This window comes from Agelaius tricolor, unplaced genomic scaffold (assembly GCF_023055355.1).
Source record: "Agelaius tricolor isolate 1412-34295 unplaced genomic scaffold, bAgeTri1.0.p SCAF_2, whole genome shotgun sequence".
Classification (NCBI taxonomy): domain Eukaryota; kingdom Metazoa; phylum Chordata; class Aves; order Passeriformes; family Icteridae; genus Agelaius; species Agelaius tricolor.
The window spans coordinates 68841863-68951546 of NW_027269262.1; the positions used below are offsets into that span (position 1 = coordinate 68841863).

Sequence of the window (109684 nt, forward strand, 5' to 3'; positions counted from 1 at the left end):
GGGGGTTGGATCTGACACCCAGGAAGTTAAGGGAAAGAATCTCATATTATTTTAATTAGCTCCACACTAGATCCATAATTGCAATGCTGTAAACAGAGACACTTTGCATGGATCAGATGTCAGACCAGATCAGATGTCAAAATGGGGAATAGAATCTGTGTTTCCTGACTGTACTCTGAACCTCCAGACAATCCTGGTTTTGCGGTGCTGAGTCCCATGGCTCCTTCACCTGGGGACTTGATGGGAGCTCCAGATTTTCCTTAACCATGCCAAGCTGCCATAGGTGGGGCCTTCAATCACAACCCAACATACACCACTGCTTGCCTAGCTGACCTGGGAAAATCTTGCTTCAATTTATGGAGTTATGTGATCTGGCTACACTAGAACCTGGAATTCTAGAAGAACATTGAGGTGTTTGATGTCTCATTTTCCTGCCAACACCAAGAACAATTTATCCACTCATAGTTGTTTCATAGCTATGCTGATAACTGGGGAAAAAGGTGTGTGTTACTAATACTGTGTTTTTCCTAAGCTTGTATGAATGTAAGCCAGAATTACAGAAAAAATAATTCAACTTAACTTTGAAAAGAAATAAATTAAAAAGGGCAAAATGCCTCTTTTTAAAACTACTATGAAGTTTAGTTTTCCACAATGTCCACTGGCATCTTTCTCAGTAATTCATTTTAATAGTACACACTTTCTGGCAGTAAAAAGGGAGATAGCAACTAATATAATTAAGACTGCAAAACAACCTCTAAACTGAAATGTGTGTCTCGGCAGAACAAGCATAGGATTGTTCATTACAGTGCTCTCCAGGAATAACAAAAACAATTCCCAAAAATGCATTATTAATGGACATTCCCAGAATTAATGATAAAACAAACCAGATGTTCTCTTACATTTGCCTCATAAATGCAAAATCAATATGCCAAACCAAAAACCCATCTTTGGAAAGCTGTAGGCTATTCATGAAGGTACTTTAACTGTATTTCTCATTATTATAAGAGAACAGAATTCCTTATCTATTGTCTAAAATGACCTAGTTATGATTCTATATCTGTTAATGAAGAAAGGACTCATGCCTAAGAGAAAAGTAGGTGAAATGTATAATTTTACATAGCTTGCATTTACTATAGAGCTGTCACTTTCAAATTAGACACATTTTTAATAAAAGAGAAAAACACAATAATCTTACACAAAAAATGCTCCACAATCAGAGTCACAACATTCTCCTATAACAAATATTTTCAAAATACGGCTTAAGACTAAAAAATCCTTCACCAAAAAAGTTTTGTCTATATTTGTAGGTAGCAGTTTGATATTTATCCATCACAGAACATGTTTACTCACATGGAATGCATTTCATCCCCCCGAATAAAGGTTGCAAAAGTCAATTGAAGCTGACAGAAAGAAAATACTACTGATAAAGAAAAGTACAAAGAAAATTATACATATGCTAATACCTTAATGTAATAATATCAAACATGGTGGGCCATCTGGTGTCAATCATCTGCTGAAGTCAATGGACCTGGAAAAGTTTGCATCACATTAAGTTCTTGGACTGGTGTACAATATTTCTGTGCACAATATTCCTTAAGAGAATTTTTAAAGAAAAACATTATTAAGAAAATTGCTTTTGAAAAGTTACTAGGAGTAACTTTTACAACTTTTACATCAGGAGTACAGAGTGAACAGTAATCAAGTGCAAGGGCTGATATCAGAAATTTGGTATATTTGGTTTGTAAATAAAATTAGAAGAATGTATAAGATTTTCAAGCAAACATTAGGTTCCTATTTTATATAAACACTTGAGTCTAACCACTGTTATTTTAAATTATTGAGCAGTGTATAGGTTTTGGTTTCAGTAGCACTTTCAGTTGCCAAGTGACATACAGAAAGAAATGGCAACATTTATGCTGAAGGATGCTGTAATGACAACACTCCTGCAATACTGTGTGCAGGGAGACACGGAGCTGCAGCCATTGAGGAAAAGGCAGAGGTAATTTTTTTCTTTGTGAATTTCACTAACATACCATAGGCTGTTGGGATTTTTTTCAGCATTGCCAGCAATGTAGTCTCTGTCATGATCATGAGATATGGCCAGGGTCTCATCCAAAGACTCAGAGACTTTTAAAGTCCTTTGGATCTCTTGCAAAGCTTCCCTGAGGACAGTGTCATGTGCCCTGCTGCTCCACCTGGCTGAGGCACAGTGTCCCCTCTGTGCTGATACCCAGATCAGTCTAACTCACTCTGCACACTGACCCTCCCACTGACGCTCCTCCCCTTGTCAGGGCCATGGAATGAGCCACCAGCTAAAGCCTTTCATCACTCCTGGACTGCCCTCTTGCATCTCAGCAGAGGAGCAGTCTTCAGACCTTGCAGTGCCATAAATGACCATCTCCATTACCTCTGCTTTGCAGGCCTTGGAGACCTAAGCAGTTCTGTGCTACAGAGCAGCTCAAACAACATGCTTTTCACTGGGGGCTGAACACCACACAGCCCACTTTGGGAGTCTCACTGCAATAGGGTCTAGATAGACCATATCTTCTCTCCAGGCCACAGTCAGCCTTCCTTCTAGCAGAGCTGGTGCAGGAGAGACACAGGTACATGCTTGAGTCTTACCCTGACATTGGGCTGACCTGCTGCGAGATTCCATGCCTGGACATGGTCATGCAGCTTTCCCATGGTCTCTTGCTCCTCAGACACCCAGTCTCTTCACTGCAGGCTGAGATTGGCTGCAGGGCACATGGGGACTTCAGGAATAGCAGATTCTGCTGAGGGGCTCTGACTGGAAGCCAAGGTCAGCTGTGTGTGGATTCCTGCTGGAAAGGAGCAATGTGCTGTGCTTCTGCCCTGCTACTGTGGCCACGAGGCCACACCAAGCACTGAGCCCGCTCAATTTCCCAAAGTATTGGCAAGGTGAGGCTGAGAAGCATCTGGGACTCCCTGAATCCTTTGCAACTCCACTTTTCAAGATGAAACAACTGCAACACTAATTTTCAGCTGTGCAGATGATGAGCTCCTCTTGAACACCATTTTTTTCTACCCCTTCTTAAGGCGGTGGACCCTGCAACTCCCATGACTCTTAAGCAGCAGCTTTCCTAACAAACAGGTCATTTTCAACCTTCCTCTCCCAAATGCTACAGAGTACTGTAGATATTCATAACAAATACACATATGGCCTTTATTCTTTTGAATGGGAACATGGATGGGAAGATGTTAGTCCCTGTGTCTCCAACAGTAGATCAGTGGCTGAAATGAGAAACGTGGGAAAAGCTGCTAAACATCAGAGCAATTAAAAGTATGTCCCACCTCGGTTTGTACACTTTGCATCAGTCAAGAAAAACAGGAAAAAAGGTGGATGCGTTTCTCAGAAGGTATGTATAGAGACTTTAAATTAAAATACTGAATATTAAACAAAATCACTTTATCTAAAAGAAATAAGTAATAAAATCCTTTTTCTCCATTTCACAGCTACTGATTACTGCTCAGCCCTAACAAAGTTATGACCTATGACGGTCACGTTGTCCAAATGCTTGCTCAGAGCAGGGATTATACACTGGGGGATATGAATTGAAGGTCAGTCTCTTCTCCCAGGTAATAATTGACAAGAAAAGAGGAAATGGCCTCAAGTTGCACCAGAGGAAGTTTACATTGGATATTAGGAAACATTTCTTCGCTGAAAGAGTGGTCAAGCTCTGAAACAGGCTGCCCAAGGAAATAGTGGAATCATCATCACTGAAAGCATTCAAAAAGTATGGAGATGTGGTGTTAGGGACATGGTTTAGTGGTAGACCTGTCTGTGTTAGGTTAATGGTTGGATTCAATGATTTTGTAGGTCTTTCCCAACCTTAATGACTCTATGATTCTGTGTTGATGTATTTTGCATGCTGTAATGGCCTAATTCTCATTCTCCCAGCTGCATGATCAGTTCTCTCACAGGTGACATTATTCTGGTGCTTTACTTGAATCCCTCAGGCCTAGAGATAATTAATAACAAATTATTTGGCAGAAGCCCAACCTTTGTGATTAAAACTTATAATGTCTCAATTATTCTGTATTGAAAAATATGCAATCAAAACACTTTTGAACAAAAATATGTATCATTCTCCTCAAATCTTTGTGAAGTATTTATGATAATGTCCAGAGGCACATTGAAGCCTTCCACTAAATCTTCAATAAAGAAGAAGATTTCCTCCTGAGATGGAAAAGGGGCAGCAAATAAACTTCATAGGAGAAGAAAATCCACCATAGCTGTTGTGGTGGCCACCACAGAAACCTGGTCTGATCCACAATCTACCCAACTCCTCAGCCTGGGTGAGAACGCGCAGCACCCACTCTAACCCACATGGGGACTGAGCTTCCACGCGCCACTGCCGTGCCCCACAGAGCCACCCAGCCTCTCTTCAGTTGAAAACAAAGTAATAAATGCAATACTTGTGTTTTCTTGTGTTGCTGCTATCTGTAGTTTTCAGGCATAGGGAACTGCAGGAGTAGCTAGGTGTTAGTTTTGCTACAGTGATTCCCAGCATTGGACAGATGTAAGGATCTCTAGCTGGTCAGAGTGACCCTGAGAAAAGTTCAAAAGTCTCTTTTCCCAGCCTGACTATTGAAGAAGGAGTCAGGGCTCCTCATTTCTTGGTCTCAAGGTTGTTTATTGTATCTTATCTATAAAGTTCTTTCTCCTGTCCTGCCGAGGTCTTCTCAGCAAGACAGTCCAGGCACTCTGCCTGCCCCCGGGGCAGTGTTATGTCTTTATACTAAAAACTACGTATACAATGTTTATAATTACTTTCCAATACCTATCACCTATGTTAGACAGTGAGCTTCTACTCTAAACCAATATAAAAGTGCCAACATCACAGCAGAAGATGGAGGCCAAGAAGAAGTAGGAGAAAGGCAGGACACACCCAGATCTCTCCATCTTGCCTCCTGAACCTCCATTCTAGAAAACCCCAAAATCTGCTTTTTCACCCCATGATAAATTCACTATCATTCTACTTAATCTTTCATGGCCTGCAGATCTTCATCTAAGGTTGGTAACTTGCTCCACGGGTCATAATCAAAACCACAGGCATTTTGGGCTCTGTGCCAGCATCTCTGGGACCCCATCACATCCACAGACAGACCTGCTCTGCCACCCACCCAGGATCCGCCACGATCCCGGCCAGCAGCCGGAGCCCCAGGGAAGGGGCAGAGCTGCCTGGGCACCGTGCACCCCAACTCTGCTTCCAGAACACGGCCAGCTCTTGGCAGAGCAGCTGGGGTGGGAAGGGCCCCAGCCCGGCCCCCAGTCAGCCCCTGCTCCAGCACAGCCGCCTGGAGCCGGCTGCGAGCGCTGCTACCTGGGCATCCCGGCAGCACACCCAGGTGAGGGAACAGGCCCTAGTGCCAATGTTTGCTTCCCTGTTTTGGGTTACTCTCTAGCAACCAGAGAAATCAAAGGTACTAGTTTGCACATGGTTGGTTTTGAGGTACAGTTTTCATGGTCAGACTTTACATTTTCTGATTGTGGCCTGATAGCATATGTTTGATAAGCATAGAAGTTGGGAACATTATGGTTCCAAGGTCAAGTGTCGCTGTTCTCTGTAGTGGGCAAACAGGGACAAAATGGTTTTCAGGGGCAACTCTCCCTCTGGCCACAGGTAAACTGGAAGCTCCTTTTCATTTTTTACATGGAGACAACAAACATAGAATTTTTGTATTCTTGATACAGACTGCTATTTCAACCCTGTTGCATGCATTTAAATGTAAATCTCCAGCATAATATTTCCATTGTCCTGAATATATGATTTCTTCCCCTCTAAAGTGTCAGATAATTCCTCAGTCTCAGGAGTATGAACATATTACACAACCCTGGACTTTTCAGCTTGATAGAAGTAATCTCCATGCTTATCCAAATATTTCAGAGCTCTGTCAGCAAACAAAAAATAAATCTTCACACCTCCCATCCAGCCCCAAGGCATTAACAAAAGCTCCATCTGTACCTAAAATGGCAGAACATTTACCAAGCTTTCCCTGGATTCTCTCCAGCTGTTTGCAAACTTCCACTTGAAACACTGTCCCTGTGCCTGGGACTAAGGAGCAGGTATCATCAGCCTGGGGGACACCTGCACCCTTGGAGGAGGGCATATTCCCTCCTGTCATGTGTGCCCCCAGGCCTGTGACACACCACTCATGCAGGAGGGTTGGGCAGTGCAGCACAAAACCCTGAGCTGTCAGAAAGTTGCACCACTGGCTCATCCAGTGGCTCCCAGGTGAGAGCAAGCAGTGGCAGGAGGTGCCAGGCCAAGGGTACATGAACGGTGGTACACGGGGTCTATCTTGTGTTTGTGTTCCTGCTCCTCTCCTGCCTTACCCTCGTTAGCATCTCGACAGGCACAGTTGGCAGCTGAGTGTCTGTCAGGCAGATTGCACACATGGCACATTCCTGAACAACTTCAAATACCGTTCCCAAGCATCTGCAGGAGCCTCTGTGCCCTTCCTGGCTGTTGCTGTATCGCCCTAGGTGGGCTGCTCAAGGTCTTTCCACAGGTGTTTGGAGATGAAGCATATTCAAAGAAACATCTACATCTCATTTTTACTGCTTCTGTCCTCTTTTTGTCTGATGCCAAAGAATAAAGAATGCAAAGATTGAAATATAGAAATTATATTTATAATATCAATGCCTGTTCATGCAGCCTTTTGGTAAAGCCTGTGATCTGTTGCTGTTCAAAATTCAATAATGTGTATGTTTGCAAAGCAACACTGGACACAGAGAAGACATATGACCAATGTAGAAGGACAATTAAGGGAATTATCAGTCAAAGAAACATAAGGGTTAAAATTACATTCCAGTTTAGTGGCTGGAGATGTTACTTACAACTCTAGAATTAAAATTTTTATCTATGTTCTCAGACGTTATGAAGTGAGCAGTTTATGATGCAGAACTCCAGAATGGAAAGAAATTACATGTTAATCTAGATGAGGAAATTTTCAGTACCCATAATTAAGGAGAGTGATAAGATGCTAAATACCAGATAAGTAACCTCTGGCAGGGAAGCTTCATGGAACCTGAGGAACCTAGCAGTGATCCATCTTCTACATACTTTGAAAACAATAGAAAGGCTTTACTTTTTCCAGATTCTTGTGATGAAATCTTGCAGTATGAAAATTCTTCCTGCACCGCACCCTGCACTAGCAAAAATCATGTTTGTCAGTGCTTTGGAATGGGAGTTAGCACTACAGTGACCAGAAGGAAAGCATTTGGGTATGCAAAAACACTGTATTTGAATAAACCACCAAGAAAAAAAGCAATCTTCAGAAATATCAAAGATTTACCTAAATATTCTCTTTTAGAAGCAAAAAGTCTTCCTGCTTTGGAAGGCTTCACAAAAAATGCTTCATGGCAGGCTTTGAGTGTGTGATTCAAATCACACAGAGGAGACCAAATTGTTGTTAAGCTAAACTGAGCCATAGTTTGATGTGACTGGTTTTGGGGTTCAGCAGGTTGTCTCTGTAGATACCCCAACTCCTTCAGCAACTGGACGGTGAGCTAGAATGAATGAGCATGGGTTTTGGTCCCAAAATTGGAAGAAGATTCTTGCTGTGGATGGTGAATGTGGTCCCTGGGGTGAGGTAAATTGTGGCTAAAACTCTGAGGTAGAAACATTGAATCTTTCAGATGCTCCTTCTGCCTGTGACTATCTGTGAATACTGTATATGATATGATAGCAAATGATGCAAATGTGCCTGGGTTGTACTCTCTGGCAATGAGGCAGTTCCACCTGCACCATCAAATTCTGGGCTGTGCACTGGGGGTGATATCCAGCCTGTGGCATCTCCTGCATCAGCTGAAGGGCCTCTCCAAGATTTTCTGAGGCAGGGAGAGCCCTGGCTACAGCCTATTAACCTTTTCACTTGCATAGTGGACACAGTATGCTGCTCCAAAAACACAGTGTGGCTCCCTTTGCAGATGACAGTGGTGTGCACACAGGCACTGAGTGCTGGGCAGCCAAACCATCCTTGCTCACCAGTCAGTTCCCTTGCAGACATACCTGGGATCAGGGCAAATGAAGGCAGGATTTAAGGCAGCATCACATCAGGACTCACACTGCAATCTGGGTGCCCTCATGCTTTGTCCAAGCCAACAAATGCAGTATGATTAAGTGATGTAAAAGTATCATTTCAAAATGTGAGTGTCAGAAGACATGGGGCCAGCCAAGAAACAGCAGAGAGGAGATGCATCATCCCTTCTGTTCCCTCCTCAGTCCTAAGTCCTGTCTCTGTGGGACCCAAAGCAAGTGTCCATGCTGTCTACCTGTCAGGCTGCTCCCAGCCCATGCGGGTCACACTGTGGGGCCAAGGACTTGTCCCAGCAGGAAGGAGTGTGGGGCATGGAAAGACTCTTCCTGGGCACAGCCTGGGCCTGCTGCTCACCCTTGAGATTTGGTTTCATAATGTGTTCATCAATGTGTTGTGAGGATGGGAGTGCAAGGCACTGTTACAGCCCTGCAAACCTCTTGCCTCTGGGCCCCCAGCCTCTTGCAAATCCAGCCCAGAGAGGAGAAAATGCTCATCTCAACATTTATAAGGAAGTCAACTGAGTGTCTTCAAATGTTTAATGCACTTCAGCTTGGCTTAGTCAGTTGTGTAGTGCTGGCACAAGGTTTATACAAAGAAACATGGTTTTAAAAAATAAACTCTATCCAATTAGTCTTCTTACATTTATTAAGGCCTTTTTCTGAATAATTGCATTTTAAGCATGACAGAATGGAGGATTTTGGGTGAAAAACTTTAAAAGAACCAAATACCTTGGAAAACTCAGTGATGATTTTTTTTAATCTTTGGGAGCAAAAACAACTAAAACCTTTTTCTCCCCTGTTATAAGCCGAAATCCAAATTTTGGAGCAAGGTCACTTTTAAACAGACACATTCCACCCAATCATTGTTTAGGTGAAACAAAATGTGAAAGTCTTTGTAGATTTATGCAGTAGCCACCAATGAAATTCTACTCGATATAAATCAAAGAAATTGGATCTATACAGATTGATGGGGATAGGGGTCAGGGAAGCATGCCCGCTCCTCAGCAGTCAAAGTGACAGATTGTGTAGGTTTTCCACAAATCTGACGTGGTTTCTTAATTGGAAACATAAAGGAAGCGGATATACAAATCCCACTGGTATCCGGTGGAAATGAGAGGAGAATGCCAAATGATAAACCAATATTTATAGGGGATTGTTTCCAAGAATTTATTACATTGTTTTTCCATTTAATTACCTTGAACTGGTCCTATAGAAACACTATAAAATATATAAATGTGCTCTTCTTTTAAAAAAATACCAAAGTCCAGTTAAAAATGAGCTAATTAGTCTTACTTAATACATTTGAGATCTGCTATGTAATCCCAAGGTTTAGTCTGCTCACAGCATAATCACCTCAGCTGACATCTCTCAATGGAAAAGTCTAAGCTTTATAGGGCACTGGGAAAGGCAATCTATATATTATTCCAACATTTACAAATCTCTAAGGCAACTGGTTCCATTTTTAGCAAAAAAAAATCATACATATTGTATGATTTGTGGTTCATTATTTGCATTGAAGAAATCCATTTGCTACAAAAATCTCCTTTTTTAAAGTAACTTTTCCTAAAAGAATTTTTTTGGGTAGACTGGCTCTAGATTTTTTTTTTCTATCAGCATTCAGAATTAAACAAGAGAAAATATGTACCATTTCTTCTCAGTCATATCTTTGAACCAGATTCTGTTTTGATTTTAACTTTAAAACAGATATCTTGGGAAATTGCTGGAATCAACACCTATTTTGAGATCAGAAATAGTAGTCAAGTGCTTCTATTCCAGACCAACAAAAGTATAACAATACATACAAAACCATACAAACACTGTGAGGCAGCAGAAGATAGGGTATATTTCCTGCAGAATGAAGTAGGGTCGGGTATTTTTCCAAGTAGTGTTATTTTTTAAAATACTCTGTGCTACAATAACACCTTAGAGTTTATTCCTCAACTTGTCTGATTTAAATATATCAACCCTCTTCTAGAAGAATTTATACCCAAATTCAGAAAAAAAACATTGAGTTTCATATGTCCTATTAAAATGCATAATTCTGACCACAAACATATTTGCAAACCTAATTTTTTCAATCAAATTTAAAGCCAAAGGCAATGGCTTGATATAGATTGGCAAGACAGTATAACTGTGAGGTAAGGATAGTCAGTGACACTTCACATTGCTCTAGTTTTCCATAGGCAGCAGGTGAAACAAAGGTGTGCATATGGCCATAAGGAATGGGGCTGTGGATAGAGCCCAGCCCTACTGTGCTGCAGTACAGCAAGGGAGAGAGCTTGGCAGTGTCTGGCTGAAAACCTCTCACGGGGGTAATGGGAGGTAGAGTTGATCCTTTGTGCTGGACAATGGGCAGGATGAAGATTAAGTTTGGAAAGGTTTGATGAACTGAGAGAAAGGAGTTTACTTTTGAAATGATAAAGAGGGACCAAGGAAGGATTACAGAGAGAAGGGGCACAAAGCAACAAGGCTGGAGGATGACCTGTGCAGCAATATGCTGATGGAAGCAACGAGCAAGGCTGCATTCATCAAATCTAGAAAAATCAGATATCAAGAACATGAGGTGGGTGAAAGCTACAGGATGAGCTTTAGCCATGCAGCTAGAGAGGACCAGCCATGTCTTAGAGAGGCTAGGCATCTTCAACCCTTCTTTCGCTCTGAAAACTCAATCCTCTTTCCAGGAGTGAAAACTCTGAAAGATGTGGGGATGTGATGTGTCAGTTAAATGGGTGACAGCAGTGAGGGGCTGCTCTCTGCAGAAGTGATGACAGAGGGGAGACTCAGAGCCTGTCAGGCTGCTTTGTGGTATAAAGGGGGCAGGATATCTCAGCTAAATACAGAGTCTCAATGAACAGAATCAGGTTACAACCAGAGGACAATTTTTTGTCCCCAAATGTACTCATATCTAGTGCTTATTTTATTGCATACAATGTGCCAGAGTGTGTTCTGACTTTGCACGGCACAGCTCAGGTCAATGCAGCTGTACCCTGCACCTCTCTCCTCCAAGAGGGTGCTCTCATCTCTTCTGGCTTTTGGAACAGTTCCTTGGCTGCCCTGCTGCCCAGACTGTTGGGGATGGCCTTTCTGTGAACATACTTCCATGGAGAAATGATGGTTGCCACAGCCCAGGTCCAGCTAGAAAGTGTGCTACCATTTACACTGTGTGACTACACAGCAGTGCTGTGGCTTGTTTGGTTTAATAGGAGTTGTCCAGACTAATTTAGTTTGCCAGACTAATGTTACTGTGCTAACGCCAATCTGAAACCAACCCTATATTGCTGGGGAGAGTGGAGAGGGTGGAAGGAAACAAAGAGGGGGGAGTTTGCAAAAGAAACCTGCTGAACAAATCCCAAGATTAACTAACTCACATAATCTCAAGAAAAGGTTCCCCCATGGCATATGTACTTCTAGTGAGGAAAATTCTTCAAGGGCCAAATTTCTGCATTAAGCTGTGGGCCTGGCTTTCCACCCACTTCAGGCTGGGGGGTTGACCACATCCTTTCAACCTGTCCTATAACACATCATGCATATTAATCAATCAGCACTAGGGAGATTCATGCAAGCCCATCACCCATTTTCCCTGACAAATTAGGGCTGGCCTGTTCTGCAAAGCTGTCTGCTCATTGCATGGGTCCCACCTTAAAGCTCTCCTGATGATTAGTATTTATTATCTGCACCACAGTACAGCCTGTGCACCCCGAGCCTCAGCATATGAGGTGCTATATACAAAACCAGCACAAAAAGATGTTCCCATGCTCCAATGAGCTTATTCCGATCTGGCTGCTTAGCAATATTGAATTGTTTTGTTGAATATTAAGATTGAATAAGCAGACAAGGTATGTGGCATGTACTCAAATATTTTTTAATGAAAATTTCTGACCCAAATGACCTATGAAAGGTAGAAGCTGTCATTCCAAGAAACACATAGGGACAGGCGTCATCTTTTACGGTGCAGAATCTGACACGCTTTCAAAACGCTGGCACCGAAAGGGAGACCTGGGGACAATTTTTGGCATAAACATTAAGAAAAAGTGCCTAAACACTGGAAGAAACAGAAAAGCTCACACCTTTTTGAGAATTTAAACTAATCTATGGTGCTTCAGGGTATTTTTCTGTAGAATAAGTATTTTGTCTTCTATGGTGCTATACAATACATACAGCAGGGAATACCACTTTTGAGAAGCAAAACAAGCCTCATGACACAAATCCTGCTCACTGCACTTAAGCAAACATTCTTCTTATTGAATCCAATATGACAACTTATGAAAAGTAGAGGAGAGAATTTGGTCCATTATGTGGCTATCAGATTTAAATTACACCAATAACTGAGACGCACGGGGTATCAGTGACAGGAATACTGGACCCAGAGTGTATGATTACTCAATTACTTCAATGTCTGTTGGATGCTTAAAGGCTAAAACAATTTTGGGTTCCTTCCAGTCAGTGCATATCACTGTCAGCTCTTCAGACAGTTTACCTTTCCCAAGAAGCTTTTGCTTACCTTATCACCTTCCCAGATCTGCTGCCTGCATTCTCCAATTACTGCACTTAACTGCAAGCCACGTTACATATACTTTACACTTCATCTTTATCTGTTCCATTTCGGTGATGTGATATTAGGCAAACATCTTAAACTTACAGCACTGGGCTTTAAGTCACTGACATCTTAGATTTATTTTTCCCAAAGCTTTCAGTTTTAGAAGGAGCTCAAATGGAGCACTGAGAAAGTGGAGTAGGGAGCTTGTAGCCACAAATGTGCAGGGCAGTTTGGGAAATTAATGTATTCTTAAAGTGCAAGACAAAAAGAAGTAAAAATCTTCAGTACTCTGTAATTCTGACTCATGAAGGAGACCACAAAATTTAAAGTTGAAAAGAAAGTTAAAACATAAGATAATATAAATCAAAAAGGAGAAACATGAAAAGCAAGGGGTCTAATTAATGTAGGTTATAAGAAATCTATGAAGATAATATATTTAGCTGGAAATATTTCTTATAACTGTTGTTATTTCTATTTTAAAATCTGAAAGGAAAGAAGCTATTCACAGAGTGAGATAGAAATATCTACTTCCTTCATTAACCATTTTATCTGATCTAACTTTACCTTGCAGTACCACTTCTTGAAATGTAATGGATCATTCAGGCAAATAACAGCCAAGACATTGATTACTTTATAAAAGGAACATGCTTAATACTTAATATCAAAATCAAACATGTTTGTTTATTCTAATTTGTCACATGGGTCTTGCTTATGTGTGCTGATAAAATTAATTCATAACCAAGTGGCTGCTCTTTCCATCAATTACTCATTTTGAGCATCAGTCATCACTTTTTATGAATTCTCACTAATATTTTTCTTGGTTTGTTGTTTCTCTGAACTCTTTCCTGATCCAAAACTAAAGAAACAGTTGTGTAAGACAAAAAAAAAAATCAGCAAAGACAAATGAGATAAATTTATCACAGTCAATATATGCAGAAAATTCATACCAATAAAGGAAAATACTAAGAAAACCAGCAATGACTACAAAAGAACCAAACTATTAATCTTTCTAATTTTTTTCATATTAAAATACAGTTGTAATATGAGATAATAATCAATACATTGAAAATACTGTCTAAAGAAAGTGGGGCTCTCCACACAACTTCATATTTCTTATCCTTATGCTTCCAGGGCAAGGGCTGAAGGCTTACAAAGCACAAAAATCCCACAACAGAGAGCTAGAAACCTAAATAGCTTTTCAGAGTTAGGCTACAGTCAGAATCAGGACTCTGAAAGAAACTTTACAGGCACAGAAGGCCCTGATTTAAAACCATCTTTGGGTTACTGACATCTTCAGGGAAGCACTTCAGCATCCATTTGATTATAAGCTAATGCTTAAACAGGGCTGACTCAAAAAATTTGAGAAACTTTCTTTCTTGAGAGGGCTTTATCAGCTCTGCTGGTTGCTTAGCAAGTCTGTAAATCAGGTTTTTTAAATATCAAGTCCAAATCATACACACATACCCCACCCATGTGTACATAAAACAAACTCATATAAATTCATGGGCTGCCTTTCTCAATAAGGCCATATAAACACACTCCATTATTTAAAATTTAAGGAAAAAGCCCTCTTTAGGTAATTATATTAATCGTTGATTTGAACTTTGCATAATTCAGAGCCACTAACCCAAAACCTGTCTCAAATTAGAAAAAAAGAATTGAAATGGTAGGAGTTATTGTTAAGGTGGAATTCTTGTGATTGAACTATATATCTGGTAGCATTTCAGATAATTAAACTGAGCTCTAAGTAATATGAAAGGGTACAGTTATGGTCAGTTTTTATCTTCTAGCACTGCAGGGCTGCTGGGACTTGAAAATTATATGCAGGCAGGTTTGGAATGGGTCCAAAGCAGACCACACTGGACTAAGTAACATCTGGTGTATATGGCTTAGGTTTTTCAGAAGTGTGTCTGGACAGCTGTAAAATAGAAATTACATACGTCTCTGACTAAAGGCTGTGTGTAAAGCTGGCAGTTAGCTGTGTGTTACTTGGAAAGGCACTGCTCTCTTCTCAGAGCTGGGTACAACCGTCCTGGAACACGTGCAAAGACATTCCAGTTATGCTGTAAAGAATTTATTTTGCATGAAGTGAATGAGAAATACTTTTAAAACCTTCATCTTTGACTAAAATTTCTCCTACCTCTGTTTCATGTTTAAAAGTTGAAAATGAAACAAAATCAAGACACTTCTAAGAGCCTGGTCCAGCCTCAGGACGTTACCAACATGGACAACATGCAGATGACTTCAGAAAATGCTACTGTGGTATAAAGTGCTCCAGAAAGTCCCTCAGCCAGCCAGTGCCTTGGGTGTTACTGCAGTGACACTGTGTAAGCAGGAAAGAGCATTTGACCTGGCATAAGCCTAAAAAGGTTTCTCCATTTAAAAAAGATAGCAGGAACCAAAAATACGCATCTAAGAAATTAAAGAACTAACATGTTTGATTACAAGACAGGATTTTTTTTTTTTTGGAGAAAAACTAAATGGCACAAAAACACCAAAAACATTTTTCTATCATTTGACATGCACATTTTTGTTGGAAAAAAAAGTATTCGGGCAGAAAAAAATGTAATTGATCTTTAGTGAAACAAGTAAAAGGCAGGAAAGCAATCATATATCTGAAATAATAGGCTGACTTTAAAATAAGTTAAATATTTAGGTCATTTTTACCATTCCCCAAAGAGAGCTGTTTGCTCCTGGGAGTGGCCACAAGACATATGAAGCTGTAAGGGATAGCCTAAACCTCAGCTTTCCAAGATAACTTCCACCTCCCAGTTCAATGTGCTGAAGCCTCAGACCTCATGACCACATGGTTTGTTATGTGTGGTTTTTTGTAGAAGTGGCTGAAATGCCTCTTGATCAAATTTGCCTTCTCTGTGCCCGGGTGGAGATGCTGGCTGCTTTGGAGTGACTGCAAGAGCAATGCTGGTCTTTGATGGATGAGCTCTCACTCCACCAAATCCCACTGTTTCAGCCCCTTTGCTGCTGTGACTGGAGGTGTGGGCACAGCATGGGATTGGGCTCTTAAGGAGGGAGAGGTAGAGCAGTGCAGTTCATACAGAGGGCTCTACTTCTTCAGTTGTAGGGAAAGGAAAATACAAGAATTTCCTCTAAGGATCACCCTAAGAAAATGTTTTTTCTTTATAATTAAGCTCCTAGCTAACCCAAATGCATGCCTGAGACAGTAATAATATATTGTTATATAGAAATAAATAATAAATATGTGAGATGGTGGAGCCCATGGAGAGCTCCTGCTAAGAGCAGACCTCTCCCACTGGTTTGGGTGCCCAGCAAAGTTCCAGTTGTAGCAACTAAATCCAGTCAATACTTCAATAAGATCAGGCCACATATGTTCAATATGCCAAGCCATTATTAGTCCTTGAGCCTTTAAGATCTGAATCCTTTTTCTTCTTCTTTGCATGCAATACAACACATTTTTTCCAAAGGGATGTCTGAGTGCTGTTTCCTGCTGCAGTCACCCTCCAGCATGGTGAAACACGGGGCTGGGCAGGTTGGTCACACTCCATCAGGGTGACTGCAACACCAGCAACTTCACCTGTCACTCCTGGCTGGCTGGAAGCCACTTCACGAAGGTTTGTGAGCTGTTGCTTTCACAAAGAGTCATACTGTAAAACTCCAAGAGACACCTCAGGACAAAGCACCTGCAAAATTCACTTACTCCAGAAATATTTTTTTCATTTAACAGCATCTGAAACCATTAAGTAAGAAAATAATAGTGTTCCTGAAAGTGAAAAAAAATAAGCCAAACCATTTTCCTTCCAAAGTCTGAAACATAATTCCTAGGCTATGAGTATTGCCAACTTTTATCCCTCAATTGAATTTTTGCTCATTTTAAATCTAAATCAAATGCAAACTGCAACTGAGATTTTACAGCATATCACCTCCATATTTAAAATTCTGTCACTAATTCCAAAATGTCAGATTTCTTACAACAGGCAAAACGGACTTTTAAAAGCAATGGTTTATATTAAAAAGGGCTTAAAGGGCTAAGGAACTCTTTACAATAGGAATGCTCATTGCAAAGGTAAAGCAGAGAAGTTGGAGTGCAAGAGTTAGAAATAGCATGATTTTGTCTGCAGAGCAAAATGTTGCCTATGCAAATATGCCACTGCCTAGAAAAACATTTCAAGTGACCAAGGTAAAGGATGAGCAAAATTTTACTATCAGAAATGAGACCCGGTTACTGGTCCTGTGGATGCTGAAATGACAGCTGAGCAGGGCCTCCTTAGAACCACTATGTGTCTGAGGGATGGAAAAATGCAGAGAGGTGAAGGACTGAAAATATGAAAGAAGGGGGACACAAAACTTTCTGTTCAACAGTGTCACTTCCAGGTTTTCTTCTCAAAACTCTGCCTTGCTTGAAGCCATGCTTCCACTTTACAAACTGTTTTGCAGCCATTTCAGTGTGGCAGCTGTTAACACCACAGCCATGCAGCAATGCATACTGACATGCTGAGCTGCAGTGATTTGCTGGCATTTTACTCCTGCTTCACCACCTTGCACTGTATGCTTATGCTAGATACCCTAAAATCAGCTCAGCTCAGAGTCTTCAAGCAGAGATAGCAACATCCACCATGCTTCAGAGCTACCCATCTGCCTGTTTCTGCAGTGCCAGTGCCATAAAATACTTCCCTCCAAGCTTCCTTGGCAAGTGCTGCTAACCTGAGGGGGAAAATTAATCCCTCCTTTGTGCCTCCCAGATATACACCATCTCAAAGAAGTCATTCTTTAAAAAACTAACAGCTTTGTATTTCACTACTTTTTCACTTTTATGTGGAAAATACTATTACTTGCAAAGTAGTCTCAGCTTTTCTTCTGCATCTGAAACTATTCTTTCTGATTTAAAATACAGGGAGCACAGAAAAGGTCCAGCTGCAAACTGAAATTCAGACAAGCTTCTAAGTAACACCATAGCCAGGGGTGGCTTCACACTGACCTGTAATTCAATAAAAGCTTGATCAATTTTCATAAGGCCCAAATACCTAGAAGGTCAAGAAAAAGGCAAACATACTTTTTATAATAAATTTTGGAAGTTTATCTACACCCATATCCCTGGGTGACCTATAAATGGATTCACTCAGGAGCTGTGTGATGCAGCTGTGGACTACTGGAGGGAAAACTGGCAGACCTCTGCAGCAGAGGTCCAAGGCTGTCTGAACCTGCTCTTGAACTTGCCTCACATCCATGCTGGATGGACACAAGCTAGGAGGCAACTTTTTTATTTTTGTGACTGAATGCCAGGAGCAAAACCCTGGGTAGTGTGGGTCTAAGCACACACCAGCATGTACCCACTGCACACAGAAATGTCAGGCAGGCACTTGCCCCAGGCTTCCAGGATCCCTTCTTTGGATGGAAAAACCATGCAGCAGGTAACACGATGAGAACCCAGCAACATCTCTGACTGACTTTTGCAGAAATACCCTCATTATAATCAAAGGTTGCTATTCAATTCCTGCTAAAGCAATATTCCCAATAAAAAAGCACAGGAAAGGAGGATGAAGGTAATACAACATCAGAAATAATGCATTGTAGAAGTTTATGGCTGCACCAATATCTATACAATATTCACAAAGAAGTGATGAAGCTTAGCCCAATTTCAGCCTAAAAAGCATTAGGCCTGTGCTCCACTCCTGTTGAACCCTTCCAGTGGATCCTCTGAGATACCACAAGCAGGCACAGAGACACATCCCTAGCCCAGTTTGGCATTCTGGGCCACCACGTGTTCCATGCCCTCTGACAGGACCTCTGGGGCACGTTCCCCATTGGGTTTGAATGTAGCAGAAGGCCAGCAGTTAAAAGTATCCTGAGTCTCTGCACTTCACAAATGCATGTGGGATTTGTCCCCCAGACAAAAATCTTCTGTACAGCCTGGCTCTGGGGAGGGCTCTCTCACAATGAACAGGCACAGCAAGTTTGGATATACTTCACCTCATCAGGTAGATGGTTTATCAGGACTTAAGCCTGACCATACCTCATAAACATGTCCTTTAAAGAGTCACTCATAAACTGGAAACAACACATCCTGTGAAGGAGAAAGTGCGGCTTACAGTTAACTTATTTATTCCTATCTAACATACTACAGACGTCCTGATTTTTACAGCATTACATGTTTTGAACCTTTTCAGTGAAGTGGAGGTTTCTCATTTCAGCCTAACTGCTGTTAATCTGTTCCAAATGTTAACATTGCAAATAAGGTCTGGTTACCATCTCTGCCCCAAGTCGATAATAGGAACAGAGCTGATCAGCATCTGGTTTAGTTCAGAGTACAACTTGCTGCCTAATGCTGCAGAATTTGGGTTGGAAGATTGTTGCATTTCATGAGCACCACAAAAAAATTAACTAACAACACTCACATACAGTCATGTGTCATTATTTATTGCTCTATAGTCCTGCTAAAGATGGAATATCACATTACCAATTTTGGCAAATTTCAGCACACATAAACAGGCCAAAACTTCTTGACATAAATTTTAGCAGAGCTGCCTAATTGCAATAAAAAAATCAGCCACTTATTTTTCAGACTTGTGATGAAAAAATAGTTTAAAAATAAGAGAAAATTTTTTATCAGTTTCTTCTTTTATCATGTACTTTAAACACTTGACTTGTCATGTGTCCCATTACAAGGTATTTGGCAATGCAGCACCTTCAATATAGAGAAACCTATGATTATAAATGAAAATTATTTACAAAATATAAATTAATGGAATATAATATTTGACCTAAAACTCAGAGCATCAAGTTCACATTCAGATCAAAATTAAAATTCCTCCTTAGTTAAATCAGAGCTGATCAACTCTCAGTGTACAGAATAATTAATTTCAGGATTAGCTGTGATCCCACTAACATTCAGAACCACTTCTCTTTTGTTTCTTCAAGACCTTTTCATACTTTATTCCACATCCCTTTACTCTGTGATCTATCATTTTGCACTTGATCATATAAAAATTCTGCATACAACATATTTCAAATATATTTCTCTTGTTAATCTAAAGGGCAGGTTATCTTTTATACAGTCAATGAAGACTACAGGATCAAAAGCTCTTGACAACTATAGAAAATAAACCATGGATAAATAAAAAGCTTTTAGGTTAGAAAGACATGCTAATTTATATCCCTCAACTACTCACATTAAAGTTCAGTTTGAGCAGAAAAACCACCTAACTAATAACCACCTAAACTATTAAAAGACCATTTTTAAAAATGAATGCATAAAATGCTTAAAACATCTGGAGCCAGTATTAAATGTACATGAATTCTGCCAAATTTACCCTACACTCTCCTGTCACTTGAAGCACTGACTGGAATGACCCACATGACATAAATTTCTTGTTACCTGTGAGAAATTACTTCTTTCCCCAGACAGATTTAGCTTGTTGATCAGCCAACTAGTAATAAAACATTAATGAAGTAAAGCAGGATAAAACTGATAAGCACTGTGTTAATTTCATAGCAACACCTATGAGCAGTGATTTTTTGGGGGAGCAAAAGATTTCATTGATTATATTTTGCATTGAGCAATCTGAAGGAGAAAAACGCTAAATTACTGAATTGAACCATGTTGCAGAGCCCAGCCAGTAACAAAACTCAGGAACTGGCAGGTTGCTTCAAGCTGGTTACAGAATTCTACTGTTACCCACAAGATTTGTGTCATTAAAAAAGATTAACTCCCACTGCACAAGGGAAAAATACCTAATCAAAGATAATTTCCAGTGAAGTTACCTATTTTCTGCATACAGACTTCATCAGAGATATTTTAAACTACCTAGGGTGGGGAAAAAGGAATAACCCCACAGACTGAATGACTGGAGAAAAAAAGACATTACTAATGTAACAAAGAACAGCATTTACACGTGTCTTTTATAGAAGATCAGTATAAGGAAATCTATCTACATAACTGTGCTAAAATCATATAAAAAATGAAAACCCACCATACTTAAGCAGGTAAGAAAAATGAAGTTATGTTTTAAGATGTCTTTGCAATGGTATGCACCTTCCTTGCCAGCACCAGTTATGTCACTTGAGGTCTGAGCCAAGAAATGTGCTAAGTTAAACTTAAAGATTTGAAGATGCATCTGTATGTCTGAAAGATAATTTACTTTTTTCAAGCTCAGTTAACCTTTCAGTAGTTTGGTGATACATGAAGTTCACCATGAAAGCAAGGCAAAGTTTGTCTTTTCAAGCTGCCAAGAGAAGCTGTCTCATACAGAGTTCTCCCTTTTTTCCAACCCTCTCTGGGCCAGAGACTTGACTCCACACATGATGGATAGGTCATTTGCTGGGAATACAAGAAACACAATTTCAAAGTCTCTTGTAATCAGGTAGACAATATAAACCCTCACCTCCTACCACACAAGGAAATGACTCAGTTGTTAGATCACTGGTAATCCAGTGTGGAGTAAACCTTGTGGGTATGGCTTTTTCGGTGGTGAAAAGGTTTCTTTCGGCTTTTTCTTTTTTTCTGTTATGGAACAAAGCAGCAGTCAAACCTCAATTTTTTTGTAAAATGAAATTCTTGCATGCTAGCCATTCCTCAGTAGTATAATTTCCCACCTATTTAGTCTTCTTTATTCAGGGGGTTTGTGCTCATCTTCCTCCTACTCCCATGGTGGCACTGAAACGCTGGTCCCACAGATTTCTTCTGATCACTTTTGATTTCCTTCTGACACTTTTGATTTCTCTGGCTCATGTACCTGAAATGACCAGAGGCAAGTGAAAAGAGCCAATATATGGCAGTCTTCTGGTGTTTCTTGTTCACTGCCAAAGAACACACTCTCAAGTCTCACCCACCAGTGAAAAGGAAACAGGGCAAAACAACAGACAAACCACCCAGACGTCATCCCTCCATCCTCATATGTGTCACAGTTGGCCACAGCACATGGACAGGAACCTGACCCAAAGAACCACCACAAAAGATGTAACTGGTGGGAGGCAACAGGAGAGAGACTGTGGGAATAGACATGGAGACACGAAGACAAAGGACTAGGGCTTCTCCAGAACCCAGCAGTGCACAGAACTTTGTTATACCTTCCATACTTCAAGCAGACCTCTAACCTCACTAACTCCTACGATTTCCTGTACCTGTAGCCTTTTTTGCATTATTTTTGTTTAAAATGTTGATCTTACTGCTTTAGTCAGCAATCACCTTCATTGCTTTCTTTCTCCACTTCAGGTGCAGATGGCTGTCTATGAAAAGTTACTCTTCACATGTTTACAAACACAGAGCCTGGGTGATTCAGACAATATCTGTTCTGCTTCCACTTAGGAGTCTGGCAAATGAAGGACACAAAATAAAATATTTTTTTAAAAATGGTGCCTAAATTTAAGAATAAAATCCATGTCTAAGCACTTAAGCACTTAAGCACTTAAATATGTGGTCTGATTTAAAAAAGAAATTGGAATCAAGAAAGCACCAGCAAGGCCAGCTGGGAGGTGATGACTTGGAGAATTCCATCCCTAATTTTGTTGTCTAAATAAGAATCCAGGAATAGGGCCCAGGATCTCATTTTGAACAAAATATTTGTATGTATGCTGCCTAGAGCTGGAAGGAATAAATTGGATCACTGATCTCCTCTGAACTGGGAAATCACTAGAATTTTTTTCAAAAGCACTGCTCATGTTATTGGGCATTCAGAAGATTGAATACGATGGTTGGGCATTGAAAAGACACAGGAAAGTCTGTTCTCATCCTCAACACATATGCTGGAGCAGGGCACCAGGCCCTACTGCCTTGGCATAGAAGGCCCAGGTGTTACCAACCCAGATCCAGTGTAAGACACTGCTCCTTGCACTGACTCCAGCCACCCACCAGCCCCCTTTGGGGCTCATAGCCCCAAAATTCACTGTTATGTAGTCAGCTGAAGCACCAAACTTCCTTTTTCTTCAGCAAAGTTCACACAAAAAAAAAAGGTCTAAAGAAAAATCAGATGTCTCTTGTTAGGCTTCTCCATCCAATTCCAATGATGGTATCATGTATTGATTTGCTCTCAAATAACCACATCTACATCTCCACTGAGAAGATGGTTTGTATGTAGAAAAGCCTTGATTTTCTTTTAAACTACTCTGATAGTTGTAGCTGTTTCTTTCCTATGGCTATCAGGCTCAGAATTACCTGTATATGGGAGCTTCCCAAGAGGAGCAAATTATCTGAAGTAGCAAAGGCTCCTTGATAAGTCTGGGTGGTGCCTACACTTAACTAAATCAAATTTTACTTAAAAGCTTATTAGAGCTTTTGGCTCTATATAGACATCACATTTCTGGGAAGTTTTGATCAAAAAGCTTGGCATGACTACAATTACAATATTGTTACAAGGCACTAAATGGTATTGATATGCTTAAAACAGAAATTCTGTGTTCATTTTATACACAATTTATCTCAATTGCATAAATACCAAGGGTATTTATAGATTTATCAGAGTTTTCATCCTCTCCTTGAATCTTTCAAACATTCAAGCTTAGAATAAAGCCTAATAATGGCCAAGCAGCCCATAGAATAATCATTTAATTAAAAAAAGGAGTAACAACACTGATTTCAGAATTGAACAGACAACAGATATTGACTTTTAATAGATTTATAATAAATTTTTATGGTTTTCATTCTTGATTCTAACTTAAACAGAATAAACTGCAACAGCTGTCCAGGGAAAAGATACAGTTCTACTGGGCAGTTTTTATACTGCTGCCCACCTCGTGATCTATCCACATTTACATGGTTTTCCATGTTTAAATTGAAACAAACATTCTCAGATGGGCAGTGACAGCTATGAGTGTCATATCTGTATTTAATGGAATAAAAAAGACAAACCAACTTGTCAGACACACCATGGTGTCAAGCTCAATTACCTAAATAAACAGAGGCAATGGTTAATTTTACTTGCTGCTCACTATTTTTGAAACTGCTTCACTGTTGATTTTTGCAGTCTCTTCCTGGTAGGATTACATCTGCCTGGTTTAAAGTTTCACTTCCAAACATCATGTCCAAAATCTAAAAGCTTGCTACAGAAAAAAAAGTATAAATTTGGGAAAAGAGCCTTCCTTCTCTGGGGAAAATTAGCCTGGATCCTAAGAGGAATGTTATTTAAGCAAGCCCCATCTATGAGACAAGAAGTGCAAACAGGTTGTGGCCTGCCATGATGGAAGCCCACCAGAAACTTTCCATGTGAGCAGTCACTGTAAATGTGTCTTTCTTCACAGCCTTGAGGTAGATGCCTACGTGCCACCCAAACGTCATGAGGAATCATAACATCAAGTTCACATTGAAAGCAGTTAAAATACACAAGGATGATGAGAGAAACATTTTTGCACCACAATTTTTTTTATTTATTTTAAACACAACCTAGCACCTATCGTTATTTTGGCAATGCAAAAGTGCAGCAGATGTTGTCACCTTCTACAGGGTAGAGAGCTAGTGGACCTCTGCTCACTCACTCAAGCTGAAAAGGCAGCTCGTTCTCCCTCCAGCCATCCCTTTGACTTGGATAAAGAAAGAGCCTCCCAGCTAGAACTATTTTTCTGAAGTGAAAAATATGCTGTTTCACACACACACACACAAAAAGGCCCAGTGACTGAGACCCAAACTGCAATTGCCATGTCACCGTAACAGATCTCCCCACTTCCAGGTCATTCAGCACAGATCACATCCAACCTCAGGCACTCTTTGTCAAGCACCCACAAAGGGTTTGAGCAGACTCAGTGCAAAGCAAAAGCTTACACACTGGCCTTTAGGGGCACACCGGTCACTCAGTGCACTGAAGCCAATAGTGTGCAAAACCTCCACAGAGCCAGGATCACTCCAGCAACTGATCCATCTGTACCCTCACCTCTACGCCAGTCCCAAATCAAAAACAGATCTTCTGCAAGATTCTCCAGCTGTGGAGATGCCAAGGGGAGAAAAGTAAAGCAGAGGACAGAACAGTCCTTTGTAGAAGCAAGATGCTGTGGGGAGACTCGGGGACTCATGGCAAATACAGCCCTAGTGGCAGCTGGGCAGAGCTCAGGTGCTGCGCCGGGTCTGTGAGCACAGGGCCCTGGCTGTGCCAGGCCAGGCTCATTTAGTCCTTTGCACCATGACTGCTCAGCTCTGGGATGCTGAGTGCAGATGAATGGCATGTTCTCAGCAACATGCCAGTGGAAACTACTATGGCATTGGGCTGAACAGGCCTGTGTGCTTCTCCAGCCTTTCTTCCTTCCTGAGAAGCATTGAAAGGATTGCACTGCTTAGTACAGGGGACTTCCTCATCACAAAGCAGAATAAATTCACCTATGAAATGCACTGATAAAGGTTTCTCATTTCACATCCAGCAGCTGAAAAACAACTTTACCAGGTGATGTTGGTGGGGTTGATTTCTTTTTGTCTTTGGGGTTTTTTTCTGGGTTTTTTGTGTGGTGGGTTTGTTCTGTTTGTTTGGTTTGGCTTTTTGGTTTTTCTTTTTTGGCTGGTTGGGTTTTTGTTGTTTTGGTGGGGGGTTGGTGTTTTTTTCTTTTTTCTCTTTTTTTGGGGGCAGGGGTTGGGTTTTGTTGATGGGGGTTTATTTTCAGTTTATTTTTAAGAGGCAGACCCATTTATTCCTGGTAACTACTCTCTGGGTAGACTCAAGTAGTCTGTTGTACTACTGCAGACAGTAGTACTGCAGACTACTTGCTGTAGTTAAGCCATAGTCCTGACATTCTATTCATACACTGAACAAGTACTAAGCAGTATTTTGAGAAATACTAAGCCACATTAATTTTACAGACAAAACCACAGTCAAAAACTGTACTAATGCTCCTCTACTCTGACACCAACCTGAAGGAGGGTAGGTGTACTCCTTTCCTGCACAGAGGTATGTGCACATCACATAGCACTGTTTCACTGGAATCTCTATGGTTTAGATTATAATAGAGTTTTGAGTTTAGAGCTGAATATATGGAAGCTCTTAAATTACAAGAATTATTATTGCAAACCTGACTGCAGCTACAGTTGGTGTTCTTGGAAGATGAGAGTGCAAGTAACAAGAAGCTAACAAATTCATGCCAGTAAGTCAAGTTTAATTTGCTTTCTTTTTCCCCTCCCTTCTAAAGCTGGCTGAAATACAAGTTCCACTGTAAATGCAGTGACTAGCAAACATAGATGCCATTACAAATACAGCACTGCCAAGAGGAAGTGCTCCGTTGACTAATAACAGTTTCCAATAGCAACTGCAAGACATTCTGGGCACTGAACTGAAGAGATTTAGGGATATATTCTAAACAAGATGTGCTTTTTGCAACTACATAATACGAATTGTATAACATTTGGACAAAAGGTTTTGAAGACGTTATCAATAACTTGTTATCACAAAGGCAGAACTGGAGGTTTTGGTGGCTCTTAAATCACTTTTACCTCATCAGGTAACACTGAGCTCTCCCTCTGAAGCCTTTTACCAAAGTATGGTTGAGAAAATAAAGACACAGCCATTGTTACTCAGCCTGGCATTGCAAAGGTCCCAAGCTTTTGCTGTCAACTGAAACAATATGAAAACATGGCCTTTTATTTTGGAAAGAGGCTGAATGCTTGATAATATTTTTGTGTAGCATTTGTCACTGTCAGAGCACAATACAGAACTTAATGAAGTTCATTTGTTAATTAAGTAACCCATTCTCTGAAAACCTATTCTTTAATGCAACACAGCATCCGTAACATTACAAAATCATTTACTAGAACTGGAAAATTACTTTTTCAAAGATCATATTATATGACAGCTTCTCCTCTCAGCAAGCCCCTTCTTGCTGAGAGTGCAGGGCATTGCAAGCAGTTACTGCCCCTGCAGAGGATTTTTAAACTTTATTTTTAAATTTCACTATGAAAAATACTCTCAATTTCCATTGCTGCAATTCAGTAGTTTTGTCGGAGACGGCCCATGCATTTTCATTGGAGTCATTTATTTAACCTTTGAAGTAAACACAAATTTGCCTGAAATATTTACAAGGTTGACTTGTAAGCTCTACTATGTGGAAATCTTGCCAAAATACAAGCACAAATCAGAGTGCTAAATAGTAATTTCAAAGAGATGCTAAACAGTAATGAAAATGAGAAGGTACTAAGCAGCCAAATGACATGAAAATTGTCATCAAATAACTGAAAACAAGAAACAGAACAAATTTCCTTACAGAGAAACTGATATACTAAATACCCAAGTCTGACATTGTTATATTAAAAGCTGCCTCTGAACAAAGCTTTCTATATAGCATATTTCAGCAGGAGGTGCCTGCTGCACAAAAAACTGCACTGCTGGTTTTTAATAGCTTGGAGGTAAAATGTTATACACTAAGTAATTTTTAATCTTCAGTACAACTTCCCACCATTTTAAATTTTAAAATGCAACCAAGTTATACAAGGTGTAGGCACAACAGAAAAAAAATATTAATGAGGGCTTAAAACTCTAGATGGCACACTCATACAACCAAAGACTACAACAGAAATACACAGGACCAAGTATGATATGTTTTCACTATGATGTTTTCCACCCAAAGCATATATAATCTAACCACATATACTCTTCCAAGACCAGTTTGTGAATTATTATTATAAAAGGATGTGCACTATTTCCCCCAGTTGGAATTGGATGATTTAATATAACACTATGTAGTATCTGCAGTTTTGTATTTCAACAGCAGTGAATTAAGCTATTTTATGATTCCACATACAATTAATTCTCATGGCATGGCACCCATTCTGTCACACTCCAACCTACTTCATGGATAAGAGTCAGATCCTACATGCTTCTTGAAGGCCCGGTCTCATGCAAAAAACATCTCAGTTATACACATTTACAAGTTTTGAAGGAATTTTTTGTTGCTGGTTTGTTTTTAAGAAGGAACTCAGCTGTGTTTTATTACATCAAGCCCAGGATCACAGGGTTTAATACACAGACTTTAACTTATCCATCTATATAGATTAGGCAGTATAAAATCTGAAAGTCTAATCATCTTGGATGGTTGTAGCAGCCATGAAAACAACATTGCAACACTGGTACTAGAATTTGCCAAGGGTACGCTGATGCTGTTATGCAATCCTACTGAAGCTGCAGTAAATGAAATGATGGCTGTGCAACTGAATTGCCACAGTGCACATGTGAAAAACATCCAGAACGATCAGAGGTGCAAAATGCTTGAATGAGGGTGTTTGACTCATTGTCTGAGTAAATAAAGAAGTGTCTGAAGACAAACAGAACAGAGTTTTACAGTGTGCTAGATGCTTCATGCTGATGGTGTAACAAACACTATCTCTCAGTAAGTGCAAGGCAGCTGAACAAGCTCTCATGTCACCCCTTCAGCGCAGTACCCCCTGCTCCATGTGGAGAAGCCACAGCAGGGGTGCCCATACCAGGGACACAGAACATAGAGACCAGCACAGAGCCCCACATGAAATTCACCATGTGGAACACATGTACAAGAAAGGACACAGAGAAGGAAGAAAAAAAAAAGGGAATATGCATACACCAATCAGAGAATTACGTGGACATGGAAGCATTTGCCCAAAAAGGCACAGAGAAGAATGTCTTTGCCCTTAAGCCAGTACAACAGCACTTCTGAAGCAAAGTCCACGAGTCAGTTTTCTCCATTTCTACAGTACTAGATATGAACTCATTAAGAAAACTCTTAACAAACTTTCTTCTCTAATAATGTGTACTCATAATCACTCCTTGTATTTTTCAGAAAGTCTACCCTGGTAGCATGTTTTTACTCTTAAATGTGCAAATAAGAAAAATATTTAGCATATGTTATTAATCTACATATATAAATTTAAGTCACTGTATTTTCTTAATCATTTAACAATTTATTTCTACAAATTATGGCTTAGAAGCAGGTACTGTACATACAAAAATCTGAGGATACTGATGTGCAGCACGTCATTTCTTCGTGTTGTTTATGTGGATAAGTTATTAATTTCAGTGGGTATTCATCACATTTCTTATAGCAGCAATAAATAGGCATTTTACTTTTCATAAAATGTTATTTTATATAGCACGTAATCAATACAAAATTAACTTTTAACAGCACTAGAGTAACATAACCCACAGGTCATTACAGGTTGAGTGTGGTATTGGAAAATTTCATATTAGATCTCTGTGCCAAGCTAAGACTGAGTGATTTGCAGGGTCTCCAACATGTCTTCCACTGCCTTCAAAGAGTATTTAGTTTCTTTCTTACTGCGACCTGCAAACTAAACAGAAAAGAAAGGATTGTTATTTGTCATATATCTGAAATTCTATGTCTAAATCCTGTGAAAATAACAGTTCTACACACCAAATACCAATAATTAACTCTATTTACTAAATGTTAAAAGCACAAAACTAAACCTCAGAATTTTTACCAGAATACAAGCTATATTACCTTCTTCCATGAAGTAAAGAAAAAATACTTTCTGTTAAAGTAAGACAGAAAAAAAATCTACTTATCAAAATTGACTATAAAATAATCCAGACAACATATAATTATATTTTATGGTTCAGAGTAACCATGCTGGATGACATTGTACTTGACTGTAGCCTACAATCAAAACACCAATTTCAGAGAACATTTGAAATTAAGTCTGTCTTGATAAGGAAGAAAGACACAGCTTAACAAATACTACTAGTGGCTTTAAGAAGAATAGGGTAGAAGGACAGGGAATGCTGACCACCCCATGTTGAATTCAAAAGGGTTTTTCTAATGATACTGACAATTGCCATCACTCATTAGCCATATCTAATAAAGGAGATTCATTAACCAGGTTGGTCATTAGTCAAATGAAACTCCTAACCATTTTTAATACACCTGCATTAAAAAGTTTTGCATTTCAGGTTGGGAGGGGTAGTAAAGAAATTACAGAAACAGTAACTAAAACTTGCTTTTAGTAAAACAACCGATCCTCTACTTAAATGTTAACATCTAAACACTCAATAAATTTTCAATTTGAAGTTTTTTATTTCAAATACCACTGGTGTCTTGCATAGCTAGTCCTTGATTTATAATGTGTCCCTTCTCTCTTATAATTAACTTAATTTAGCAAACTCTTCATGACCTGTTAAGAAAGATTAAGTCATCAAACTCAGGTAATATCACACCAGTAACAAGCTGCAGGACCTGTTAACCTGCTTTTGACCCCTAGGCTACAATCTAGCATTGCAATTCCCAATCAGCATTGAGGTTTTTTAAAAAACAGTTTTGGCACAGTAAATAATAAGCTATCTCAAATCAAAGTTAGGGGAAATTTTGTTACTGTAACAACACTTTACAGCTTAGAGATGTACTGAAAACACTGCATTTTCATGGTTTATATTTCCAGGTCATTAACTGGTGTACCAGGTTTTGATTCTAGTAGTACATACAAACCCATTCTTCAGGGTGGGCAGTTTCCAAAGTGACATGCAATAGTCAACTTCAGAGGAAAATCCAAGATTTCTTAAGACACTCCAAGGTGAAAGCAGCAACTTATGCTTTTATCTGATTGAATAAAATATCCTCTCTTTGTCCACATTAAACGGACACTTGGAAATTCCAAATCCTTTCACAACAATAAGTAAGTTTAAAAAAAAAGTCAAAAGTTTAAAGTGAAAAATTGTTTCAAACTCAAAGCATTCAGAAATTTCAATAAAAAGCACAGAAGCCTAAATATACTGCGGCCAAAAAGCACTTGGCAAGACATGCAGAAAGCATGCAGAGAAAAGCTTCAAAGTAAAGAAATATTTTACTTATTCTTGACATGGACACTGGAAGCAAAATTGACATATGACATTGGTTTAAAAAAATGCTACTTGGTAATTTCAAGAGCAGTTGCCTTCATCATACTGACATGTAGTTTAAACTGAACAAATAAAACCAAACTCTACGGCATAACAACCAGAAGCACACTTGGAAATGTAATCACTTCGAATTTGCCCTGACGAACAATTATTTTGTCTATTCAGCCATTACACAGCAATTTGACTGATTGAGCTGGAATCCATTTCTTAAATCATGACTTAATTTTCTGTTTCCCAAATGGTTAGTAACAAAATCACCTCTCTCCAGCCATAAATAACATGTACATTGCTAACACAGAAAAGTTTAGCAATGTACCCAAGAAGCATGTATCTGGAAAATTACTGCGAGTAGGATCACATTAAAGATTTTTGTGAGCATTAATCAAACTTGCCTGCCTCTGCTGAAATGCTTCTACCAGAGGACATGCTAAACCAATTACCTAATTGAAGAGCACCAGGTAGCCTTATTTTGTTTTGGTGTTAAAGTAACTGTGACTCATGTCCTCAGAACAGACAGAAGTTCTTCTCAGGGTCTGCACATATGGAATGACCCTGTTTCCCAGTTGTAAGGCAAAAGTAAGCTTATAATAATAAAAATAAAACAAATTCTTTGAATAAGGAGTACTTCACTAGCTTCTGAAATAAAAGATTAAAATTAAATTTTATTTGGGTCTTTTTTCCACCCAGTCAATTAAATTTAAGAAGCCTGGAGCATAATGACTTTTTTTTTTTCAGAGGATGTGTTAGCAGCCAGGAATTCCAACTCCATACAGCAGCCCTAGTTACAAAACCTTTCTGTCTTCCTGAAGAAGTTTACATTTCTCCTAGATTAGACACAGATGAGAAGTACTAATCAGCATGAATGGTTACATATTTAACATCAAATTTAGTATATTAACTAGCTGGAGTGTCAAATATCTGTGCATTTCAGACAATTTTTTAACTACTCTTTATCACTGTGTTTTCCTGTAAAGACGGTGCTGCACAGTCTAACCAACACTGGGGAAGTAAGGTTTTCTTTCTATACTTAAACACTGCTTTCTTTAAATGGCAACAAACTAAGAGGTTCCTCTGATTTCTTAGAGGAATGCACAGGAAAAGCAAAAATCAAGTCCTAAAGCATACTGCTTGAATGACAGAATAAATTGAAATAAGAGGACCAGTAAAAATATTTCAAGTAAATTGCATACAAAATAAATTTTAAAATAATTAAATAATTAAAAAGCAACTATAGCCAGTCATTTGAAAAAACTAAAGGCAGTTCTCCAAAATTACTGAGCAAACTTCTGGTAACTCAAGTTCAAATCCAAACTGGAAAGGGGGAAAGATCTCATTGCAAGACAATTGCTCAAAACTAATTTTTGCATTAATAATTGGAATTTAAAGTCACAAATTCAAATAATTTGAATACATATCCAAATCAGGATTCTAAATTCCTCTTGCTCTCTAGAACATGGCCACCAGAAAAATGTCATTTAGCAGTATGAGAATGTCCCACCAATAAAACAAGTCAATGTTAAGGCTTTTACTGCACTTCACAGGTGGATAGTGCATGGAAAGTGGGGGGATTTATAGAGATCATATAAATATCCAGCTTAAAACCTGTCTAAGGCAGGAACACTGTAAGAGTTTCCCTTGGCACTAAGTGACCAAGGTTTCATCCTCAGGTCCAAATGGTGACAATTTCCAACTGCTCAGCTCACCAAGGGAGCAACAAATCAGCACTGACTCATAGGGTGACTGCCACCTACTGCATCACCTAACACTCCTGGCTGTAGCTGCTCGATGCCCTGAGTCTCTGGCACAGAGACTGGAGCAGCCAAAGGCTTCTGCAGCACTGTAACAACCCAGGGGGGTTGGCCTGGGGATGTCCTGCCCAGTTGTGCTCACTGGAGCTTCTTGTGGTGCTTCTGGGAAGGGGAATGGGGGTATTCACCCCATTTATTTGCCAAATCCTGGCTTGAGCTTCAGCATTTTCATTTTCTCGAGAGCTGAATTTCCCCTAAGATTCTCATCGCACACAGTGTTCTTCACTTTATATCCCAAACAGCTAACAAGAGCAGAAAAGGAGGCATATATAGTCCTAAACCCCCTGCACTTAAAAATGCCCCCAGCACCACACCTCTCCCAAAAAATTCACGTTTTATTAGAGACATTATGATGTTAACAGAAAGCCATGAGGACAGAAAAGAAGGAAAAAAACCCAAAAACCAAACAGGTGTGCTTATCTGGACGGGAATCAGTTAAGTAGAAACTGTCACAATTCAACATCCATTATATTTAGAACCAGGAGATGCCTATTTCCAGGTCTTCTAGGCCATTCCATGGCCCTCACTAGTTTCAAATTTCCTCCCTGATGCACCCTGAAAGGGACTGTTTCCCAGAAGTGCTAACAAGTCTCTACCAGTACTTTGAACTCCAGTCACAATATTTACTTAAAACATATGCAAACCCACTCTAATCTAGTTGATTTTACTAAGATGTAAAACATGGAATACTGCTTTTCACTAAAAATTCACACATCTTTTAAAACCTGTTTTGTTCTGTCAATTATGAATCTATGGTGTATTCCATTCTTGAACGGTTTTTTGTAAGTGGTTGGTTGTTTTGGTTGGATTTGTGTTAGGGTTTGGTGGGTTTTTTTGTTTCTTTGGATTGCTTTGTTGTTGTTGTTGTTTTTGTGGGGTATTTTGTTGTTGTTTTTGGGGGGTTTTGGAGTTTTTTTTGGTTTTAGTCCTGCAATACTTGAATTTTCCATCTGCACTGTGCTTACAGGAATGTCAGGCATACTTCAAGTCAAAAGAAGCCTTGGTTATTTATGAAACATCAGACAAGGTAGTTAATTCATACACACCTTACCATCATGAGCAGGTAAATGGTTTATTACTGAAAAGCAGAGCAATTTAAAGAGCAGAAGAGAAATAAACTTTAGGCACATATTAAAACATGCTTCTGTACGTCCCCAGGGATACAATGCTCTTCACTGTGCAGTCAGAAGCTACAGGGCCAAGCAGGAGAAATGGAAAATATCTCTAACTTGGAATATATCAAAATCAGCCACAAGATGCTGCACGCTTGGCAAGGAACTGAAATACAGTTAAATATTAAGAAAACTGCACTGTCTGTAAAAGGAAAATCTAATTTAATTCCCTAATAGGTGCTGCTTGTAAAAAGGCCATTTGGTCGTATTAACTGTGAAACAGTAGCAAGAAGAAAAAAATTAAATATTGTGTTCCAATACTGAAATATTGCAGGGATTAAGAAGAGCTACTACATGTATACAGTCTTTGCATTTAATATCAATACATTTGCTCAACAAAAAAGTTCTGGGAAGAATTGGACTGTATGATGTTGACGTCCAGGATTACTTATATATAAACTTTGATTGGCAGATTGTTAAGAATAGCTGTAAGGGAGTCAAATACACATAATATATTTGGGATACACAGACAGCAGAGTCTATGAGCTAAAACATGTTTTCACTCATACTTATAGAAAGAAATAGAGGCTTATAATACAACAGGAAATATAAAAATTTACACATAACTTTTTGAAAAGTTGGAAAGACTCCCAATGACTTCAGCAAGCTTTGATTATGGCCTACAAAATCTACGTTTTCACAACTCAATGAGCGCTTCTCTACAAAACTACACAAAACCAACTTCAGTCACAAATATTAAGGCAATTAAATATGATTTTGAAAGGTTAGAGTAAACTCAAGGAAAACAAAAATCCTAGAATTTTCATTTGTTTTCTAGTAAAGCAGAAGTAGATAACAAAGTCACTCTAACAATTAAGACATACCAAGTTTTACCAAAATAGCTGTAGAACCAAGTCTTGAAGGTCAATATTACAGTAATGTACATTCAGTTAATGCTAGTAGGAAAAATATGTTTAAAGTTATCAAGTAAATGATAGCAATTAGTAACTGTAAAATTATTAATTAAGGTTTCCGGGAAAACTTAATCTTTTATTAATTAAGGTTTCCAGAAAATCAAACAGAAGTAGAATGTAAAAAAATCCAAGCAGATTATGCTGATTTACATGCCATATTTAACCTCTTGAAAAGCAGCTGATAAAAGTGCAGAAAAGAACTATAGAGCAAGTTAAGAGTATCATAAAGCAATGAAGTACTAACCTGGTATGCTCTGTTTATTTGGTTTGCTGCCCAGCTGGCATATTTCATATTATCTTTTTTCATTTTTGCACTTGCTTTTGGATTGGAAGCAATATGACTGGCAGACTAGGAATACAACAAAATAAAAACAAAACCCGGCGTAATTATAAAATTTATGTGCATGAAATAAGCTGAGAACACTGAGCATCCTTACAGTCCAAGCCCCATGCACAGTGATAATGGAAAAAGACAAAAAATATTTAAAAGTTACCAGCAAGCAGCATCCAGATAGGAATTTGCTAGACTTTTTAAACTATTGTTTGCTCTATTTAAAGCTACATTAGACTTCAGTTCAGTTCTGTACTGAGTTAAGAACCAAACCTGGACATGATCAGCTAATCCAATTTGCTTCTCCTAAAGTGAGAGTTATGAATTAGTTTTCCACATCCAATTTTTTACCAGAGACAATATAAAATACATTACTTGTATGTCCAAGCCGCCATTAAAAACATGACATTTTCCCTGTAGCATCAGAAAACACATTTTAAAAGCAGATAAGACTCTAGATAAAATATGCTCACCCTCACCTGAAAGAATAAAAAATATTACTTAGGAACCAAACAAAGTTTTTTACTTATATAAATAAATCCACTGTGCAAGGAATCACTGCTACTGTGCTGGTGTTTTTCAGCAATTCATCATCTTCTAGAGAGGATGTACGACTTTAAATCCTTTTTCAAGTTACCTTCCCATGCCAATAACAATAATTCTTTTGAAAATACAGGCAAGACTTAAAGGTGAAGAGCACTTCAGTAAGGAGTAATTACTAGCACAAAATTATCCATACTCCAACGGTATGAAAAATACCCCATATTTTAAAACAGTGCTAATAATCTGAGCTATTAAGTTAAAAATCAGGGGGAAAACAGCAAATGGCAAAGGATAATATGCATGCATAAACATATTCAGAATGATAACATGGAAAATACATAATTATGCTTACCATGTAAAGTCCAAATAGAGCTCTCATATTTCTGTTGTTAAGCTTCAGTGCTTGTGCAAAATACTTTCTTGACAGCTCAAGGTTTTCAAGCCCCCCCTGAGTGTATTTAACCTGTAAAAATGGTAAATGCCTGAAACTTGCATGCCATTCATACCTCAGGCAATCACTTTGGAGCAATGATATTACAAAAATTCACTCCAAGTTTGTTTCACATGACATTTCAAATCAGGTGAGTCCTATCAAAGGCCAAATACTGGCCTGGGAGAAATCCAAGTTCTTCACAATGTATACATTTAAAAATATTTAACTATAAGAGAAAAAACCCCAGCATTAATTTCATTAATGCATTGCTACAAGATTTTTCACCTATAAATACCTGAAAGCTTGGGACTGTCTCTTATGAAAAGTAGCACAAACTTTAAATCCTAATTCTGACTACTAGAAATCCATACTGACACTATTCTCCCACAGCATGCATGGAAACAGTTCACAAAACAACACAATGCCTTTCATTATGTATTCAAAATAGCACACAAAGTTTAGAGGATTACTCCATTGTTTTTCTATTCATTTTTCCAGATATTAGATCAACAAAAAGAGGGATAAATACTAGAAGATATGCTTCGAAGTCTTTCTATGAGAAAGCTACTTAGGCTTTCAAGTTTTAATGTCAATCGAATTTTACCCATGTTAACTAAACAAATTAAACCTATTCTAAGCAGTTAACAGTATCGTTTAGGGGAAAAAATAATCTGGAAAGAAAATGAAAATTCAAATGGTTAAAATCTTGAGCTAAAACTTCTAACTTTACCTCTAGCTTTTACCTCTCTTCCACTAGAGCTCCTTCAGGCAGAATTTAGTATGTGGATTCCAAGATCTGAGTCCACAGCAACAGGCAATGTATCATAACCTCCTAGGCAGCATTGTTGTAGAAAAGTTTAGCTTCTCAAGCACTTTTTTGAAAAGTGCATAAAAATTTCAATAAGAAGAGTTCATTTAAAATTAGCTTTTATCTTGAATAATTCTTCCCCTGTTATATTTAGCTTAGTCACACTGTGACTGAGTCACTGAGTATGAAAACAGAGTTTTCAGAACATGTTCAGTTCTACGAGACGTTAGCATTCTCTGTGAACTCTTAAAATCTCCTAGGGAAAAATTAAAGAAACCATTTTCACCACTTCTCTAACATAAAACCAGAAATTGTAATCAGAAGTAATTGATTTTTCTGAAATACCTACTTCAGCATATTGTTGACAATATAAGTGGTTGTGTGGATTAGTCATCATAAGCTCCTCTAAGCAGAAGGCTGCCTTTGCATAGCTGTGGAATACCAAAAACAGTGATAAAATGAGACACGAGTACACAGATCTTTGCTTCAGATTTTTTACAGCACAATACAAGTCTTACTTTTCCCCCCATAAAATCACATGATTCATAATTAATTAAAATGCTTCATTTAAAAATAAAGTTTAGAACCAAGTTGGTTTTTTTTATATCATAGACAGGGGGGAAACACACAAAATCTAATGGTCTAGGTATAACTGGAACAGCTCATGAAAAACATTTAATATATACATCTCTTATTAATAAGTGTTGTTTCTTATCAGCATTAGTGATGAGTAGAAACAGGTATTAGGTATTTTAAGACACTGAACTGAAACTACAAAATAATTTCTTTTTTTCCTAAGAAAATTCAACTACCAGAGGATTCATAAATGCAGCTACTGATCACAGCATTTACACTGTCAATTAACTTTACCTGCCAACAGTAAACCATAGAATTGAGACAAAAAAACCAACACACTAACAGTTCTAAAATTCAAAAACTCCAAATCTATGTATGAAAATAGCATCGAACCTCTCCAAATGGGCAAATCCTTATAATTTGAGAAGGCTAGTCCTTGAGTTTCTTAGCGAAAATTTTCAGAAAGAATTAGGAAGTCAAGCTCAAAATGCAGGTTTATTGTGAAGAATCTTAGTTTTGTAATCTTTCAAATAGAACTGTCTGCAGAATTTGCATCATTTAGTGGTATGTGATATCACTATTGCTCAGTTTATGCCATAGGATTCCAAAATTCAGAGATACAAGGTTTATAATGACAGTGTGGGTAGATATTTAATATTGCAGTAAAAGCAATTTAGCAATTATGAGACCATATTAAGCCATATTATCTGGAAAATCTTGTATCCTAAAATAAATATGTTGTGGTTTTCTCCAGTGCACGTTATGATTGTCATGTATCTGTATAATTTATTAATCTGGAGATAAAAGGGCAGCCACCTCATTCTCCAAAAGCAGGAGCCAGAGTCCTCACTACAGAACAGGGTAGAACTGAGGACTGTGTAAACCTTGTACATCTACTTGTATTTATAAACAAAAATGAGAGCATGGTGATTTCACAAGCTCTGTGACTTGTGACCCTGATAAAACATATAAAATGAGGAATTGCCTTCTTTTTTAAAACTTAACTTTTAGTTGCTTTTAGCCAAGAGCCTGATTTTTCCCTATTACCAAAATAATAATAATGATGCTTATGGAAGTATAGTGAGGACAATGAATTCTTTCCATGAACTGAAGTTCTACATATTGCTTTTTATTGGAATTACAGACCAAAACAAATACAAGCAAAAGCAATTTCTTTCTTGGGTTTTATTGCACAATTTCATAATAAAGATTATAGCAAAAAAACCCAACCCAATAATGGAATACGTATGTTCGAACCACTCTATCATTCACTTTCGTACTGACAGATTTGACAAGCTTAAATATCTTTCCAGCCAATTTTTTTTTTAATAGCTATTTTCTTGGAAAAGTGGCTGGTAGATTTCCCCAAACAAATGGAAGTGTGGGTATCAAAATTCTAGTTTATTCCTGAAGTCATCATTTAAAAGAGTTTAATAACTATTTTCTTTGAGAATGGGGTGCAAGGAGAGGTGATTGAGGAACAATTTTTCCCTCAGGGTGAGAATGGCTATTTCTTCCTTGACAATTTGATTCCTTTACTACCCTCTTAAAAGGAAAGAAGGAAACAATTGTGATATAATTCAGACTGGCCTGAAGAACCAAAGAAAAAGGAGAAAAAAAAAGATACGCCTTTTGGTGGAGGTTTGAATTAATGCTGTGATATTAGAAAACTTGCACTAAGGCTTTGGAGCTAATCCTCTCACACTGGGATTTCCTCCTGTCACTACAGCAATAAAAAAAGCTAACAAAAACATTAAATATCCAATAAGCAAGTTACTACAACATTCAGCATTCTTGATCGCACTGGGTTTTGTACCCAGGCGACCAGATGCCTCCAACTCTGGATTCATGTTTTGCTTTGTTGGCTTTTTTTAAGAGGTTACTAAAAGTTCTGGGAGAGGTAGGCTAAAAGAAAATTGGAATATCGGTTGCTGGGATCAACTGATTTTAGAAGTAGGGAATTTAACATCTCTAACAAGTAAAATACATAACATGAACAAAAAATGATGGGATATATCTGCTTTTCACTGCTGCACTCAAACCACTTCTTTTAAATATCAGATTTTTAAGAACTACTGAAACATAACAGGTAATTAAGTAAACTCCTTTTGTTTGACAAACAAATGCCTTTTAAAAGTATTTGGTAGCCAAATAAGCTTGGTAATTATTTCCAGTTGAGGCCTAGTATATTGGAAATGAGACAACATACTTTGTAACATTAGTCCTTAAAAAAAAATCACTGTGGTTTTTGACTTACACAGACTGGGTTTCAAATTAACATTTTTTATGCAGACTTAGCAAACAACTTACTCATGTTCATTGATGTAAAGTTCTGCAAGTTCATGCCAAGCTTCTTGGTCACCAACAAATCTGTATAGAGGATACAAGAGAGGGAAAAAGGAAAAAAAGAAAGAATGTGCAAGGGATTCTGTAAATGACTAGCACTGAAGCAAAAGCGTAAATTAAATGCAAATTCCACTTTAATTAAAAAGATTTATCAGAATAGCAAAACACAATCGTATTCTTGTAAGAGACACTCACTGTTCCAGATACTCATTCAGCTCTCGGATGGCCTCGAGATTTTTCCCCTGGGCTTTTCGAATGGCAATCTTACGCTTTCTTGCTGCCTATGGGTTGACATTAATAAAGGATTAGGCCTCATAATTCCCTGGGTTTTTGTAAGGAAAGCAATTTGACTGTGCAAATTATTATCTCAATACCAGTGGAATTCCACTGCAGAGACACTGCTAGGTTGAGGTTTATAAACATACCCTATCACATCCCACTGAGAGACTGAAAACCTCTTCTTACAATCACATTATGTATGCTTTTCTTTGGAGGCACAAACTGTACGCGTTATTTCATTCAAATAAATGACTGTCCAGATTCTGATAATTACAAAACAGCAGGGGATGCTAATCTTCAACCATTCCAACTACCCCCACCTTGTCATTCACAAGATCTATGACTGTAGAGAAGAAACGGTGACTGAGTCCTAGAGAATGCCACAGATGCATCTTGGTTGTCCCTGTGTAAGTGTGGCTTTCAGCCACTATAAAATATTCCTGTTGAAGTGCTGAATGGCACCTTTAACTAATGCTAAATACACACCAATTCCCTAAACAAGTCTCTCATCATTCTTGGAGCACAAAGTAGGCTCTGCAATTTAAAGGGACTACAAAATCTCTATTTCAATGCCAAAAACTGAGCAGTACTTTCATATGTGGATAGAAAACATAATTCAACTTAAATAACATAAAAATGAATTATAAGAATTTTAATATATTTAAATTTTGAAGTCCATAAAAGTCAGAGACCAGAAGGAGGAAAGATATAGAGGATTGTAATAGCTGATTATTCTGTACTTTATTCCAATATTCCAGCTTCTGAATGATGCTGACTACAGTTTTCAGGACTCACAAGAATCTTATTGAGTCCAGCTCTTAAGAAATGGTCCTTACAGAGATTGAACCTGTGACCTTGATGTTACCAGGACCATGCTCAAACCAACTGAATATCAACATACACCTGAGGTGTGATTCAAAACAAAGGAGTCTTCCCAGCTGGGAGCAAACAGTACACCTCAGCCAGCCTGAAAGTCATCAGATCAGAAATCTGACCAAATGGGAGGAAAACACAATTCCAGCAGAACATAACTCAAAAAAGGAATGCCATCAGCCTCCTTCCTTGCCTCTAATCCCCGTGCTCTTGGGTGACCACAACTACTGTGGTCAGACATGAGACAACACAGTCTGGTGTCCGTGATGTCAACACGCACACACACCCTCTTGTTTGTCATTTCTCCATGAGATAATATTAATGACAAAAAATATAAAGCACACTTCTCTAGTAATTGAATCCCACTGTTTATCCCCTTCATAGCTCTCATTCTATTTCATATCTTCTAAAGAGTTTATATAGTTGGGTATCATCTCTCAGAAGCCTTGATAGGACAACTCTTCAACAAAACATTGAACAATTTTAATATTTGAATTTCAGATAGCTCTGAAATAACCTTCTTCATGATGTACCCTAAGTTCACAGTCACATATACCCTACAAGAGTTCTTGTATATTTACAGCATTTTAAACATAACTACTCTCCTAAATAATTTTTTATCCTTTAATCCATTATGAGCAAATCAATTACTTCCAAGAGGTGGTAAATTACTTCAAGCACCACAACAGAAAAGCTAAAAATGCTTTTGACATTTAATTAATTTCCTTTTAATTCATTCCCTTTATCTCCCTCCCAAATAAGTATTCAATGGAAATTCAGAGAAAACAACTCAAGGGAGGAAAAAAATATTTCACCCTTCTGACTAAATGTAAGACACAGAGAGAAGACTAATCAGAGGCCAAATTAGAACACAACAAGTGTTCTAATTGCTGCTGGTTTCCACTGCTCCTTTGTCAAACTGCAACCTGTGAAGTTACATACATCATTCTACTTTTACTGGGAGACATCTGGCTAAAAGCCATAACAGGAAATTTTAACTGCTGACACATTTATTACTGTAACAATAACACACTCTCTATTTCATTTTTGCTTTTCTAAAAATAAAGATAACAGCGTAATTAAACTTATTTTCTTTAAATTCAAAAAGAATAATCCCACATGTTTATCATGCTGCTATAACAAGCAAAACAAAATAACACCACAAAATAACAACCAAAAAAACCTCAACCAAACCATTGTTTGCTGTCACATTTTATGGAGTTCTCAAAGCAATTGTTAAAGCAGGTCACCCCCTTCTACGGTGAGAACACCAGGGCAGTGTTAACCCACTACCCAAAGCTGACATTATACACAGCCCACTGAGCCTGAAACATGAAAAGAGGAAAAGTGGGGATAACGATGTACACAGCCAAAGGAATGCATCAAGTAATTACAGCCTAGGAAGACAGAAGAGTTTTAGCAGGTAACAGACTATTGACTTTAAAAATGTAGCTTTTTAAATGTAGCTCTTGGATTAACAATGCAGTTATTTTCAAAATTTAAAGAAATCAAGGGCCTGATTAAAGTAAACCCTTGAGAACTAAAATAATCTATTAAATACATAAAATCAATCAATGCATATGAAAACTTAATTTGCAACGGCAAACAGGAACAGTCTACATAAGTCACTCTCTGTTTCTAATGCAACTTCTTCAACTGCATCCAAGTCAGTCCTCCAAGAGAGTCTGGAAACAGATTTTTTTCCATAGCTGCTTTATTTCTTAACCACTGCACTCACAAGTAACATAAATCACAGGAGCCTCAAGACATTAATTTATGAAAAGCTACAACTATTTCTAGTCACAAATACAAGCTGATGTTTACCTATAGCAAGCATGTAATCTAATGCAATCAAATCACAAGAACAAAAGCATCAGACACAATTAACATATTCTGGCAATAGCACTTAGGAATTAAATGAGTTACATTCACATCTGACAGAATCTCCCTGCTGCACCAAATCCTAAGAAATTTATTCAAAATTACACTTTTACAACTTTTTTGTCGACCTTCCTCATCACCAAAAATATAGCAACATCTGGGCTTGAAATCTGCACTCTCTTCACCCTCAAAATGCTGGGAGATAAGTTTATTTACATAGAACTCCAAGTTTACAAAAGAGAGGCTCAGCCACTCAAAACAGTGCTAACATCCTGAGGAAGAACAAAATATTGTCTAGTAGCACAGAACTTCTGAAAGTCTTTTTAAAAGCACTGGAAAGAATTCAGTGAGGATGCAGAGTTTTTTTTAATGCAGATTCCAACTTTTTCCATTACATGACTAAAGTCATAAAGCCAAGAGATACGCAAAGAGGTTTTCAGTGATTCACAGGATTGATATGACAGGTGAAAAAATGAAGACATGAAAACAAACTACTGTTGCTTTTAATGGTATTCACAAACGACTTTTTTGTCTGAGTTCCTATTCCTAGTTTCTTTCAAACATGAAGTCTATCAGTTTTTAAATAAAAATAAAATTGAATAATTCCAGAAGTCAGTACATTTAGAAAAAGATATACAAAAAGGCCTGCATTACCAACAAAACATGGACCACAGTTTGTGTGCTGTAAACTTCTAATTCTTGTTCTCATTTATATTGCTCCTGAGCTCACTGTGTGAGTCAGCTTAAGTGCTGCTCTGTGAGCTGGAGCTCACACAGTTTCCTGAGAATCCTGAGGACAACTGCATAACTAATGGCAATTTACACTCATAACATCAATTTTTATTAATTCCCATAAAAATTAAACAAAATGCTTTACTGCACAGAACCACTGCCAACACTAATAACCACTTCAGCATACAAAAATAGTTATTTGTTAAGTAAAGCCAGACTCATACCAATTCTTCAGAAGCTTTACCTAACATTTATACCATATTTCCTATTTATTACCTGCCTTACAACCAGCTGATAAAAGAAAACCAGGCAATTTCATATTCCACTATGTTAAAGGCCCTCTTTACCAAAAACCTCACATCTCAAAGCACAAACTTATTTTTAGGGGGCCTATTGGAAGATACTAAAAAACTGCAAAATTGAGAGTACAAATTTGTTCAATTATTAATTTCAAGTCCACCAAGAATATTATTGCGAAATTATTTTTTAAATACAGGGACCTGAAATTATTTTGAAGTCTAAGAAGCCTACTAAAATAGTCACAAACAATTACATTGATAAAAATTTAAAAAATAGCATTCAAGGGGTCCATTTCAGTTTTTCACATCACAACAGTAAGACCTCCTAGAACAAGCCTCAACTAAATTAACTCAATCTTCTTTCTCCTTCCAACCTAAGTAAAAAGGAAAAGGCAAAACCTCCAGTGCTGTAACAAGATCTGCAGAATTTGACCACGCAGATACTATGACACAGATTTCCCCCTCAATTTTCCAGAGTTTAAAGAAAAATACTAGAATGGTTATTGGCTAATTCTGTAAATCCATAATTCTTTATGGAAAGATATATGCATCTTAAAGAAATACTTAAAGAATCAATATCATATGGAGTAAGCTGCTTCAGTATGTACAAATTTATTTAAGGAGTGAACCTTTCTAAGGTATTTCTTTTAAAGACTAGTAATCCCCAATCTGGCATAAGAACTAATCCTCCATTTGTCATGATTCTTTTTAATTAGCATTAAGTAGACTCGAAGTGAGGATTTGAACATTTATGAACTTCTGCATTTCATTAGTAAAACATACCAAGAGAGACTCTAACATTGTTCTAAATTTCATGGCTCTAAAGATAGTATTAGTAGGAGAATACTACTAATATTGAGACCCCTAGGAAAGAATTTCTGTATAACTACTACATGATTTAACACACAATACTTTTCACCTTAAAAAGAATTTTTTCTTTTCTTTTAACATTTTAGAAAATGTGTATTTGGTCTAAGAATTTGATCCACTGAAACAGTTTGCTTCAAATTGTAATATGCAAATCAAAACAGATGTGTAAACAGCTTCAACTGAGATACAGGGAAAAATTACAAAGATGTCAAAAAAGCACATTATCAAAACCAGCACATAATCAAAAACAACCACAATAACAAATTTATTCCTACCAGAATCCAGACTTTTTTCAAAGTTAGTCATGCAAGACAGTTAAATCTTGCAAACCTTTGCAGGCACAGAGCTACTGGGTTGAAGCTGCCCTTTTAGGGCAGCTTTTGCCCTTTTGCCCTCAAAGTAAAACATAACTTTTTGTATCCAATAAACAACCTATAAAGTCTAACACCAGCATAGAGCAAAGTGGTAGGAGCTGTACAGGCTGAAAAGCTAAAACCTGGAATTGGCAAACATGAAAATTGTTACATACCAACAAAAAGTAAGAACAGTTCACACAGCGAAAAGTAAGGCTTCCCTTATCTAGTGGAGTTCTTCAAGGAGTCCTTAAGTATAGATGAATAAAGATCCATGTAGAAGTCATCTTTGACTTAAAATATAATTTCAACAAGATGTCTCACCTCAAAGCTGAAAGCTCTGAAGGAAACTAGAGTTACCACAGCCTAACAAGGGAAGGTCTTCACATGGATAAATAAAAAAAAGATATAAAAGATATAAAAGAGAGAAAAGAGTTCTCTGCACTGAGAATCCCAGAATCACCTGTATTAAAAACTACTGCTCAGCACTCTTGATAAGAGATCTAACAAGGGAATGAATAGTGATGTAAAGTTAAATGTTGATAAGGACTTATTTAAGTGTAAAGAACAAAAGACAACTGCAAAGAGTAGCATTCACAATAATTAATCATAATGAATACTTTTACCAGCACAATAAAACGACCCGTGAAATTTAATCTACATAAATGGCTACATATAAGGTCAAACAATACTAATTTAATGTACACAAAAAACCTGAGTTTGTCTGGTTAGGAGGGAAATACTGGACTTGCAATAAACAGTTATATAAAACACCAATTCAGTGTTCAGAAACCATCTTAAAAAAATCAAAAAACCCTGCCCCAAAACCCCAAACTGAAAATACTGTGATACTGGTATGATCAGAAAAGAATACAGAAGAGACATCACTTACGGATGCATACATCCGTGGCATCACTTTGTTATTTTTAAGTCCATAATGCTCCTGCATTTTTAATACTGACTGCCATTCAGTCATCTCATTTCTCACCCAAATATAGGAAAAACCACAGAAATGACACAGAGAACAGTAGCAGAGTTTTGAGGCACAGAATGGCAACAAGAACAGCTGGACATTAGGACTTCTTAGCTTAGAGGGAAAAAAAGTGCAAAAAATCCCTAAAGTCATGAGTATTAATAAAGTGAAAACAACTGCTGACAGTAACAGGCAAATTCAGAGTCATTAAATAAAATTGTTAGATTGAAGGTGTGGGAATGGAATAAAAACCACAAATGGGAGATTTACACAATCCATTAAAAAATTACATTTAATTTCTCAATTATGTTGTAGATGTAGGCATGGCAAATTTAAGCAAGTTTAAAAATACATCCAAGCAGAAATTTCATGAAAAGCTATTAAAAACAGAGTTAACACTTCTGGCACAGGAAAACTGCAACATGAAGATGAATAGAAACTGGCAGAACAGACCACAGCATACTGTCATTGCCCTGCTCTTACACACTTCTGGTATCTGCAACAAGTCAAAGCCAGACCCAGGACAAGTAAAATGGACTTTTGCCACAACTGCAGTACAGCTGCTCTTCTGCTCTCAAATACTTAATTTCAAGAGACAAAATCTCCATCAACCTTTAAAAGTGCTATGCACACAAAACATGGGACAAATGGTGGAATGCATTCTGCTCTCTCACTTCACCGATCATGACTGAACATGAGGCAAAAAAAGATTTACCCTGCAATGGTAAATGATGCTCTGTCAAAAGCAAAAACTCCATTTTTTTAGGACCACATAGTGCATTCCCAACTTCCCCATGAGCCCTCAGTGAGAACTAACTGAAGTAGCAGCAGCCATTCTTCACAACTCTCACCAACTCCATCCTGTGTTAGTCAGCGCCAAGCTATCTTTTTCAACTCCATTTAAAACCACCACTGTACACACCTATGTTCAGGTCTAGTTCTGTCTTTCCTGGCAGTGTGGCCAATATATTTAAGGAAACACATGTCACCTTGGAAAATTCAGCACATTAGTAGATGTTTCATTTGGTGAGCAGGTTTCCCTTTTGCAACTCAGAGCAAGCTGTAGATAAATGTACAAAGCTGCAAGATCTTCGGAGGAGGTCCCTGTTAAAAATTAATTCACAGCTACTGCAGCAGTTTTAAGGAATATCACAGTTCAGGTGATAAACAGGTATCCAGTGCTCAAATTCAGTGCTCATTATTCTCATCTTATTTAGTGGAGACAAGGAGGTAGGGAAAGAAAGGTTACCTATACAGTCTAGATGGCAGTAATGCACAGTCACAGAAAGAGATGCACTCAGATATTCATGGTATATAACTGCTTTCTATTTACATGACACTAAGTACTAAGATACTGCTCTGAATCTTCCAGTATTCTGGATTTCCAGAGGTATTCAATCACCTCCTCTGCCTCTCTGCCTCTTCTGAAATGTCCAGCTCATCTACAAAAAGAATCTCAAAATAATAAGAGAAAGGGTAACTGCGACCATCTCAAAATAATAAGAGAAAGGGTAAATGTGACCATAAGCATACACTTGTTCCTGCCCACTCCTATAAACAATAGAGTTGATGAGAACACTGCTTCACTACAAAAATTTTAAATTCCTCATTCACACAATTATATGACTAAACCCATGATGGTAATGAGACTATCCACTATGTTCTAAGCTAAGGAAGCAGACAGAGCATCTTGCATGAAAAGCTTGGTTGAAAAAGTGGCAAGAAAACCAGCTGAAGAATTATCCTAATAAAGACTCCAGGTTCTGTGGATTAGAATTAAGGCAGAACTTTGTGCCTTATATCAATTTCCCCAGTGTTGACCAAGTGCTCTGCAATCTTCTTGATGGTTGAGCTGAATAATCAAGAGAAACTGCAGGATGACAGGAGCAGGTTAGACACCAATCTAAGTCTTGAATACATGAAATCAATTTCCTTTCTCATCAACAAGCTTCTCTGCTCTGTTGAACAGACTACCTCAAAAAGAGCCCAACTGATTAAAAATATTTAGCTGTCTAACTAAAAGGTTCTCCTCCAAAGCAGAGCAAGATAAGGATTTCTCAATTAAATACATAAAGAGCAAAAACAAACAAAAAACCCCTTTCTACCAACATTACTAAAAAAACCAATAACTCTCTTTTATTTTGTTCTGAGAAACAGAACAAGCATTTTACCTGAAGATCTACAAACAAATCAGTCAATGTTCTGCATCACTATTAACATTTTCAATTGGACACTACATGAAATTTTAATTAATAAAAGAGCCCTATGATAGAAAATAATATGCAGCCTTAATAAGAGAAATCTGTCAGCTTGACCTCTAACATGCTATCATTTCAACCAAAACAGACAAGAATGGAAAAGATTCTAATTCTCACCCTATTGAAATGTATGCAAGCTATGCATTTCACAAGAGTCACATTTCATTCATTAAAGTCTTTAGAAAAAGGACTATGACTCAACATCTACATGCTTTGAAAAATGAAACAAAATCTCTGAGGTGACATTAACACTGTTCCACTGTCAAATGAGTCATCTTTTTCAGAAAGTAAGTGCAGGGTGAGAGAAAACTTAGAGATTATCCAATTTTAAAAAATAAAGACTATTTTGAATTCTATCCTAAGAAATTAAGCAATTACTGTTAATGTAATTTCAGCAACAAAACTTCATATGAAAGTGTAAATGTCCATTACATAATTTGAGTTCAAACTTTACTTTTTATAATGGAAAATTCTGCTATGTGTCTAAAAGAAGTAATTTTTTGGAAAAATCTTTTTCCATGCTACCTTTTGATCAGTCAATGCAAAGTATGATTTTTACATGATTTGTGTGAACAAATGTCTATGTTTCACTTAAAGGACTTGCCAAAACATTTAATGCATATAAGCAACTCCATGTGTCAGCAGACCAGAAGAAATTTCTATAAAGTTAGGTGAATGCCAAGACAAACTCAGCAACAGTTGCTTTTCTAAAATCTTGAAATATTTATTTTCCTACAGCAGCCACATGTGTGCATGGAAATAATTAACAGGTAAATGACACAAAGAAATCTACACATGACAACTTACGAAAACTTTTTACTTAACTTTCACTCTTGACATGCAAGCGTCTCCCAACCAATTCTAGTTATATAGCAAGGAACTTTCCTTTGCATTTAACATTCTCCAATTCTATTATTAGAATTAAGAACTTCAACCACACAACTGTTCTAGTATTTACAACATCTGCTTCTAAATATTACAAGTTTATGGATCTTTATGATTTGGTTATGGAGAAAATTCAAATAAAGGAACAATCATGCATTTTACTTATTTAAATATAATTTTGTTTTGTAATGCCATCCAACAAAGCCCTCAGATGATGTTAGCTATGTTGAGATGAGCAAAAAGTAAAACTGCCAAAAATGTATACTTCAAAGATCTGTGGTCCATAAAAGTCACTGCAATATGATGCTCCATTTTCCACTGGTGTCAGCAAAAGTTCATAAAACATGTACCAAGGTGACCCATTCTGTGATTTCACTGCAAATGGGTTCCATATTGGTCCAACACGACTCCGAAGATTTTGTGTCAAACTCTCTGGGCCATGCAGCAATAAAATCCACCATTTACAATGGACACCTATGCATCTTGTGCTCAAAACTTATTAAGCTCTACTGTTTCAGGGAGAGTGAAAAAGAACAGTGAAGAACTGAAATAGTTCCTTTTACCCTTGCTTAAAATCTGTGAGTTCTAGCACTGCTAACAGACAGACTTCAACCTATCACTGTTGTCCAAGTGCTTAAAATGTTTCTGTGGATTTTCCCCTCCTGAATAGCAGACCACATAAAATAAGCTGACCAAGGAAAGGTAAAGGTTCAACCAACACCTAGGAAGATTAACATGAGATTGCCAAAACATCTGAAATAGCCCAAGTATTACATTTACCCAGAAGTTTACCCAACAGACAGCTCCTCAAAACCAAGTAACACACCCTCAATGATTAATAATATTTTTTTTATTTTCCAATAAATATCTATGTTATAAAAAATCTGAAACTCCATAGTTTCTTCATATTTCAAGTTTTATCCTTGAGAGAAAAAACATCAATGAAAATATATTGCTACGAGTTTCTCTAGACTTCTATTTTGGCAGCGAAAAGCTCACAGTGGCTTTTACAAACAGTATTCAAAAAATGCTTAGAAGAACAGTACAGTCTGTCTCACATTTTGTTTTACACAATTGGCATGCTTTATGCATTTTGATTCAAGAGCTAGTAAAATGTCCCAGACATGAATCAAAATACCTGCTATTCAAGCACTACCTGAGTGTATTAATAGTTAATCCCTAAGTAAGATTACGCACAGAAGCATAGAAGACGTGACAGACTATATATTAGTCTTTTAAATACTCTATATTCTGGGAAATGAAAGAGTTGAAAGGCCCAGCTCTAAACACCACTAAGACTTCTGGAAAGATCACCAGTTATAATCTGTCTCCTAAAATCAGTGTTTAAGAAGGTATTAGGTCACATCTTCCCATCATGAAATGGTAACATTGGTTATTTGAACAGCAAACGAAAGGAAACAAATACAGCAATACAGATACATTTTCCCACACTGAAACAGAAAATATAGTCACAATTTCAAACAACACATCAGTGCAGTTTAGAATTATCTTTTAAACTTACTGTATTAGTTGAATCTTCCTGTAAAATTCTGTCATATAACTGGATAGCATCATCATACCTGTACAAAGAAATCATTCACATTTATTTCTGCTAATACAGAACTTCTGGCGTTTTGACTCTCCCTGCAATAGCTAATAACCCTCCTGCATTTTTTGTACTGAAGTATAATACACATATACTAAGCAAACTATATTTATAGAAAATTATTTTGAGAGTGCTTAGTATGAACAGCAGTATTTTTTGTCACCAATTAAGAAAAACACATGGAAATTGCTTCATGAAATACTGTTTCAGCAGCAACTTGGGATATTTTATACCCAGCATCTCACTCTCCTGCCTGTTCTCTTGATGTCTACTGAATAGGTTCAACCATCACATCCCTACTCCTCCTTTCACATCTCCCAAGAAACAGAAACTCCAAAACTTGAAAAGCCATCCAAAATAATGACATTCCACTTCATTGTTGTAACTTAAAACTTCATGTAAAGTTCCTTCTGTTGTGACTTTAAAAAGTATAAGTAGCTGCATACAGGAAACTGGAAAAATTCCTATAGGAGTCTACCACAGATTATAACATAAATCTTAACAGAAAATATTTTCCACCATTTTCCATTTCCCACTTTTATTATTTGCTATCTGAAGCAAATGAATTCTGCTATCTGAAGTGTGCTTGAAACAGGTTACTTCGGTGCTATGAGCACGTCAAACCTTCAAACCTTCTGGGAAACAGCTCTGTGTGTTCAGTCAGCTGTGTACACAGTCCCAATAAATGAAATAATTCAATCCAAACCACATTTCATTACACAGCTGTTGTGCTATTGCCACAGAACTAGGGCATACATTGTGTCTTCATGTGTAGTTTGACAAGCAGTTTGTCAGAGATACTACTGACTGACTTCTGACACTCACATTTCTTAGACATCACCTTAGACACTCATTTACCCATACTTGCCCTGTTCCCTAAGCACTGCTGACGCTACCAGAGCTCAGCTGTCCACTCCAGCTACCCTAAGGTATAGGAACTACTGTGAAAGGAAGCACAAAAGCAGAAACAAGCAGAAGGAAACTGCTACAGACTTGAGCAGATGTGCTGTAAAATGCTGTATTTGCATTCTCTGTTAGTTGCTGTTTTGTCAAATGCATTTAGAAGACTGAATCTGATGGCCATAATCCCAGCTTTACATGGTGAAGTTCCAGAACATTATTCTTTTTATTACCAAGTGTCTACAGGATGTCTCAGTCTATGGGGATGGTCTTCGCTGTTTCCTTTTCCTGTTGGGAAAAGCAGGATCCTCCCTAGATCCTAGAAGTCACTTAGAACTTAGTAAATTCACTTCAATTGAAGTGAAACATGATGCCTGCAGCCTAAATCTTTCTTTTTCAGTCCGGGGAGACAGACACACTCCTCTGGGGCAAGGTTTAGAGCACCTGCAAATGGGTTCCTGTTCAAAACAACCCCAAGCTGAAACCTCTTTCTGCTCTGACTTCTAGAGAAAACCCAGGGACATGAAACTTCGGGTTTTGTTACTTTCTCTGCTCCTTGATACTCTGATCTCAATAGTGCTTCATTGGTGAAACCACACATGATGTTTGTGCAGCACTTATCTCCCACAAAGATCAGGTCCCATGCAGTAACATCTTTAATGCAGACACATAAGCCTGAACAGAATTATGATCCATTGTACTTCTGAATAGGTATCAGGAAGGGGGAAAAACTGCTGTAATTCTCTGTCTTCCTACCCTATATAAAATGAAGACAAGAGAGCTAAGTTTAATGGAAATTCTTCAAAAATATGCACCTTATATAAAGTGAGTGTGAAACAGAGCATCTGGCTTCCCTGAGACAGCTCCTGTGAATGGAGTCCATTTATTCACTCTTGTTGATCCAAGCAATGGACATTTATCAGTGTTTCATATCAAATACAATTTTCAAAGCTAATTTTGCAAGAATGTAATGGATGAAGAACATATGCTAAGTAAATATCCTTAAAAAAAGCACTTAGGCAGTGCTTCCAATTCCTTTTTATCAAGATGGCCCAAAGGCTCCAAACTCACCAACTCTGTGCAAAATGTGGCATGGAACAGATTTCTTATCATTCAAATGCACTGGAAGTCATTCTTAGCACCCAAGACAAGTGCTATGGAACAGAATGTTGACAACAAAGATGTATCCAAGGAGAAATGTGTTGAGTTAATCCTCAAGTCCTGAGGTCATTCATTTGGAAAGCTGCAAAGTTTTGATCTGTTCATTGTTTTAGTAATTTCTGTCAAACTTAGTATGTTATAACCCTTCTAAATGATATTTCAAAAAGGTCAGTCTGAATTTTATGTTCAGCCATTCTACTCTGTTTGTTGTTTGATTTGTTTCTGTAAAAGCTCTATAGATTTAATCATTTTTAAATTCATTTACCCACATTTAGGAAACAAGGGTAAAGAGCTACACCCTGCAGTAAACAGGACTAGAGAAGAAACAGCTGAAGCAAAAAAACGGTGGGCCTGATTTTCATATGCTGCTCTAGCTCTCTGAGATGAAACCTGGGCCTCACAGAATTCACCTGTGTTCTACTGTAGAATGTAGAAACTGTGCAGTGTTCTACTGTATAATGGTTTATGCTGTGAAGTAAGAGATCCTTCTAATATATGATCTCTGATGGGAAGATTGCAAAAATAAAATGCTGCACAGTACCTGCAAAAATGCAATAAAAATCTTAATATGATCATGGACACTGTTATTTCCTATAAAGAAACTGCCCAGCATTATTTTGCCATTCTGCAATGGCTGAATGTTTTTTTTTAAGAAAGAGCAAACATTTTGTTCAGAGAGAAAGTACATTTTTTAAAATTCAGGTTTTACCTTTCCATGGCTTCAAATCTCATTCCAGTTAATCGTTTAACTCTGTGGCTTCCAGGAAACTGCCGCCTCAGTTCCTGAAGACAAAACTACACAAAGAACCAGAAATACTATTGTGAATATAATTATCTTCACAGAAGCTAGAAGAAGAAAAAAAAAAAACAGAAAAAAAGGCCTTCGCTCATAATTCAACTACCTGCCATGCCAGTTCTGAGTAAAAGTAGATACCAATTTTTGAAACAAGCAATAAAATGCATTGACAAACAGAAGGCTGAAAACTGAAATTCTGTATGTTAGATGACTGATTTTAAGAAGTATTTTCCATACAGGGCATTAGATGCTCAGGCCCCCTTTGAAATAGTTATTTGCCCAGAAAATTACACTCACCTACTAAAACAGCTCTGACACTATTAAAACTTGAATTCTATTTAGTTGCCCCACAGTAACACAAGACAGTAAAAAAAAACAAAGACAGTGAGAGCTTAAGTGATACTTCTTTAATAAATGGATATTTCACAATAGAACAAACTATACTAACACAATGCTCTGTGTTTATTTTTAAAATAAAACTTTGAAATCCAAAGAAAATGTTTGCCACTGGCTTGGGTACAGACTGCTGGCAGACAAGGCATAATTTTTAACTCCTGAAATCAATGAGACACCTGGCCTGGATAAAAAGAATTCATCCAGGCAGATTTTTCTGGATTAGCAGAGGACATTTGGTAGAGCGACTGAGTCACAACTTCCCCACAGCAAGCTAACTCATAACCATATCATGGATGTGGCTAAATAGCATTGTGAAGTTCCTAGCTGACTCATGACAGTGGGAGGCAGGACAGTCCACAGGCTTTCAAAACAGACCAGAAGTGTTCATCACGTTAAAAGCTTCATACTGAATCCTCTTCCAGGCATTTATTTATGTAACACAACTTAGAAACTTGTTCTTCAGACATAAGGTTCTAGCAGAGGCCTATCTACATAATCTGCTCCATCTCATCAAATCCACTGGTCAAAGGACAAAGTACAAATCAGTAGCAATCAGTAGGATCCCTCTTTGTTTTTGTAGATAAACAGGTTGCTAAAGCACATACAAGAGGAATATTCTCATCTCTCCCAGATGCTAACAAATAGGAGAGAGAAAAGCAACAAGTGATAAAAGTTATGATGCTTAGCCTCAAGCAAGAACAGACTACTTTCATCACAATCAACTTAATTTGCAAAGGACCAAGATTCTTACAATGCAATTTCACATAGAAAGGCTCGGGTTTAGCACAGAAATTGCTTACTGGCACTTTGAGTGATGTCTAGGTGAACTGCTGTTGCTCTAGTCATAATGTGTAGTCATCTATGTGTACTTAGCAGCATGTTACATGGTGACAGAACTAATCTCTGACCATTCTTAGGAGACAGAAAAATTTACATAAAACTCCAGTTTTTAAAACCCTGACAACCCTGTAGACTTTAAAAAGAACTTTTGCATACAATAAATCCATCCTGTGGTCTAGTGATCAGTGAACCCTGAAGGATAGTGATTTTTATAAACACATGTACTATTTTTCTCAAAAAAAAGTACAAATAAAAAAAAATATAACATTTACCATACTAAAGTCCACAATATGTAGAGGGACTTTTACATCTAAAAAATCCTCACTGATAATATGAAAGTAGTGCTCAAGTGCAGAAGTAATGCAAGATGAGAATTGTTCACGTTAGATCTCACTACACAACCATTACTCAACCGAATGCAGCAGTCCAGGGGCCAAAATAAACTGTAGATTAAACTATGAGACACAATAAAATGACAGGAAAAGTTGTAGGAAAGTCATGAACAACTCACTGTAACACTGATAAAACCAAAAGCACATGAATAAACTACACCAGCTATATCTTCAAAACGTTCTGGACTCAGCAGCACTGAATGTCCTCTTTTTAAACTGGGACTTGTAATGACCATAATAATTTATTTTATTGAGGACTGGTTTTGCACCATGTCAGTAATCTACTTGTGATATTCTCTCAGAACTCTCTCAGTTACATTACTTCATTTGCTTTCTGACTTTTGAAATAGCAGACAAAGGCAGAGAAATACAACCTGGACTTCAGCAGGTAGAACACTGGTAATGCAAGTGCTGCCAACAATAGGTGATTGCACTAAACCACCTGTGTGAACCAGCTTGCTGGCCACAGCAGCGGCATGCATTACACATGGGTTTTTGGTGGAGGACAGAGAGGACAAAGTAATAATTAAGGAAAGAAGAACAAAAGACAAAAGTCAGAGAAATTACTCTGAAAACTACCTCAGCTTCTCATTTGGAGTAGACAATACCTATCCTCCCCCAGCTGTCAAACTCTCACTGCTAAAAAACCAGCAGAGCCAAAGCTGTTTATCTACTTTGGAGCTACAGCTCTAGTAAAATGCCACAGATGATGTTAACTTGTTCGAATTAACTACTTATTTATTGTAAATCAATAAAATTAAAAAAAAAAAAATCCTCTAAGTTTCCACCTATGCTTTTAATCTCATTTCCAAGCTGCATACAAAATGTTGCATTCTCTCATCTCAAGCAATATTCCTTAAAGGGCAGACACTGAAATTTAAACTCCCTGCAAGGGTTAGTAAAAACAAAGAACGTTTCACAACTGATTTTTCAACACTGGCTCCGTCAACAATTTTGTGAAAGTCTTCTTTAAAAGACCCTGAAAATAAAGACCAAATCTGTTTTACATATAAATCAGGACACAGAAATGTATTTATTTAAACAGTAAGTCTATTTGCTTTTGTTTCAACAAACAGCTATACTACAACAGTATTTTCTTCTGAGGGACAAAAGAGAGGGAAGTTCAGTGGGTTCACAAGTTCAAAGTCTTGTACTACATTTTCCAGCATACTCCATTTTAACATATATATATATATCTGGCCAGATAACCCTGTCTAGTTCTGCCTATCTTCACCCCCCTTGAATTAAGTTTTACCCAAATGACATCACACAAACCTCAAAGATTTTAAGTGTTATTTTGTCATCTGATGGAGAACAAGGCACTGGAGGAGTAGTTGCAGTGAAAGACCTGGAGCACTGAAAATGGCTTTTTACTTAGAATAAGTTCAAGCTTGATGGCTTTTAGGGCTCAAGGTAAGCCTCTGTTTTCTTCTGACTGTTTTGTGAAAGAGCAGTGAAAAGATTATTAACATTTTCCTGTAACACAAACTTTTGCCTCTTCCTGATTTTGCCTTTCAAGGATCAGCTAAGCTGACTGGGTTGTTTTGTTTGTTTCAATGGCTTTTTTTGTTTTTAATTTAACAAACAGGTTATAGTTCAAAATAAGTTAATTCTATCTCAATTCTTATTTATATCATTCAAATAAATTTGCATACAAATTGACTCAAATATCCATTAACAATATTTTTACCAACAACTACCAAACAACTTGGATTGCAATGGACTTTTGGAGGCCACCTGCTCCAAATCCCCACTGAAAACAGAGCCAGTTTCCAAGGGAGTGCAGAGCCATATCCTAATCTATTTTTAAGCATTTCCAAAGGAGATTCCACAGCTTCAATGTGCCACTTGTCATAAAGAATTCACTAAATTTTTCATAATATGTAAGTGGAATTGCCTTTGTTACAGCTTATGTCTCACACTTGTCTTTTGTTGCACACCTATGAAAATATGTGCCCACCTTCTTTATACCTTCCTTCCCATCAGTATTCAGAAATCCCTTCTTGGCTTTCCTAAAATTGAATATGGCTCTCCCAGCCTTTCCTTACACACTATGCAGCACAGCTCCTTATTCATCTTGAAGACCTGCTCCAATATGTGACTTTCTTTCAGGGTAGCCAACATGACATATAATATATGTAAGATGGGTCATTTTACCTCAAAACATTCAGAAAACCAATATAATTTGAGAGGTTTTCAATAAACAAACACTCTCTGTACAATATGGCAACTTCAATATTATTCTTGACCTTTAGCCCATACCAGAATAGCTGTAAATATTTTCATGGCTATTGGAAGAGATGTGATCTGTCTAAACAAAAGTTATGCTTCAGAGGAGGTAGGGGGTGGCAGTTTCTTCATAGCTGTGCATTTCTTGATAAATATTCTTTCTACCAGTCCAAGCTATGGAGTTCAGAGTATGCTGTAACTTCCAGAAAACTATCTGGAAGAGACACCCAGGATGAATACATACAGAGTGAAAGAAAAGTCAGCTTGAAAACTTACCAATGCCAAATCATCTCGACTGCAGTCCAGGGCAGCAATCATCACCTGCTCATAAATTATCCAAACTGGACACAAAGAGACAAAAAATGCAGATAATTGGTTTGGGGTTTGTTTAAGGTAATAGGAAGCACCTATCATGTAAACAGGATTAATTAATTCTGTCTGTACATTTTTCCTCTTCTACTCCCACAAATCATGGCTGAAACACAAACAAATTAAGAAACTGCTGGAATTAATCAACAACTTATTTAAGCAATTTAGCGCTTTTAGTGCCAAAGTACTTTCTGACATCTTGAAAGGCAAAAAAGCTCTAATTCTCTATTTTTCCCAACATCATAACTGCCATGTTCCAGACAGATCCCTGTGAGGACTTGCTTCAATTTCTGTCACAGTGTTGAAGAACAGAAAATCACGCGAATAGTATCTTAGTAATAGTTTCAAATTAAGTTTTCACACTGCAGCCTAAATACTAATATAGCAAGCTAACAGTTCTATCATGTAATTTTTAGGGCTGTTTTCACTGCAGCCCACATTTGGGAAAGAAATAAGCTCTTGGAATTCTGGAAGCCTATTAGACTAAGAAAGCAATATATACTTCATCAACATCAGCACATACTGGAAGACCATGTAAAGGCTTTAACTAAAATACAGACTGAAAAAAGAATACCAAATCAGACAAGGAAATTTTTAAAATAGTAATTGTTTACTTACTGTCATCTCCAAGTTTAGATGCATATTCATTAATTAACTCTTCTCCAACATCCACTATCTGTTCACTGTTTCGGTAGTTTTCTTCCCTCCATTTCCTCATTTTATCACGCATATCTGTGGGCAAAGGGGCAAAAATGAGATTTTCAGATAGTAATGGCATTTGAATGTGCATATGATCAATAAGACACACATCTGAAGAATGGGATTAAAGAGCAACAGAGCTATGAAAGTTACTTCTACTAAAATTAAAAAATTACTAGAGAACAGATCTCTGAAACCTTATTACCCAAACTGTGCTCATGCTCTAACATTATCAATTCAAATTCTAAGTTAGCAGTCTCTCAGAAGGGACAGTAACACATGAAGTAAAAAAAATGTATACCCAGTTATCCAATAAATAATAAAGTTTATCCGTTTTTAGGTAAGATAGGCTACAAGAGACTTCTGATTAGTTTCACACATCTACAGACAACACTAAAATTGCATTTCTGCTACAGGTGGGTAAATTTTCACTTGAAATTCTAGAAAAAACATTAGAACTTTCCCTCTGAAAGGAATCTACACATTCCTAGAGAAAGGAGCTTCAATAAAAGTACACATGGATGTGAAGGCTTTCTACACCAGGGAAGTGTCCAAAGTAATGAAAAATATCACTGCCTTACCTAGCCAAGGTAGAAATGACAGTTTATTTTATTATTAAGATTTTTGTTCCAAGAGTACATTTAAGATCTCCAAGAGAGCAGACAGATTCATTAAGTCAGGTAGAGAACACTACCTTGCCTGAGCTTTATTTATCCTCTAGACCAGGAAATTGCTAAGAATGTGATTTTATATGCACATACATTTATATAAGTATAGCTGCTCTATACACAAGAACAAATTTTGAGAAAACTTAAGGAAAATAGTTTTCATTACTAGATAGTGGTTTTACTAATAAGAGAGTACCAGGATAACTGTTGCTAGTATTTTTCTAAAACTTTACAACATCTGGAAAAACAAATACAGTGATAGATCTAAACACTGTCAGTTTTTCTTGCACTTCAAAACACAGAGTTAATGTAAATGACAGTTAAAAATTAAGCACTAAAAGTTGTTCCATCTACCTGAAGTGATCTCAGATCGCTCATAAGACTGTTATTGTGCTACATTTTGTGTTTTGAAATTCAACCAAAACCACCACAGGGTTACATTTCATATGCATGGGCAAAGTTGAATGGTTCTAGACATATGATGGTCCCTGGAAATTCAACGTTAGACGGCAAGAATGTGAGTGAACACAAACATTCAAAAAAGCTGACAAGCTAAACGCCTAAAAATAAATAAGCTGTCTGATTTCCACCCACTCATTTACTTGGAAATTATCAATGCCTTCATTCCAGTGTGATTCCAAATGGAATAGTGTCAGAATTATGTATTAACAGAAGGTACACCTACCATTTATCACACAAGTCCAACATTTACAGCAATGGAAAAAAACTTCTAGGACAAAGAATAGAACATCAGCTGATGAATGAAACATTTATTGATTTTAAAAATACTGAATTTTATGTAAAAGGCAGAAGAAAGAAAACGCTAAGAAGTGCAGTAAAATTATACAAGTCTTTTTACAATGTTGTCAAACAATGAATTTTTTACTAAGAAATCTATCAAAAGAGCCAGACAATAATAACTTGAGTCTCGGAAACATAATACAAGGCTCGGGAGACACAATTACAGATTTTAGAAGAAAAAAACAAGTAAGGTAAAGAAACGTCCATGTTTTAATTACAACTTCTCCTCTCACCAATAGGCTGGTGCTAAGCAATTGATAGATTTGTTTTAGATTTGGGGTTTTCTAAATTGACACCCATGGCACATGTAAATCAAAATGTTACAAGGTCTAGGGAAGGGATGCACTCGGGACAATGTTGGCTTTTGCCCAAAACCACGCAAGCCAAGGGACACAACCTGTGTTTCACTTTTGTGTCCAGTAAGGTGTCAGCTCACATGGCTTGAGCAACCAGATATGAAATAATCCTCCTATAAGTACCTACACTTTCACTGATGAATGGGATCATAATTTTCAAGTCCTTGATATCTAAAAGCACCTGATGAAATGAAGGAAATCATCACTTTGGGGCAGACAGAAACTGCCAACTCCAGAATGTCACCTTGGTATATTGCTGCTACCACAGCAGTCACTCAGGGAGCCCAGAGCCATTATATTTCTAGAGCTCATTTGTATATTGACATCTCTGTTACACACACCAAATCTTCACCCACAGCCCACCTCTGTGCACTCTCATCTGGCAGGTGCAGGCAGAGGCACAGGCATCACACTGGGTGCTGCAGATGCTGCCTCTAATCCTGGCAACTCTGCTTTCAAAAGGGCTTCAATTAAAAAAAAACAAAAAACCAGCATCTCACCTTTGCCTGCTGTAATCCCAAAAATCCATATATAAAACCCAGAGTAAACTGATCTGACCTTTTGATTACAACTGAAAATTAGGAATAGCTAAAAGAAAGCAAAGACAGCACAGAACACAACAAAACCACATCAGAAACAGTTAATTGTGCATAGATTATTCCAGAGATGAAATGCTAGGCTGTTCCCTATTTCCTAGAGACTTGCCATACAAACTCAGTATGAATTAATTTTCTAAGTCACAGAAAGAAAGTTTGCCACCTAACATTAAAAACAGAAGTGCTCAGTTTTTAAATTCATTTGGAATTTTCTCTTTTTGGATATAACGTGTTCCCAGATACACATATTTGCAAGAAATACACACACTGGTAAACTTCATCTTATAAAGCATTTTATGATATTTTCAAAAATGACGAAGAGTTCCTTGAAAAAAGTCTCAAATTAACATGGTAATGAAAACTTTTAAAGTGCCACTATTGAAGGAGTGCAATTTTTAATACAGAAAACATCAGTACTAATTTAATGCTACAGAGAACTTAGGCAAGGGGCATTCAGAGCTAATAAAAATCTAAAAAAAATACTTCTTCACTTTTTCAATTTATATCAAAAGAAAGTTAGTTTAAAGAATATGCCATTCCTTTCTCTTTTTCATTTTGATAACCACTTAAGAGAGTTATTGACTGAAACAAGAATTGCTGCGACAGCACTCAAAGATCCCCAAAAAGCTCAGAAGTGACAGCTGAAAGGCACTGCTTCCCTTTAGCAGCATGTGATGTGTTTAACACCATTATGCTGCTGTGCAAGGTTAAGAAAAGAATATCTGTCTCATTCTGTCCAATTCTGACAATATGTCAGATGCATTTTCTGTGAAAGTCAATTGTTATTTTAATAGTTCTTGAACTGCTGCCTGTTTGCAGATTGTGCTAATTTTACACTTGTGTGCTCCAAAACCTGCTGCTAAAATGAAGTTACACAGGTGTTTGCTTTTTTAAATATTTCCATTCATGGGACAAATTAATCTTTAATGTATCACTGAAAATATGGTAAATATTTATTCTACAAAGTTCTACATAGCTTAAGAAAGTCCTAGTAAGAGGCTACACATCACCAGGTACCAAGTGATGTGCAAACCTACTACATCACACTCCATGGCTACACCCAGTTTTTGGTTTCCTGCCACTCCACATAGTTTCTAATTCTTTTATTTATGAAGGAAGCAGGAAATATGCCATTTTCTCTAGAATAGTTAAAACCAGTATTAAAAAAAAAAGAAAGGAGCAACATACCATCTTTCTCTCAAGTAAGTCAGCTTTACTGTAAAATATATGTTACATAACAGCATATAAGCTTCTCTTGCAATACCACAGCACTCTGTGGTATTGGATCATCTAAGTCCATTGATCAAGACCATAAAGTTAAAGAAGATGTTTTCCTGCTACACAGATTTCCAAACACACTTTAAAGCTTGAGATACAGCAACAAAGTAAAGAAATAAAAAATAAAAACCACAGCTCCCACACTGGAAAACACAGTTATTTTCAGTTATCTTTCCTAACCACTTGTGCCATGCAGGTACCTAAAAAAATTTAACTCCTACCTCTGTCTCAAAAAACCTGAGTGAAAAGCAAAGCAAGGTACAAACTATTTCATTTGTTACATGTTATTCTTTCCTAACCTTGAATCGCAGATTCATCTTTAAGCAATATATAAGTATAAAATGTCTTGTTTAGAAAAGCCTGGGTATATAAAGGACCTATGAGCCATACACCTAGTTTCACATAAATTAGGCATTTTAAAGAGATTCAAAATGAGCTACATAAAATTCCTAGAACTGTGTTCAAGTACTTTGCTAGGAACTAGGTCACAACACTGCTGGATCACCTCACCTATGAAAAGCTACCTTGCACCAGGATCTGTTTAAGCTCACACAGAGAAAAGAGAAAAGCTATCTTTTTTAAGAAGAGTCCTTGCATGATCTGTTGCAGGCCTCCTTCTTGACTTTACTTTTCATATCTTGCAATAGAGGAAAAAAAAAAACCTGAATTTTTCAAATGCATGCTTCCAAAGTGGAGACAGTCCCTTGTACCAACACACACCAGCCTTTCATCTGGATGAATACTTAAAGAGACTGAGAAGTTGAAATGATAAAACTCATAAGCTGGTCCACTGAAATTTCTCATTCAACCCCACCCATATACAAAACTCTACACCTAGCACAATGCCACAACTGTCAATCAGAATTCTTGGAAACAAAATGTGAAGGTTATTTCTAAGAGTAGGAAGCTCAGCTCAGTATGAATTAGCCAAGGCCAGCAGCACGCTTGAATATCCTACACCTGGCCTCCATGTTAGAGTATAAGCATACACTCTGCAATACTCTGGGCCAAAACAATCTAGGGCTAAATGTACAGAGAAATGTCCCCATGTGTGTTACCCACCCTGTGAAAAACCTCATTGCTCTTTTCTGTCATCGATACCCAAGAACAACTGGAGAAAACAAACACAAAAAACCCCCACAAAAAACTCCCAAACAACTAAGTCTCTGCATTTTGTAACAACATCTGCTCAAGAATAATAAAAACTGAAAAATTTTTCAACACAAGGTGGTTTAGGGCAACTTCTGTGAAAATCTAACAGTAATACCAGTAATGATCTATGTGATCTCCACCCAAGCTGAGCTTCACAAGTACTATACGTTCATTCAAGAGATATAAAAGAATGGTTAATCAAGGTTTTCCCAATGTTCCTCCTGTTAGCTACAAAATCAAATTAAGCATTAATTCATGATTGGGGAATTATTCTACTACTCAATTATTTCTTCACAGATTGGCAGTACATAAGTGAAAATCCAAGATCACACAACTTCTCTTTGCATTATCTTCTCTACGCTATAATGTTTGCAGTGCATAGTACTTAAGCAAAAGGTTCCCCCTTTATGGCCAAAACTGTTACTATAAACCATTCATTTATTCTTGATAGGAGACCGAGGATTCTTGATAGGGCTTGAGTGTTGTCTTGAGCTCACATGTTAACACCGGTTATGGAAAAATAACCACTGAGAATGTCAAATAAAGCTCAGACAGTACTGCTATATGAAAAATAAATCACCACTTTGATCGAACAGACACGAAAGCTGTAAAGACCCGGAGGGTGGGATTCTCAAAAACTTGTGTCACTTCAGACCTTCTTGAAGTTGCCCCATAAATGCTTATGAACGAGCTTTACGAGAGTATCAGGAAATTTTTAGTTCACCAAAAGATGAACTATGACACGAGCTGCTGACCCTGCCAAGAGACCGTTTTTGCTGGCAAGCGCTGTACCGAGGGGGAGAAGGCCGGCAAGCGGCGACGCAGCGGCCCCACCGCGCTCTGGAGACGCGGGGCCGGTCCCCGCGGAGCGGAGGCGAGGGGAGGCTGGCCCGCCGCGCACGGGGCAGCGCGGGACACTCCAGGCCAGGTGCGCGGCACCGTCCGGGACCTGCGGGCACCGAAGGGCCGAGCATAGGTCGCCGCTTTTGCGGCCCGGCTGCCCACAGCCCGAGGAGCCGGGCGGCCGCCAGAACCGCCGCCCCTCGCTGCTGTTCCCCAGGCCTGGCTACGGCCGCCCGGCGCCGGCCCGAGCCCGCCGCGCTCCGGGAGCGCCGTCCTCTCCCCACGGCCGGGGGTCGGTCGGGCCGGGCACAGCCCCTGCCCCGGGCGGGGACCGCCGGCTGCGCGGCGTTACCTTCCCAAGTCACGTCGTACATCTCCGACACCTTCGCCATCTTGGCGGCCGCGCCGTGACGCAGCGCGGTGACGGCCTCGGCCGTCATTGGCGGGAGGGCGGGAGCGGGGCCGGCCCGGCGCAGCAGAGCCCGGCAATGGTGCGCGGCCCCCTGACGCCCACAGCGCCCGCGCAGCACGGCCGGGGCCGCACGGGGCTCCTTCCATCCTCTCCGTCACCGTCGCGGCGACCAGAGCGAGCCTCGTCTCGCTGGAGTGGACCCCTCAAAGGGCCGGAGCTTCAGCCAGCGCCCGTCTCGCCGGGTCTTTCTTTGGGCTCTGTTAGTCCGTGCTCCTGTCGGGAGCGCGGTGACAGGGCCACGCGTGACCCCCAGTCCGCGGCGCGCCGTTCCTGTCCCGCCCGCGGGCACCGGGGTTAAAACCTCAGAGGCCAAACTGCAGGCGGCACTAAGGGCTGCAGGTTAATTTCCTGTGTTACAGTCCTTATAAACTGTCCGGGACCAGTTCGCTCGGGACGAGGTTGTACACCTTAAACACACGCCGGGCGCAGAGGTGCCCGGTGTGGTTTGGGTTCATCATGAGAACTGCCAGTGTTTGTCCTGCCCACGGTGTCCTGGTGACGGGCATGAACCGTCAAGGGTGAACCATCCGTTTCCCTGTGCGTGGTTTGGCACCGGCCCATCGCCAGGCACCCACGGGAGTCGCTCTTTCACCCTCCCCGGCCACAGCTGGGCAGCGGAGAGGGAAAAAAAAATAACACCAGTTTCATGAGTGAGATAAGGACAGAGAGAAACACTTCAAGGGGAACACAGGCTCAATTTAAGGTTGCAAAGTGAAATTTATTACTAACAGAATCAGAGGAGGATAACGAGACGTAAAATAAGACCTTAAAACAACTTTTTCCCTTCAGCCCCTCCCCCGGTCCCGCCGACAGTCCAGGGAGACAGGGCGTGGGTGTTTGGTCAATTCATCAGATTTTCATCACCGAGATTTTCATCTGCTGCCCCAGGAAAGGAGTCCTCCTGTGGGGCCATGGGCTCCCTCCCACGGGACACAGTTCTCCGTGAACTTCTCCGGCGTGGGTCCACTCCCACCACAGCTGCTGCAAATGTGGGTCCACTCCCACCACAGCTGCTGCAAATGTGAGTCTCTTCCATAGGCAGACAATCCTCCCAAAGCTGCTGTGGTGTGGGTCACTTCCATGGGTTGCAGTCCTCCAAGGACAGGCTGTTCCAGCCTGGGAGCAAGGGCTCTCTCCCTCCACCGGGTCTCCCATGGGATCACAGCCTCCTGCAGGCATCCACCCGCTCCGGCATGGGCACCTCCCCCATGTGCTGCGGGTGGATCTCTGCATCCCCCGTGGATCCCCATGGGCTGTGGGTGGATCTCTGCATCCCCCGTGGATCCCCATGGGCTGCGGGTGGATCTCGGCATTCCCCGTGGATTCCCACGGGCTGCGAGAGGATCTCTGCATCCCCCGTGGATCCCCACAGACTGCGGGGGCACAGCTGCTTCATCATGGTCTGCACCACAGCCTGCAGAGGAGTCTCAGCTCCAGTGCCTGGAGCACCTCCTGCCCCTCCTTCTCCACCGACCTTGGTGTCACCATGTTGTTTTCCTTCACATGTTCTCACCTCCTCTTCTTCTCTGACTAGGAGAAAAAGCTGACTTGGTTGTGATTTCCTTCTTAAATATGTCATCACAGAGCTGTTACCAGCCTCTCTCATTGGTCCAGCAGCTTCCCACAGGAGCCACCTCTGTGGCCCCCCTGCTACCAAAAACCAGGCTGTGCAAAACCGGTACACTCATGTGCCCCAGACACCCCATGGTCAGTAAACCACCACAGGGATAATTTCCCACCATGGGTCAGAGAAGCTCTGAGGTATCTACAGACAGGAGTGGGGCCAGCTGTGCCCACCTCTGTGTCCTCTCCACTATTTGCCTTCTGGCATCACAGCTTCTGCTGTCCTGATGAAGTGTTCCTTAGTAAATAAAGCTCCTGATTTCAATACTGTATCATTGGTAAGAAATAGATGTATCTCTGCTGAAGATATTGTGGGGGAAAAAAAAAGGTAATGGATTTTTAACTTCATGTATACTAAAGAAACTGGGTTTTAGCAAATATCACCAGAAACTTAATTGTCTGACATTTAATTCTGACAAGGCCTTTCATGAGAAATCTCTCAGTTAAAATCAAAATCAATCCCCTAGCTCCATCAACAAATGAACCTAGTATCAAGAATGCTTTCTGCATTTGTTCCTCTTCTGACTAGAATAAACTAGTAATTCTTAATACTATCTACAGTGTAATTGCCTATCACAACTTGGACAGCTAAAAGGCCTCATATAGAATTCAAATGGTGGTCTAGAAAGAGGGGGGGTGCCTGATTTTTCTTCCCTCTAAAGTGATTTTTGATCCTCTAATTGACTACATTGTTTAGATCTGAAATTAGATGGAAGTATAAGCATATATACAGCATAGCTGTACTTCCATCTAATTTTAAAATGCCAGTGTCTGTATTATCTGAACACTTTAGAAAAATATTTATATATTTGTTCTCATAGTATATGAGTAGGGAACTGATATTCTTGTTCCACATGTAAAGGAGTGAATACAGAACGATTATGATCCAGATGCAAAAATAATTTAGCACACACCTGCTCTGCATGCTATGGGTAACACTGAAGTAGCTGACGTAAAAAGAAAAATTAACTTGGAGAGTTCAGTGCTGCTGGAATGCCTAATGTGGGACAGACAGAACTTTTAGGCATATAAATCCATTATTTTTATCCTTTTAAAAGCTCCATCAGCTATCATCTAACACTGAAGGAGCTGAAATTTCAGAAATGTGTGTTTGAAGCGTTTGGGAGGGGTTTGGACTTTTGGTTCCGTGCTTGTGCTCCGTGCTTGTGCACCTGCCCGCGACTTTGTCTTGGCAAGAGGCAGGCAATGGAACGCCACAAGCACTCAGTCCAGTTACTGTTCTCAGTGACCTCTCTCCTAGCTAGATTTAGACAATTCCCCAGTTATGCAGTCCTTCACCTGAACTGTAAGAGGAGACCAGGCCCTGAAGTTATGCACTGTAAGTGTTGCCTGCTGCCTTTCTTGGACGTGGTCTCGAATGACTTGCCTAAAATCACATATGCTGTGTTCTGCCAAGCTCAAAGCTGACCCTTCCACTGCATACCTCTGCTCTTTCTGTGGAACAGAAAGCCATCCACACTCACCAAGAGACAGGAATTACTGTTACAATATCACATTATGCCAGATATTGTTATAGTTGGAAACAGAAATGGTTTTGGTATTAAGCTTTTTCTTCTTGGAAACTAAAACAGTGGTTTTTTCAAAGCTGTTTTCTGATGCCAAGGAGCTTCATCGCTTAATTCAAAGTCTAAAGTGTTTTGTTAATAGAGCTTAAAATGTTCTAAAAAGGGAACAGTGTGTGAAATCCCTTTTCTGGATCTGTAATTTTCTGCTCTTCTGTTATTTTCTGCCACTTCTACAGGAACCAAGTAGGAAGGTAGGGATCCTAATTTCACATAATAAGTTGTAAATGCACAGTTGTTTGAGGGCATTATTTTAAAGCACAGAAAACTTGCCACCTACATTTCGTAGGTACCACAGCTAGTTCTTCATTTAACCAACTGAAAATGAAAAAAAAAAGTAATTTTTGGTTGTTCTTTTTTTTCTCAGTGCACTATTAAAAAACCTTTCTCTTTATTGTGAAACCAGTCTGTCAGTTCAATAATAATCCAGTTAGAATTGCATTTCAGACAAGTGATACTTGCTAAGGAAGAAACACAGAATAGTTTAATTTGCAGCTCACAAATGGAAGCAAAGCATGGAAGTCTGCATCCTGTGCATGAGATATGGGGCATATAGAGACATTTGGGCTCACCACCTAATAAATAGCATCTAGGACCCATTTTAGTTCAGTAATGTTGGGGCATTCGTTTAGTAATGTAACAATGGCGGCATCCTCCAAGAAAGTAGGACACAGGAGAAAATAACTCCAGGACAGCCATGACACCAGGAAGAATGTACACATGTAGGATCCATGTACATTGTGAATGAATAAAGTGAGAATTTATCCTCTGTGTGAATCAATGATTCATTTGCTTGTTCAGATGTAAGATAGGGACAGTCTTCATTTTATGTGAGGAGCTTTTAAAGATATTACTGTCTTGTTTAGTGATGCTAAAGATCACTCCCAGAAATTAAATAAGTGGATGAAAAATATGGGGAATTAAAAAATGTGAATAATGCAATTAAAGGGCTTCATGCTTTAATGTGGGTGACTTTGAGTCTGATCCTAGTCAGCATTCATTTCTTAATGTTAGAGCTTCAGATATTTTCTTCAAATTTAAAACTTAAAGTGAAAAAAAATAGGTAAAAAATTAAATTAATGCATTTGCTTTAAAAGAATTACTATGATGGTTAATATATTCAGAACATGTTAACATACTTTTAGGTTTTATCACAGCATCACCACAGTAAAAAGTGGCAAGTAAAATTTTTTCAGTCATCCTGAAAAATCTGAGGCTTTTTCATATCATTTTGACCAACATAAAATATTATATATTGAAACATACATAGCAAAGTGGTATCATTTAGAATTTTAAATCCAGCATTAGTATTTACAGTCAATTTAAAACTAATTCCCTGTTTTGGATTCCTAAGCTAAAGAACAAGAGGAGAGCATAGCCAGAGGAATTTTTTTAACCTTAGGCTATAAATCTTCCTGGCTATTGACAATCACAAATGGAGAACATGTCAGAATCACATCATTCAGTGTGCCATGAGAAAAGGCAAAGAGGACACAATTTTGGAAAGCTAGGGAAAAGAAATATAAATCAACTTGATGAATTGACAATGTTAGTGATCCTTAAGCAAGTCAAACAACACTTCCTCTATGGCTTGATACTCTAAACCTTACCCTGAAAGCCTTCCAAGACTGATTCTAAAAGGGTAGTGAGCAAACAGTGCAGATCCAGATTTCTGATTCTAAAGAGTAAGGTAGGGTAAGTTCGTGTTTACTAGCTGAGTGTACAAAAGCTTAAAATTGCTCTCCTAAAGACACCTCTCTTCATACTTAATTAGGAATTTTTGCGGAGTCTTAACTGTGCCTGTGGGCATTAAAGTGAAAGAATTCTCGAATGGTAGGTAATATGTTGCCGAGGCTTAAATTTGGTGCTGGAAGCTGTTTTTCCTTACATCTAACGTGAGCCAATTTGTAGTTAGGAGTGTTAAAAACGCCAATCACTTGTTTTTAAAATTTTAAAAGTTTAATAGTAATAAAATGGTTATAAAAATAGTAATACAATTAGAGTAATAATAATTTGGACAATTTGAATTAGGACAATATGAGACAACAATACAAAGAGTTACGGATGTCCGGGTACCTTTTTCTGGGCAGCACGAGCCCGAAAAAGGACCCCCGTTAACAAAGGATTAACCCTTAAAAGCAATAGCCTGTTGCATGGTCATACACTTGATACATGATGCATAAATTCCATTCAAATACAGGATTCTGTCTGGTCATCGTCAACTTCTTCCTCCGAATCCTAACAGTGCCTTCGAGGTGGGAAGAGGTTCGTTTCTTCTGATAAGAGGGCCATAAATTCTTTTTCTCAGAAAGATTTAGGTGTCCTGTGGCTGCTATCTGACTGCGAGTCCTTTCTTTAAAAAAAGTATCCTACATAGCATCGTTTCTATTTTAACAATTTTTATAACCTAAAACTATATTTAACACAGTACTTAAGAGAATTAATACAGCATTACTTTCTAAAACAACACATATAATATTCATTTTAGTATTTGCGAAAAGCCAATCATAAAATACATGCATTTTTCACAGGAGACGCCTTTGCTGGGGTCAGGCGGGAGCTTAGGAGGGGACATCAGGCCAGGGCAGCCCCCTTTCCCTGCCGGTGGACGCCAGGACTGGGGCCAGCCCCACCGGAGGTGGCCGGAGCGGGGCCTGGCACGGAGCGGGGCCGGGCACGGAGCGGGGCCGGGCACGGAGCGGGGCCTGGCACGGAGCGGGGCCGGGCACGGAGCGGGGCCGGGCACGGAGCGGGGTCTGGCACGGAGCGAGGCCTGGCACGGAGCGAGGCCTGGCACGGAGCGGGGCCTGGCACGGAGCGGGGCCTGGCACGGAGCGCTCCCCGCAGCCGTGCCGGGTGCGGGACACAGCGCTCCGGGCACGCTGCAGGCCCTGCTGCCGCCGCCCTCCGCCGAGTTCTCTCCCACCGCCAGGGCCGGGCCGGGCCGGGCCCCGCGCTCCTTACAGGGCTCGCAGTCCGTGCTTGCCCGCGGCAGTGCGCCTCTGAGAGAGGGCAGAGCAGAAGCAATGTCATGCCTGGGTGGCGGCGGGGACGAGGGCTTCTCTCCTGCACAAGAAAAGAGGACGAGCAGCGCAGGGACCTGAGAACGTCTCGCTCCCGGGTCAGCAGCCGTGCCAGCTCCCGAGGCGCCAGCAGGGAAGGGACAGAGCAGGGGCTCGGATCTGGGGGTCTGCAGCTCAGCACGTCCCGTGGATTTCCTTCAGGGATGGTAGGGACACAGCAGGCAAGGAGGGTCTGATGTTCCGTCCTGCGTTCACCTCTACAGCTCCCGACCCAGTCACTCATCTCCTCATAGCTGCAGTAGTGTGCCATATACATTTGGGATCTTTTTTGACTGACTTGAAATAAATTGTACTGAAGTTAAGAGAATTACAGTACCCTCACTGGACTGAAGTCTGCTCTCTGAATGTTTCTTTAACGCCCTCCTGACATCCTGACCATTTAAAAATTTTCTCATTTCTGAACCCTGTATCTGTCTCACAAAGAATTCTCCTGTGCTTTCCCCCATCCTTATTTATTAACTTTGTTCCCTTTCTCGAGTTCTCTCCTTGTGTTAGCTACATCTCATTATTTTTGTGGTGTTTCTGAGATGATTTTGTCTGGACAACCACTGGATTTGGAGAGGAAATGATCTCTTTGTAGGGTAGCATGTTTTATTCATGGATAAAGTGATTTGTGTTTTTATCCCTAAAAAGAAAGAGGACTCAGCTATTCTACTTGCCAAGGCAAAATGATGGTGACAGTTTGTCACTGTTAGATAATCCATTCTTGCTTCAGCAGAGGCAGAAATGACTTCCATGCTGTTCCTTGAGCAAGGCATCACCTCATACTGAGAAAAATAACCAGATTCTGGATACATGTTTCTCATCTCAGTATTAGAGATGAGAAAATTAAAATACGGAGAGCTCATGTAATTCATCTAAACTCCTAAAGCAAAACAAAGGACTTACTCCCAATTTATGCATAATCTAACTGTCCAAATTAAAAGTCCTTATTCCTGGCTTTGACCATATTGCTATTCAGTATTCACACACATTTCTTTGACATGCTACTCACTGCCAGGTCCTGCTGCAGTTTGGGTAAGTTCGTGAGGTGTCAAATTTCAACACGGATTTTTCTAGGTATTCCAGCACTTCTCCTGCCTTGACTTCTTAGAAACTTAGTGGCAATATATATCTCATTATTTGTCATTTAATCCCTCATTTTCCTTACAAACTGTTGGAGGCTGTTTGGCCAACCTTTACGAGCTTCCACACTGCCAGCTAGCTGCTGTTTAACCAATCCAACCAGTTGCTCTCATACTCAAGTCACAGGTTAGAAAAGTAGAGTCTGTGTCCAAAGAGTGGGGCATGTTTGGGGGAGCTGCAGTGAGCACAATCATTGCAGTAGTAAAGCACATCAGTATTAATAGCAGCCACCTCAGCTGGTTTTTTACTATATCAGAGCCACGAGCAAAACACACATACTGAAACAGCTCAGCTGGGATTCAAATGAAATTCATTAAAGGGCCAAGAATGTCTTCATTATTTACCCTGCTACAAAATCCTGAATTTGGACACTTGCTGGTTCTCTCAATGCTAATCTACTCTTTGCTTCATTCAGTTCTTCAGCTTGGGGCTTCTTTGTGGAGGCAGAAACAGCCTAGAAGAGCAGTAGTAGAACGTGGACACTGCAATAGCAGGTATCCCTCAACAAGTGCAAACCTCTGTGCTCTGAGCTTGCTCCATGAGATGGCCTGGGGAGTTTCTCCACAGATGCTTTTTGTAGTGCAGCCTAAGTTGCACCCTCTGCTAGTAGGAAGGCTCAACTTTGCCCTCTTTGCTTGATCTTGGAGGAAAAATTTTGGAGGGGAGGAAGTTTTCTCATGGATTGATAATGAAAACAGATGATTTTGACTCTTCTGGGGTGTCATTAGCTTTGATTTGGAATAGAAACTAGAGTAAATTGTTTACACATCTCCCCCACCTTGCTACATTCTTGGCAGTGTAGCTGCCAAATGACAGAAATTATATTTTAGAACCACAAGCAGAAAATGCTTCATAATAGTCAAAACTGAGATTCTAATTACCATGACATTGTTGCACACTAGAGCTGTTGTATAAGATTTACAAAGAATATACAATACATCATTACAATCTGCATGAGTGAGTGTTAATGGACTGCAGCTCCAGAAAAAAAAGTTAATCAAAACAAGGCTGTGATTTTGCCTGCAAATAAAATTACTCCATCCATGGAAACAGTTCCTGTTAAAAGTCAGCAGCAGAAGGGTTCCTCTCACTTTGCTTTAAATCCATACAGTCTAGATGTCTATATTCAAGCTATTTATCTCAGGTTCAGTTTGTACTCAGAGGAGCAAATTATGCATTTGTGGGGTACGTCTCATCCTACAGAAGGTGTCCAAGGCATAAGCTGAATCACAAATGCAACTCTTTCTTTCCATTAATTGTGAAGGGAATTGAGAAGAATAACTCATCTGCAGATGTCTTCATTGACAATGTCTGTGTTTAGTTAGATGAAGTAGCTCTTGAGGGGTATATCCTGTCCTTTCTTAAGCCTTGATACAGCCACTGAAAATGAGACAGAAGAAACTGCTTTTAGGAGATCTCTCTCTCTTAGGGAATAGGCTGTTAAAGTTCTCAACACAAAGGTCACGAGCATCTTCTTTCTTTGCACTGGTGATGTTCTTCTTTTCTCCAGCTATTGTAAAGTGACATTTGCCAGTTTTTATTAAGGGGTGAGTTAAAGAAATTATCATGCTCCTTAGTTTATGTGTATCTTCTGCAGTCACCAGACTTGAAAAAGAGTGTCCTTGAAGAAAGCTTTTCACTGGCATGAAGACCCATCATGCTTTTCCTGTCAGGAACCTCTGAAATATACATGTTCTGAACAAGATGATCAGCTTAAAAGAAAGCTATGGAGCCCTGACTAGTGAAAGAGATCTTTTGTATCAGTCATGCAAATGCAAATGTTCCATTTGCAGAAAAATTACAACCCACCTAGTTAAAAAATATGGGGAAGGTAATTAGGTGTTGTAAGAGACTGCTTGGGCAAATTATGGTGTCTTTGTCAGTGAAGGGTATTAAGAACAGACAAAATAGGAGTGAGGAGGATGGATCTTATGTTTCTATGACTGCCTATATTACTTGACTGAAAAGACAATAACTTGCATTCTAATATGACAACAGTTGCTTTGCCTTTTACTATTCACCTCTGCATTACCCATCTTGGATATTTCTAGTCTTGATAGAACCATAAAATCAAACTGTAGCTTTAGAATACTCAAGACAGGGTACAAGAAGAAATGAGGAGATACTGTATGTAGTCAATTGAAAACAAAACACTGAAAGCACATGGGGGCTTGTGGGGTGAGTTGGCTGCTGCTCAATAGGAATACGGCAGTGCTGCTCCAGATGGCTGGAGGATGAGCCCTGAGGGTCATTCCATGGGTGCTGAAGAAGCTCAGCAGCTGCAAGGCCATGACTTCCTCTACTCCTTACACACTTGTTCACGGGATAAAAGATGGGAAGGGAAAGTAGAAAGCAAAGGGAAAAGATTGTAGAGTTCATTATTCCTAGGGGGACCATATTTATGCCACATGTAAGATCAGGCAGCAAGGCGGGTGTGAAGAGGTGCCTCCCTTGTCCAGCTGTCATCTTGAGAACACAGGTATCCTCAGTTGTGCTGGTACAACTGTTCTCTGGTTCTCAACCAGTCAATACAGACAGGTGAAAATTAACCCTAAAAAAGCTTTTAAAAAGGAGGATTGTTTCCTCCAGCTCAGGGATGGCACTCCAGTCTCTCAGTTAAATTGAAGGAGCAATAATCTGTGGCGATGGATAGGAGAAAATGTCTAAGGATTTCCTTACACATGGAATGATGAATCTCTGCTGTAGTGGAACTGCAGCTGGATAGTGTGACTATTCTTCTCGTGAAATTTAATTTTATACACACTTCACTTTTGGAATTATTCTGCATTTTAGTTTTGTTGAACCTCGTTTGTTGTTATTTTAGCATTTGTTTATTTTTGGCAGAGCTGACTGTGGGCTTGTTTAGCTTTCTTTATCACATATTTTGCCAGTTTAATAAAACTCAGTGTTTGTTGAACAGTTTATTGCTGTAAATGCAATTGCAATGAAACAGAAAGCCTCAAGGCATTACTGAAATATTGCAAACCTCCAAGCAATATATACAAGCCTTAGAAAAAGTGTTCCATGATCTCAAAATTGGAGGCAGAAAAAGCTCCAATTAAATCAATACTTAATTCAACAGAAAAATCAATGTTTTATACACTACCAGATTTAGAATTTTTTCAGGGATAACATCTGTCCCACAGATCAGTATCTTCTTCAGTGCAGTATTGCAGCAGTAGGAGCACTTCCAGTTTGTAGAATAGCACAAGTTAGCAGGTGACTTCTTGATAGAATAACTATGTGTGGCATGAATGTGAGCACATACATACTCTGAGTGCCATATGGGCTATATTTATTTGGTGTATATATGCAGAGGAGAAAGAAGTATATGTGTTACATTTCATATAATAAAACAGGTGGTGTTTCTTTTTGTAAAACACTTTTTGTCCTCCTGCTTTTCTGTGAAGACAGAAAAAGTAAGCAGGAAAAAAAATGTGAAGAATTTCAATAACAAAAGGTGCTATAAAAATGCTATTGACCATAAAGTGGTCAAAATAATTGTAATTATTTTATACTAAAGTTCCAGTGTGACTTCCCTAATTTCCCTAGTCTCTTGAACTGGGACCTCCATTGCTTTTGGGAGTCCTTTCCAGATTTTCAGATCAGCTAATGAGTTCATCAGTATTCCAGTATTATTGTGATAATAAACAAAATTACCTCCAGTTTCTCATATGTTGTAAATAGGTAAAGCAGATCATCATCATCATATGTATACTATTTATAATATTGGCATTTGAGTGACTCTGGAAACCATGCCTTCTTGCCTCCAGCTTTCCTAGTGAATTATCCACCACCACTCTGCAACTGCTACAAGATGTAATAGTGTGCACTGGGTGGATGCACTTTGTGCATATTTGGCTTCTTTAGTCCTGGCAGTAGACCCTAGATGGAATTCCTCAAAATAACAGGAGGCACCTGCACCCTATTGAGAATGTTATTAGTGGGAGAGAATAAGGATCTCAGCTTGTCCAAGGGTCTGTGTGTCTTATCTACTCTAAACACAGATGTTACATATTTTGCCAATGCCTCCCAGGCTGATGCTCATAAGCTTTCTGCCTGGTCCTCAGGGCTCTTAAGCAACCTCTTATGGCTCACTTACACACTGACTTCCTTGGTGAAAGGACAAATAATAGTATATTTTTGCCATCTATTGCCTTACTACAGTTTGTAAGCCCCATTCTCTGTAAGCCAGACTCTAGTACTTACCACACAGAGGTTGAAAACTTTTAAACAAGCATCACAAATCTGTACTAAAACATGCAAGGGATTTTCAAGAACACATGATAGTCTTGACTGGATGTTAGATCATGATCTTTTATTGGCATAAGCTCTCTAATTTGTGTGCTTCAATAACAAAGTGATGGGTGGACTTTTACCGTTGACTAAGGGATAGGAGATCATCTTGGACAATGGATTTTCCAAATGTCTCCCATTTTGTCACTGTGCTGCAAATCTTCTGGCCTGAACACCTTGGAAAATTCACCAAAGTCATACAGCTCTCTGATCGTCTGTCTGCCCAACAAACATTTAGTCCACATTCTAAGTGGTGTGATGGTTGCTTCATGCTACATGACTAGGCTTTTTTTATTATTATTTACAGCATTTCTGAGAATATTTTCTTTATGTCTATAAAATCATTTCCTATACAGGAACATTGTCATGGCACTCCAAAATTGATGAATGGGTTGGGGACATTTTGTGGTACCACAGGGATCCTGTGGCCTGCTGGCCTACTCTTCTGAGGCTTGAAACTCACACAGTAGTCCTCTTTCAGTTCTATCCTTCTGCCATCTGCCGTTGCACATTTATTCATCTTCAACAAAAACTCCTCTGTAGGGCAGACCTGCCTTCTCTTAGCCTGGATCTTAAGTTCCACTTTTTCCTCTTCCAGCTTTCTTAGTATCACTGTGCCTTTTTTTCTTTCTTAGCATCTCCTAAATATCCTGATGATTTCCACTCAAGATGTCACCATTCACTATCCCCACTATATTTCTTTACTTCTTGATACAGAATCTCCTTTTTCTTCCACTTTTTCTTTCATTTGATCATGTGATGGCTTACACAGTCACAGATCAATCTTTTGGATCTTCTTATAAGCTCATATCTGCAAACCTGATTTTTCCTCTCCTCTTCCACTGCATGCTTCTCTTGACTTCATTATGGACTCCAGACATATTTCTGGATATTCTCTTCCTCAGGGCCTATCAGATGACTGAATATGGCACAAACTTCTTGAATGCTCAGTGGTTACATTCAACCCACAACTCTATTGTGCAGATAATCCTTTTTCTCTGCAATTTTCTAGCTTTCTTCCACTTCTCTAGCAGCTACTGTCTTTGTCTTAAAAGTAAAAAACCCACCACAGCAACCACAAAGACCAGACCTACTGCAACCTTTCCCTCTTTCTGTTGTCTGCCTGCTGTTGTCCTTAATTAAAGGACTCAGATATTTGAGTTGAAAAATATTGAAGTTTCCTTGCTTCAAAATAAATGTTTCACTATGTAAATAAAATATTTGACAATGCAAATCTAAAAGTTGCAGAGCTTTGCTTCCACAAAAACATTAACAGTGATAATCATACTGGTTGAGGATGAAACTGGACAACTGGTAACCTGAATTTCATGCCTGTTCTATGATGAGACCCTGTTATTAAAAGGAAAAGGCTTTCATTGATCTATGTCCCCTGAAGTTTCCAACAGAGTGTTTTCCTGCATTAAATCCTGAGGGCAGCTAATGAATCCCCTATGCCCCTATGGAGGTGATCCTATAAGGATCCCAAATGTGGCCTGACTGGCTTCTTCATTGCTTACTGTGTGTGCACAGCCAGGAATCAAATCAAGAAGGCAGAATCAAATCTGCCTTCTTTATTCTTTACACTATGCTTTAAGTAGCCCCGCTTTATACCAGCCAAGTTTCAATAATAGTAAATTGTATGAGGTGCTGATATAATGCATTTTAGTGTATACTTCTTTGGAAGCTACTTTTAAGAGGATGTATATTATGACATTTTCTGTAGAGGCTAGTAAGCATGAGAAAGTTTTTCCTAACTTTTGTAACAAGCTACTTTCTATGCTGAAATATATCTGCAAGCACTTCTTTGGTCTTTTTTCGCATCTCACTACTTTTTGGTAAAAGCCAGTAGCACACTGTTAAAGTGAATATTATGCCTTTCCAAAACCACATAAGCATACAGCCAACTTCCTTGGAAATTCAAGGGCATAGTCTAACCAGATATTTTCACATACCCACTACTTTTGTTTTGTGTCGTAAGTAATAAAAATTAATTGCATTAATATCATTGTGAGAAGATCAAGCAAATATATGACCAAGACCTGACTAGGTTTTAATGGGATTGTGCTGGAAGTATGAGTTTAAAATGCATTATTTTTCCTTTAAAGCCAAGGATTATTTATATTATCTATTTTTAACTGAGTATTTCCTCAGCATTTCTTTTTTTATTACTCATTTGTGATTCTGTGGAACTCCTATTTTTGGAAAAGGCAGCAGTAAATATAAAAATGCATAATGTGCCCTTCAAGGTCAGTAAGCAGAACACCGGTGTAGGATCTGTAAAAATTAACACCTTTGAAGGCCACAAAAAGAAATGTATATGGTAATTTTTTTTCATTTCTGCTACAGTCATTTCTAGGTCCTAAATTTTAATCTCTTCAGATGATTGTGAGTGGCTATGCATACAGGCTTATCAGGGAATCCAAAACCTTCTCTAAAGTAGTCAACTGTCTGTTGTCTTAACGGTAACTTTTCTAAAACAGACCTAAGAGTAAGGGAAGTTATAATCTCAAGATGCACTCCAGACCTCCCTCAAGCACAGCTTGACATCAGCAGCCCTTTCTTGCAGTAACTTGCTTATCTTAGAGCTTCTGAAAGCAAGTCACAGAGGGAAGCTTTGACTAGGAAGGAGGACAGCCTATGTGCTGAAATTGCTTTCTGTGGAAACCCAAAGAAACTGTGCATATGGCTTTGGACTAGTTCTTCAGACAAGAGGGAAAAATTGTGAGTATATACATTTTAACAGCCTGTCTCTTGTGTAAGAAATCATACTGTGTCATTTACACTGACAACATCTCTTGAAGAACTAGCATCATAGAAATGGAAGTGAGAGCTGATGGCTAGATCACCTGTAGTAACAACCATCTGGATGTTATGGGGTAAGTCTCCATGATGCTCCTACAGTGGGGCTGCTTCAAGTGAATGAATCCCAGGACCCAAATGCCAGAGTGAGAGATTTCTGGTGAAAGACCCCTTGTAGAGAGAATTAAGAGGGTTATTGAAAATTCATGTACTTCTCTAGTAGCACAAAAAAAGCCCATGGCTGTAGGTGATGCTATTCAGGCTGTCATATGCTGAAATTCTTAGTGGGTGAAAGAGCTGCATGACCCCTGGGTCAGGTCTCAGAGGCTGTGGTCTGATGGGGTCAGATGTGGTGGCCACATCCAAAGAGCAATGGTCTCTGGCCTGTGCCTCCTCCTGAACTACATCCAGGAATTACTTAGGAAATTGCTACCTAGCCTTGGCACAAGCATCACAGGGACTCTCCTGGCAATTTAACGCTGGAGGCAGTTAATTTCCTGGGAAACATTTGACTTACTAACCTAGATGCAGTCACTGAATATCCTTTAGAAGAGTCAATAAGACTGCCAGCAAATGTGCATTGAAGGATTTGGCAGAGATAAAAGGAATGGAACTCAGATACTGACCTGTGAATGGCAGAGGATTTATGGCATCCTTGCTTTTAGATTATAATGTGGATTTTCACTGCATTGTGGTTTTTTTTGAGTATTCATTATTTTTTTCTGCCTGCACGAGCCTATTATAAATCTAAAGGAAAATTTTTCACTTTCATTAAATGTTTTTTCACTACATGACTGATCCTACAAGTACTATTTACAGAGTATGCTCATGCTTAATGGGAAGAAAGGTAGGAAAATGTGTCCTTCAATGTTTAGGGGAGGGAATTTGCTATGTGTGCACTCTCAGTTTTCCTAGACGCATCAAGGAGAGCTTTGATTGCAAAAGACAAGCAGAATCTGGACCAGTACATGTGCGACAAATTATTTAGTCAGCAGCACTTATCTTGTCAAATAGATGTCTGCTAAAAATAATAGTTGTTACTGTTTTCCCCTCAACTGCACAGTAGTTCTACAGTGATGCATTAGTAGAGCCACAACATTCTTCTCAAAGGTATCACTACTTGAAACCCCAGGGACATCAAGTGGAAAGGAACAAGAACTTACTCCCCTACATGAACTACAAGCTATTTCTGAACAAAAACTCTGCAAATGTTGACAAAAAAGTAGCTACTGTGAATCTCACCATATATTAAGTGTTGTCACTGGATCACTTTGACACAAGGAGTTCAGGATATTGCTCAAAATATATTTTACTTCTGAAAATCAGAGTGAGATAGTCCTAATTAAAGAGAATTTATCGTTAGATTTAGTATCATCTTTCATTTTACTGAGTATTTACCTAATTTTACATTTACTGGCAATTTAGATAAAATGTTTTGTGATCTCATGACAAACTGGTAAGTAAGATCTCACAAAGTAGTTGATGTTCACCCGTGTGTTGAATAGATCCTAAGGTAATGTATGGGATTTATTTGGTCCTGCAATTACTGGACTTGATGCTAATCAATCCAATTTAATTTGTATTTCTATAAATTGCTAGAGTTTGCAACACACTACAGTATATTTTTCCTGTAAATCAGAAGCAAGAGTCAATATGCTAATACTGCCCAAGTGTTGTATTAATTCATGTGGGTCTATACAGTGTGCACATTTTATGTCTCAGACAATTTGCATTCAATACTTTTGTTAGGAAGAGAGAACATGGTCTTTTACCAACACAAACAGTTTCCTAGGTGATCCTGTGGGTCACACCGTGTTCTGCTGTGATTCTTATGCGTAGAGCACAGTTTATATACTAATAAAATGATTGAAAGTTATATTTAGGCATTTGCAGGAAGTTCAAGTGAAGTGGTCAAACCTACATTAAAGGTGGGCAATGTTTAGATAGAATATGTGTGATAATGTCTCAATTCTTCCTGCTACTAAGCAATACAATTGACATTTTCATAATTGCAAAAATTAAGGAACGTCTGACTTCCTTAGAAATTACAGCTTACAGTACTACAGGTGATTTGTAACTCTTGGTTTGTAATTTGTGTGGATTTCCTACTTGTAGTTTTACGTATAGTTAATGCTATGAGTTCTTAGCAAACATAACTGAAATTTATAATCTAGGTCAAACCTAATATGCATAGATATTCTACCAGTGCCTTCTTACTGTTCTCATTTTCCATCTTTATTCAATAACACAAATGCCTTTTGTTTCTGCAGGATAGGATCTGCTCCAAATCCTGATGTCCCATGGATGCCAAAAGAAGTTGTACCTCAATGTCTGTAATAATTCTAAGCAAAGTTCTTAGGATTTGTGCCATACATACTTTCATTTTACTTTCCTCTCTTCAGACTATTAAAATGTCCTCTTTTTTTCCTTCCCTGGTTGAGAGGCATCACATTTTACTTTTCTGCAGGTGAAAAAATACTGTGTTGAAGTAATTTTAAGCAGAGAAAAAGAACCCTTTTGTTCTGTTAGGAAGTTCTAACTGAACCTCTTTAGTCATAGCTATGAGAAAACTTGGCTGAAGTTTGAAAACTGAGATGCCACTGCTAAATTGACTAGACGGCTATAATGGTTACATTTGACTGCAAAAACACTTCTGAAAATACTCACTAGACATCTGTCAAGAAGCAGCTCCTCACTCATAATCTCACATAGGAAATGGGAAGGACATACATTATTTATCTTCTGAGTTTGATAAAGCCAAGTGAGTTTGGAAAAGTGATTGTATAAAGAATCAAGTGCCTTATTGCTATGTTCAGAACAAAGTTCTCCCCAAAACTGTTGCCTTATCCTGAGGGTGGGAGGGGAAACTCCAGTATGAGCTAAGTGCAGTTAGTCAGATGTGAGACTACTCAGTGTGCATTTAAAAGGTCAGTATGCAGAAGAAGCAGTCTGGTTAGAATATCACCTTGGCCTCATTCTGCCTGTGCACTCTGGGAAAGCAGTGTATGCAGAACACAGGGAAATAAACACATCCCACAAATTCCACACTGCAGAGGGCAGGGAATGGGCATGTCTTGTCTGCAGGTGCAGTTGCTCCATATTTGCAATGCACTTTTGCAATATTTCACTCATAGGGAACAAATTTACTTGATTTTGTGTGTGTGACATTTTTTCATTTCATTTTGAACTCTAAAGGCCACTAATTTACCACAGAAATTCAGTATCCAATTACTCTGTGCATGTAATAGTTTCAGTTCCCAAAATTAGCTAGCCAGTGATGCTACCAGTAGCCAGCCAAAGAAGACAGTGTGTCAGGTACAATACAGCTGGAAGACTTTACCCAGAGCTTTGAAAATCTTGAAGAGCTGTACCAATCTATTTTATAATGAAGAGTTTGTAAAAAATCTTTGGCCCATGAAATGCAACGGTTTCATATGTTATTTTCACTGCTATTTTATGTTATTTTCATTGGAAATTACTATGAACTTGTGACTGCCCTGTGCTTGATGTACATGTGCTTACTAAACACAGCAGCCTATCAAAGGAAAAAAGAGCACTGTAGTCGGGGCAACATTCACCATCTTCTAGATGGAGGCAAAGCTCAATCACTGGGAAACCACAAAGGTAAATCCTCCATGCGTTCCACAGCTGTGGTTCTGCAGGAAATGAGTACATCTTGTGGGTACTATGAGTTATAAAGATAAACTTGGACAACCACAAAAAAGCATTAATAATGAAAGGCAGCCTGACTCCTGTTTCATTTTCCCTTTTGAAGGTACACAGCTCACTGTCTGTGTCAGTGTTATGTAACCACAAATTGCCTTCTCATCTTCTGCGAGTTGCATTGCTGTCAAACAACAGTGATGGCCCAGCCACACTGTCTAAAGATGTCAGGGGAAGAGAAAAACCAGACTACTACAAATGACACAGTGAATACTCCTTTCCTGTTACAAATTCCACATTAAATCTAAGTAATTATTTGGCTGCGGTGATACTTAGTCCACGGGACAATGCATTTACAGGCATTTAGGAACAGCAGTTTACAATAATGCTTGCATATGGGTTTGATATCTTGTGTTGTTAAAACAAATCAGCAAGTCTAGACTGTAATTTGCTGAAGCAATTTATGGTTATTTCATGGTGTTTTTTCCTCCAAGTAGAGGTGAATACATTTGACTGTCTTAAGAGGAAGGATGGTAGTGCACATTCTTTTGATTTTAACTGTAAGACTTATCTGAAACAGAAGTATTAACATCCTGATTTTCATACCAAATCAAAAACTGATTTAAACTATTAGCGCTTTATTCTCCTACGATATTCAAATATTTTGGGAACTACTGATTAATTATGAAAAAATACTACTGCAGCCATTTCTTCACAAATTAGTAAATTGAGACTGTCAATACAGCAAGTAAGTAGCAGAGCAGGGAGGAAGGACCCATGTGGGAAACCCTCAGCTGCCTTCAATTCTTACTGAAGTCATCAAAGTGTAACATCTGCCAGTAGTTGAGGGTTCCCTTTAGCTTTTCACTCCTAGGCTGCTGCTCAATTACCAAGGCAAAATAAATGCTTTTTGTATTTCTGGAAACACTGCAACATTGCTTTATGCCAGACTGGACAGTAATTTTCTGCTAGGTGAGCAAGTACTTACAGGTAATTTTCTCACACTGTTTTCCAACTTTATTACAAATCTTACACAGCTTCAAAATCCATATAACACAAGAAGACACTGTGCTCATTCTCCTTAGATGTAATTGCATTTCTGAAAAATGTAACACAATATACAGATAAATTTAAAAAAAACCTAAGCCAACCACCACCACCACAAAAAAAAAAAAACCAAACAAACAACAAAAAACCCCCAAAAAACCCCCAAAAAACCCACCACCAAAAACTCAGAAAAGCCCAAAAATCCCCAACCCCCAGGCTCTCGAGAGCTAAGAAATACTTCCCCAGTGGGAGATTGATTTCCTCATGCCTTTGAGCCAGGGAAACAAGTCCCACACGGCTGGTGCCAGGCTCTCTGCTGTGGTACACCCAGATTCCAAGTTTCCAGACAAAACTGTTCCCAGATAAAAGACTCAGAGGGGCTCTAGAATTTGCAGTGGACCTTACAGAGCTGTCTCCCATCTGTCTGTCTTCCAAAAAGAGAGCCTCCTCAAACACTGTGGACTACAGCTTCAGGGCTCTCACCAGCCAATGAGCACACTTAGCCCTGACAGAACAGAAAATGGATTTCTGTGGACTAGTCATTAGATGACTATTAAACAGAGAAAAATGTAGGTCATATCTTTGTTATAAAGTTTTGTAAAAACCCCAGGAATTTAGCCAACAGAAACTTTATCCTTTGTACAGACTGCTATGCTTTCCAAAGCTAATAAGTTATTAGTTCTTTACAGAACATGATGGAGTCTTGTACTTTCTTTTTTTCTTTATTTTTTAAATGCTTATGTAGATGTATATGAATTACATTCTAAGACCATAATGTTTAGATAATTGTTTTGGTTTACTGCAATTGTCATACTGACAAACTTTGAAAAAACAAATGCATTTATTGTTCCTAGAAATCATCAGATTATGAATTCACAAGAAAATATGCCTTTTTGTTAAGAAGGTAGAAGGTCCATCAACTTCTCTTAGTACAACATGGCATAACTCCACTGAAGAAAGTGATTTGCTACACTACCCTGTTTTCATTAAAAGTAGAGGTATGTTATGAAAGAAATAACTGTATAATATACTCATTACTTGCTGACTTTAGTTGACTTTAACCAATACCCAAGATCCTAGCTGTCCCTCTCACCTTTTCCAGTGGCTCGTAATTTCTGTGCCCCAGACATGCATAAATACATGATTTTGTGGTAGAAGATGAAAGAGTTGCTGTTTTACAGAGTGCTACAAGAGAATCTCACAGTGTTTGCAGAGCATAACTAATTGAGCCTTTAAACCTTCCAGGACTCGGGAGAAAGAAGTTGGACTGGACTTTTGTTCCAAATAGACTGCAGTTTGTAACAAGCCACCTCATTCAAATTATTTCTCTTCTGACATTATTGCACTTTGGGCTGTGTTTGGTTTTATTTTGTGTTGCCCATATGGAATGCAGTTTCTCTGTAACTTAATCCTTAAGCATCAGTTCTAAGAAAGGATCCTCCTTTGTGTAGATGTGCATGTTTATCAAGGTTATCAAGAAGCAGACTTGAAATTCTACAGGTTGACATTTAGAATTCACTAAATAAAAAAGCTTGGTTGGATGATCTAAATAGGGTGTAGAAAGAGGCATGAAACTATGTGGTTGTACTGGGGCAACCTACAAGTATTAGCTGAATATCTAACCCCTAATTGTTCAGAAAGATGTGTCAGGTTATTAAAATGACAATCATAAGTGAAAAAAGTTCTGGAGCTCACTGTGGTGTTTGTAGGAGGCCTCTGTCCATTTAAGATGTTTTTGAGATTTCCATGCGCCATTCCAGGATGTGTGTCATGGCCTCTTCTGAGAAGAATGAAGTCACTTGGCCTTTGGCCTCATGACTTCCAGCACACTCCAGGAAAGGAGTTTCTCACCAGCTATTGCCATAGCCTGCAATATCTTCTTTTTCATTTACCCTCCTAGCTATGCCAGGCTATATTAACCCTTCCTAAGCACAGACACTGCCATGCTCCCTGGGATGCCTGTGCTAGAGAAATCTTTGGAAGGGCTTTTTGCAGTATCAGTGTCAGTATCTATTGTAACAGGGAACCCCAGCAGGAGTGATTTGAGTCTCTCCACTAAATAGTTCATGCACAGAATCTGATTTACTTTTTTGCCTTTCAACATCTTTTCTCTAACACACAAAGTTTTAAAATAGTATGAAAATCAACAAAATAAAAAGTCCCTGCAGTCAAATCAGATGTAATCCTCTCCAACTCCTTTTCTCCTATGACTTCTGTCAACAGCTTGCTCTTCAGTGCAGGATGACAGTGTTGGAATGTGACTGTGACACCGCAACCACTGACAGGCTGATCAGACCCAAGCTGTTACTGTCATGGACAGGGTTGATCTGGGCTCAGCAGGGCTGTGCATTTAATCCCCTTGAGCCCTGTGCCAGATGGGAAAGTAAAAGGAGTCTTTCAGATCACCCTAGCGTCCTCCCAGAAAGCGCTCACGTTTCTGTGTATTTGACAATCACTGTATCTGGCAGGAAGAAATGTATTTAAGCAAGTATTTCTAACTAGACCCTTGACTCTTACCATTATATTAAAGGGCTAAAGGTATTAGATTTATGAGTGTGTTCAGACAAATATTTTACCCTGCATTTTTTTCCATAATTCTAAACTTTTCTGACAGCATCTTTCATGACTTCCTGTCCAAAGGTTTTTCCAAATTCTTAACATCAAGAAAGTAGGAGATGTACCAGATGTCATCTTTTGCCATTTTCTCTGCTAACCCATGTAGAACATAAAAGAGAAATTATTTTCTAAGAATTGGAAAAACTAGCTGATACAAAACAAAAAATACTGACTATGGAGAATCCCCGTGTAACACAGGACTTTTTATTGTTCCACTTTTTCTTATTAGTGTGCAAAATTACTACTGTACAGCAGCACATTTGTATTTAGCTTTACATTCTGCTTTAACTGGCACCAACGTAAATGTAGAGCAATCATATTGAATTGAATTTCCTCCTGGTTTTCACCAGTGTGAGAATATGATTGGCCTGTCCTTTTTATCAGTCCCTACCTTTCATCTGGAAGTTCAGCCATTCCTCCAGATGAAATGACAGTTGACTAATGACAGGAAACCAGTGTCAGAAAGCCAGCATATAACGTACCCCATAGCAATAAGTCAAGACTAAGGGATTATGGCAACTGTAGTATTTATCACTGCTTAAAACCCATGTAAAGCTTTTGTCAGGGTAGAAAAAGGTGAAAGAACTCTAGATTTTTCACAGTAGGCCTAACTGAGAAAACAATTCATTACAAGAAGACGTTTTAAAGCACTTTTCTAAGTGTATGCTAATTTCATGTGCTGCTGTTGTTCATCCCTGTCCTGAATTTTTGGTATAAGGAGTTTTCTGGCCGTGGATCTTGGCTGGCAACAGCCTTCTCTCTCTCAAACCTCATCATAAGACCATCAACTGCAGCACAACTATCTTAGACACTTGTCTTCTTACAACACTTTGTTTCAAAGTAAATGCAACCAGCAATCATAAAGGAACAACGCCCATTTGCAGCTGTAACGGAACATTGGATCCTGGAAACAAGTATTTGGTGGGAAAGGACCAGCCCTTCCTGGGAACTGTGGCCACATTGGGCTGTACTGAGCCATAAACCAGCCTGCCCACTCCAAAGTTCATATTAAGCAGTACGGGAAACTGGTCAGTGAGTTATTCTGAACCTACTGCTGTGGCAGTCACCAGAATATTGCTGGAGAAAAGAAAAGAACGTCTAGCAGAAGAGCTGGAACCCATGATATAAGACATCTTCATTCCTCCTCTATGAATATGCTTTTTCATCTGCTCTTAGACTTGATATGAGCTGCTGGTAAGTCAATGATTGGTGTTTCCATTGAGAGCAGCATTTTCCTTGCACCATGTACCTGCGAGTTTCACTAGGAAACGTTCACTTGACCCACTGCTGCCTACATGGTGAGCTGCTCAGGTCCATGGGCAGCTTGTGCACCTCTGTCTTAGCGTCTGGCTCCAGAAATGGTGATTCCAAAGCTTGCTTTGCCAAATCTTCATTCCTGTCCTCAGTTTCTGCCTTATGGAGCATTTGGGTGAGCTCCAGTACCTTAAGATGTATTGCACAATCTTCCTGCTCCATGGTATGCACACTGCAAAGAGGCAACAGGGGAAGAAAAAGGGAAGATGTCTGTGCCATGTTTTACAGACTTTGTCAAAAAAACTATCAACAGATCAGCTCTGGCATTTGTATTTCATTCTGTGGTTATAAAACAAGATATGAATTGGATTCTTTGGCAGGTCCTATATGCCTGACTAGAGAAAAGCAGCCACTTGGAGGGCCTCTTGGAGGGAGTTCTGTCTTATTCTGGTACTCACCAAAGTAACTCTGAGCTGAAGAAGGGTGGACCAGCCAGCTGGCTTCTGGATTGCACCAGTAGAGCAATGAGGGGGAGACAGACAACAAACTGAATGCAGACTACACACAACACACAAAAAGGATGAAGCAGGAGGATGAGAGAGAGCTGTGTGACTGCCTGCTCTCTGGAGGACTTTAAATACTGGTATGATCACTATCAGATTTTTGGTTCATGTTTCCATGACCTCAAGCTAACAAGCAATTTTTAATTTACATAATACAACATTTGCAGAGTATTCAGCAGGACTCATCCTACAATATCTGCCTAAAGATGACATAAGTCTGGCTAATCAGCTCTGCACTGGAGGAGCTATACCCAGATGCCAAATAGAAATAAACTCTTCCATGCAGATCAGTTTTGCTCATATACATGTAGGAATAACACAGAAACATAACAAACACCCTTCAAAGAAGCCTCCTGACTCTTTGTCTTGGAAGTAACTCCTGCTCAGTAGCAAAAGCTACATTAGAGTAGATTCCCTTGTTTGCTTCTACTTCTGCTGAGAGGCTGTTTCAGAATTTGACATGGTTAATGATAAATGTCTTCCTTCAGATACATAGCAAACAAGCTAGGCCATCACAATGTTCATGTTTTGATCAATGTGGCTTCTGGGAAGGCAGGAAGAAGCTGATTTTAGTAGATGACTGAAGAAATAATCCTACCTAGGTTATAATTTTTGAAATAGGAATTGAAGAAATAAACATAATCTGATACCAAAACAAAGAGAAAAGGAGTGTTCAACAATGCCAAAATTATAAAAAGAGGAGGAAGATATTTTTTGGGAAAGACAGTCCTTGATGTGAGCACTTTAGTTGAATTGGTAAACAGAAAAGAGGGCCACTGATCTGGTTTACTCTTACTCTTCACTCTTCAATCCATTAAATGCTTCTGCAGTACTGTTTGTTCCTTTAATTTGGTATTGCCACTTGTATGTTTTGTAAAATACCATATAAATACCAGGGCAGTTGAGATTTTGGCACACATTGTTGACAGCTGTTTTGAAACTACAAATATGATGTATGCTACATCTGGTGAGGTTGGAGTGGAAAAATACGGTGGAAAAGCACAATTTCTTTTAGAGCTGCTGGGAAGGGTTTACAATGTCGAAGTCCTTTATTCAGTAAAGCAACTTTTAAATGACCTACCCACAGAGACTGTCTTTTATAATGAGAACCAAAGATTCATTTGAATATTTCTGCAAAGCTGGTATGTTCATTCTAACTAGGAAAATTGACACAGAACATGAAAGACATGAGTTAATGAGCTTTAATGAGTAAGTTATATCAGTGAATCAATAAATGATCTAAGAATATTTTTTTAAAATTTTCATGACAAGGCTATGACCATGCCAAGCAAGGCATCATGTGTACTCAAGTGTAATGAAGTCTCATACCTATGACTCAGGGGCAGAAGTAGCAGCTGGCCTCCTGGAAGCTGTAATGAATAATCAAGGGATTTGCTGGTATCAGTCTAATGTTTTAGATGCTACCAAGTGTCCTCTTTCAAGAGAAGTGGAGTTAACTAAGTAGCTTCAATATCTTCTCGATTTTCTTTTCCCAACAGTAGCTTTCACTTTATCTAAAATCACTCTGTGGCTGATATTCAAATCCTTTCACTATGTAATTTTTCCAAAACTAAAATGAAGTTGTTTTTTTATTTCCTTAATATAGATTGGTTAGACTGAGTGCAGAGCTCAGTTAAGACCAGCTCCTGATGGAGCTTGCTTGGGGAAAATAAGCATATCAACAGCAACACTAATATTTTATTTCAGAGGGAGAAAGTCTTTCTATCAAGGTTGCACATTTCTGTGTACTGCATTGATTTGCGTAGGATTTCATCCCCATAATCTGAGCACTTACATTTTGTACTATTATGTGCTCTAGGACCTTCGACATGAGTTGAGGTGCTCTCAGGCTGTCCTAAGTTCTACTGAATTTTTTAAAATACAACATGAGTGGAAGCTTATTTTGATGACCCCTTGTTCTTAGTTGGCTGATTCTGGCAGGGATTCCAGCATTTCTGATACAACCCCTCTGGTTTCAAATGAAAATACAGCCTTGAAACTGGAAGTGAAGCATGAGCACGATCCTATGCTTGAACAAGAATATGCTCTGGTGCAGCCACAGAATGCAGCCTTCAGTAAGAATCACTGCTTTAATCACAGTCATGAAGATGAGTCTGGATTTTCTGTAAAAACCATCAGCAAAGGTTCTAAGCACATCCCTAGTGCATCCCTTTATCAATTGTTCTGTTCTTCCTTCCGGACCTAGTGAAGCTTCACTCTCCTGGGCATTGATGCCCCAGTGCTGGAGAAGAAAGGGCCATCTCAGTGCCTTGCCAGCTCCTCCAAAGGAATATTTGTGGAACTGGGCACAACTGGGGAACACTCCATCTGGGCCCTGAGTTATGTGCTGCAGTGAGGTCAAACTGTTGTGTGGCACAATACAGCCTTGCAGAAGGGCACAGCATGGACATGAATCATCCTCAGCTCCCGACTGAGCCCACTTCTGCTCCAGAAACATATCCAGTATTCAAGGCTGGCACTCAGTTAATTGGAAGCACTGTGTCTCCAACAGCCAGAAGGATGAAAACATTTTGGAAAAAAACCAAGGAAATGCCAATAACCAGAGCAATGACCTTCCCAGCCAATCCTGTCACCTCCTTATACATTATAAAATACCCAGGATACTTTCATTTTAGGAGGAACATTCTGGATTAATAAATAGAAGCCAGAAATATTTGGAAAGTACTACTCCCAGGATTAAGTGTTGCAGGTGGAAAGCTTGAATTTACCAAAATGCATCACTCCTTGAATGCTACACGTGTAGAAGAACTTGGGCCCCTTTAGTTTTTTAAATATTCGAGTGTACAAAGTGAATTTCTACTTTGCTCTGGAATTAAGCAATATTGATTGCGGTTTTATAATGGCATTAAAAATTGAAGATTTCATGTATCCATAAGAACATATTGGTTTTATGTGACACAAATGTGTGAATTAAGAGGTTTTGACTTGAAAGGACAGGACATGAAATCTTTCATAAAGGATTATCCTTTTCCCAAAACAAAAATAGCAACAGATCAAGTTCCAAAAAACAGCCTGCCAAGCCCCTTACCTCTCACTCCATTTCTTTAAGGCACACTGCATCTTAATTAATTAGACTTGAATTTCTTGGGATGGATATTATTACCATTTTAGCAATTCTCCAGTCATCCATAAAGCTTCCTATGAAGTCCAGATTCAACTTTACAAGTAAAAGTAAACAAAAGCATATCTAAAAAACTAGAAGAAAACAAGACAGAAAACCTATACCTTTGGGCTGCCATTTCAGGATAGTATAGGCGATGCCATGAGTTCCCTGATTCAATATTTAATTTGTTTTTATTTAACTTATTTTGTAGAATCACAAAATATGCTATGGAGTCTTTGGCTTTGATTTTGCAACAGCAACTGCCTGAGTAGATCCTTATGGAGTCCCCTTCCTGAATGAGAGCTTAGATATTGTAAATCTATCCCAGTCATCCCTAAAGAGAAATTGGACTTTTTCACTGTCTGCACTCAAACCTCAGCACCTCCAGATGTAGCACGCATCCAGCCTTCACTTCAAAACAGCTGTCAGGAGTGTGCACCAGACTTTCAACTGTCATGCCATACACTCAGGATCCCACATACAACATACAAATGGCAGAATAGAATTAAATAATGGTACAGAATATGAAAAGGAAAACACAAGTTACAAAATGGTAGTGGTCATGCTCATTGGCTTTGCAAAATTCAAAATTTCTCTGCTGGAGTGAATTTAATACCAGACGGTTCTAAAAATCATGAGGTCAAGATGTAGCTGCATTTGTTGAAAGAAGAGAAGTAGCTCTACCTGCTAAAAGTATTTTTAAGAAAGGTGTCCCAAAATTTATCTGGACAAAATGCCCCTTCCATTTAATTTAGCTGCTATTTACTGTGCATATAAAGCTCTTCTGTTCAGGAGTGATGAACTGTAGTGTGCAACTTGCAACCTCCACGTTGTGGTATAGAAAAAACCCTCTGAAACTGCCTTTATATAGAATTTGGAATGATTTCATCAATTACTAGCACTCTTCCTCAGTATAAGTAGATTTGGTTAGTAGTGTATTTGACAAGGCAGATCAAGCTGACAACTTTCATTAGTCAGACATACAACCATTATAAACATCTTCCAAACCAGAAGGTTTGGCTTAAGAAACAACCCACTGGTGTTGGCAGGTTCAAAGATAGTTTTTTCAACTTCATACAACAGTTCATCTGTGCCACTATAAATGACTGAGAAAGTAATACACTGACATACATACTGATGGCCTGCTGCTGAAAGAGGCCAAAGAATAAGGAAAATTTAGATGATCCTGATCAAGCAGTTCTATTTGTTGAATGCTGTGTCACCAGAAGCAAACCTGTTGAACTGAAATTCAAATAAATACTTTTGCATTAGATTTTGAAGTAAATATCATTATAAAAATGGGTATGCAAGAAATAAATTGTGAGAATTATTTAATTGAATATCTATATGGCAAAGCATTTTTTTTTGTGTAAACGCACTGTATGTTAGTTTTAAAGTATGAAGTGAAGAAGAGCCCTCTTAGAGGACTCTCTAGACACTACTTTTATATAAAATCAAGTCAAGCAAGATGATATAATAATCCATTGTGACAATAATATTTATAAATCTAGGAAAATTTTAAAATAAACTATAAACTCAAAGATGGTGTGGTATTTCTAAGTCTTCAAGCTTAACATCTCCTCCTGCCCCTATTCCTCTCCTCCCCACCCATGCCCACCCCCACCTTTTGTGCTTATCTCAAAGCAATCAAGGTTTTTATTTCAGATCCTCTTGTGTATTTAAGCACACTGGTGGGACTGGTTGTCTACTATGGCAGTGGTCTAAGTATTTAAACTTCTCATACACTCATTGCACAATTAAACAGAATAAAGCTTAAAATAAAGTATCAGACAATCCAAGTCCTCAAGTTTATATTTCAAATGAATACTGTATAGGTTTTTCTCTACCCCTTCATTATAGAACATCCATGTTATCTTAAAAACTTATTCCATGTCCTTATAGCACCTTCCAGTACCTGATGGGAGTGTAGAAGACAGCTCAAGTCCCTAGGGACTTTTTGCAAGGACAGGTAGTGACAAGACAAGGGGGAATGGCTTTAAGCTGAAAGAGAGTAGATTTAGATTATGTAGGAAGGCGAAATTCCTTACTGTGAGGGTGGTGAGGCACTGGAACAGGTTGGACAGAGAAGTTTTGGTTTTCCCATCCCTGGAATGACTCAAGGTCAGGCTGGATGGGCTCTGAGCCACCAGGTCAAACTTGTCTCTGCCTAAGGAAAGGGGATGGCGCTAGGTGATCTTTAATATCCCTTCCAGCCCAAACCATCCTACAATTCTATGATTCTTTGAAATAAAATCACAACTCCTGATGGATATAATGCCCTGCCAGTTTATCTCTAAGTAATGAGATAATTTGATTATTGCAGTATTTTCGATGTGTCCTACTAACAGTAAATTTAGACACTACCACTCGTTGTATCATTTGTTCCATGTAGCCTATACTTTTATTCCTGCCAAATAACACTCATCTACTTGATCCAAATGAGGATCTTACATGTCCCAATTAATTACTATTTCTTGCCATTGCTTCAGTAATATTTCATTCTTTCAATATTTTGATTTTTATTAAGCATTACTTGTGTTGGTTAAGGAATTATGAATAAGTCTTCCTAACAAACAGCAACCTTTTTATTATAGGTCACCTAAAACTAACAATGTAGTTGCAGGCTAGGTATGCCTTTTTTTCTGTTTTTGAAAAATTGTGGGGACTATGTAGAGCTAATACAATGTTTGGGCATTTGTGTTTTTAAACTAATTCAGGGAATATTCTGCAGTAATAAGAAAATATATGTTCAGATGTGTATGTTCAGATGAATACCAGTTTAAGAATCTACATAAAGAGATGGACTAAACTACTTTTCTTTTGCTTTTTCTCCTCTTAACAGCAACAGGAAACAGTCAAAGACAATTGTATTTACTTGGCTGCTGTATACCAATCTCACAGACCCAAAAAACTATGTTTAAGTGAGCTGCCAAACTTGGTTTGTTGCCAGCCTGAGCACTCCCAGTTTATCACCAGCTGACCTGCTGCTGCAATTCTAATAGCCACTTTCTTGCTCTACACTCATATTTCCTTATGAATAAGATTCTGCAGTCATTTCAACATATCCTTCTTTGCCAGGGGTTAAGAGATGACTGGAAAAGTCTGTAGCCTACAAAGCTACAGCTAATATTCACCTGAGTGTCTACCTGTGCTTATAATCTCCATAAGGCATTGGAATCACTACATTTTATGGGTATCTGTATCTAAACTTACAACATTCACTGTAGCCTGACACTATCCCAATTGGTTTCCAGCAGAATTCGTGCCAGTGGGCACAGTCTGGATCTGATTTGGAGGACGGCGATGGAAATAGGGATCGTTAAAAACACCCCATTATCATATGGTCTGGTAGTTGGCTACAGTGCAGTTCTACAAACATGATTTAGTACAGATGTTTCATTTAAACTCTAGGTTTATAAAGGTACACATTTTTTTGGTTTACTCTGATTATAACCACAGTCTACTCCTCTCCAGTAATCAACTGCTAGAATTTGTCAAATGTTGTCATTTAATATGTGGGTCACTTCCAGTGCTGTGTTTGTTGCATGGAATGCTCCACTTCCATAGAAACAGATGTTTTAACTTAACAGCAAAAAGAGCTAAACAAGTGCATGTGAAGGCGCGGTGCAAATAATGTGTTTCATTTCTGTTATTTATAGCTGTCCACAGCTATCATAATTTTTTTATTTGAAAATTATTAAATCAATTACAAGAAGTTTATTTACGGATACTGCCAAGAATGATGCATGCTAGGAGACTGCTTCTGGGAAAAGTGTCTTCTTCTGGGCCATGCAGAGGCGTTTCAAAGAAGCCAGTGCATTTCTGAAAGATTGCAGTGTAACAGGGTCTCCACACTAGGCCTCAAAGTATATGCAGAGAAGAAACCCTCTTTAGATCTCCCAGCTGGTCTGGCAGATCATGTCAGGTGTCAGGGCGGTGGAGCTAATGCATACTTAACTCCTCAGCATGTTTGAAAAGGATTTCTTGCCCTCTTTAGTACAGCTGAGATGGTGGTTAGAAGGAAGAGTCAGGGGAGAGGACTCTCTCTGCAAAATGGCTGAGATGAGAAGGTGGCTTTCTTCCTTTCAGTTTTATTTGACTGAAATACATTCTACCTAAACTAGGAATCACAGTTTTTTGTGGAAAAAAAAACCTCTTGTTGTATGAAAAACTATTAATAGTCTTATCTAAAACAAAAGGGGAAAACATTTTTTGAAACACAGAACTATATACACGTGCCACAATGGAGTAACAAGTCAGCCACCTGTGAAATTCCGTGCTCCTTTCAATCCTACCTGACTAGTTTTAGGTCACTGTAGGAGCCACTGATTTTTATAACAAAAGTAATGTTTGAAAGCAAGCCATGCTGCATAGTTTCCAAAGCACAAAGACAGAATAATTCGTAGCAGTGCTGTAACATTCCACATCCAGGGGCAGAGCACATAAACAGAGAGCTGCATGCACCCAAGGTAAGGGCTTATAGCTGAAAGTTTAACATAATTTCCTAAAAAAAACCAAATAATTTTTATACCTGAGCCATGGGGAAACCTGAAAGTACAGCCTAGGTTATTTCAAAAGTTCACTGTGTTCATTTTCATGCCCACCCAAAGGCCCTGGACATGTACTCCAACTCCTATGCTGGGTTCTCAGCGCAGTAGTCAGAGCCAGGCCAGATGAGAGAGATATCTATGTTTGGAAAGCCTCAGCAAATGTGGGACATAAAAGCAGTAAACAAATCAATGGGATGCCAGACCAAATGTGTTCCATATTTGTGAAAATAACAAAGTTGAGTCAGGAAGAAAGGTTTATGTGTCTTCTCCTCATACAATCCTTCCCAAGGTACTTTCTTTCAATCCCCCCCCAAATTAAATCCAGCCCAGACAGGAGCATTATTTGTGAGGATGCAGTATCAACCAAATGCATTGCAAAGCCACTGACAGCTCCCTGTGGCTTGGCCTAGCCAGGGCTCCAAGGGGTGAGCAGGTGTTTCCTCCCACAGTCTTCCTCCGCAGCCAGGCTCGTGGGTGTGCTGCCACAGCACTGCTGGAGGAAGGGTCTGTGCCTCACCTGCCCCTTGCAGGGGACCCAAACTCAGCCAGGCTGGCAACTCCTTCCCACTCAACTCTCAAATCTCTGCCCCTGCCATGAATTCCTGCAAGGGAAATTCTCTGGATCATTTCTCGAGAAGGATCCTGTGACACCTGCCTCTGTTTGTGCCAGGGATGGAAAGCCTTTGCAATGTCTTTTTGAGGGACTTGTGAAACTGCAGGAATCAGCTCACCTCTCCTGAACAGGTTAGACAGCATCTGGTAGCTCCACAATTTGGTGAGTGGTAGCTATGCTTCAGCAATGGGAAGCAGGCACAGAGGCAGTATGGGACAGAACTGTTGTTCAACATCAAATTTGTACCAAACATTAAATGTAAAAAAATTAAATTACTAAAAGGTTTATTCAAAGTTTCTACTAATTAATTTTTCTATTAAAATCGTGAGATGCCAAAAAAAATTAATCATGGCTATTAATTAAAACAGTGCTTTGCCACATCCACAATGAGTAATGGGAATTTTGGAAAGCTGGGTAACCTGGAAGGCTTTTACCACTGTTTTTGGTGTATTCAAACTCAGGATTTAATGATCACTTATAGTGAGTCAGCACAGTCCAAGCTAACCCTACAATAAAGAAAAATAATGTCAGCTGATGGCTTTAAAACCTATACTTCAGACAAAAATAAGCAAGTGAGTATGACTGGCAGCAGAAAAATTTGAAGATCTCTTTAGTTAAGGTATTTTATTTTAAGGATTATGGGTATTGTATTTATTCAGTTAACTCAGCCCTTTTCCCTGACAGCAATTTTCTACAGAGAAAGTGCTATAAAATTCTTTTGAATTAATTGCTGTCTTAGGAGTAGCAAGTAAATTTATGGTACAATTTACATGAGTGAGGTCAGTAATTTAATTCCTTTAAATTTAGAACTTCATTGTCCTGAACTACATATTACTTTTAATCTTTGTCGCATGACATAATCGTTATAAAGTGGGTGGATGGGCCTCACTAATTTACTGGGGCTTTCATCCATTTAGAAGCCTGCTTAAAGAAAGAAGACATATTACACTGGCACTGGATAAGCAGATTAAAGGAATACTGGGGCATTACGTATTATTCTTGCACTCTTAACTAAAAAAACCCCATTATTTTCCTCTATAAATACATGATCTTCACATTTAATGTCTGTTCTCCTCTTGAACAAATAAACCAAAAAAACATATTGTAATAAAACTCAACTGATTTGGTAGACCTCAAAATCCAGAATCATTTTATGCCTCAGCTATGCTCAGTTTTGCCTGCACATTATAGTCACACATATCTTTCTTCTCTGGTAGGGTCATTTGCCACAAAATGAATGTCTGGAACAAGGATTTGAGGATCCAACTTGAAATATCAGCAAGAAAATGGTCTTACTCTGTGATGTTACATGTTGCCTCTTCCTGCTTTTCTTTCTCTCACACCTATTTGCTGTGCCTTTGTTAATTAATTCTCTGGAAAAGCCTAAAAAATAAGGAAAAAGTCATAACAAAGTTACAGATTGCTTTCTGTACCTGTCACCATAGCCATGTATCTTCTGAGGAAAAAGCATTTTTTTTCCCAGTCTCTACTTAGAATTTCAAAAATGAATTTGTCTATTTACACTCACACAAAAGTAAATGCTGTTTTGCTTGCACCAGCCTATCTGGGAAAACTCAACTGGATAAAAATCAGCAAAACCTGCAATTACAAATCCGTTGCTTTCTTGCTAGAAATCTGTCATTTAGAGGGTTTCAAGACAGTATTTTGTGATAGTTTTTTTGGCATTTTATTTTACATTATTTTATTAAGCCTTATTAAAAGCAGAATAGCTACTTTACATTTTCAGAATCCTTAAAGATATCATGATCAAGTTCACAAAGTTTTCACTGAAATATCTTTTACTTGCTTCTTAAGCCAAAAGACCTTGATAATGAAATAGCTGGACATACGGATATTGCATTTGCATAATGAATATTATGATTACTATATGTGAATAAATCAAAAGTAAAAATTTTAGAAAAATTAAAATTAATATAATACAATATAAGAATTATGTTCATCATTTACACTAAATTTTACAATACCTTCAATATCCTTTTTATCACAATGAAATTTAAAGGAAGTATTTTGTTATAATCCAAAGCAACTTTTTAATAAAAAAATATTTTGTGAAAAATTTCTACTCCCTTGCATAGGCAGTAACCATGAAATAAACTTAGCTCTTCATCCCAGAATTAGGAGACAGAAACATCTACTTCTCCTTTATTATTTATCTGGAAATATGAATTCCCATAAATTGACATTATTCACTTTTACTTCCTGCAAAATTGTATAAAGTAATAAATACATAAAAATTAAAAATATTGTGACATAAAACTGAAGGAGATATTTCAACTTCATACAATTTTTTTAGTAAATTATAAAATCTAGAATTTCTGGGGCTTGAAAAACATACAGACACACAGATGATATTTTATTTTTTTTTCGCTCAAGAAAATCTTTTAACCCATTTGGAGTGCAATGACAGCTCAAAATTCCATTCTGAGATTCCAGAATGCTGGAAAATTTTGCACTGCAGGAAAATTAAAGCTCTAACTTTGCATGAAACTTTGCATTCGACCCCACTGAGCTAGAGAGACCTCAGTGCCGCTCACTCATCTCCGCGTCTCATCTTACAGAGGTGTGATGAAACATTGATTTTTTTAATGCATTTTAGCTTAGTATACAAGTGTTCGGGTATTAATCTGATCCTCTTTTCTTTTCCGTGGCTGTAGAGAAACATTTTATTGTTTTAAGGAGTAGACTAAAGGCTTCTCTCACTCTGCTGTTTGATCTGACCACTTGTGATTATGTCTGCAATCTTTCAGTCTCACACTAAGCCTTCCAGCACAGCACATCCCAGGAGCCAGCACGTTCTCCTGGAGGGACTTGCAGCTGCAGGACACAAAGTGCTTCAAACTGGCTTTGAGTCAATGCCACCTTGTGACGCATCAGCAGGAAGAGGCATGAACTTCTCTGGAGTTGCACTGTGGGCAATACTTGAAAGGGCATTCAGAGCTCCTTTTTACAGGCAGCTCTCACTATTTCAGTGAGTCCATGCTCCACACAAGCTCTGCTCAGGATTTTCTATGTAAAGTACCTTAAAAGTACCTTAAAGTACCTGCAAAATGCATTGTTGTAGTCCTCCACTAACAAAATCAGAACAGCTGAATTGCTGTGGGTTTTACTCATACTCATCTCCTGCATAGTAAATCTGTTCTGGCCACATCCTTCTCATGATGCTGACAGGAGGGCTGGACTGTCCAGCAACAGCAGGAATTGTCTGGGCTGCAGTCACTCACCAACTACAAAACCTCTTGCACATGGAGTTAAACTGGGAACAAAGCCACATCCAGGAACGTGTATATTTTCCCACCTGTTTTATCTCCAGTGCAGTTGTATCAACAAGCTTCTGTTTCCTATTTGAAATCAGTTTCCTGAACACACAGTTCCTACCCTGTAGATCTCCTGGCACCATATGCCTAGATTCTCCTAAACTCAGTAAGCTTTTGATAAGATCAAATTAGGCATGAGTCAGAAGTTCTTCATGTTCACCACAGAGCTGATTTCTACTTTGCATTTTCCAAGAATAAAATTCCAATTGGTTTATTTTTGCAGACTCACAGGACATGTCCCAGAATTGAGTGTTTGGAGGATGAGGAGACAGCAGTGTCCCAGATCACCAGTCAACAGTACAGTGGAAAAAGAGACAGGAAGATGGCTCCTGCTGGGAAAACAGAAATGAGACAATCTCACTTGTTATGGAAACATGGCCACTGTCTTTTCCGTCTTTGAAAAACAAAAAGACAAATCAAAAATATTATTATTTGTTCCAACAATTACGATGACCTTTAAACCTGAAATTTGGCTTGCTAAGGATTTCTGGCCTCACAGTTTCTTTTAAATTCATATTCCAAAAATGCTTTCCAAAAATGCATTTGGAGTAACTGGAAGTATTCCACTGTGCAGCTGCAGATAAACCCAATTTCCAACAGGCTGGTTCCAACATCTGCCTCCTGTTTTAACCTGGTTTGAGGGAGTCAGTCCATTGGCTGGTTGCCCCAGTGCAGATCACAGGTTTTGCTTGCTTTGACAGTTCATCACATGCAATATCCAGTTCAATTCCCTGGCAGTTCAGAACCTTTGGAGAAGTCAGCCAGGAAAGCCATCTTTGTGCCAGCAAGGCACTGCCTGCCCTGCACTGCAGCTAATGGCTTTTTGTTAAATTCAGTAGCTGTCTCAAGAGTTCAGAAGAGAAATATGAGGCTGTGATTTAATGAAGTAATTTGATTACATAGAAATCAATCCCCTGGTAAGACTGGATAACTGCAACAGAAATGCCTACCTAATTTGACACAACTTCTACTTAAATCATTCTATTAGCTTGTGCTTAAGCACTTTGTTAAATGAAGACTTAAGCAGAGGAAGACAATGCCTTTGTGCTCTCTTTGGGATAACAATCTGAAATGCTTTAAATTGGGTTTGCACCTCTTACATTTTTTATATAGTTTCCTAAATCAAAACAATCAGCTACAGAAAAAAAGAGAAACTATGGAAATTTCTCAAGCTTAAAAGTGTTTCAAAACTGCCTTTTTCTTGAACCTGATTTTAGTTGGATATTGTCGTATATAAAGTTGTATATTACAACTAAATTAGGTTTAAATATTTTAGGCTGTAAGGAGTCAAACTTACCAATGTGCTTAGCACACTACTCCTGGAATGCTTGTAGTCTCCAAATTCTTTATTGCTACTTAACCATATCTATGTTGGATATTTTAGCTTCTACCTCTTCTTTAAGATGTTCAAATTTGTTGGTGGGAAAGAAGGTTATTTTAAGAATGGGAGATAATATAAAAGCACAATTTCCTTTCATCAGACTTGTTTCTCTCCTGCACTCTTGTTTCTAGCTCTGCATCTAAACCTCCGCAACTTGGAATAAATGTTTACAAGACACAATATCTTTGGATTACAATTTGGACACAAAATTATTGGATTTTTCTTGTGGATGTTCAGATTCAGCCCAAGAGCTGGGGTTTAATGATGCACATAGATTGAATGCAGAAATGGATACATTTCACCAGAAATAAAAGTCAGGAGCAAACCTGGTTACCTGCATATTCCTTTGTACTCCCATTGGCCTGCCTCAGCTCAGTAGATGGAAGCACACATATTTAGATTAACACCTGCAATACAACATTGAGTATAAACTTGTAGAATACCTCGAGTGTATAACATTTTCTTCATTTTTTTTCATTCAAGCAAAAAAAGCCCTCTTCTCTAATGCACTGCTGGTGGAAAGGTGTCTTCTGGGTGAGACGTGTTTCTGAGTAAGCTCCCATGATCCAACAGCATTTTTGGTGGTCTAAGCAAAAAAGATTAATTTCCTTGGGGAGTCACAGGTTATCACACTTGGGCCCAGCCTCCTGAGGTGCAGGTCAGGTGCTTCCCCTCAGTCTTGCCAAGAAGAAGGGGCTTTGCATGCAAAGACTGAGGCACCATGAGGTGCTGAAGCACAGCAGCTCATCCTCAGTGGAGAGCAGCTTGCAGCAGAGCTGCTGGAGAGATGATCACACCTTCTTTTAAACATGGCACATAATAATGTTGTTTTTGTGAAATGATGAACTATTAAATCTGTATAACATATAGATGAGAGAAAAAGTGTTCACAGGCCTGCTGTAATTTATGAACATGTGGTGCACAGATGTTACATGAGATTTTTCTTCCCTTTACTTTTGAAAATTTGGATTACATTTTCTCTCCTTCTCTCTAGTGTTCAAACTCTGTGTTTCATGCTTTATTAGATATATCAGCAGGGTAAATGGATGATTAATAATTGTTGATGACAGATATTTGGTTTCTTTAAGGTGTGGAGTGAAAGATAAATATAATGGGAACAGTTGTACCTATGTATGTATGACAACTAAGCCTCTTTAAGACTCTGTTAGAGTTATCCATGATTTATGGGGATGTCACCATTGACCCTAGATAGGGAAAACCTCTTAAATTTCTCTTATTGTAATCATCACCTTTTCTTCAGATATCAGGGGGGAAATATCCCCTAAAAAGAAAAAAAAAAAAAAAAGACAAAGAAAGAAAAATGTAACTTTTTCAGGGTTGGGAGATGTTTCGATGAACACCCAGTTCCTGATAGTAGTACAATTAAAGCTTTCTTCAGAGAAATACAGTTTCTGTGCTACCATCTCTCAATTAAGCCTTGAGAACAAACAAGAACATAGTGTGTGTGTGCTGGCATCCAGGGCTGACCTCATAAAGGCTCACCTCTGACTCCAGTCCCCACTTCACTGTTTAGAAGGAAAATCAAAAAAGACAGTTCTGAATCCCTCCTGAGGTGAGATGAGCCATGCTGTCCTGACCTGGATCCTGGACAGTCATACAGAGGTAAGGTTCTGCTCCAAGACCATTTCTTTTGTAATGAGAAGCGTCTGGGCACAGCAACTTAAATTCAATTTCCAGTGTTTTAAATTCAAGGAAAAGACTGTAATGGATTAGGTAGGTGGATTGACAAAATAGCTCAAAGCAGTTGGCAAGCTGAAAGCCTTACCTCATTTCTAGGTCTATCATATACAAAATCCTCATTTACAGAAATACATCACTTCTGGTTTTCTGGGTCGTATTTGTTGGAGAAACAAACAAACAACAACAACAAAAAACTTTAACAATTTTATTAGGAGTTCTTTCTAATTTCTTTAGGTCTTCTCAAAAAACCAAAAAAAGGTTGCCAATGTAGTAATAATTTGTTTCTAATATCAACTCCTGATGATTGCAGAACCCTGAACAGAAGTGGAAATTCTGTCGGCAAAAGGTATGCCAGACAGGAACACAGATAAAGGAGAAGAAAGGTTGAAAAACAACCAAGTGGAGGCAGCTTTTTCAATTGAAAAAACAAGGAAATTTGCCTTACAAGTATATACCTATAATAGTACTACATGTACTAAAAAAAATTCCATCTATTACTCATTATTATATAATAAATGGGTTTTTTATATATAACCAATTACTTATGATATTTTCCTCATTTAAAACTTCTGCTCTACCGCCCCTGCCCCGGCCCCAAACCCAACTTCCTGGAAATTTAATTCCTCCTGAAGCTAAATAGTTTAAAGACGACTACAGATTTCTCTGACTCTTAATGTTACTGCAGAATGATGGAAACTCTGCATTTCTGCACCTTTCTTCTCAGTTCCATGAAGTTTTTGTGAGTTAAATTTGCATGTAGAAAGAGAATGACTCCTTCCCACATGTGGTAATTTGTCTGGGAAACATATTGCTATAAGAAATAATCTGATTAAGGACAATAGATGAGCTTTATTCCTCTTAATTAGTCATTATGCATGTTGATAAATGCCTCCTCTGAATTTTGGCCTGATAAAGGGCTTTTAAAAAAGGTTAGGAAGTCTGCTTTCTGTTAGTGGAGAAAATAGCAATCATGTTAAGGTCTGGCCCCTCTGCTGTTGCTTTGAGTCCCAAGCCCACCTACACCTGGAAACCTAAGGCAAGACTGGCAGGAAGCAAATTTAATTTGAAGGGATAGGGAGGTCCTGTGTGCTGTGAGAGGCTCAAATACTCTGCACAGACATACTGGCCTCCTCCTTCACCAGGACTTCAGAAAAAATAGCAGATATATATTCTCCTATCTGCCACTTTGATCTGAGCTGTAGTCCTTCAGAACAATATAAATTAACAAAATCAATAGAAAAATCCCCTTAATTGTAATTGGGTTTGGAGCATCTTATCTTAAACATTACTAAATCAGCTTTGATTTTGATCACCACTTAATTGTGGACAAAAGGAGTGGAAAACTAAAAGTAGGGAATATGTGCCAAATGTTCCTCTGACCCACCAGGGCTGGTTTCATTACAAAACCCCACTCCATCATGCTGAAGCAAAGCAACAGCTCTCAATTGCTGAAGCAGACAAAGGAGCCTGAGGTGCAGCTCCACTGTCAAGGCAGCTTCATGGCTGGCAGGAGGCACCGTGGGGATACCCAAAAATGCTGAATTTCAGAAGAAACTCTGAGAAAAACAAGCAGAAAAATATTTTAGGCTAAAAATGGGATATAAAGCTCTTTTAACCTGTTCTCACTTGCTGCTGAGGACTGGGAGAAGCCCTAATACCTTGACAGTGTGTTGTCCTTCTGCAGCAGAGGCTTCACAGAGGGTCCCTCCCATTGGCTGCTGCAGCTCCTCCACAGCCTTTCTTGATAATGGCAAAGTCCTTCACATCAAGGATACGTGATAGTCATTGTTATCATCGTTCATTGTTTCAGCTACACAGGCAATATTCTTCAGCTCTGCTGCTAGCAGCAGACTATATTTCATCTCTGCCCTCTACTTGGCACAAAGAAGGATTGACAGGGAATTACCCAGGGGGATGGAATAAGTTCCACTTGGAAAAAAAGTAAATTATTTGGTTCAGGTGGGAACAAGTATGTTTTAATTCAGAAATATTTCCCTCTGGAGCAAAACTCCCACTTGACAGCTTGAAGGAGGACATGTGCCTCTGTGTGTTTCCAGGCCAAAGCAGAGAAGTGACCCAACCCTACAGTCCTCCAGCTGTTTCCTAGTGCTGGATCATGCATGTCAGGTTCAACAGCGGGGACAAAGGGATGAGACCTTTTGAGTTTCTCCACCATCAAAAAATGCTCAAACTGGCATGTTTTCAAGCATATAGAATAATAACCTCCCCCTGTCTGAGGTTACTGAGCAGACTTTAACTTATTTTAGGATTATCAGTAGTTTTCAAGCCAGTGAAAAACTGGATAGACAGCTGCCCTTGTATTTTGATGGCTCTTAAATTTTCATGCCATCCACAAGGCATTTATCTGGACTTCTATAAAGCCTTTGATACAGAGCCCCTCAACATCCTCTCTAAATTGGAGAGAGATGGATAACAGTTCACAGATGAGTGAACTGTTAGATGAATAAGTTGTAGGACAGTCACATCCAGATTGCAGTGGTCAATGTCTTTGAGTCCCAATGGACTCAAGTGACAAATGGTGTCCTTCAGGGTCCAGTATTAGAATGTTATTAAATATCTTTATTAATAACATAAAGGATCGAGTGCACCCTCAGCAAATTTGCAGATGACACCAAGTCATTCTGAGTGGTGTGGGTGACACACCTGAAGGATGGGATCCATCCAGAGGGACCTGGGTAAGTTTGAGAAGTGGCCCATAGGAATCTCATGAGGTTTAACAAGACCAGGTGCTGGTGCTGCACCTGGGTTGGGGCAACCCCTGGTGTCAGTCCAGGGTGAGGGATGAACAGACAGAGAGCAGCCCTGCTGAGAAGGATCTGCAGCAGCAGGTGGATGAGAGGCTGGACATGACCCAGCCACCTGCACCTGCAGCCCAGAAAGCCAAACAGAGCCTCTGCTGCTGGGCTGCATCAAAAGCAATGTGGCCAGCTGGGCAAGGGAGGAGATTCTGCTCCTCTACTCTGTCCTCCCGCATGGAGAACCCACCTGTAGAACTGCATCCAGTTCTGGTACCTCAACAACATGGACCTGTCAGAGCAAGTCCAGAGGAGGCCACCCAGTTGATTAGAGGGATGGAGCATCTCTCCTATGAGGAAAGGCTGAGAGCACTGCGCTTGTTCAGCCTAGAAAAGAGAAGGCTTTGTGGTGACATACTTGCAGCCTTCCAGTAACTGAAGGGAGCCTACAAGAAGGTTGGAGAGTTAGTTTTTACAAGAGCATGTAGTGACAGGACAACAGGAATGGCTTCAAATTGAAGATAGTATGTTTAGATTAGATATGAGGGAAAAAATCTCCACTGTGATGGTGATGAGGCACTGGAACGGGCTGCTCAGAGAAGCTGTGGATGGCCCATCTCTGGAATCACTCAAGATGAGGTTGGATGGAGCTCTGAGAAACCTGGTCTAGTGATAGATGTCCATGCCCACAGAAGGGGGTGGAACTAGATGGTCTTTGAGATCCTTTCCAACCCAGGTGATTCCATGACTCTGTAAAGGCTGAGATGGATGTTCACATTACTTCTAAGACAGTGGTGCTGAAGTTAAAGAGTAAGTGGGTTGGACAGGTTTGTAGTCTGACCAGGCATGGTGGCTTCTGTGGTAGTCTGGAAATCACTTACAACCTCTGAGTTACTTTATCTTACAGATTAGTCATAGGTGTTACTTCACAAGCAATAGTCCTATATTCTTCTAGACTAGTTCTGAAGGACAAGGACAGCTGGAGAAATGTCCTGGAAAGAATTAATTTTATAACGGATGTCCAAGTCAGCCATTCAATGTGCAAGACAGGTGTGCACAGGAATACATTTCTGTCATTCCACACATTGCTGTAAATCCCATATCCAAAAGCTGACTGGCTCTGGAAATGTGCATTTTTACAACACACAGTAACAATATGCCAGTATTAAAAATACTGACGACTTGCCCCAAATCAAATCTAGTTTTCTCTTCCAGTTTTTCTCTTCACTGCTCAGGCAGTGGAGTTCCCTCAAGATCAAGACAATGGATAGTGGATAGAGGCTAACAGATAGAAAGATGATGATTAGAATAAAGCTATAATAGACAAAAGAGTTTTAATATTCTTGCTTTGTCTGATACATTTCAAATATGCTGCCCTGTGTTAATGAGATGAAAAGGAGGACAAACGTTCTCCTTTCCCTAGCTGATCTGATCTGCATGTAAAAATAAAGCTCTAAAAAATTTAACTGGTTCCAGCTGGATCCTGTGCAGCCTACAAAGGCCTAGTTCCTCTTAGGCAAATTAGAGCAGTGTAAATTCTTCCTATGTCATGACAGTGGCAAGTGCTCAGAATCTCTACCACTGGGAAAAGTTTTGAAGGGCACTACAAGAGCACATAACAGAGAAAAGAAGGATTCTCTTTTTTCTCTTTTTTCCTTCTCTGTAGGAGGATTTAGAGACTCACAAAAGACTGCAGTAACTAGGTGTGCATAAGAGTAGACTTCATCAGGAAACTATAGAGGACCATATTAAAAAGTGTTATTAAAAGGGTTATTAGAAAGTGGACAGGGCAAAGTAACAGAAAATACACTGTATTGGACAATTTTTCATTAGAAGCTGGAAGGACATGGTGAACTATTACATATTTTTTTTATCGTGCATGTCTTTTACTGCTTTTGAAAATAGTCTAGGTTGCCAGCTAGATCCTTGCTGTGGGACAGCAGCCTCGCATTTATAATAACCTCACATTTTATAATAGTTCAGAGAATATAATCTTCTTTCAGTAAAGAAACAGTGCATGGCTGCCCTTTAAAAATGCACCATTGACAACAATTTTCAGGTTGAAATGTGTTGCTTTTTTTAAATCTTTCATAAGCAATATGAATTCAATAGTTAACTTTTAATGGCAGGCGTGTTGTGCATAAGTGGATCAGTTTCATGTAAATACATGAACATATTTAAACAAACAATCTAATGCAGGCTTACCCCAATGAATGAAAAAAAATGAAAATCAATAAAATTCCAAGTTACACTGGTGTGTGCTCGTGCAATATACACCTACTGGGACTTAGTTTAAAAGTGTTTTTTGAAATATTTATTTCTCTGATATTTATTTTAATGGAAACTTTCCCAACTGGTGATGGCAGATATCATATGCTTGTGGTGATAAGAAAAATGGCAATTTTTCTGTTTCCGTGGAATGTCTTGTTTTGGCTGGATGCAAAGAAATACCATATTGTAAAGCTGGACTGGAAGCCTGTCACTGAAATGAAAATATGGAAGAAATTTAATTGTTTCCATAATTCCTTATTTGAGTTAAACAAGTCTACTCAGACATCCAACCCCTGAAAACCTGACAAAGCTGCAGATGTTAAGAATTTAAACAGGTTGTGGTTCTCTTGATAGCAAATCTTATTAAATGTGAACTGATATGGTCTATGCAAACATACGAGATACAAAATAGTAGGATCTTTTAATTTAACTCTGATGGCAGCTTCCAAATATAATCTGTAAATATTTAACCAGGGAAAAAAGGTACTGGTTTTTACAGCATTTCATTAAAAACAAACCAAATAACCTAGTACACTCAATTATAGTGTAGTGCTGGCAATGACTGCTGCTCCTTCCAATACTTTTTCATAATGTCTGTTACTTTCTCCCATTTTGTGATTGCCCTGAATTTCTTCTCTTATATTATCAAAACCAGGCCTGAATCGCTTTAGTTTATTTCTTTCTTCAGACCGAGGAAGAAAAGGTAGTATAATTTCTACTGAATCTTGGAATACTTTCTTTTGTACTAGCACGTATTTTCTTTTTCTAAAAATACAACATATATCCAATGTTAAAGCTTGTTGTAAAATAGAAGCTAAGCTGGCAGCACTCACTAAAACCACATATCCAAACCCATTCCTTTGCATCTGCTTTTATTTCTTGGACTTCTTCAGCCTTCCTCAGATTTCAGCTCCATGTACCAAGTAAGCAAGAATTTTGCGAAGGCTGAAGCTATCAACCTGCAGGAACAGGCAGAGTTCATCAGGAATGTTCTTAGCACAGCACCAACACAAAGTCCCTGTGTACAGACAGCTCCAGCACACGAATCACAGTTCACCTCCACAGTTATTGTTTGACTGGTATCCCTAACTTGGAGCCAGTCTATTCCTGATACTGTCACACGATCACAGTGAGAAGCAGCACATTATGGACTTTGTGTCTGGGTGAGCTTTCCTTATGTGCCTGAGGAAAGAGCCATCCTTGGGAAGGAGGTAAAACTGAACCCAGTAACCTGGAGCCACGAGAAGGAGGTGTACAGCTCCAGAGCTAACCATGACTGGCCCTGTGCACGTGGCTGGCTGAAAAGGGGCAGCCCAAACCAGCTCTGCCACAAGCACGGCAGTCCCGCAACACCGGAACGTCGTTCCCAAGGGAAGATGGGTGATCACAGCAGGCACTTTGTGCAGACTGGTCTGTGAAGCAGAGGGGAGATTTAGACCTGAGACAGAATTCCTCCTAAAGTCAGCAGTGCATATACTCATCACGCTCAACATACCAGGACATAAATCCTTTAGCCACCTCATAGAAAGCCAGAAAAAGATCTCTCCAAGCAACTGCATTTCAGATATCAACTTTAGGCCCTTGTTTTTCTGCTTTGTTCTCCTCCAGTCAGTTAAACAAAGAGATGTAGAAAAACCAAAGAGAGAAATACGAGCAGCTGAAAAAGAAAAGTGCTGTCATGATTGTACAATAGGTTGCTGGTATTTACAAAATTCTGTGTATTCAGATTCAATATTTTCCATATGAAGATCATCACTTAGTATTAATGCTGAAGCTGTAAGGAGGATAGGGCCCCTCTTCCAATAAATAATTTGCAGATACTAGGAAAAGTACAATCCCTGCCCTGAGGACCTTGGAAATAATATCCTGCTTGTGTAAGTTGAAATAGAAATGTGTTTATTTTTACTTCAGTAAGTGATTAACACAAAATAACTAAACCAAAACTATTATTTCAAAAGGATTTAGAATAATATTTTAATTATCTTAATGTTTATAGAATTGAAAAAGCAGAAACTACTAAGAATGACAGTCTCAAATACTTGCATTTTTTCTTT

General features: G+C 38.8%; 1 protein-coding gene and 1 long non-coding RNA gene across 2 annotated transcripts; both read right to left on the reverse strand.

Annotated features, from left to right (window-relative positions):
- Positions 1 to 26493: 26493 nt before the first annotated feature.
- On the reverse strand, positions 26494 to 64281 carry EMC2 (ER membrane protein complex subunit 2). The gene is made up of 11 exons (XM_071421372.1): positions 64128 to 64281; positions 58001 to 58114; positions 57290 to 57354; positions 53070 to 53155; positions 50216 to 50273; positions 39486 to 39571; positions 39255 to 39314; positions 36718 to 36799; positions 35480 to 35590; positions 34498 to 34602; positions 26494 to 28798 (listed from the first exon to the last, which is right to left on the reverse strand). The coding sequence occupies exons 1-11, from the start codon at positions 64213 to 64215 to the stop codon at positions 28712 to 28714; spliced, it is 942 nt and encodes a 313-aa protein (XP_071277473.1). The 5' UTR covers positions 64216 to 64281; the 3' UTR covers positions 26494 to 28711.
- A 19922-nt stretch (positions 64282 to 84203) lies between these two features.
- LOC139587275 (uncharacterized) lies at positions 84204 to 99685 on the reverse strand. The gene is made up of 3 exons (XR_011678360.1): positions 98742 to 99685; positions 97483 to 97569; positions 84204 to 87568 (listed from the first exon to the last, which is right to left on the reverse strand). It is a non-coding gene; the product is annotated as an uncharacterized lncRNA (long non-coding RNA).
- Between the last annotated feature and the right edge of the window lie 9999 nt (positions 99686 to 109684).

Bases quoted from the DNA above. Each gene is read 5' to 3' on its own strand.
- EMC2 (XM_071421372.1), bottom strand. From the start codon at position 64,215: ATGACGGCCGAGGCCGTCACCGCGCTGCGTCACGGCGCGGCCGCCAAG. The intron at 39,572-50,215 runs GTAAGTTTAAAA...GTCAACCCATAG, and splicing joins AGGAAGATTCAACTAATACA to GCAGCAAGAAAGCGTAAGAT. The intron at 36,800-39,254 runs GTAAGTTGTTTG...GGTATTCCACAG, and splicing joins CTTTACATCAATGAACATGA to CTATGCAAAGGCAGCCTTCT.